At 46.0% G+C, this 112,573-nt stretch overlaps 1 protein-coding gene across 2 annotated transcripts; it reads right to left on the reverse strand.

The window, feature by feature from the left end:
• Window positions 1-3,942: 3,942 nt before the first annotated feature.
• LOC143815710 (uncharacterized) lies at window positions 3,943-101,529 on the reverse strand. 2 transcript variants are annotated; one of them, XM_077295236.1, is made up of 3 exons: window positions 101,275-101,529; window positions 39,578-39,903; window positions 3,943-4,073 (listed from the first exon to the last, which is right to left on the reverse strand). In XM_077295236.1, the coding sequence occupies exons 1-3, from the start codon at window positions 101,282-101,284 to the stop codon at window positions 4,047-4,049; spliced, it is 363 nt and encodes a 120-aa protein (XP_077151351.1). In that variant the 5' UTR covers window positions 101,285-101,529; the 3' UTR covers window positions 3,943-4,046. The 2 variants fall into 2 exon arrangements, with proteins under 2 accessions (XP_077151351.1, XP_077151352.1); XM_077295237.1 differs by lacking the exon at window positions 3,943-4,073 and adding an exon at window positions 35,531-35,986.
• Between the last annotated feature and the right edge of the window lie 11,044 nt (window positions 101,530-112,573).

A 112,573-nucleotide genomic window follows, 5' to 3' on the forward strand; every position in this document is an offset into this window, starting at 1 on the left:
GCGGTCAGCTTAAAACCCTTCAAAATACCATCCTGAAATTACTTGATCTCATGTGCCAACTCATTGTACATGAGTGGTAATTTCAGCCCACTAGAGCAACCAGCAGCAGAGAATTACATATCTGCAAGCTGGACTAAAAACATGAAAGCAAACATGAAACAGGGAAATCCAGACTTAGCTTGTCTTGAAGGCCTAGGAGCAGGTAGCAAAGGTAACAGAGACACACTGATACATTGATAGCCGGCAAGGGAATGACAGGAAAGCCAGGTTAAATAGGAAACACCCAGCCTCTGATGGACAGGTGGAAACCAGAGACCGCAACCCACCAAAGTCACCCAGTACCAGTTGTAACCACCAGAGGGAGCCCAAAAACAGAATCCACAACATATAGCCTCAAAAAGACCAGCCACATTGTTGCAGAAGCACGACCCATTCTGCCCGACTGAAGAAGTTGGAAAATGTTTGGTGATGCTTTCTCTGATCTGTGACTTGCACGCTTTCATCCAACAAGTTCCACTGCTTGAGCCAGGATGTCAGAAGCTCAGCATTGGACTGGTAAGATGAAGGTCTCTGATCAGACCGTTGACGTCTTTCAGGTTAGGAAAGTATGGCCTTCTCTCTTCAATCGCGGAGTTGGAACAGGCATCTCGGGGCAGTGTGGTACTGGGGCAATAGAAGAAGGAATGTCTAGATAAACGATTTTAGGCGCACTCTTGCCTGTGCGACGATTGGCAGGATCCACCATGCAGAAGTAGCGGTTGCTTGAGTGGTCGGTCGGTCGCCGCCAAATTCGTGGGATAGCAAACTTCATGGCACTCTTTTCTCCCTTGTACCAACCTGTAACATAGCAGATGTAATTAATTATATAAATTTAAAAGCAGGAAATTTTACACATTACTTAATACATATTTTACTATAGCGCATTGCCAACTAAGCGAGCAGCAATTGTTCACCTTACCTTCAAGAGTTTTCATGCAATATTCGCATGTGAAATGAGGTGCCCAGGACTTGTCTTGATCCCGACAGGCATGCCGAAATATGCCTTGTAGGCCTCGCACATCATATGACATGCTTTCACGGAATACTTTCTCGCTCTTGTCTTTATAAATTGTCCACACATGAAGCAAAATGCATCTGCTGGGCGCAAACAACCTCTTGATGCCATCTAAAACAAATAATTGCTCTTTAACTACGATTCGTTTTTCTCTTACTCAGCAATAACATAAACAGTAATTTTGGTTCAAGTCACCTGTGCTTTTATACTTGTATGACTACTATTGAACAGTCTGAGAATGTTCTAGAAAGTTCTAAAAGATAATTCTGGAAAATTGTATAAACTTCTGCACAATTCTAGCCAATTAAATATATTCTAGAAGACTACTCAGTATTGAATACGAATCGAGAATTTTCCCGAAAACAGACAAATTTTAAAATTGTCCTGATCACAGAAGCAAAGTTTTTGTGGAACAACAACTATTTTCTATTTGTTTTAGGCATAATGGGTTAGGAAAACACACTTTGTACCCAGGAGCAAAGAATAAATAAAAAATTGTTACATAGTGAAATTGGCCTGGTCAGGAAGGTGAAAACAGGCTTCGGGGGCATAATTGCATAATTTTGAGACCTGTAGCGTCTCCATTTCTTGGGATCTGGTTGGGTGCGGGCTTGTTTTTTGAGCACCGAGCTGATGTTTTTATTGATAAAATTTTGAGGTAGATACGATGTTTTGATCACCTGTTTTTGCATTTTAATGCAATGTTGCGGTGACCAAAAAAACGTAATTCTGGCGTTTTTACTTTTTCTCATTACACCGTTTATCAATTTGATTATTTCTTTTTATATCTTGATAGATCGGGTGATCCTGAACGCGGAGGTAAAAAATGTGTTGGTTTTTTTTAATTCTTTTATTTTGAATGGGGCCAATGGGGGTTGATTTAAGCTTTTATATTTTTTTAGATTTCTCAAAACATTTTTTTTACCGGCTTCAGTAGTCTCCATGGGAGACTAGAAGCTGCAATCATCCAATCGCTTGTGCTATACAGACCATGACTTCAGCCCTGTGTACCAGAAATGCTTACTTGCTATGAGCGATAACCGCTGGGTGACGCTTATAGCTATCTGGCTATGACAACCACAGGGTCTCCTGCAGAACCCAGGTTGTCATGTCAACCCATCGGCGACTCACGTTAACTATTTGATAACTATCAGGGCTGCAAAGTTGAAGGGCCCGGAATGCTGATTTTTTTTATTTTTACAGATTTTTTTACAGATTGTGTGTGTGTGTGTGGGGGGGGGGGGGGGAGTGGCATATGGAGGTGGTGGATGGCATACAGAGGGGAGAGATGGCAGATGACGGGGAGATGGCATATAGAGGGATGAGTTGGCACTTGAAGGGGAGATGGCATATGGAGATGCTGGATGGCATATGAGAATGGTGAGATGTGTTACAGATGGAATGTGAGTGGTAAAGATTGCATGTGAAAGGGGGTAGACTACATGAGAGAGATGGCATATCACGGGGAAAATGGCATATGAGAGTGGGGAGACTTGGAGTGTGCTATGTTCATGTGTTTTGACACGTCATGTCAGAATGGTGACATTTGTCAGCTAGAAAGTAATGACACATGTCAAGTAGGAGAAGTTACACATCATGTCAGCTAGAAGACATATGTCATTTAGAAATAAGGCCCATGACACAAAATGTCAGTAGGAGGCACATGTCATTTAGGAAGGCAAAAAGCTCTGGGGTTATAATGGAGAGGTGTCACCACTATTACCCGGTGCTAACCCCCTCCCCCCCAAAAAAAAAAAATATATATATTTGAAGCTATTTATTAGAAAAAAAATTATCACAAAGCGTGATAAAATTACTACTCTACATGCCCGAAATCCAGCTCCAGCATATGAATAGCAGAAAAGTTCATACTAATATACACCTGTACATTACTAACTCAAGGGGTTAATGTCAACTGTATTTTCTAACATATCATAGCTGTCGTCAACCATAACTACCATAACAATGATTGCCACTTCACCAGCGCGATCAGGAAGACACGATCAAAGTGCCACAATTGGAGCATGTATTGTGATTTACCAATTCTGTGGTGGCTGCAGGTTTTTATTTTTATACTGGGAAGTGCACAATAATCAGAGACCTTCCCAGTCTGATAATATAAGCCCTCAGCTTTACCTGACACCACAATAATGTTTTTTATAAAAAGTAGTACAGTAATCTACACGCTCAAGGCATAAATGATCTATCTCACGGATATCTATATCTATCACCAAAACATCTGTTATTTCTCTTCTGCATTCATTTTGGCTGCAGGACTCATGGATATTTCACACGGATGGAACACAAGTACACACAGATGGCAAACGGATGACACACATGAACACAAATAACACCAGCTGTTTTTTCGAGTACCAGAAACATCAGAGAGTGTGAATGAGGCCTTAGTTTAGATAAGCCACTACATTAATGGAAAATTTAAGATTTATCGATGGAAGAAGACTTTTCCAATTTTTTTATATGCCTTTTCATTTTTTATTAATTATTTATTTATTTTTTTACAATATTTTTACAGAAATGCCTGGCTGCATTGTTAGAGAATGTGGTAGTCGTATCAACAAGAAGACTTTTTCTGAAGAAATAATAATGCATGTGTCCATGCTCTATGGAAAGAATAAAATGGCTACAGCAGACAGGACAATTTAACAAGATGGACCAAGTTGCTGAAAGAATCATGGATGGGAAGAAAAACGACAATCGCAGAATCTGTTGAAGCTGATTGTTACATTTCCAAACCAGAGAAAAACCAGCGTTGCCTGAAGGATTCAGCAGTGCAAACAATTTTTCCTACTAAAAATGCAATCACACCACCAGCAAAAGTACGTAGATTATTTGAAGAGCACAACTATTTTCCTGTAAGTGAAGGCACGAGAAGTGATCCAGATTGTTCTCCTACCAGCAAAAGTACGTCGATTATTTGAAGAACACAAATATTTTCCGGTAAGCGAAGGTATGAGAAGTGATCCAACTTGTTTTACTTCTTCAGAGGGAAACGGCTAGCCTGAAAAAAAAAAAAACTAGCTTTGGATCGGTCAAGCATGTAAATGTTGGAGTAGACAAGTACTTAAAATGAATGCTGAAACTAATACAATGCCTTGTATGATTCAACATCGTGGTTCAAATACAGAAATAAGGACTACGGATGCATCCACAAACACCAATATTTTCAATATGGACACTGGATGTAACACAGAAATTTTTAGTCAGGACAGTGGTTGTCAGTTTCCTGAACCAAACTATGTATTGGAACACAGGGCTGCAATTCAATTGGATCATTTCTATCCACTGATATTTTCTACACCCCGAAAAAGAGCAATCAACACCTGTGACTGTAAATGGCAAGAAAAGGACTACTCTTTAGAAATAGGCAAAGTTTATCTATGGATGTCACTGAAAACAATTATCCGGACTATGACCCCGACAGCGAAAGTACATTGTTAGATTCTGTAAGTGATGAAACTAATAGATTGTAATGAAGAGAGCTTAGTAGTGGAGAAAAATATATAGTGCTTAAATCCTGTTTGAAAGCCATGTTATGGAAAGTCCATTGTTTCTGTGGTAAAAATATGGTGAACACTGAAAAAATAACAAAAGGAAGAAATCCGTCAGTACATGCTACTAATGGCTGAGTTTGAATGACAGTCAGCCCATCTGGAACTGTCTACCTGCTGGAAATTCGCTTTGTGTGGCATCTATACTATTTATAGGGGGTAATTTCACAAAAATTGCCATTTTTTTTTTTCCATCATTGTAATTCAATTCTTCAAAACCAGCTACTTCCGATATCAAAGACAATTTCTATTTCCTGTGATAGATGTTCACTTGCAGAATGAAAAAATTCAAGTGGTAGAATCTTTGAATCACAGAACTATGTTTAATTGATGATGGACAATGTGATAGTCCAGGGCACAATGCAAAGTACTGTGTGTACACTTTCATGGATTCCAAGCCACACAAAACTTTGGACTTTGAATCTGTTCAAGTAACACAAACTGGTTCCTCTGTTACAATGGAAAAACTGACTTTCCAAACATATCTAAATAGTTTTGGAGGATGGTCCATAGTATTGCTACAGATCGTCATGTAGAGATCCGAAAAGTGATGAGAGAAGAATATTCTGATATAGTGCGTGAGATTGATGTGTGGCACTATTCAAAGTCTATTAAAAAAAAAAAAAATTGCAGCAAGTAAAAAACGAAGTTGAGGAGATATAGCTACATGGATTTCTGCCATAAAAAGTCATTTTTGGTATTGCTTTTGTACAGCATCAGGAAATGTGGATCTTATGTGTGAAAAATGGCCCTCGATGGTGTATAACATTCAAAATACACATGTGTTTGAAGGTGATTTACTAACAGAATGTGATCCCAGAGTCATAAATGATGATGAGGCCAATCAACACTTTTGGTTTGTCACCGTCATCTTCAGCGTTTCAAGAGATTGCTAAGATTGTCACGGACCAAAAATTTCTCAATGATTTTAATCATTTGGCCCTACACTGCCATACAGGAATATTAGATGTTTTCCACAGTTTTATTTTAAAAGACCAAACTAAAAGAATTCGCTTTGGCATGGATGGAATGGAGGTGAGAACAAAACTGGCTATTATGGCACATAACAATAATAAAGATAGTTCCCAAGCTACAGTTAAAAAGGTTATTCCAAATTCAGATACACACTGATCAAATAGACAGTTTGTACTATTCTCAGCTAAACAAGAAATGGCAAGTGAAAAAAGTGTACACCACAATGTGTAATAGACATTTGTTCCTGTTGTTCGTTGATGTTCTAAAAATGTGTAAAAATGGACTGGTGGGCAACTGGCATTCACGATCAAAGATGCAGTTGAGAAATATTGTAAAAGAGCAACGTCCTGTGAAAACACTTAAAGTGAATGCTCACATTTCAAGTTTTAAAAAATAGTATATTTTAAAAGTAAATGTTATAAATGTGTCAATATAAATTTTTAAATATTTAGCTGTGTTGCAATTTAAATAATTTTTGTTACATTTCTAGTTTCAGTTTCATATTAAAAATTTTCGGTTTCAAAAAAATCATTGTTCATTTGGACTATTTTACTAATACAGTAATTACTAACGACTGACACCCAAAGCCAACAGACTATTCTCAATACTCCTCCTTCTACACATGCCCATAAAAAGATATGTTGTTGAAATTCCAAAGTTCAAACAATGTACGGTCATGATAAATTTATTGTACTTTTTATAAATTTTGTGTAAAAGATTGTCTGAACTGGAGTACAAAAACAACTATAAACATATTTTGTAGTTAGCTATCTGTCATATCGGAGGCGAAGCACAATAGTCAAATGCATGTAGAAAACCCATATAATGTCCAGATTCTTCAGGGAAAACTTGTCTGACCCTTTTAACTGCACAGGACGGAATTAGTCTTCATCTCTTCAGACCCAGATAACCGTGTACCCACAAAAAAAATATTCTGTAAGCAGCCTTCTTGTAATTTCTGGAATAGATTTAGATGTTTAGTATGTATGTCATGATGCAGACCGGGTTTTGAGTCCTGTCTTCCCCTTTTTCCGGTCTGGTCATGCCAGGGGTTAACTTTCTCAACCTCAGTCTGGTCTCCGGTTTGCTATTTATCTCCGCTGTATCCCGCAGACCATGTCAGTTATAGTTTCTGCCTAAGGCATGTGTAGCTGACTCTGTTGCCCTGATTTTTCCTGCTGCTTGCTTACTGAACCCATGTCTGTTTTTCCCCTCTTCCCTTCCCGACTCTGTGTTCCCCTTTCATGTATTGGCTCTCTGGTTTTGACGTGGCTTGGACCCTGACCTGTGATTTTGTCTCTTGTCTTTGGCATATCTGCTTCTGACCGGTACTGACCCATTTGACTTGTTGTTGACTCTGTTTGCTTATTCCTTTTGTACTGCGCTACAGTCTTATGTTGACCCGGCTTGTTTTGACTATTCTGTCACCTGGTGGTGGCCTCGCCGCTGCATTGAAGGTCTGGTCTTGCTGTGTGCAGTCCTCCCTCCACACTATTGCCACCCAGTGGAGCTTATATTTACCTGCATTTCAGCGGCATGACAATATACATATAAAATAAAAATTGTGGATTGACAGGATGCATATACTGTTCTGACCTATTGTCCAGTGGAACCAAACGATCATTACCAAAGTTTCGATACATTTCACGTATACATTTCACGTATTTTTAACTGGTCATGATTGAGACATTTTTCAGAAAACATTATGTGTTCTGTGATGCATGACAATTTTGTCTCCTCTTCTATTTTCAAAGTTGCATTATGAATATCTTTACAGCAAACACACTCCGGCAGTTGGCAGTTGAATACATTGTCCACAGGTACACCATTTCTCTACATCTGGAACATCCTCAGCTTCTTTTTGCTGTTCTTCATTTTTTGGGAGGCTGGAGAGACAATATGCTATTTGGGTCTTGAAACACTTGGTTCATCTCCTGAAGCTCCCTGTACAAAACTTCTCTCAATAAACAATTAATTGAACATATTTGCTTTTTATAATGATTCAATAAAATAATCGAATTATTCCTAAAAAAAAAAAACACAAACCTCTTCTGCTCTTTTTGCTTTCTGTTCTTCTGTATAGTTTGGTATTATTCTTTTACATCGGCTTTTGGCTTCATTGAGACAATTTCTGTCTTTTACTTGCCATTTTTTTAATTCCACAAAATAAACAGTGTATTTTTCAGATGTGGATTTCATTCTTAAATGACATGACGTGTACCTTCTCATAGCTGACATGTGACTCCTTCCTAGCTGACACGTCTCCTCCTATCTAGCACAATGTGTAAAAACATATAAACATCTTACATTACATATCTCCCCACTAGGGATTTCAGGGCTCCATACTGTCAAAATTTTAAGGCCCCCTTGAGACTCCGCCCAAGCTCCACCCCAGCTCCACCTCCACCCCTCAAACTTTCCACAGTCCCACCGCCCAGCACTGTGAGGATTTGCCAGTCTCAGAGCTGGGAACGGCTGTCACGTGGCTGCGAGGGTGTGAAATGCAGACTCCTGGACAGAATCTGACTAGAGGAACCATTGGTGAATATCGGTCGGCACTTGGACCGCAGTGTGTGGAATGGCCACCGGTCTCCTGACCTGAGCTCAGCAGCCTCACAGTATGTATGAGGATGTGGGCCAGGAAATCAGCACCCAGTCCATGCACTGCAGGCTGAGCACAGACCAATTTCCCCTTTCAATAATTACACTGCCATAATAATAAAGATGTTTCCCAATCATATATACCCACTTGAGTTAATTATTCCCTCCCCTCCTTCCAACCCCCAACCAAAATTTATAAGCTACTGGATGACCCTGTGTGCTGCTGCCTGATGTTGTAATTGGGCATTTAGTGTTGCAGCAGCTCAGGGTCATCCAGACTGCATGGAGTGTAAACATAACAACCCTTTCCCATAATAATTGGGCTGCATTACCAACAAAACACATGACCTTACCAGGTGTACCTTTGAATAAAATACCAGGAAAATCAAATGTTGGGTTTAGTGGGTTGGCCACAGCTTTTATTTAACAAAACAACACATTACATAAATTGCCAAAAATCATTCATCGTCCATGCCCATTTTTTTAATGCTTTGTACCAAAAGAAAAATCCAAAGGCCAACCGCTGCTGCACAGCAAGCCTTGCAAATAAAACTCATTGAGCATGGATAAAAACCGCCACGGCAGAAGGCAATGTAACTGTCATGATGTGACACGACCCAATGGAGGGTCGGTCAGCAGATGGAGCAACACACACACAATGGGATGGAAATGGGGAGAGGAAGGCCCTACTGATAGGGAAATGGAGGATGGTCACCACTTCAGCTCAAACCTGAGCCTGTCCTTGCTCTCCTAATGCCCTAAGTGGGTCCTCCCCCCCCCCCCCCCCCCGCCATCAGGAACCTCGTCCCTTGCTGTCACCAAGCACTGCCCTGGCTAGTGCACTGGCCGGCAAGGGCACTATCCTCACCCCTGCATATAGTAGCACACAACACGAAAGGGACGAGGAGAAAACACCACACTTAGCTTCCAAACTCCGCTGCCAAGCTCCACACTGCAGATGACATAGAAGCTGGACTCCAAACTCCAGAAACAGTAGACACCAGAGAACTGCCACTGCAAGGCTGGTCTCCATAGAGAAACTATCACCAACAGTCAGCTGATGCATCAGGTGACCATTTAAAGGATGGTGGGAGTGGTCACCACCCACAGCTGACCCAGCAACTCTGCAACTGCAGTAGATTGCCAGCAAGGGAAAACTGACATTAACCCCCACTGGCCCTGAAAGGAAAAAAACATTTAAAAAAGAGTGGAAGCAAAGTTGCCACGAATCCAAAAATGGATCGTGACAGTACCCCCCTGTCAATGAGGGCCTCTAGACCCTCAACATTGGACCTAACCAGAAATGACATACGGTGAGGATGCCTTGATCCACTAGAGTTCACCTCTGCAGTCACCTGATCCTCAGGCTTATGGCAAAAGCAGCCCAATGGAGATGGCAAAAAAGTAGGCTCCGGAGGCGCCACAATTCTCCAGAGTGCCAAACTGTGAAAAACGTTGTATACGTGAATTACTGTGGGTAACTCGAGCTGGAAAGTCCCCAGACTGAGAATGGCCAACACCCTATATGGCCCGATCACCCTAGAACTCGACACAGAAGCATACTTCCACCTGAGGTTTTTGGTGAACACCCACACGTACTCATTCACACCAAGGTCCAGACCTGAACATTTATTTCCACGTATGTGTTTGCCACAGGATGGTGAACTCTTTGAGGAACCGACAGCAGAGGTGTCCACCTGTGTTGCCAAACTCTTACCCTCACTATATAGAGGGAACCACAACCCAACCCCGAACCCTCCTCCTAAAAGGACTCCGAGACTCAGGGTTTACTTGTGCTGAGGGATGAGTCTTGCCTCTAATCCCTGGCAGCACTTCAATTCAACGGAGACGAAGGGATAGGTTGGAGAAGGATGGCAGTCAGTAGCTCCCAGTTAGCAGTCCTTACACGATTGGTCCCAGCTGACTAGATCCCTGGACCGCCATTTTATAACCGGGGTGTGTTTCTTCAACCAAGGAAGACCTAAGAAGATTGGAGTTGGCATACCCTCCAAGACATAGCACAACAGGGACTCTTCATTAAGAGTCCCTATACGCAGGTTTATATTATCTGCGACTTGGGTCTCCCTCCCCAGGCTGAGTGTGACAGAGTCAATTGCCTGAACGCTAAGAGGTCTTACCAGCATCCTACCCATCAGACCATGGTTCTGGACAAAGCGAGAATCCATCAAATTGACCTCAGCTCGACTGTACACAAGCACAGATACAGTCTCAGTAACCCTGCTAACCACCATTTCAGCAGGAATGATACACTGAGACGAAAAGATGGAGGAAATATACATACCCTGGTCACCTTGCTCCACATGACCAGGGGGCTGAGGCTTTTGAGATGGTGTGCATACTTCGGCGCAAGATGGGCAGATATTGATGTAATGACCCGGAAGACCACAGTAGAAACATGCCCCCATCCCATGGCAAACCGCAGGCAATCCTGCTTCCGAAGAGACTCCTTCCTCCTCCATAGGTTCGTCCACCTGCACCAGTGTGTGTCTTCTTCCTTAGAAAGAACAACAGGGGCAGATTCGGTGTATGTGTTTCCCTGAGGAGTCTATCCACCCTTAGAGCAAGGGCCATGGCGGCTTCCAACGACCTTGGAGTGAGTAGCATACTGCACCAGAGTGTCCTGTAGCCTAGCTGACAGACCCTGACAGAAATGACTCCTAAGAGCAGGGTCATTCCACTGCGTGTCAGTGGCCCATATCCTAAACTCTGAGCAGTACTCCTCAGCCGGCCGACCCCCCTGCTTGATTTTTCGGAGTCTAGACTCAGCCAGGGAGCCACCATCAGGATCACCATACACCAGCGCCAATGCCACAAAAAAACTTGTCCACCGACCACAGAGATGGTGAATCAGTGGGCAGAGAGAAGGCCCAGGATTAGGGATCACCCTTGAAAAGGGAGACTATAATCCCCACACGCTGTTCCTCACTCCCTGGAAAACGAGAACAGAGCCTGACATATAGTTTACAGGCCTACTTAAATACCAAAAATTGTATCTATCCCTCCAGAAAACCTGTCATGGAGAGAAATCTTGGGTTCTGGTTGAGCTCGCACATAAGCCGAGAGCGAGAACCCCCCGACACCTGCTGGAGCTGCTACACAACCTGACACCGCAGCTCCTTAACCTCATCAGTGAGGGTCTGGATCAGCTGGGCAAAAGCCTGGGCTGGGCTTGAGCCATAGGTTCACCGGAAAAAATATGGGTTGGTGATGTCACAATGTGACACAACCCAATGGGAGGTAGGTCAGCGGTCGCGCAACACACACAACAGGATAGAAACCTCATCCCTTGCACTCCCCTAACGCCCTAAGTGGGTCCTTCCCCCACCGCCATCAGGAACCTCATCCCTCGCTGTCACCTAGCATTGCCCTGGCTAGTGCACTAGCTGGCAAGGACGCTAGCCTCACCACTGCAGATAGTATCACACAGGGCACAGTGACAAAACACGAAAGGGATGAGGAGAAATCACCACACTTAGCTTCCAGACTCAGCTGCAAAGCTCCACACCGCAGATGACACAGAAGCTGGACTCCAATCTCCAGAAACAGCAGACATAGAGAGCTGCCACTGCAAGGCTGGTCTCCATAGAGAAACTCTATTACCAACAGTCAGCTGATGCATTAGATGACCATTTAAAGGATGGTGGGCGTGGTCACCACCCACATCAGATGACCCAGCAACTCTGCGACTGCAGTAGATTGCCAGCGAGGAAAAAACTGACATTAACCCCCGCTGGTCCTGAAAGGAAATAAACTACATTTAAAACAGAGTGGAAGCAGAGCTGCCACGAGTCCAAAAATGGGTCGTGACAGTAACCTTGCATTGTATTTCGACCAACCCCACTAGAAAATATTAAAGCTCTTTCTAAACCGTCTTGCAAACCTGATAGGAAAATATCTATACCTATTCATTCAGATGAACCCCATCCTTTCTAGGTACATCCTTGTAATCCCCTTCTAACTCCCTATATCTTACTACACCAACCAAAGCCTGAACATGTTTCGAAATCCTAACATTAAGTAATCTTTTAACTCTTTCCACCTCAGCTATGCTTCTGACCTCACACCAATTTATCTTGGGCACTATTTCCGACCACACAATTGTTGCATTTGCAAAGAATTCCTGAAATCTTGAAAAATCCTGCTTCATTAAAGACAACAAATATTCTACTTTTATATAAGTCATTTTCGCCTGCTTGTTTTATAAGTATAACATTACCTCCAAAGTGGCTGCTACATTGCACGACCATTGGAAGAACCTGTGTCCATCGAAGGCCTCTAACCCCTTTCCAAAACACTGACACTTTCGCATTGCCCAAATTTAGTCCACGGGGCGGATGCCTGCTCTCTTTTTTGCCCAAAATATAAATGAATGTCCTATGATAAATACGACTTTTGCTGGCGCAGATCCTGCAAGATACAGAACTAAAAACAACGATCCATAAAAACCTTTGAGAAAAACAAAATTGCAAACTTTTATCCACTACTGCAATAAAGCAACAACTAAAGAAACAAAATTCTGAATGCAAAAAACTACCGTATATACTCGAGTATAAGCCGACCCGAGTATAAGCCGACCCCCCTAATTTTGCCACAAAAAACTGGGAAAACTTATTGACTCGAGTATAAGCCTAGGGTGGAAAATGCAGCAGGTACCGGTGAATTTCAAAATTAGAAATAGATACTCCATACCGTTCATTATGGCCCCATAGATGCTCCACATAAAGCTGTGCCATATATAATGCTCTGCACCGTTCATTATGGCCCCATAGATGCTCCACATAAAGCTGTGCCATATATACAATGCTCTGCACCGTTGCCCCATAGATAGCTGTGCCATATATATAGTGCTCTGCACTGTTGCCCCATAGCTCTGCCACATAGTGCTCTGCACCATTGCCCCACAGCTGTGCCATATAGTGCTCTGCACCATTGCCCCATAGCTGTGCCATATAGTGCTCTGCACCGTTGCCCCATACCTGTGCCATATAGTGCTCTGCACCATTGCCCCATAGATGCTCCACATAAATCTGTGCTGCTGCAATAAAAAAAAAAAAAACACATACTCACCTGTCTTGCTTGCAGCTCCTCGGCGCCATCTTCCCGGCGTCTCTCCGCACTGACTGATCAGGCAGAGGGCGGCGCGCACACTATATGCGTCATCGCGCCCTCTGCCTGAACAGTCAGAGCGGAGAGAGAGACGCCGGGAAGATGGCGCGACGCCCGGCGTGTGGAACGAGGACAGGTGAATATGCGATACTTACGTGCTCCCGGCGTCCCGCTCCTTCCCCCTGCCTGTCTTCGGTGCCGCAGCCTCTTTCTCTATCAGCGGTCACCGGCACCGCTTCATTAGAGAAATGAATAGGCGGCTCCGCCCCTATGGGAGGTGGAGCAGCCTATTCATTTCTCTAATGAGCGGTCCCACGTGACCGCTCAGGGGAAGAGGCTGCGGCACCCGGAGACAGTGGGACGTGCAGGGGGGGCGACAGGAGCCCCGGAAGCAGGTAAGTATATGACAGTGCACACCCGCCGACCCCACCACCGATCATCACTCGAGTATAAGCCGAGGGGGCAATTTCAGCCCAAAAATTTGGGCTGAAAATCTCGGCTTATACTCGAGTATATACGGTAGTTAAATCACAAGATCAGGATGTACGTAACTTTTAAAGCAATCAGATTTCCACCCTCTCTAAAGCTTTTACCTCCCCAGGCTGACATGCCGCACGCATCTGCAGTCGAAGCTGCCCCAATATGGAACGAATGAGTACCGAATTCTGCCGACGCTAAACCCAACTCACTAAAACCTTTTTTAAAAACTGCTGAAAACTGATAACGAGTCAGCGATGTATTATCCTTGTGCAGTAAGAAAACTCTACCTTCACCTTGGATTCTCAAGTATTCCTTCACTATATTTACATGTCAAAATTCCGACTAGAGCTAGTTTACTGCCAACCATGTATCCCTTCTGAAAATATCTGTTTTTTATCTCCTAACACAAATCTTTACCATTGTTAACAATAGTACCATTATTGCATTTTTTGTGCGTGGGACTAACTCCCCAATCCTTTAAGCCCCAAAAATTGCCAAAGCAAAAACTGCTTTGAATAACACTACTTCGTCCTCATTCCTACATTCCTACATACCACCAACATTATCCTCATTAACTTAACCAATAAATTGTAAGATACTGGACAATGCTTGTCCAAAGCCACCGTCTCTATACCAACCATTCACTATCTGTGTCACTGCAAAATTTTTGTCATGTCTGTCTTTTCATGTAGCTTCAGAAAAAAGGCTACCCCTGCTAAACATTTTGACACCTTGCTCTCAGATGCACCTGTATGTCTTAATTCTTTCATATACAGTTGTGCTCAAAAGTTTACATACCCGGTAGAATTTTTGCTTTCTTGGCCTTTTTTCAGAGAATATGAATCATAACACCAAAACCTTTTCTCCTCTCATGGTTAGTGGTTGGGTTAAGTTATTTATTGCCAAACTACTGTGTTTTTTCTTTTTAAATCATAATGACAACCCAAAACATCCAAATGACCCTGATCAAAAGTTCACATACCCCATTTCTTAATACCGTATGTTGCCCCCTCTAACATCAATGATAGCTTGAAGTCCTTTGTGGTAGTTGTGGATGAAGTTCTTATGAGCACAACTGTAGTCTAACCTTACCTATCCTGCTTTGTCCTCTGGTACCATACCCTTTGAACATGTCATCCAATCTTTCCACGTTTTTGTCTGACCTTGCCATGTTTCAGCCAATACTGGCCTCCATACTAAATTGACAAGTTCATCTCTACCATTCTCCATAAGAAAATTGTGCAAGACCGACTCACCGGATCTGCTGACAGATGAAGCTCTCTGAAGACCTGCATTTGAGAACGGGATAGAATATCAGCCGTAACATTCTACGATTCCAGGACATGCTTGGCCTTCAATCATATGTTATAAAAGAAAGTCCACAAAAAAGAAGAAAAAGTTTGTAACCGACACTGAACTGCTGTATATAAAAGCAATTTAGCGTGTGATCTTGCTTGGACTGGGCGCTATTGGCCTTCACTGAAGAACAGGTGGTGCTCTGCATGCAAAAATCAAGATTCAAGATTGAGCAGATATAAGAATAAATATGAGGCACTCACCCTCCATCTTCGGTTGAAATATCCTTTATTCAGCGCTTAAAAATTCACAAACATGATGCGGCATCGGCAGGAGTACATGAGAGAGCGGGGGAGTGACAAGGGAGGACGACGGCCGTTTCGCGCACAAGCGCTTCTACGGGTCCATGTGTATTACAAAGTTGATGTCATTTCCTTTATAGGAACAATTTCACCACCAAGGTGATGTTTGAAAAGTTATTTTATTCAGGTGGTGAAATTGCTCCTATAAAGGAAATGACATCACCTTTGTAATACACAAGGACCCGTAGAAGCGCTTGTGCGCGAAACGGCCGTCGTCCTCCCTTGTCACTCCCCCACTCCCTCATGTACTCCTGCCGATGCCGCATCATGTTTGTGAATTTTTAAGCGCTGAATAAAGGATATTTCAACCGAAGATGGAGGGTGAGTGCCGCATATTTATTCTTATATCTGCTCAATCTTGAATCTTGATTTTTCCATGCAGAGCACCACCTGTTCTTGAGTGAAGGCCAATAGCGCCCAGTCCAAGCAAGATCACACGCTAAATTGCTTTTATATACAGCAGTTCAGTGCCGGTTACAAACTTTTTCTTCTTTTTTGTGGACTTTCTTTTTTACATCTGTGTAGCCTGAGCACGAAACAATAGCTGTTGCAATAATTACCCCATCCATGGATATTAATATGGAAGGAGTAGTGGATCTGGATAAGGACGCTGGTGCCTCTAATGGCTTAATGGCAGGCAGAGAGGGAGCGGCGGAATTTTTTACAGACTGCAATCTAAAGGATGAGTTGGAATTGATCGGCACTAGAGCATTAGAATCCAAGATTTATGCTATTGCTGAAAGAGAAATTCGCTTATTTTGGACTATAAAATCTTTGAAATCTTACACTGAATGTAATCGTGTCCCAAGGGGACTCAGAGTGTACAAAGAAATCTCGCAATTCAAAGATGATCCTAGTTTTCAAAAATCCTGGGAGCAAATTCATCTGCAATGCTCGCAAAATCTTCTGCAGCTGGTTATAGCACAGAATGAAAAAGACTATAAAAACGTGCGTGATCAACTTGATAAATCAAAACAAGAATTATCTTCACGGATTACAGAGGAACTCTATAAGAACTTTTGCAAAAAATTGGAAAAAAAGCTGGTAATGGTACAGTTGGAAACTAAAGAAAAGAAAAATTCCTTAGAGACAAACACGATTTTGAAAATGGACAAATATTCTCATGGAATAAAAATAATAATAATAAAAGGACATTTTCCAGAAATCGATCTAGGAAATTTGGGAAAAAGCAGAAGTTTTTTAAAGACGGGTGGATCACGGATTCAGACTCCAGTCCAACCGAAGAAGTCAATGATCAATCACCTTCAACCTCAACTAGTTCCCTGGTGACAATCCCTTTAGGAGGAAGAAAATCCGACGGGGAGGTAGAAAAAAGCGCCAGGAAAAAGCGCAAACAGGTGTCGTGGAGATAGGGAATGAACAGCTTAATATCAACGAGAATAACGACACGCTGCAAATTCTTAATCTATCCCAAAAAGTCCTAACGCGTGATCAAATTCAGGTACTATTACGAGGTTTGAACTTTTGCTTGCCTGAATCGTTTAATTTAAGTGAGTTCAAAATAGATCTATATAGAGATATTAGAACACTACATTTGTATAAATATTTTTGTAAAAATAAAGAAAGTAATACATTGCCTGTTACAACTGATTCCCCAGCAACCATTGGTAACTTAGGATTTATCGCTTATCCAACAATGGATGCAAAAGATCATGAAATGGCAACTCTGTTGGCGAATTTAGATGAAAATAGTGAAATGGAAAAGATTAGAGGCACTAGTCTGGAAAATACCCAAGCAGTAGAACCATTCACAGGAGGGGTGAAATCCAGCTGGACCCCCCCAATTTCACCAGGTAATGTAGTAGATCTCTTTCACGACCTTATTATTAAGGACATCGAGGCAGTTCTATATAAACAACCCCTAAAGAACTTATCAGGAAAGGAAGAAAAAGCCTTGAGTGAAATACAGCAATGGACTGATGTCGTGATAAGAAGAGCAGATAAAGGGGGCAACTTCGTCATCCTGGATAGATCATATTATATAAATGAGGCGCTCTCACAATTAAACGATTCGGACACTTATCAGGTATTGGAAAGAAACCCTACTAACAAATATAAAGAGAAACTAAGAAGTCTGCTATGGAAGTATGTGGAAAAAGGGACAATATCTAGAAATAGAGCAGAGAAACTTTTACCAGAATTCCCAAATTTTCCGCAATGGTACAGCATTCCTAAAGTTCATAAAAATGCGGAAAAACCGCCTGGACGCCCGATAATCTCGGGAAAGGAATCGCTAACTGAACCTCTCTCCCAATTCCTAGATTGGTTATTGAAACCATTGCTTTAAAAAATTCCCTCTTTTGTAAAAGATTCAGGGGACTTCTTATTGGCTCTAAATGACTTTCAGTGGCAACCGACCTTTGCATTAGCTTCCATCGATGTAGTCAATCTCTACACAAGAATCCCACAAAAAAAGGGATTGGAGGCAATTCATAGAATTCTGGTAAACACAGAAAAAGATCAGGACTTCATTTCGTTTGTAATAGACGGATTAGAGTTCGTACTCTCGCACAATGCCTTCAAATTTCTTGATAAATGGTACCTCCAAAAGATGGGTACCGCGATGGGCACTCCGGTGGCATGCGTTTTCGCGAACCTGTTTCTGGCAGCGTTCGAGGAGAGGCATGTCACCGGACCCCAGAACCCGTACCTTAAATATATACGGTTATATCTGCGGTTTGCCGATGATGTTTTTCTAGTATGGGATGGAGAAGAGCAAACTTTCAACGAATTTGTGGCACATTTAAATGAGAGTAACAACGAAAATATGAAGTTTACAGCAGTATTTGGAAAAAATCAACTAGAATTCTTAGATGTTAAAGTGGAAATTAAAGAGGGATTAATCAAGACAAGTGTTCACAGAAAAATAACCGCTACAAATAACATTCTGCATTTTCAGAGTGCCCACCCTAGCCATACCAAACAAAGTATTCCATATAGCCAGATGGTAAGGCTTAGAAAAATCAATAACGATGAGGTTAGTTATCAAAAACAAATTAAAGAATTAAAAACACGATTGATTAATAGAGGGTACCCTGATCATGTTTTACAACAGGCGGAATGTCGTGCGATGAATTTTTCCCAGAAAAACTTTTGGAAAAGGGGAAAAAAGGCAAAAATAAGAATAAAAACAAAATAAAAAATCTTGCAGAAAATAGTGCGGATAATTCAGGTAATAATCGGCGCTTTACGTTTACATTCAGACATAGCCCGATAGATAAAGAAATACACGCAGCTATACGAAAAAATTGGCACGTTCTGCAAAGAGATACGGATTTTAATAATTTAACCGTATCAGCCCCCTTATTTTCCTATAAACGATCAAAAAACATAGGGGATTTAGTGGTTAAAAATCATCCTCCCCAGGTAGAGAATAATTGGATTAAAAAAATATCTCTACAGGGAAACTTTAAATGTGGCAGTTGTAATTACTGCCAATGGCACAGTACCGACAACCCCCTTAAATTGGGATCCATACAGCATCCAGTAAGGGATTTCATAACGTGCAAAAGTAAGTTTATCGTATATGTCACTTTCTGTCCATGCAACCGTTTTTTTTATCGTAAAAACCATAAGACCGTTAATGGTCCGGTTTCGAGAACACTTCAACTCCATATCCACAGGGAAGGGGCGAGTGCACTTTGTAAAGCATATGCAGGAGGAACACAGCGGTAATCCGAACCTCTTGCGGTTTGCTGGACTTGAGATGGTTAATTTTCCTGAACAAGGAGGTACCGTATATACTTGAGTATAAGCCGACCCGAGTATAAGTCGACCCCCCTAATTTTGCCACAAAAAACTGGGAAAACTTATTGACTCGAGTATAAACCTAGGGTGGAAAATGCAGCAGCTACTGGTGAATTTCAAAAATAAAAATAGATGCTCCATACCGTTCATTATGGCCCCATAGCTGTGCCGTATAGTGCTCTGCACCATTCATTATTGCCCCATAGCTGTACCATAGAAAGCTGTGCCATATAGTGCTCTGCACCGTTCATTATTGCCCCATAGCTGTGCCATATAGTGCTCTGCACCGTTCATAATTGCCCCATAGCTGTGCCATATAGTGCTCTGCACCGTTCATTATTGCCCCATAGCTGTGCCATATAGTGCTCTGCACCGTTCATAATTGCCCCATAGCTGTGCCATATAGTGCTCTGCACCGTTCATAATTGCCCCATAGCTGTGCCATATAGTGCTCTGCACCGTTCATTATTGCCCCATAGCTGTGCAATATAGTGCTCTGCACCGTTCATTATTGCTCCATAGCTGTGCCATATAGTGCTCTGCACCGTTCATAATTGCCCCATAGCTGTGCTATATAGTGCCCTGCACCGTTCATTATTGCCCCATAGCTGTGCCATATAGTGCTCTGCACCGTTCATTATTGCCCCATAGCTGTACCATATAGTGCGCTGCACTGTTCATTATTGCCCCATAGCTGTGCCATATAGTGCTCTGCACCGTTCATTATTGCCCCATAGCTGTACCATAGAAAGCTGTGCCATATAGTGCTCTGCACCGTTCATTATTGCCCCATAGCTGTGCCATATAGTGCTCTGCACCGTTCATTATTGCCCCATAGCTGTGCCATATAGTGCTCTGCACCGTTCATTATTGCCCCATAGCTGTGCCATATAGTGCTCTGCACCGTTCATTATTGCCCCATAGCTGTGCCATATAGTGCTCTGCACCGTTCATAATTGCCCCATAGCTGTGCCATATAGTGCTCTGCACCGTTCATTATTGCCCCATAGCTGTGCCATATAGTGCTCTGCACCGTTCATTATTACCCCATAGCTGTGCCATATAGTGCTCTGCACCGTTCATTATTGCCCCATAGCTGTGCCATATAGTGCTCTGCACCGTTCATTATTGCCCCATAGATGTGCCATAGAAAGCTGTGCCATAGAAAGCTGTGCTGCTGCTGCAATAAAAATAATAAATGACATACTCACCTCTCTTGCTTGCAGCTCCTCAGCGTCCCGTCCCGGCGTCTCTCCGCACTGACTGATCAGGCAGAGGGCGGCGCGCACACTATATGCGTCATCGCGCCCTCTGACCTGCACAGTCAGTGCGGAGAGACGCCGGGAAGATGGAGCGGCGCCCGGCGTGTGGAACGCGGACAGGTGAATATGACATACTTACCTGCTCCCGGCGTCCCGCTCCTTCCCCCGGACAGCTGGTCTTCGGTGCCGCAGCCTCTTCCTCTGTCAGCGGTCACCGTTACCGCTGATTAGAGAAATGAATAGGCGGCTCCGCCCCTATGGGAGTGGAGTCCATATTCATTTCTCTAATGAGCGGTCCCACGTGACCACTGAACAGGGGAACAGCTGCGGCACCCGGAGACCGTGGGACTGCAGGGACAGCGCCAGGAGCCACGGAAGCAGGTAATAATGCCTCAGCGCCCTCTCCCCCTCACCCGCCGACCCTGCCGCCGACCGTGACTCGAGTATAAGCCGAGAGGGGCACTTTCAGCCCAAAAATTTGGGCTGAAAATCTCGGCTTATACTCGAGTATATACGGTAATCATGGAAAGCTACTATTGCAGCGTGAAGCCAAATGGATACTAAAAACCAATGCACAAGGTCCCCTAGGACTAAACGATAAACTAGATATGGCAATTTTTATCTAATATGACGATCTTTATCCAATTATGTAGTAGAAAGCAGTCTGTAATTAAGGTTTGTTTTTAACATGTTTGAAAAGTTATTTTATTCAGGTGGTGAAATTGCTCCTATAAAGGAAATAACATCACCTTTGTAATACACATGGACCCGTAGAAGCGCTTGTGCGCGAAACGGCCGTCGTCCTCCCTTGTCACTCCCCCGCTCCCTCATGTACTCCTGCCGATGCCGCATCATGTTTGTGAATTTTTAAGCGCTGAATAAAGGATATTTCAACCGAAGATGGAGGGTGAGTGCCGCATATTTATTCTTATATCTGCTCAATCATATGTTATGTTGAAGACACCTAAACACTAAATGTCTTAATAATGCTAAGACCTGGGGAGATGCTGACATTTCTGTGTTTATTGCCAATACCACTGCTGCTGACAACAACAAATCCTTTTGTTACTAAACATTTCCCCCCACAATTCCAAGGGAACGGGTTAAACTTGCATCAATCCAATACTTTGGCCATTGCCCCCTACACCACTTATTGCCAAACACTGCCTCAACACCATCACTTCCAGCCACATTAGTAAAAAGGATAAGGTCATCACTAGACACCGCCTTCCCTTGAACTAATGTCCTGCCATTGGAAGTGTGTAAGAATTCTTTCCAAATCAAAAGATCATTCCTCATGTTCTGTGTCGCCCAGATGAAATTGTGCAGTTGTGAAATACCTCTGGTTGCTAAAAATAATCTCCTTCTAAAAAGTCTACCCATGGGTATCACTTTGCATGCAAACATCAACAAACCCAACAAAACCTGTAACTGATTTAACGAGTAGTGATGAGCGATTATGCAGCGCCCCAGAGTCCTGGTCGTTGCAGTACTGTGGCTCCGCCGCTAAGGGGGGCTATGGTACGTCTGATGGCACTGAAGGAGTTCATCTGACCAGGTATCACATACACCAATACATTTCACAGTCTGGCCTCCAGGGGGAGCTAAGGGTACTATTCATTAGGCCACTCCTCACAGTCTGGTAAAACTGGGGGTTAGGCAGGAAGTTAGAGAGAACGCTGACTGGGTTGGAACCACTGGCGTAGCTAGAGCTTTTGCCGCCCGGGGCTGTTTCCGAGTTTGGCGCCCCCCCCCCATTGCCGTCACTCAACGCCAGGCACCGCCCCCTCAGCACTGTTTACCCATGAAATCCGGTGCCTGCGCTGTGTATTGCTGTTTGGTGCAGGCGCAGAGAGCTCTGGCCGTCTGACGTCACAGCCAGGCTTGCAGACTGCGCCTGTGAGGCCACCCACCTTGGTAATCCCAGCCCCGCAGTGTGTTATGCATTATGCAGAGTTCGGGGCTGGGATTCACAAGCAAGGCGGTCGCACAGGCGCAGTGTCCAGCATTGCCCCAGTGTCCAGCAATCTGCCCCAGTGTCCAGCATTGCCCCCAGTGTGTCCAGCATTGCCCACAGTGTGTCCAGCAATCTGCCCCAGTGTCCAGCATTGCCCCCAATGTGTCCAGCAATCTGCCCCAGTGTCCAGCATTGCCCCCAGTGTGTCCAGCAATCTGCCCCAGTGTCCAGCATTGCCCCCAGTGTGTCCAGCATTGCCCCCAGTGTGTCCAGCATTGCCCCCAGTGTGTCCAGCAATCTGCCCCCAGTGTGTCTCCAGCAATCTGCCCCCAGTGTGTCTCCAGCAATCTGCCCCCAGTGTGTCTCCAGCAATCTGCCCCCAGTGTGTCTCCAGCAATCTGCCCCCAGTGTGTCTCAAGCAATCTGCCCCCAGTGTGTCTCAAGCAATCTGCCCCCAGTGTGTCTCAAGCAATCTGCCCCAAGTGTGTCTACAGCAATCTGCCCCCAGTGTGTCTCCAGCAATCTGCCCCCAGTGTGTCTCCAGCAATCTGCCCCCAGTGTGTCTCCAGCAATCTGCCCCCAGTGTCTCCAGCAATCTGCCCCAAGTCTGTCTCCAGCAATCTGCCTCCAGTGTGTCTCAGCAATCTGCCCCCAGTGTGTCTCCAGCAATCTGCCCCCAGTGTGTCTCCAGCAATCTGCCCCCAGTCTGTCTCCAGCAATCTGCCCCAAGTGTGTCTACAGCAATCTGCCCCCAGTCTGTCTCCAGCAATCTGCCCCCAGTGTGTCTCCAGCAATCTGCCCCAAGTGTGTCTACAGCAATCTGCCCCCAGTCTGTCTCCAGCAATCTGCCCCCAGTGTGTCTCCAGCAATCTGCCCCAAGTGTGTCTACAGCAATCTGCCCCCAGTCTGTCTCCAGCAATCTGCCCACAGTGTGTCTCCAGCAATCTGCCCCAAGTGTGTCTACAGCAATCTGCCCCCAGTCTGTCTCCAGCAATCTGCCCCCAGTCTGTCTCCAGCAATCTGCCCCCAGTGTGTCTCCAGCAATCTGCCCCAGTATGTCTCCAGCATATTGCCCCCAGTCTGTCTCCAGCATATTGCCCCCAGTCTGTCTCCAGCATATTGCCCCCAGTCTGTCTCCAGCATATTGCCCCCAGTCTGTCTCCAGCATATTGCCCCCAGTCTGTCTGAGTCAGACATAAAGAAAAAAAAAAAAAAGTAAAATCCTCACCTCTCCCGTTCCCAGCACAGGTCCCATGCACTCAGCGTCTCTCCGGCTCTGCAACGCTCAGGACAGAGAGGCTGAGCGCGCAGTGATGACGTCATCGCACCCTCTGCCCTGAGACGTCGCAGAGTCAGAGCGCGCCGAAGACGCTGCAGCTGCCGCAGGAACCAGGAGAGGTGAGTATTAGAAGGGGGGCCCGATGCCAGCGCTGGTATCGGGGGGGCCCCTGGTCGTGGCGGTGATCGGCGCCGCCCGAAGATTTAAAGGGCCCGCGTCTCAAATTTTTTTTTTCTTCCTCCTCCTCCTCTCTGGGTCGGAGCCGTCCCCGGCATTGTGCCGCCTGGGGCGGCCCGCCCCCCCCGCACCCCCCTTCCTACGCCACTGGTTGGAACCAGGCAACACCTTGTGGCAGAGGGTGTTGTAGGGGAAGATTCGGTAGGGTCCCTGTCAGGGGTGGGATCCTGACAGAGGCCTGGCAATCAGAAAGAAAGCTACGGGACCGCGCCTGCACTATATAGCTGCGGTGCCCTAAGAAAGGACAAGAAGCGAGATTTATTGTGCTGAGTGAGAAACGAGATCAACGCAACAGGGAGAATACCAGTAGGAGTCATGCTGTTAGACCGAGGCAACATCCTACTGAGGCGTAACTAACCGGTGGCCGGAACGCCGAGGAAGTACAGAGCTCTAAGCATTACTTCAAACCAACGGCAGGACAGAGAGCTATAGGCTGGCTGTCTCACCTACATCACCTACGCAGACATAGGGGGCAACTTGTGGAGAGGGGCGACTCTAGGGTCCCGGAAGAGCTCCGAGCCTTCCCGTCATACGGGTGCGTCCTACCATAAGATCTGGGGGACGAGAAGAAGAAGAACATCAGAATCGAGTTGTGAGGGAACACGAGAAACAGACACAACAGCTGTGGGGACTATCCCGTAAGCACAGCAGGGGAGGACCACAACACATAATAAGCGCTAGAAGGAAGTCACAGACCGGGTCTAGCCACCGTGACAACCCCAGAGCAGAGACTCAGAGGCCCGGTACCGGGTACCCCTCGGCCCTGCGGCAGTGGGGGGCACTACAATTACATTCGGCACTATTCGTTACTTGCACGAATAGTATGATATTTAGGCTATTTGTTACTTGGCAAGTAATTAGGTATTCGCCTCCGTATATTCGAGTGACCCACCCAGCATGTTTGGCGCTTTATTTGAAGCCAATGAACATGCTGTGTTGGCTTGCCAATCACAGTAATGCCGATGCCATTGTTGATGTGGCATTACTATGATTGGTTGGCCTTTCGGCGTAATAGGGACTATTTAAAGGTTGCCGGTGCCATCTTGCGCACATTGCAGCTGGAAACAGCGTAGGGAGAGCGTAGTTTCAGCGTATGGAGAGTGAAAGGAGAATAGGGAGAGTGATAGGAGGTTATGGTGAGCATTATTTATTCCAAAAAGCTGTTTTATGAGCTGAAGATTGTGAAGCGATTACTTGTTTGTTAGGTTGGGATTTAACTAGGGAGGGATTTAGTAGGTGGGAGGGTGAAAGGCAAGCACCTGGGAATTCTCATCATTGCATCATTGCAAATACATACTGCAGATCTCTAGTATTAGAAACAGACTGTGGGATTAGGGAGAAATAGGAAGGGTTTCATCCACTACAAAAATACAAAAATCAGCTATTCATAGAGGGAAATAAGATTAAGTAGTAACAGCATATACAAAACCATTTTTTGGGGGCTACATAATGTTCCTGTGTAGCAGCCTATAATGTTTTTTTACAGCAAAATAATATTCCTCAGAGGCAGCATATAGTAACATCAAGTTTAAAATCTAATTGCTAAATAATATTCCTCATCTATTGCTGAAAATACCTAATATTTGTCTAGCAGTTGTGCCACTGGAGCAATCCAGGTAGAGATAATCTTATGTAACAATTTAGCAGAGGGAATAATCTTCCTTTGCTCCGCATTTAGAGTGTGTCAGCAAGGCGATCTAAAAAATAATTTATTTTTCTATTGTTTTAATAAATAGCATATCTTTATCTAGCAGTTGTGCAACTGGCGCAATCCGGGTACAGATAATCCTACGTGACAATTTAGCAGGGAAATAATCTTCATTATTCCGCATTTGGAATGTGTCAGCAAGATGATCTAAAAAATAATTTATTTTTCTATTGATTTAATAAATAGTATGCAGTATCTTTATCTAGCAGTTGTGCGACTGACGCAATCCGGGTACAGATAATCTTATGTGACAGTTTAGCAGGGGTAATAATTTTCATTACTCCACATTTGGAGTGTGTCAGCAAGGCAATTGAAAAAAATCATAATTTTTTATTGGTTTAACCCCTTAAGCCCAGGGGGTGGTTTGCACGTTAATGACCGGGCCAATTTTTACAATTTTGACCACTGTCCCTTTATGAGGTTATAACTCTGGAACGCTTCAACGGATCTTGGCGATTCTGACATTTTCTCGTGACATATTGTACTTCATGATAGTGGTAAAATTTCTTTGATATTACCTGTGTTTATTTGTGAAAAAAATGGAAATTTGGCGAAAATTTTGAAAATTTCGCAATTTTCCAACTTTGAATTTTTATGCCCTTAAATCACAGAGATATGTCACACAAAATACTTAATAAGTAACATTTCCCACAAGTCTACTTTACATCAGAACAATTTTGGCAACACATTTTTTTTGTTAGGGAGTTATAAGGGTTAAAGGTTGACCAGCAATTTCTCATTTTTACAGCAAAATTTACAAAACCATTTTTTTTAGGGACCACCTCACATTTGAAGTCACATTTAGGGGTCTATATAGCAAAAAATACCCAAAAGTGACACCATTCTAAAAACTGCACCCCTCAAGCTGATCAAAACCACATTCAAGAAGTTTATTAACCCTTCTGGTGCTTCATGAGAGCTAAAGCAATGTTGAAGGAAAAAATTAAAATTTAACTTTTTAGTCATGAAAACGATCTTTTAGCAACAATTTTTTTATTTTCCCAAAGGTAACAGGAGAAATTGGACTGCAAAATTTGTTGTCCAATTTGTCCTGAGTACACTGATACCCCATATGTAGGGGGAAACCACTGTTTGGGCGCATGGCAGGGCTCAGAAGGGAAGGAGCGCCATTTGACTTTTTCAAGCTAAAATTAGCTGGAATTGAGATCGGACGCCATGTCGCGTTTGGTGAGCCCCTGATGTGCCTAAACAGTGGAAACCCCCCCACAAGTGACCCCATTTTGGAAACTAGACCCCCTAAGGAATTTATCTAGATGTGTGTTGAGCACTTTTATGCCCCAAGTGCTTCACAGAAGTTTATACCGCCCGTGCGTGAAAATAAAAAAACATATTTTTTCCACAAACATGACCGTTTAGTCCACAATTTTTTATTTTCACAAGGGTAACTGAAGAAATTGGACAACAAAAGTTGTAGTCCAATTTGTCCTGAGTACGCCAATACCACATATGTGGGGGGGAACCACTGTTTGGGCGCATGGCAGGGCTCAGAAGGGAAGGAGCGCCATTTGACTTTTTCAAGCTAAAATTAGCTGGAATTGAGATCGGACGCCATGTCGCGTTTGGTGAGCCCCTGATGTGCCTAAACAGTGGAAACCCCCCACAAGTGACCCCATTTTGGAAACTAGACCTCCTAAGGAACTTACCTAGATGTGTAGTGAGCACTTTTATCCCCCAAGTGCTTCACAGAAGTTTATACCGCCCGTGCGTGAAAATAAAAAATCCTATTTTTTGCCCACAAAAATGATCTTTTAGTCCCCAATTTTTTAATTTCCCAAGGGTAACAGGAGAAATTGGACCACAAAGGCTGTTGTCCAATTTGTCCTGAGTAGGCTGGTACCCCATATGTGGGAGAAAACTACTGTTTGGGCACACGTCAGGGCTCGGAAGGGAAGTAGTCATGTTTCGGAATGCAGGCTTTGATGGAATCGTCTGCGGCCGTCATGTTCCGTTTGACGAGCCCCTGATGTGCCTAAACAGTGGAAACCCCCCACAAGTGACCCCAATTTGGAAACTAAGCCCCCTAAGGAACTTGTCTAGATGTGTCGTGAGAACTTTGCACCCCCAAGTGTTTCACTAAAGTTTATAACGCCCGGGCGTGAAAATAAAAAATCCTATTTTTTGCCCACAAAAATGATCTTTTAGTCCCCAATTTTTTAATTTCCCAAGGGTAACAGGAGAAATTGGACCACAAAGGCTGTTGTCCAATTTGTCCTGAGTAGGCTGGTACCCCATATGTGGGAGAAAACTACTGTTTGGGCACACGTCAGGGCTCGGAAGGGAAGTAGTGACGTTTCGGAATGCAGGCTTTGGTGGAATCGTCTGCGGCCGTCATGTTCCGTTTGACGAGCCCCTGATGTGCCTAAACAGTGGAAACCCCCCACAAGTGACCCCAATTTGGAAACTAGACCCCCTAAAGAACTTGTCTAGATGTGTCGTGAGAACTTTGAACCCCCAAGTGTTTCACTAAAGTTTATAACGCCCGGGCGTGAAAATAAAAAATCCTATTTTTTGCCCACAAAAATGATCTTTTAGTCCCCAATTTTTTAATTTCCCAAGGGTAACAGGAGAAATTGGACCACAAAAGTTGTTGTCCAATTTGTCCTGAGTACGCTGGTACCCCACATGTGGGAAAAAACTGTTTGGGCACACGTTGGGGCTTGAAAGGGAAGTACTGAAGTTTTGGAATGCAGACTTTGATGGAATCGTCTGCGGGCGTCATGTTCCGTTTGCAGAGCCCCTGATGTGCCTAAACAGGAAAAAAAAACACAAGTGACAACATTTTGGAAAGTAGGTCCCCAAAGAACTTACGTAGATGTGCCTCCTTTGGAATAAATCTGTTTCCTGTAAATTAGTAGTGCATGGAGGTGTGTTACAATTTAAAGCAATCCTTCATACACAGGCCAGGTTTGTCGGGGCAGGTGTCGCATTGATAGATGGTGTCCTTGCGTATTCCTCTTTTGTAGCACACTCGGCACCTTTTTTGCGGCTTACCTTTTCTTCCAGTTGGCGGGACCACCCCCGGAAAATGCTGATCTGGTACGATACGTGTACCTTCAGTTCCAGAAGTACTGGGGCCCGCTCCTTCCCTCGTGCCAAACATCAGGGCCTTAACCACTACCTCCTGGAAATGAAGGTATGACGTATCGGTGTTGTGTGCATTGCCATTTGTACAATGTGCACGGACAGCTTTTTGTACCACACCCTGGCCTTTCACAAAGCACTGTACGGTTGGAGGAGTTGATCAGAGAGATCAACGCCCCCCATGTTTTTGTTGTACCCCAGTACACAGGTCGGTTTGCTGACCTCTGTAGAGGTACCCCTTACAGTGCTGAGGGCGCTGCCATCACCGTGTATGATGGTCAATAGAAGGACATCCCTTTTGTCCTTGTACTTGACCACCAGCAGGTGGTCGCTACATAGGGCTTTGCTCTCACCTTTTCTGAGAGTCTGCCCAAGTAGCGTCTTCGGGAGGCCCTTTCTGATTTTTGCAGACAGTACCGCAGGCTGCGGTACCTCATGCAGAGAGAGATTTGTAGAGTGGGATGCTGGTGTAAAAGTTATCGGTATAGAGGTGATAACCTTTATCCAGCAGTGGGTGCACCAAATCCCACACAATTTTCCCACTCACTCCCAGGATAGAAGGACACTCAGGCGGTTCAATCCTGGTGTCCTTCCCTTCGTAAACTCTAAAGCTGTGGGTGTACCCTGAGGTACTCTCACACAGCTTGTAGAGTTTGATTCCGTACCTGGGTTTGGTTCCATATGGGGTCCGCTGTGGGGTGCGCTGGTTCGTCTTCAGCAATGGTGGGCGCTTCATCTTCATCAACGATGGGCCTTGCCTCATCTTCTGTCCTGCGGCGTCTGCGTGGCGGTTCCGCAGGGCCGGAGGAGGAAGATGAGGAGTGGGAAGAGGATGAGGAAGAATCAGAAAAATAAAGAAAAGTGGGATCCTCTCCCTCGCTATCAGTGTCGGAGGCAAGGAAAGAATATGCCTCCTCCGCTGAATAGCGCTGTTGGGATGAACGGGACGAGCAGGACATTTTTTTTGTAAGTGTGGTGCTTGGGTGTACATTATTGGTAACTATGTGTAAGTGTGGGGGGGATAGTGCTTGGTGAAAACTACTCTGAAAAGAAAAAGCTAAAGGAAAAAAAAGCAAATAGGGAAAAAAAAATACCTGTGAAAGAAAAGTATAAAACAGCAGGCCCTAGCTCTGATAAGTGAACCCCGTCACTTATAAAATTTCGGCCGCTGCTGGGTGTGCGAACGGGGATGTGAAAAAAAAAACGGCAGGCACGAGAGCTCTGATAAGTGAACCACGTCACTTATCAAAGTTCGGCCGCTGCTGGGTGTGCGAACAAGGATGTGAAAAAAAAACGTCAGGCACGAGAGCTCTGATAAGTGAACCGCGTCACTTATCAAAGTTCAGCGGCTGCTGGGTGTGCGAACGGGGATGTGAAAAAAAAAAAAAAAAAACGGCAGGCACGAGAGCTCTGATAAGTGAACAGCGTCACCTATCAAAGTTCAGCGGCTGCTGGGTGTGCGAACGGGGATGTGAAAAAAAAAGAAGAAAGGCACGGGTTAGACGCGGCGGCTGGGTGAGCACACGGAGATGAGGAAAAAAAAAGAAGAAAGGCACGGGTTAGACGTGGCGGCTGGGTGAGCACACGGAGGTGGGAAAAAAAAAAAAAAGGAAGGTGTGGGTTAGATGCGGCGGCTGGGTGAGCACACAGAGATGGGGGAAAAAAAAAAGGAAGGCGCGGGTTAGACGCGGCGGCTGAGTGAGCGCATGGAGATGGAAAAAAAACAAGAAATGCACGGGTTAGACGTGGCGGCTGGGTGAGCGCACGGAGATGGGAAAAAAAAGAAAAAAGAAAGGCACGGGTTAGACGCGGCGGCTGGGTGAGCGCACGAAGATGAAAAGAAAAGGAAGACACGGGTTAGACGCGGCGGCTGGGTGAGCGCATGGAGATGGGAAAAAAAAAAGAAAACGGCAGGCACAAGAGCTTTGATAAGTGAACTGCGTCACTTATCAAAGTTCGGCGGCTGCTGGGTGTGCGCACAGGTGTTGTGAAAAAAAAAAAAGGAAAACGGCAGGCACAAGCTCTGATAAGTGAACTGCGTCACTTATCAAAGTTTGGCGGCTACGGGATGGGTGTACGAAATTGGGCAAAGGGGGTTGATGGAAAAAAAAGCGAGCACGAGTGTTGATCGGTGAACTGCGTCACCAATCAACGCTCGGCGGCTGCTAAACGTGCGCACGGAGGCGGCGCAAAGAGGGACGGAGGGGGTTAAAAAGGAGGGGGATGGGGGTATTGGGGGGTGAAGAGAGATCAGGTAGGGGCTGGTAACACATTTGTAGTCTCTCTTCTTTCTTCGGTTTTCTTTCTTCGGTTTTCTTTCTTCTTTCTTTCGCTGTTTTCGAATGCAGGGGATTGTGGTGTTACAGGCTTCTGTAGCACCACAAGGCCCAGCAAGACAAAATCTAGCTGTGTGACTGCTCTGCAGGAGTCCTCAGCTAGAGTGGGGACCCCTGCAGAACGGTCAGACAGGTCACCTGCAGGTGACAGACAGGTCACAGAGCGGTCACACCGCTGCTGTGAGCTGTCATTGGTGGGATCGAATGATAACATCGATCCCACCAATCCCTGCAGGCCCTGGTGACCATGGCAACTGCCTAGGATCCCTCCGATCCTAGGCAGGTCACAGCCTGGTCACCAGCTGGGCACACAGCGGTCACAACGTGACCGCCGCTGTGCCCTGTGATTGGCGCAATCGTCGATAGCATCGATCGCGCCAATCACCTCCTGCAGGCCCTGCTGGGCCTGCACTAGTCTCTGGCCTGCGATCGGTGCGATTGAAGCACCGATCCAGGCCGCTGCAGCAGGGCACAGCGCGGTAATACCGCCGCTGTGCCCTGCGATTGGCGCGATCGATTCGATCGGCGATCGCGCCAATCTAGGGGTCTTTTGCCGGTGCCTGGCTTTGCCAGGCACCGGCCCTAAGATCGAGTACATCGGTACTCGATCCTAGCCTGGGACCTCATTGTATCAGCCGCTCCGATTGGCTGAAACAATGAGAAATGCTGTGATTGGCTGTTCAGAATTGGTCAAATTTCTTTTTATTGTGTTGCCCTTTTCACGGTCTCTTTAAGCATATGTCTGGTTGTTGTCTGGATGTTGTTATTGGGGTCTGCACTTGGACATTTTGGAACATAAATGCATTAATATGATCCACATAATTCTTCAGGTTTCAGCCTTACACAGAATAATAATATGAGCAATGAAACATGCTCTATACAGTATATATGCTGCTAGTTTGAAAATCTTACCCACACATCCCTTTATAAAGGGAAATTCAACATTATACCTCTGTTAGCATATACCTTATACTGCTCATATACATAGCACCCCAGTAGTTGGTGGGAACGCCTAGGTACAAAATTTGTGTCTGACTGTGAAACCACTGGCCCTTCCCCTGTGTTACGTCATTCCCATTCTGATGTCCAGGAAGGAGGCACTGAGATCTCCTGTCCACAACCTACAGTTGCACAGACACAGCAGCCAGCAACCACATCCATTTTGTTGTCCCAGTGTAGCATTCAGTTGTCCCTTGTCAGCATATATGTCTGTTCACAAATTGTTAGTTAGATAGGGCATACATATTCCTTAGCAATGTAAATTGTCTGGTGCTGGACAAAGACCATTGCTGACTATTCCAGGCTCCTAAATTAGACTTGTGTCTCTTTATTAAACTGTTGCTTCCCTTACATTTTTAAAGTTTGGGTCCTTTCAAAAAATTGGTGGTGGGGTATTTGCCAGTTTATGTATATTTTAAGCATGTCTAAGAGACTGGGTTAACACGCTCCACATACCTATTCAGGCCGCAGCCTTACACATATTGGAACATGGTCATTGCGTTGCTAAGGCCTTTACCTGTGCTCTGTTGCACTGCCTGCCACATGAGTAATAGACTCCACAGACCTCGACACTCTCTGGGACATATCCTGTAATTACTCCATTGTTGCTCAAAACCATGCAAAAGATACATTCTGCCTAGTTGGAAATACAAAACTGTCCAAAAACATAATAATGCTACATATATAGGAACCTCCAACAAGGAAGGTTTATCCATCAAAGCATTAAATATAGGGGTGTGTGAACCTATCATAATCTATCAACCGGGTATCAAGTACCCAAACACACCACTCTCGCAAAAAGTGTTTAGAAAAATTAACAAATTTTATTTTTAAAAACACAGAAAATACCAAAATCTCATATTCATTAAGAGGAAAGGATGAGTACCCAAGTATAAAACACAAAAAAGTGATACAGGAAATAGTATACAGGCTTCTGGGATCATATAGTCCGTGTCATAACATATGGGCATCCCAAATATATAAGCCCTAGTCTAAATAGACCTAAAGTGCATAGTGCCAAGTTCCCAGTCCAATTAAACACATATAGAATGCCTGACACATACCCATGTGGTGAGCCCGTCCTTAGTATCACACACGTCCCGACGTACGTTTCGCGTCTTCCGCTTTCTCAAGGGAGAAAAAGATGATTGCGCATGTCATGTCTACATAGTTGCTGGCTTATATATTATCCCCACTCACCTATTGCCCAGTAGTGTGTCGTGCACGGCGCCGCCGCCCCCGGGTCCCAGGTGCATCTAATGTCGGCACTCAGCTTCAGCGTGCAGGGAGGAAATCCCCCGTGACGTCATATCTGCACGCCGGAGTTAAAGAGGCCTTCAAAAAGATATCGGATCCCGGGGCAGGGCCGGCGTCAGCGGACGGCAGGGTCGGGCAGATGCCGGGGCCCCCTGACTTCTGGGGGCCCCCCTAGCAGGGGCGGACTGGGCCGGGTTGCAAAGATGCAAATGCCCCCCGGGCCGCTCCCCCTGCAGCTGATCAGGGCCGGCCGCCTGGTGGTGGCTGTAAAGCTGCAAATTGTGTGCAAAGCTGCATCAAATTGTGCGCGGCCGTGTGCGCTGCACTGTGAAGCGGCCGGCAGCAGTCACAGTCGGCGCACACGTCCGCGCCGGGTCCGGGAGCTTTGTGCGCGGCTGACAGCTTGACGGCTGCACAGCTCCTGCTCCCTCCAGGCTCCATGATATCTCTCTATGCTTCCGGGTCAGGTGTCGGGCGTGCGCGATGACGTCATCGCGCACGTGCCGACATGTCCCGGCCAGGACGCTAGCGGAGAGGCGCTGCAAGGGAGCGAGTGGTGATGTAAGTATAAAAAAACCTTTTTTTTTTTTTTTTTTTTTAAATTAAATGGTGGGTAACTGCAAATGAAGAAGTGGGGAGGGGTGAAAGGAGGCTGCACATGATGGAGTTTTGGGGGTTAAAGGAGGCTGCACATGATGGAATTTGGGGGGTTAAAGGAGGCTGCACATGACGGAATTTGGGGGGTTAAAGGTGGCTGCACATGATGGAATTTGGGGGGATAAAGAAGGCTGCACATGATGGAATTTGGGGGGTTAAAGGAGGCTGCACATGATGGAGTTTGGGGGGATTAAAGGAGGCTGCACACGATGGAACTTGGGGGGGTTAAAGGAGGCTGCACATGACGGAATTTGGGGGGTTAAAGGAGGCTGCACATGATGGAATTTGGGGGTTAAGGAGGACTGCACATGATGAAGGAGGAGTTGGGCTGCACATGATGAAGTGGGGGAGTTGGGCTGCACATGATGAAGTGGGGGAGTTGGGCTGAACATGATGAAGTGGGGGTAAGGAGGACTGCACATGAAGTGGGAGGTAAGGGGGACTGCACATGATGGGGGACTCGTAAGCTTGCAATCTATGAGGTTGCATAATAACCAATTATATATTGATTGTGGGTGGACCTCTGTATTCAGATGTGTAGTGTAGAAGAAAGGGAAAAAGTGGGGAATGTGCTCTAGATAACTGTGTTTTTTTTATGCAGAGGCGAGTCCTGGCTGGAAGAAGCGATGGCGGTCTGTGCTGCATGAATGAGAAAAGCAAAGATGAAGGACTTCAGCTAGAGACGTCACTGGTGAGTCAGTGTATTACCTGTGCACTGACACTATACACTGTATACTATATACAGAGCTCCTGTATATAATGTCACTGGCAGTGGTGATCACTGTATTACCTGTACACTGGCACTTTTTACAGAGCTCCTGTGTATAATGTCACTGGTGATCCCTGTATTACCTGTACACTGACACTATATACAGAGCTCCTGTGTATAATGTCACCAGTGATCACTGTGTTACATGTACACTGACAGTAAATACAGAGTTCATGTAAATAGCACTTAGTATTGTGGTTTTTTTTAAATTAATGCATTTACAATTGTATTTATATATTTATATCCTTCAAAGGCCCATACATGTCGTTGCACAGTAGGGGCATTACTACTTTCTGTGGGATTTTGGGGGGTGGGAGTAATCCTAGCAATGACACAATTGATTAAATATTGGGGTCAGTGGTCCACACTGCAGGTGCACACAGAGTGGGGAGTTTTTGTAGGTAGGGAATAGATGGGGAAGAAAGGTTTAAAGGAGCACCTAAGAAAAGTAACTACTGTTAAAGATCTAGCAAAAGGCATAAATTGTTTAAATTTGTTTAGAAGTTTACAACTTACAGAGAAGCAAATTTATCAAAAGTTTCCCTGATATATTGCACTTTCTCTATTTTGCACTAGTGTTTTTATAAAGTTTACATAGTTTTTTTCTAAATAAAATATTTGGGTCTCTGTGGTCCCTGCTGTTTTACTGTCGCCACATGATTTGCTCCACAAGGGGGCCCACTGAGGTTCTGTCGCCCAAGGGCCCATGAAAACCTGGAGCCGGCCCTGTCCCGGGGTATGGTGCACATGCGCGTCGCCATTTTGTTGAAGTCCAACTATCCCACACACCAGCCTCTAATGCGCGAGTGCTCAGCCCTTTCTCTTGATGGATTAGGATAATGCAGATATCCCGCCCTAACCCGTGCATACTAATGAGAAGGATCGCATATCTCCCTACGCTTCCCCTATATTTAGATCATTTAGATGTTCAAAAAAAAAAAATACAAGCAGTGATATATCACACAATGATCAAGGGGCATTCAAAAGCGAGAAAGATCATATATAATCAAAATAAACAAACACAGATTTATAGCCTCCAGGTTAGTTCGGGGGATTCTTCAAACATATGGTGCAACCAAGTCGGATTTCATGCGATCTTCAAAGGTTGTCAGTGAGTGCAAGGTCTTAATCATCATAGGGGAACCATATCTCAAGCCATAGCAAAGTATGAGGTTTCATATAATTGGATTACTAAAATAAAAAAATACAACAATAAAACACATTAGCTAAAGACACAACAAAATTAAAAACAAGCAGGGATTACAGGTACAGGGCAAAGCTCAGTTTCTCGCTTAAGCCACTGGGGGACATAGTGCCAAGCTCCACGATCCATCTGGTTTCGGCCTGTGCTAGCATTTGCTTCAGATTTCCACCTCTTATGCCCCCATGTATTCTATCGATTCCCTTCACTTTAAGGCCACGTGGGTCAGAGTTGTGGCATAGCCTAAAGTGTCTGGGCAGGGTCTTCAGCAGCAAAAGGTCCTCCACCTCCTTTGCCGCGAGTATGTCCCTGACGTGCTCCCTTACCCTAATGCGCAGTTCCCTGGAAGTTAGGCCAATATAGACCTTAGAGCAGGGACACTGCGCAAAATAATTCTGCCTAGTTGGGTAGTTTTCAGAAGTGCGCAGGCTTGTGCAGATTGGTCAGTGGCACTCCTGGCTCTTTCCCTTGAGGAGGCTGCTTCCAAGTAAAATGAGGCTTGTACATGTTCCTGGCATGGGTTTCAGGTCTGACAGACTGACCGCAATACAGGCCCTCGCTTGCATACACTGTATTCAGAACTTAATTCTAATGCTTTTGGTGTCTGGTAGAATTCAATTTACTGACATTGATCATACAACTCACTCAACTCCTGTATTATATTCATCTTACAGCGGCTTCAGCCGCTATGACAGTGGTTCCATTGGGATTTGATGGCAAATATGAACTGAGGACCTTACAAAACGCAGGTTTCACAGCACCTGGTGGCCCTCTGAAAATTAAAAGCGAGGGCCACATTATGACATGGCGGTGGATATGGTGGTGGTGGCGGGCGAAGCCCAAAATTCAAATAGGCATGTTTCAAATGGCATTGTAAAGGGATGGAGAATATATATTCCACTATTTTGCTAACTATTTGGCATGAGGGAGGGACCTCCCAAATGTAGGAGTGAGAGCTCTCCCAAATGTATGATACACAGCCACCTAAGGGCCCTTAATAAACTCAGGTTTCACATTTTTGCTGCCCTCTGAAAATGGGAAGCAAGGGCCGCATAATGATGTGGCGGTGGACATGGTGGTGGTGGCGGGCAAAGCACAAAATTCAAATGGGCATGTTTGAAATGGCATTGTAAAGGGATGGGAAATATGTATTCCACTATTTTGCTAACTATTTGGCAAATGTAGGAGTGAGAGCCCTCGCAAATGTTAAAGGAAAAACTAAAGCCAAAACGCTCTGTGTGAATAGATGCTAAAGGGGAGGTACATGTAATTATGCAGGAAAAAATGTTTCTTAACATTTTCCCTTTAAAAGAAAAAATCCGTAAAACCGGTGCAATAGTCTGACAACATTATTCCCAGATACCATATGTGAGTCAGAAAGACATGCAGGCATCTTCTTCATGCTGTTCCCATTTGGTTTTAGCTCTTTCCCATCCATTTCAGCTTTTTTCCTCAGGCACCCAGAGCTATTTGTTGGGCCAGCAGAAAAAAAATTGTCTTTTCCATTGACTTGCATTGGATTCGTTATTCGGTATGAATATACGAATACTAGAAATTATTTGTGCCAATTTTCCCAAATCTGAATATTTCACTTTTCGATCATCACTAGTAATTAGATTTTTTTTAGCACTACTGACCTGCACCATACTATGTTGCAATTTCTCGACTTTTCCAATTGTCTCTATACCTAAAAAACGTCAAACATCTCACAGGCCCCTGGGCTTTTTCTTCTGACAGTGGAAAGCTCAATTCCCGCATCAATGATTGAAAGGAGTACAACAACTACTGACAAACCTGTAAATCATCTGGACCTACGAGCAGAAAATAGTCAAGATAACATGTCGATGAAAATAAACCTGTTTGCGATTTCAGCAACCATTCTAAAAAACTATTAACAATCTCAAAGTAAAAACAAGATATAGAACACCCCATTGGTAGGCACTAGTGATGAGCGAGGGTACTCATTGCTTGGATTTTCCCGAGCACGCTCGGGTGATCTCCGAGTATTTGTTAGTGTTCGGAGATTAAGTTTTCATCGCCTCAGCTGAATGATTTACAGCTACTACCCAGGCTGAGTACATATGGGGGTTGCCTGGTTGCTAGGGAATCCTCACATGTAATCAAGCTGTCTAGTAGCTGTAAATCATTCAGCTGCTGCGATGAAAACGTAATCTCCGAACACTGACAAATACTCGGAGATCACCAGAGCAACGAGTACACTCGCTCATCACTAGTAGGCACATATCCACTAAATATTTACCTTCCAAATAGCAACCTTCCAAATGGAAACATTCAACATGTATCGGCAGAAGCCTGAAGGCCGCTTCTATATCTGATTTTGCTAATAAAGCAACTCTACCTGCTTGTTTTTCCAAAAATATCCCCTGTCAAAAGACTTGTATCTTACTCTTGCTTCCTCCTTTGATATACCATCATTGATAGGCAATCCTAGCGGCAATTAAAGATGATGAATAAGGCAGTACTTTCCCGACTCCCTCTTAGGCACTAAGCCGAGAGGGGATACTCTCCAATTCTGAAAAGTCGAGATGCTGAAAGGTCCCACCATTCTGCCCAGTACCACCTCCTTCATCAATTTTTCCTTAACTAACGCTGTATTATCCTGTACAGATTTTAAATTTTAACTAAACAAAGACACTGCCGAAAACTGAAAAGGTATACTGAAACCTTCACAAAACCCCTCCCGTAGCACCCTTGCTTTCTCTCTTTTGAGGTACAGATCGAGCAAATACAGCAGAGCTTCCTTTTTCACTGGCATTCTCGCTTGTACTGGCAGCGCCCATTCTGGTGTTTTGCTTTAGTCTATGGAAGCACCGCAACGCTGCATGTGCTTCCCCGCATACTGTGCATTCATGTTTGAATTTACACGTGGCGTAGAAACGGCAGTGCCCTTCATTGTATAACTAACATGTCACACTGTGTCAGGATGCTGCTGCCAACTGCGACTAACTACTGGAGAAAAGGAACGTTGCTTTGGACGTTATGCCACAATTTATTGAAAACATATGTCTGTAGCTTTTGGGGCCCAACCTACACCTGGGTATAGCGCCAGATGTTGGCGGAACTCCTCATATTTCCACCATGCCGCCCCTACTTGTAACTGATGAGCACTAAATATGGTGTCCACGTAAACTAACAGTTCTGTACCTTTCTCTGGCTGTAAACTACAAATTTTGTGTGCCAATATAAGAAGGGCCTACAACCAATTACCGAATGTTTTTGCAACTCTCACTTTCCAATCACTCCTCTAAAAAAAAAAGAGAGTCACCTGATCAGTGACCAAATATCAATATATTCACCACTTTAATCTTCTCCCTTGTTTCTCCGACCAATTGAGCACCCAAAGGAACCATCCCACAAAAAAATGAATCCCTGAATGCCAATCCATGAACCGTTGAATCCACCCCAGGCTGAGGTTCAAGCTCCCCACCTGGTATTAAAGGTGGGTTGCTGTGCCCATGTTATTGTTTTAAACCTGCTAGCACCATCTTTAAAACCGAGACTAAATCTTTGTTTGAATCATGTGTATTATGTGATATGGACCATGCCTGTAGGACACTCACCATCCAGACGACTCCCGACCTGCGTCCCTGCTGTTGCACTGGCTGGCTCTCCGGGTTGTTGATCCAGATCCATCCTCTGTGTACGAACCCCAGATGTCCACCATGCAGAAGCTCCAGACATGCGAAATGATCACCCCCGTGATAACAAGAGACTGTGTGCACATTGTTCTTTCTTCTTACTGGCAAAGAAGCTGGAGTGATAGACAGAGACAAAGAACGGCTGTCCGCTGGTGATTTTCTCCTATCATGGTGTCTTCCACCCGACTTGTGATTACCCTTTCCACCACTCCGCTTCCGAGCCTTCTTTCCCACACTGCTGCCAGAACCTGCAAAAGAAAAATCCGAACACTAAATTATCCTCTGGGCGATTAGAGCTGCTGATATCGCATTCATCCCTCAGTGATCTTTCTTTCCATTTTCTGTAAGCATCCACACGGCCTCTTGATGTATAGTAGAACAAACCCAATACGCATCTGTATAACACCCAGGTTCTCTGCAGCAACCTTGCATCACAATGACCTGTACCTCTGAAGCTCAACTATTCCTTATTAAGTGTTCACTTCTCTCTAGTCTTGGTGTAGTGTGAGCAGGTTGCGGGATGCAGTAACGGACCGGAGGCAGAGCAAGGGTTAATGTGGGATTAATTTTAACAGTGGAGACTCCATGCAGGGGGGAAAGGGGATAAAAATGGTTTGAGCAGTAATTGTTAAATTGGAATAAAACAGTTGCGGGCAATTTAAAGGGGAAGTTCAGTAATGTTACACTTATCAGTCTGGCGACATCAGAATCTGGAATCCTGAATTGATTGAATTGATTCCTGTGGTGTTTCCTGATGAAGGAGTCTTGAACTCTGAAATGCGAAGAATAATAAAGCCACATGTACTAATAATTCTGGAATTCTAGTGATTCAGCAGCGCAGAAATTTACCACAATTATCCCAATCTGTATTCAACTGCTGGTCCTTCCTGAACTCGTGGATCTGCTGCAGCGAATCCTTTCAATGCTTCAACTCAGCTACATCTTTTGAGGGAAATCCTATGGATTAACCTTTTAACCTCCTCAGATAAGACACTAATTGCGCTCTTTCCTTCAACAGTTTTCATAGCCCTGAGGAAGATGGCGTTCCATGTCCTGGCGGCAGTGGTGAATCCTTGTTGTTCTGACGGGGTCCTGGCGGCGGCGGTGTATTCTCATTGTCCTGACGGGGGTCCTGGGTCCAGAAGATGAAGTAGAGGTACCGTCACAGTCTCTAACACTACCAGAGTATGATGTTACTCGGCAGATGCAAGCAGGTGTATCAAGATACAGTTCACAACAGGTCACCTGGCGTTCTTGTCTCAGCACACACGCGTCTAAGTCCTGACAGAGGACTTTGTCACTCGCAGTCTCCGGTGTCAGCGTGTCAGCATATACTTCGCTAGTCTCTGTCGGCAGTCTCTGGTTAAGGATCTGAGGCCCTTTAGGCTTGGGCCTGCTCCATCCAGTTGCATACAGGTCAGAGCCCTTACTATGTCCTCCTGTGCGCTGCACGTTCCTGCCAAGTTTGCCCCGCTTCCCGCGCGCTGCAGCTTCTTTTGTATAGCCGCTCCCCCTAACACTCAGTGCAAAGGTTGGTCTGGGGTTTTAAGCTTTACCCCGTGCAACTTGGGTGACAGCCCCGACAGCTCCGAATCCACAAACGGAAAAGGTATGCCTGGTCCGGTCCTTCTCCTCACATTCCCCCTCTCTTTGTGCTCGCCATTCCACGGTCAAGAGTTCCTGTAGGATGCGTTGACATTCTCCTATTCCTTGAACCACTTGTTGCCAAACAAAATGGTCTTGCTCATATCGGTTAGGAGCCTTTCCTGCAGTCGAACGTTCAGAACGTCATAAACTCGTAGTAGCGGTTGAATCAAGTTGTGTAGTTGAGTCCGGTTGGACTGATGGCGGCGCGGACGCGCCCAGTTCTGGCAAAACAGCCATTTCAGGAATCTCAGGAGCCTCAGGTATCTGCTGTTCTTCTGGGCCTACTTGTGACGGTTCAAGACATTCTTCCTCTTCACAATCGTAAATGACTGAAGGAAGAACCTCAGGAATACTGGGTTTCTTTTCTTCTTTTAGTGCAGGGTCTCTTGACACGCAGAGACGTAGCATGTTTCAGTGCAGGACACGAGTATTGGCATTCTCTTCTCCTTCAGGTTGAACTTCATAGACGGGTCCTTCAGAGTTGACTCGTCACTTCACACAATGTTTTCTCCCATGGGTACTCTAGTTTGTCTCTAGGATGTTTGTCTCATACTAACACCCGATCTCCGGCCTGAAGAACTGTCCCTCACAGAGGAGCCACCTCCAGATGTTCCAGCTCTTGAAACCTGGTCGGCACCAGACAATTTAATGTCTGCAGTCGATGGTGATGTTCTTGTACCCAGGTGGACACCCCTGTCCATGGGCAGCCCTCCTCTGGGTCCAGTTCCAACTCTGCAATCTCTTTTCCCAACCTGCCGAAGAGCAGCCAAGAGTGTAGGCTGTGTACCCTGTGGTGCGATGTACTCGGTTGTTGTAGACCCACACCAACTCTGTTTCGAATTCTGCCACCGCACTTTGCGGTCCACCTCTAGTGTTCTCAACATCTGGATGAGAGTCCAAATGAACCGCTCGCACGCTCCATTGCCTTGAGGATGGTAGGGCATTGTCTGAGACTTCCCAATTTGATATAAGCGTTGCAGTTCCTCCATTACTTGTCGCAGAAAACAGGCACCCTGGTCTGAGTGGATTCTCTTTGGACATCCGTACACTTGGATGAAGTTCTTGCAGATGGCATGTGCTGTGGATTCCGCTGTTTGGTCCCGAGTCAGGTTCACGACAGCAAATTTGGTGAAATGATCCGTCATTACCAAGCAATGTACATACCCTTGATGAGCAAGGCCTATAGTCAAATAGTCGATCATCAACACTTCTAAAGGTCCCAAGGTCACAATCTTGCCAAGTGACGGACAGGGCCCATTGCAATTGGATCTTCCGATACAAGTCCGCTCTCCAATTGCAGTCTCTCTCATTGCTGAAGAATTTGTATTGCCCCGGGAGACAAGGCCTCCCTCTTCCCACACGCTGCAGCTTCTTTTGTATAGCCGCGCCCCCTAACACTGAGTGCAAAGGTTGGTCTGGGGTTTTAAGCTTTCCCCCATGCAAATTGGGTGACAGCACTGACAGTTACGGATTGACAATGGAAAAGGTACGCCTGGGCCGGTCCTTCTACTTACAGTAGCACTCTGCAACACACCATCTGCCTGGCTCCTACCAGCAATTGTTAAATTGGACTTTGTGGCAGACCCCTCACTGCTGTGTATCTCCTGTCCTTTCAACTGATAAGGGTCTGCTGCCTGCTACCCCCATATCTCACACAGCTGGATGCTCCTTATCTTGTGCTCCTGCAGTCGGGTTGATCTCCTCCTGCCTTCTGGCTGTCACACTCACAGCAGACCTCTGTGTCTCCCTGGCTGCAGCTCAGCCCAAACAATGAGCTGTGATGTCATCAGTATGCTCCCTGCATATTCCGTTCCTTGGCACCAGGCTAATAAAAGGCTGAGTGACGTCAGGCTGTATGAGAATCGATGTAGATGCAAAACACTCCTTCAAGGTATCGAATTCCTCCCTGGCTGAACTGGACCACTTGGAAAAGTCTGTCCCTTTCCTGGTCATATCCGTCAGAGGTTTGGCCACTCCAGGTAAGTTTTTGATGGACTTAAGGTAGTAGTTGGCAAAACCCAAAAACCTTTGTAACGCCTTCAAATCCTCAGGACGATCACAATCCAGTGCCACCCAGACTTTCGCCAGATTCATGCAAAAACCGGTGGACAATAACACATAGCATAGAAAAGGGATCTCCTCAACTGAGGACATAAATTTGTCTGGTTTGACAAATAATTTATTGTCTCTGAGTATCTGTAAAACCTGCCTAACATGTACCTGATATGACTCAAGGTCGGGTGAATAAATTAATATGTCATCAAGATAGATTACAAGAAATCTATCTACCAGGTGACTAAAGATGTTATTTACAAAGTGCTGAAAGACAGTGGGAGAATTCATCAACACAAGTGGCATCACAAAGTTCTCATAGTGTCTCTCAAGCATATTGAAAGCTGTTTTCCACTCATCCCGCCCTTTAATAAGAATGAGATTATACACCCCCCTGAGATCCAGATTAGAAAACCATTTTGCTCCTACAATCTGATTAAAGAGGTCTGGGATGAGAGGGAGGGGATCCGGATCCCGGACCGTGAATTAATTGAGATTGCGGAAATCTAGGCAGGGGCGTAACCCCCCATCTTTCTTCTTTACAAAGAAAAATCCTTCAGCAATGGAGGCTGAGGATGGTCTGATATGACCCTTTGCCTAACTTTCCATGATATAGTCCTTCATGGCCTGCCTCTCTGGACCAGAGATGATATAAAGTTTGTGCAGCGCCCCAGAGTCCTGGTCGTTGCAGTACTGTGGCTCCGCCACTAAGGGGAGCTATGGTACGTCTGATGGCACTGAAGGAGTTCATCTGATCAGGTATCACAGACACCAATACATTTCACCGCCGGGCCTCCAGGGGGAGCTAAGGGTTCTATTCATTAGGCCACTCCTCACACACTGGTAAAACTGGGGGTCAGGCAGGAAGTTAGACAGAAAGCTGACTGGGTTGGAGCCAGGCAACACCTTGTGGCAGAGGGTGTTGCAGGAGAAGATTCGGTAGGGTCTCTGTCAGGGGTGGGATCCTGACAGAGACTTGGCAACAAGAGAGAACGTAACGGGACCGTGCCTGCTCAGTATAGCGGCGGTGCCCAAGAAGGGATTGGAAGCGAGATAGATTGTGCTGAGTGAGAAACGAGATCAACGCAACAAGGAGAATACCAGTAGGGGTCGTGCTGTAAGATCGAGGCAACATTCTACTGAGGCGCACAACCGGCGGCCGGAACGCCGAGGGAGTATTACAATATTCAGCTTCAAGCAATACTCTAAACAGCGGCAGGACAGTCAGTCTAAGGCGGGCTGTCTCACCTAAATCACCTATGCAGTCTTGGGGGGCAACTTGTGGAGAGGGGCGACTCTAGGGTCCCGGAAGAGCTCCGAGCCTACCCGTCAAACGGGTGCCGTTCTAACCGCAACATCAGGGAGGAACGGAGAATTAGCAGAACATCATCTAATTGAGTTGTGAGGGAACTTAAGAAACGGACACAACAGTTGTGGGGACTTTCCGTAAGCACAGCAGGGAAGGACCGCAACACATAGCGCTAGAAGGAAGGCACAGATTTCCACCTGCTAAGAGAACTCTGGAGGTGCCATTGGACCGGCCGGACTTGCGCAGCCTGGCTATCTGGACTCCGGACTGAGGACCTAGAGATCTTCAGTAAAGAGGTAAAGAGACTGCAACCTGGTGTCCTCGTTATTTACTGCACCGCACCACTACAGCGTCACCACCACTATCAACATTCACATCTACTACTGTGCGCCCCTCGGCAGGGTCACGGACCGGGTCTAGCCACCGTGACAACCCCAGAACAGAGACTCAGAGGCCCGGTACCGGGTACCCCTCGGCCCTGCGGCAGTGGGGGCGCTACATTTTTGGCGTCACGAACAGGATCTACTTAAGCCTGAAGAATCAGGTCATGTGTGCCTTGGAACTGTGATTTACTGTGCTTGGACTGTGCTTTAATGAAAAGACTGTGCTGTGCCATTCCCCGCCAAAAACCGCCGCCATTATAGTATTATGTGGCGCGCAGGAGAGAGGGGGCGTGTCATTGTGGGCGTCGCTTGGAAGAGTGGCGCGAAGATGGAACCCGCCCCTCATAGATATTACTATGTCCAGAGGATATGCTCATCAAGGAGGAGGGCCCGCCTCCTAGTGTGGGATGGTGGAGGAGAGAGGGGCCGCCCTCCGGAAGGGGAGGAGCGAAAACCTCTGAATGCCACGAGGCAGAATCCGATTGGCAGCATGGAGCGCGGAAGTCACCCCGGAGAGGGAGAGAAGACCCGTACCAGGCCCCGCCAATGGGAGCCGAAGGAGTTCTTACCAGGCTGCGCTAATCAGGAGATCCTTGGGGCGGAGGTAGAGGAGCTGTGCCGGCAGTTCCGGAGCCTGTGCCAGCGAGCAACCATCCCTGGATAGGGGCCGCACCAGCGTCAGGCTGAGCGAGAGAAGGACCTTCAAACTAAAGCCCAGGTCAGGCAGGCTGCTGAGGAGAATTGGGGCCCGCAGCGCTACGGCGTGATCAGCACCTTCCGACTGCAGGGAGGTTGGGGCTTCATTAAAGAGTCCGGCCTTGCCTTGGAGGTGTTTGTAAACCGGTGGGATGTAGAGGCGCATCTCATGGAGGGACACCCAGGCCGGGATCTCTACCCAGGGGACCGGGTTCGGTATACCCGCCACTGGGGAGACAAGGGGTGGTATGCCTTGCATGTGCGTAAATACAAGCCGGAAGTGACACCACCATCCTCAGATGATTCACCGGGACCCGCGGCTATTGCTTCCATCTCCCTGTGTGCCAAGTGTCTGCGGGCCATCACTCCGAGGAGAACCGTGAGTACCCAGACAGCTATCCAGGGTGCTGATGCCCTTTACATGGTGGCAGGAGGAGGGCGGTACTCACGGAAGCCATCCCCAGACTTGAAGGGATAAACCTCGATACCATGAGTATGTATATAGTTACTGTTTTACTGTTTTGCTGCTAAACCCGTTGAGGGTAAACTTTTAAAGGGATCCCTTTGTTGACCCGGGATCCCTATTGTTTTGTTTGTTCTTCTAAGTTTTGCACAAGTTTCCAGAACTGCCGCAATCATGAACAGTGCATGATACAAACTTTTTGTAAATAGTTTGCACCTTATTAAAGGTGCTCCCTACTGGTTTTACTCCAAAAAGGACTCTTTGTGAAGATACCACACTGGAACCTTTGCTGAGTATGGACTGGTAGCTGAGAAGATATGCTACCTCATAAAGACTTGGTCCCCTCTTAAAGGGGATGTCCATTAGTTGCACTTAAAGAATGGTATTGCTTTGAGACTGAGAGATAGCAATAATGTCTTGATAAAAAGAAAGTGATGATAATGCTTGCATGAGAAAGTTATATGTATCCAACTAGTTAATTGTAAAGAAATGCTGATAATGTTCCCTGAAAGAAAGTGGAAGCTAGAAGAAGGATGCAGTGGGCCCGTAGGGGTAGACGTAGTGTCCAGCATACATGTCAGTAAGAAAATAATGAGAAGGTTTAATGTTATATAGAAAATGTTTGATAATGTTGATAGACAACGAGGACAGAAGGTGAACCCTGAGTCCTCTTAGGAGCCATATAGAGATGGCTCAGTGCTCTTAAACTGAAAGTAATGTTATGTTCTATACTATGTATAGTAGTTGAAAAGACAGAAGGCTCGGGCTGAAAGGAGCGGTCCTGTAAGAAAGGAGAGGCAGTAGGTCTGGTGCCGTTAGGACAGGGGGTCCTGCAGATTTAAAGAAGGAGGATGTAAAAGTTAAAATTGCCTTATAATGTGATTATAAGAAGGTCTTTAGCGGATTTAGAGTGTACGTCCTTAAAGGCAATGTTAAATTATTGTTCAAGAATTTGTACTAAGTAGAATACCCGGTTGGGTAAGAGAAGTTATTTATAGCATGTTGCTATGATATTTAACCATGTTTGTAACGTTCAAGTGTCCTCACCTCCCATAAAGGGAAGCTCTGTTCAAGTATACTTATTGTTATTGCACTCAACAAAATTGTATGTCTTTTTGCTAACTTGTATTGTTGTTTTCTTCCCAGTCCCGGAGTACTGGATTTAACCAGGGGGGAGTGCAGCGCCCCAGAGTCCTGGTCGTTGCAGTACTGTGGCTCCGCCACTAAGGGGAGCTATGGTACGTCTGATGGCACTGAAGGAGTTCATCTGATCAGGTATCACATACACCAATACATTTCACCGCCGGGCCTCCAGGGGGAGCTAAGGGTTCTATTCATTAGGCCACTCCTCACACACTGGTAAAACTGGGGGTCAGGCAGGAAGTTAGACAGAAAGCTGACTGGGTTGGAGCCAGGCAACACCTTGTGGCAGAGGGTGTTGCAGGAGAAGATTCGGTAGGGTCTCTGTCAGGGGTGGGATCCTGACAGAGACTTGGCAACAAGAGAGAACGTAACGGGACCGTGCCTGCTCAGTATAGCGGCGGTGCCCATGAAGGGATTGGAAGCGAGATAGATTGTGCTGAGTGAGAAACGAGATCAACGCAACAAGGAGAATACCAGTAAGGGTCGTGCTGTAAGATCGAGGCAACATTCTACTGAGGCGCACAACCGGCGGCCGGAACGCCGAGGGAGTATTACAATATTCAGCTTCAAGCAATACTCTAAACAGCGGCAGGACAGTCAGTCTAAGGCGGGCTGTCTCACCTAAATCACCTATGCAGTCTTGGGGGGCAACTTGTGGAGAGGGGCGACTCTAGGGTCCCGGAAGAGCTCCGAGCCTACCCGTCAAACGGGTGCCGTTCTAACCGCAACATCAGGGAGGAACGGAGAATTAGCAGAACATCATCTAATTGAGTTGTGAGGGAACTTAAGAAACGGACACAACAGTTGTGGGGACTTTCCGTAAGCACAGCAGGGAAGGACCGCAACACATAGCGCTAGAAGGAAGGCACAGATTTCCACCTGCTAAGAGAACTCTGGAGGTGCCATTGGACCGGCCGGACTTGCGCAGCCTGGCTATCTGGACTCCGGACTGAGGACCTAGAGATCTTCAGTAAAGAGGTAAAGAGACTGCAACCTGGTGTCCTCGTTATTTACTGCACCGCACCACTACAGCGTCACCACCACTATCAACATTCACATCTACTACTGTGCGCCCCTCGGCAGGGTCACGGACCGGGTCTAGCCACCGTGACAACCCCAGAACAGAGACTCAGAGGCCCGGTACCGGGTACCCCTCGGCCCTGCGGCAGTGGGGGCGCTACATTTTTGGCGTCACGAACAGGATCTACTTAAGCCTGAAGAATCAGGTCATGTGTGCCTTGGAACTGTGATTTACTGTGCTTGGACTGTGCTTTAATGAAAAGACTGTGCTGTGCCATTCCCCGCCAAAAACCGCCGCCATTATAGTATTATGTGGCGCGCAGGAGAGAGGGGGCGTGTCATTGTGGGCGTCGCTTGGAAGAGTGGCGCGAAGATGGAACCCGCCCCTCATAGATATTACTATGTCCAGAGGATATGCTCATCAAGGAGGAGGGCCCGCCTCCTAGTGTGGGATGGTGGAGGAGAGAGGGGCCGCCCTCCGGAAGGGGAGGAGCGAAAACCTCTGAATGCCACGAGGCAGAATCCGATTGGCAGCATGGAGCGCGGAAGTCACCCCGGAGAGGGAGAGAAGACCCGTACCAGGCCCCGCCAATGGGAGCCGAAGGAGTTCTTACCAGGCTGTGCTAATCAGGAGATCCTCGGGGCGGAGGTAGAGGAGCTGTGCCGGCAGTTCCGGAGCCTGTGCCAGCGAGCAACCATCCCTGGCGAGGGGCCGCTGTTGTGGATTTTGTTTGTGGGCTCCCTCTGGTGGTTACTGCTGGTACTGGGTGACTTTGGTGGGTTGCGGCCTTTGGTTTCCACCTGTCCATCAGAGGCTGGGTGTTTCCTATTTTACCTGGCCTTTCTGTCATTCCCTTGCTGGCTATCAATGTATTCAGATGTGCTCTGTTTGGTTCCTGCCTACCTGCTCCCAGATCTTTCAGGATAAGCTAAGTGCTGATTTTCAGTTGTTGTTTTTTTTGTCCAGCTTGCTTATTATGTCTCTATGCTAGCTGGTAGCTCTAGTGGACTGAGGTTCTCCCCATGTGCCATGAGTTGGCACATGGGTTCTTGTAATCTCAGGATGGTTTTTTGATTAGGGTTTTTTGCTGACCGCTCAGACCCCTTTTGTATCGTTCTGCTTTCTAGTTTACAGCGGGCCTCAATTTGCTGAACCTATATATATCATCTCTATGTGTGTGCCTTCCTGTCATTTCACCGTCAATACATGTGGGGGGCAACTATACCTTTTGGGGTTCATTCCTCTGGAGGCAAGTGAGGTCTTTATTTTCTCTGCAGTACTAGTTAGCTCTTCGGCTGGTGCATGGCGTCTAGAACCAACGTAGGCACGCTCCCTGGCTATCTCTAGTTGCGTTTGTCAGGCGTAGGGCAGCGGTCAGCCCAGGTTCCATCACCCTAGAGCTCGTCCGATATTTTGTATTACTTTGCTTGTCCCTTGCTATCCCTAGCCATTGGGATTCATGACAGGCCGCACCAGCGTCAGGCTGAGCGAGAGAAGGACCTTCAAACTAAAGCCCAGGTCAGGCAGGCTGCTGAGGAGAATTGGGGCCCGCAGCGCTACGGCGTGATCAGCACCTTCCGACTGCAGGGAGGTTGGGGCTTCATTAAAGAGTCCGGCCTTGCCTTGGAGGTGTTTGTAAACCGGTGGGATGTAGAGGCGCATCTCATGGAGGGACACCCAGGCCGGGATCTCTACCCAGGGGACCGGGTTCGGTATACCCGCCACTGGGGAGACAAGGGGTGGTATGCCTTGCATGTGCGTAAATACAAGCCGGAAGTGACACCACCATCCTCAGATGATTCACCGGGACCCGCGGCTATTGCTTCCATCTCCCTGTGTGCCAAGTGTCTGCGGGCCATCACTCCGAGGAGAACCGTGAGTACCCAGACCCCTATCCAGGGTGCTGATGCCCTTTACGTGGTGGCAGGAGGAGGGCGGTACTCACGGAAGCCATCCCCAGACTTGAAGGGATAAACCTCGATACCATGAGTATGTATATAGTTACTGTTTTACTGTTTTGCTGCTAAACCCGTTGAGGGTAAACTTTTAAAGGGATCCCTTTGTTGACCCGGGATCCCTATTGTTTTGTTTGTTCTTCTAAGTTTTGCACAAGTTTCCAGAACTGCCGCAATCATGAACAGTGCATGATACAAACTTTTTGTAAATAGTTTGCACCTTATTAAAGGTGCTCCCTACTGGTTTTACTCCAAAAAGGACTCTTTGTGAAGATACCACACTGGAACCTTTGCTGAGTATGGACTGGTAGCTGAGAAGATATGCTACCTCATAAAGACTTGGTCCCCTCTTAAAGGGGATGTCCATTAGTTGCACTTAAAGAATGGTATTGCTTTGAGACTGAGAGATAGCAATAATGTCTTGATAAAAAGAAAGTGATGATAATGCTTGCATGAGAAAGTTATATGTATCCAACTAGTTAATTGTAAAGAAATGCTGATAATGTTCCCTGAAAGAAAGTGGAAGCTAGAAGAAGGATGCAGTGGGCCCGTAGGGGTAGACGTAGTGTCCAGCATACATGTCAGTAAGAAAATAATGAGAAGGTTTAATGTTATATAGAAAATGTTTGATAATGTTGATAGACAACGAGGACAGAAGGTGAACCCTGAGTCCTCTTAGGAGCCATATAGAGATGGCTCAGTGCTCTTAAACTGAAAGTAATGTTATGTTCTATACTATGTATAGTAGTTGAAAAGACAGAAGGCTCGGGCTGAAAGGAGCGGTCCTGTAAGAAAGGAGAGGCAGTAGGTCTGGTGCCTGTCATGGTTCTCAATGGCAAGAGAACGTAATAAAGCATACAAAAGGACTAGCTCTTGGAAGATGGGAACTCGAGCTGACCATGAGCTAAACCTACCGCACAACTAACAGTGGCCGGGTAGCGTGCCTACGTTTTATCCCTAGACGCCCAGCGCCAGCCGGAGAACTGACTGACCCTAGCAGAGGAAAATACAGACCTGGCTTACCTCTAGAGAAATTTTCCCCCAAAAGGCAGACAGTAGCCCCCACATATATTGGCGGTGATTTTAGAGGAAATTGACATACGAAGTATGAAGATAGGTTTAGCAAATTGAGGTCCGCTTACTAGATAGTAGGAAGACAGAAAAGGGAACTTCACGGTCAGCTGAAAACCCTTTCAAAATACCATCCTGAAATTACTTTAAGACTCTAATATCAACTCATGACACCAGAGTGGCAATTTCAGCTCACAAGAGCTTCCAGCCTCAGAAATATTCAATCACAGAGAACTGGAACAAAAATGCAAAACAAACTTAGGACAACAAGTCCAACTTAGCTGATAGTTGTCTAGGAGCAGGAACATGCAACAGAAAGGCTTCTGGTAACATTGTTGGCCGGCATAGAAATGACTGAGGAGCAAGGCTAAATAGAAAACTCCCACATCCAGATGGAAAACAGGTGAACAGAGGAGATGAAGCACACAAGTGCAGTACCACCAGAAACCACCGGGGGAGCCCAGAAACCAAATTCACAACAGTACCCCCCCCTCAAGGAGGGGGCACCGAACCCTCACCAGAACCACCAGGGCGATCAGGATGAGCCCTATGAAAGGCACGGACCAAATCGGAGGCATGAACATCAGAGGCTGTCACCCAAGAGTTATCCTCCTGACCGTAGCCCTTCCACTTGACCAGATACTGAAGTCTCCGTCTGGAAACACGGGAGTCCAAGATCTTCTCGACAACGTACTCCAACTCACCCTCAACCAACACCGGAGCAGGAGGCTCCACGGAAGGCACAACCGGTACCTCATACCTGCGCAACAATGACCGATGGAAGACCTTATGAATAGAAAAAGATGCAGGGAGGTCCAAACGAAAGGACACAGGGTTAAGAATCTCCAATATCTTGTACGGGCCGATGAACCGAGGCTTAAACTTAGGAGAAGAAACCTTCATAGGGACAAAACGAGAAGATAACCACACCAAGTCCCCAACACAAAGACGAGGACCAACACGACGACGGCGGTTGGCAAAATGCTGAGTCTTCTCCTGGGACAACTTCAAATTGTCCACCACATGCCCCCAAATCTGATGCAACCTCTCCACCACAGCATCCACTCCAGGACAATCCGAAGACTCCACCTGACCGGAAGAGAAACGAGGATGAAACCCCGAATTACAGAAGAAAGGAGAAACCAAGGTGGCAGAACTAGCCCGATTATTGAGGGCAAACTCCGCCAAGGGCAAAAAGGCAACCCAATCATCCTGATCCGCAGACACAAAACACCTCAAATAAGTCTCCAAGGTCTGCTTAGTTCGCTCGGTCTGGCCATTAGTCTGAGGATGGAAAGCAGACGAAAAAGACAAATCAATGCCCATCCTAGCACAGAACGCTCGCCAAAATCTAGACACGAATTGGGTTCCCCTGTCAGAAACGATATTCTCCGGAATACCATGCAAGCGCACCACATTTTGAAAAAACAGAGGAACCAGCTCGGATGAGGAAGGCAATTTGGGCAAGGGAACCAAATGGACCATCTTAGAGAAACGGTCACACACCACCCAGATGACAGACATCTTCTGAGAAACAGGGAGATCAGAAATAAAATCCATGGAGATGTGAGTCCAAGGCCTCTTCGGAATAGGCAAGGATAACAACAATCCACTAGCCCGAGAACAACAAGGCTTGGCCCGAGCACAAACATCACAAGACTGCACAAAACCTCGCACATCTCGCGACAGGGAAGGCCACCAGAAGGACCTAGCCACCAAATCCCTGGTACCAAAGATTCCAGGATGACCTGCTAACGCAGAAGAATGGACCTCCGAGATGACTCTACTGGTCCAATCATCAGGAACAAACATTCTACCAGGCGGGCAACGATCAGGTCTATTCGCCTGAAACTCCTGCAAGACCCGTCGCAAGTCTGGGGAAACAGCAGATAATATCACTCCATCCTTAAGGATACCTGTAGGTTCAGAATTACCAGGGGAATCAGGCTCAAAACTCCTAGAAAGGGCATCCGCCTTCACATTTTTAGAACCTGGTAGGTAAGAAACCACAAAATTAAACCGAGAGAAAAATAACGACCAGCGCGCCTGTCTAGGATTCAGGCGCCTGGCAGACTCAAGATAAATCAAATTCTTGTGGTCGGTCAATACCACCACCTGATGTCTAGCCCCCTCAAGCCAATGACGCCACTCCTCAAAAGCCCACTTCATAGCCAAGAGCTCCCGATTACCAATATCATAATTTCGCTCAGCGGGCGAAAATTTACGAGAAAAGAACGCACAAGGTCTCATCACGGAGCAGTCGGAACTTTTCTGCGACAAAACCGCCCCAGCTCCGATTTCTGAAGCGTCAACCTCAACCTGAAAAGGAAGAGTAACATCAGGCTGACGCAATACAGGGGCGGAAGAAAAGCGGCGCTTAAGCTCCCGAAAGGCCTCCACAGCAGCAGGGGACCAATCAGCAACATCAGCACCCTTCTTAGTCAAATCAGTCAACGGTTTAGCAACATCAGAAAAACCAGTTATAAATCGACGATAAAAATTAGCAAAGCCCAAAAACTTCTGAAGACTCTTAAGAGAAGAGGGTTGTGTCCAATCACAAATAGCCTGAACCTTGACAGGGTACATCTCAATGGAAGAGGGGGAAAAAATGTACCCCAAAAACGAAATCTTTTGAACCCCAAAAACGCACTTAGTACCCTTTACACACAAAGAATTAGAGCGCAAAACCTGAAAAACCCTCCTGACCTGTTGGACATGAGAGTCCCAGTCATCCGAAAAAATCAAAATATCATCAAGATACACAATCAAAAATTTATCCAAATAATCACGGAAAATGTCATGCATAAAGGACTGAAAGACTGAAGGGGCATTTGAAAGACCAAAAGGCATTACTAAGTACTCAAAATGGCCCTCAGGCGTATTAAATGCGGTTTTCTACTCATCCCCCTGCTTAATTCGCACCAAATTATACGCCCCACGAAGATCAATCTTAGAGAACCACTTGGCCCCCTTTATTCGAGCAAACAAATCAGTAAGCAGTGGCAAAGGATACTGATATTTAACCGTGATTTTATTCAAAAGCCGATAATCAATACACGGCCTCAAGGAGCCATCTTTTTTAGCTACAAAGAAAAAACCGGCTCCTAAGGGAGATGACGAAGGACGAATATGTCCCTTTTCCAAGGACTCCTTAATGTATTCCCGCATAGCAGCATGTTCAGGCACAGATAGATTAAATAAACGACCCTTTGGAAACTTACTGCCCGGAATCAGATCTATAGTACAATCGCAATCTCTGTGCGGAGGTAGTGAACCAAGTTTAGGCTCCTCAAAAACGTCACGATAATCAGATAAAAATTCCGGAATCTCAGAGGGAATAGATGACGAAATGGAAACCAAAGGTACGTCCCCATGAGTCCCCTGACATCCCCAGCTTAACACAGACATTGCTTTCCAGTCAAGGACTGGGTTATGAGATTGCAGCCATGGCAATCCAAGCACCAACACATCATGTAGATTATACAACACAAGGAAGCGAATAATCTCCTGGTGATCCGGATTAATACGCATAGTTACTTGTGTCCAGTATTGTGGTTTGTTACTAGCCAATGGCGTGGAGTCAATACCCTTCAGAGGTATAGGAACTTCCAGAGGCTCTAAATCAAACCCACAGCGTTTGGCAAAGGACCAATCCATAAGACTCAAAGCGGCGCCAGAGTCGACATAGGCGTCCGCGGTAATAGACGATAAAGAGCAAATCAGGGTCACAGATAGAATAAACTTAGACTGTAAAGTGCCAATTGAAACAGACTTATCAACCTTCTTAGTACGTTTAGAGCATGCTGATATAACATGAGTTGAATCACCACAATAGAAGCATAACCCATTTTTTCGCCTAAAATTCTGTCGTTCGCTTCTGGACAGAATTCTATCACATTGCATAATCTCTGGCGTCTTCTCAGTAGACACCGCCAAATGGTGCACAGGTTTGCGCTCCCGCAAACGCCGATCAATCTGAATAGCCATTGTCATGGACTCATTCAGACCTGTAGGCACAGGGAACCCCACCATAACATCTTTAATGGCATCAGAGAGACCCTCTCTGAATTTCGCCGCCAGGGCGCACTCATTCCACTGAGTAAGCACAGACCACTTACGAAATTTTTGGCAGTATATTTCAGCCTCATCTTGCCCTTGAGACAGGGCCATTAAGGCTTTTTCAGCCTGAATTTCTAAATGAGGTTCCTCATAAAGCAACCCCAAAGCCAGGAAAAACGCATCCACATTGAGCAACGCAGGATCCCCTGGTGCCAAAGCAAATGCCCAATCCTGAGGGTCGCCCCGGAGCAAGGAAATTACAATCCTGACCTGCTGTGCAGGATCTCCAGCGGAGCGAGATCTCAGAGACAAAAATAATTTACAATTATGTTTGAAATTCTGGAAGCGAGATCTATCCCCAGAGAAAAATTCAGGTCAAGGAATTCTAGGTTCAGATGTAGGAGCCTGAATAACGAAATCCTGTAAGCTTTGAACCTTCATAGCGAGATTATTCAAACCTGTAGCTAAACTCTGAGGATCCATATTAATCAGGTGAAATCAGAACCATTGAAGGATTAGAAGGAGAGAGAGACGAAGGCTGCAGTAAGCAGAGATGCTAGTGAATCAACTAATGAGCAAACTCAGGAAAAAAAAAAAAAAAATCTCTGCAGACTTCTTTTCTCTCCTTTCTTCTGCCAATTATTTTAACTCTGGGCCGGCCAAACTGTCATGGTTCTCAATGGCAAGAGAACGTAATAAAGCATACAAAAGGACTAGCTCTTGGAAGATGGGAACTCGAGCTGACCATGAGCTAAACCTACCGCACAACTAACAGTGGCCGGGTAGCGTGCCTACGTTTTATCCCTAGACGCCCAGCGCCAGCCGGAGAACTGACTGACCCTAGCAGAGGAAAATACAGACCTGGCTTACCTCTAGAGAAATTTTCCCCCAAAAGGCAGACAGTAGCCCCCACATATATTGGCGGTGATTTTAGGGGAAATTGACATACGAAGTATGAAGATAGGTTTAGCAAATTGAGGTCCGCTTACTAGATAGTAGGAAGACAGAAAAGGGAACTTCACGGTCAGCTGAAAACCCTTTCAAAATACCATCCTGAAATTACTTTAAGACTCTAATATCAACTCATGACACCAGAGTGGCAATTTCAGCTCACAAGAGCTTCCAGCCTCAGAAATATTCAATCACAGAGAACTGGAACAAAAATGCAAAACAAACTTAGGACAACAAGTCCAACTTAGCTGATAGTTGTCTAGGAGCAGGAACATGCAACAGAAAGGCTTCTGGTAACATTGTTGGCCGGCATAGAAATGACTGAGGAGCAAGGCTAAATAGAAAACTCCCACATCCAGATGGAAAACAGGTGAACAGAGGAGATGAAGCACACAAGTGCAGTACCACCAGAAACCACCGGGGGAGCCCAGAAACCAAATTCACAACAGGTGCCGTTAGGACAGGGGGTCCTGCAGATTTAAAGAAGGAGGATGTAAAAGTTAAAATTGCCTTATAATGTGATTATAAGAAGGTCTTTAGCGGATTTAGAGTGTACGTCCTTAAAGGCAATGTTAAATTATTGTTCAAGAATTTGTACTAAGTAGAATACCCGGTTGGGTAAGAGAAGTTATTTATAGCATGTTGCTATGATATTTAACCATGTTTGTAACGTTCAAGTGTCCTCACCTCCCATAAAGGGAAGCTCTGTTCAAGTATACTTATTGTTATTGCACTCAACAAAATTGTATGTCTTTTTGCTAACTTGTATTGTTGTTTTCTTTCCAGTCCCGGAGTACTGGATTTAACCAGGGGGGAGTGCAGCGCCCCAGAGTCCTGGTCGTTGCAGTACTGTGGCTCCGCCACTAAGGGGAGCTATGGTACGTCTGATGGCACTGAAGGAGTTCATCTGATCAGGTATCACAGACACCAATACATTTCACCGCCGGGCCTCCAGGGGGAGCTAAGGGTTCTATTCATTAGGCCACTCCTCACACACTGGTAAAACTGGGGGTCAGGCAGGAAGTTAGACAGAAAGCTGACTGGGTTGGAGCCAGGCAACACCTTGTGGCAGAGGGTGTTGCAGGAGAAGATTCGGTAGGGTCTCTGTCAGGGGTGGGATCCTGACAGAGACTTGGCAACAAGAGAGAACGTAACGGGACCGTGCCTGCTCAGTATAGCGGCGGTGCCCATGAAGGGATTGGAAGCGAGATAGATTGTGCTGAGTGAGAAACGAGATCAACGCAACAAGGAGAATACCAGTAGGGGTCGTGCTGTAAGATCGAGGCAACATTCTACTGAGGCGCACAACCGGCGGCCGGAACGCCGAGGGAGTATTACAATATTCAGCTTCAAGCAATACTCTAAACAGCGGCAGGACAGTCAGTCTAAGGCGGGCTGTCTCACCTAAATCACCTATGCAGTCTTGGGGGGCAACTTGTGGAGAGGGGCGACTCTAGGGTCCCGGAAGAGCTCCGAGCCTACCCGTCAAACGGGTGCCGTTCTAACCGCAACATCAGGGAGGAACGGAGAATTAGCAGAACATCATCTAGTTGAGTTGTGAGGGAACTTAAGAAACGGACACAACAGTTGTGGGGACTTTCCGTAAGCACAGCAGGGAAGGACCGCAACACATAGCGCTAGAAGGAAGGCACAGATTTCCACCTGCTAAGAGAACTCTGGAGGTGCCATTGGACCGGCCGGACTTGCGCAGCCTGGCTATCTGGACTCCGGACTGAGGACCTAGAGATCTTCAGTAAAGAGGTAAAGAGACTGCAACCTGGTGTCCTCGTTATTTACTGCACCGCACCACTACAGCGTCACCACCACTATCAACATTCACATCTACTACTGTGCGCCCCTTGGCAGGGTCACGGACCGGGTCTAGCCACCGTGACAACCCCAGAACAGAGACTCAGAGGCCCGGTACCGGGTACCCCTCGGCCCTGCGGCAGTGGGGGCGCTACATTTTCTCTTTGGCAGCTTGGCCCAAGGGACAAAATTAACGACACAGTCATAAGGACAATGGGGAGGAAGTTCTTGGCCCCCCTGCTCCGAGAACACATGCCCAACGTCAGACAACTACCACAAAAGACTTCAAGCTGTCATTGATGTTAGAGGGGGCAAAATGAAATGGTGTAAACTTTTGATCAGGGACATTTGGCTGTTTTGGGTTGTCATTATGATTTAAGAAGAGAAAACAGTAGTTTGACAATAAATGGCTTCACCCAACCTCTAACCATGAGTGGAGAAAAAGTTTTGGTATTATCATGTGGGTATGTAAACTTTTGAGCACAACTGTATACCAACCCTAAGGGCGTGGTTTGGCAGATAAAATGGAGAAGGAATGTCTCATTCATTGTCTGGATCTGGCGATGTGTGGTTCTCCTGTGTGTTGGTCTGTGCTAAGGCCTAAAGAACCGGACACTATCCTGAGTGGGCGGACCCTCTATTTGTTGGACTTTTTATTTTGTGTTTTCACTTTGTGCCAGAAAAGCCTGTTCTTTTGTTTTGCTATCCTGAGCAGTTTATGAAGTTTAAATAAACTTGCCTGAACATTTTAGCAATACCGCTTCCTGTGCCTACTTCAACCACAGCTGAGTGAGTACAAACCTCTACATCTGGTGGAAAATGCAGACATGAATCCCAAGGGGCAGTGTGACTGCCGCACAGATACCGCATGTCCTTTGTGAGAGCAACTGAAGGGAGTAAAAGCTGACAACATGGTGGAATTGATAAAGCAACTGGTGCAGGTTAATCTCCAACAGCACAGATATGGCAGCAGCAGCATAAGCAGCAGATAGAACTCCTAGCCGAGGCAATCTGTGGCAGGGTAACCTCCCCAACCCCAAATCCAGGTGATGACTCTGACATGAGGAAGACGGTAAGAAGAGCATTACAAAAGATGACCCTGGTTGATAACGTTGACCCTGGTTGATAACGTTGAGTCATTCCTGATGGTGTTCAAGAGGGTTGCAGAACGGGGGAAATTGCTTCCGGAGCAGTAGGGGGAGGTTCTGGTGCCATATTTAAGACGGAAACCACAGAAGGCTTATTATGACCTAGCCTTGCAGGATGCAAGATAATACACCAAGTTAAAAACTGAGACATTAGGAGTGACTATGACTGTCAGGGCTCAATGGGAGCACCACTGGGCCTATTGCACTGACAAACCTCCCTGATCCCAAATGTTTGACCTCCTACACCTAGTCCAAAAATGGTTGAAACCTGAATGTTCCTCCCCAGCACAGATGGTGGAGAGGGACATCATGGACAGATTAAAACACTCCCTCCCAAGGCCAGTGCAATCCTGGGTTGCCCAAGGAGATCCCCATAATGCTGATGACCTAGTTAGCCTGGTGGAGAGGTACCAGGCGGCCGAGAGTTCCTTGGGGAAGCAAGGGGTTGTAGCATCTCCATAATGGAGTTCCCAGGGGAGCAAGAGCCACACCTGGGGGCATCCAAAAGCCTTGGCATTATTGTCCAAGGCCCATCCAACAGTGTAATTTGTTAGAGGTATCATACTCTAAGCCACATAGTCCCATGACCGCTGAGCCAATGGACTGCAGTACAGGATGGCGCTGCTCGTATTTGGAATATACGGCCCGCAGTGCTGTCCCTCAAATGGGAGAAGGGCCGCAGGCAATCCCTGTGTCAGTAAACGGAGTGCAAATGACTGGCCTGCTGGACTCAGGTAGTTTTGTAACTCTAGTGAGGGTTACCATTTCTCATCAGCTGATTCCTGGGAAGAAGGTGGGCATCCGCTGTATCCATGGCAATACTAAAGACTACCCTGTGGCTCGAGTGGTCATAAACACAAACTGTGGCACCAAGACCCATGAGGTGGGTGTAGTCAAGGATCTATTGCACCCTATTTTAATAGGGCAGGACTTTGCATTATTTTGGGACTTGTGGGGTAAAGGGAGGACAACAGGTTACTGGACAAAAGCCAGGTTGCTCCTAAAGGAACCTCGTTGCAGGCCGCAGCTGACAGGTTTCTGTTTTGTGTGCATGTTAGCGATGAGGATGAGGAACCATCCCCAGAGGCCAACATCCCTGAGCTGGAGGTGTCAGGGAGAAAGCTTTGGAACCGCCCAACTCAGGGACTTAAATCTAAAAGGAGCATTTGATAATGTGACGATACTTAATGGTGTTGCTCAAGACACCCGATACCCATATTTTGCCGTGAATAGGGAGTTAACATATTGGGTCACCAAGCTGAGAGAGAGGAGAGCAGCTACTAGTACCAGGACCATACAGACGCAAGGTATTAGATATGGCTCATACCCATGTGTTAGGTGGTCATCTAGGGATAGACAAAACCCAGGAATGGATCCTCCAGAGGTTCTACTGGCCCAGTTGTCACTGTGATATTGTGAATTTCTGTAGGTCCTGTTCCACCTGCCAGCTGATTTCCCTGGTGGCTCACTTCCGTAAACCTTTAGTGCCATTGCCCATCATTGAGGTTCCATTTGATCGCATAGCCATTGATACAGTGAGACCCCTGGTCAAGTCTGCCAGAGGGCACCAGTATATCTTGGTGGTACTGGACTAAGCTACATGGTATCCGAAGGCCATTCCACTACGTAACTCCTCTGCCAAGTGTATAGCCCGAGAGTTGGTCAATGTCTTTTCTGGTCAATTTATTTTCTCAATGGACCAAGGGAACCCGTTTATGTCAAAGGTGATGAAGGAGTTGTGTAAAACCCTGCAAATCACACAACTCCAGACTTCAGCCTACCATCCACAGACGGATGGCTTGGTAGAAAGGTTCAATAAAACCCTGAAGGCCATGTTAAAGAAGGTCGTAGAGAAGGATGACGAGGACTGGGACTGTATACTACCATACCTTCTATTTTCCATCAGAGAAGTCTCACAGGCCTCTACTGGGTTCTCCTCTTTTGAACTTTTGTATGGCCGTCACCCCCGTGGGCTCCTCAACATAGCAAATTAAACATGGGAGGCGGAGTCTATACCCTATCGGAGTGTAATTGAGCATGTGGCCCTGATGCAAGAGAGGATTACCAAGGTGATGCCCATGGTAAGAGAACACCTCCTCAATGTACAAGAGGCGCAGTTAAGGGTGTACAATAGGTCGACGAGGGTGAGATACTTCGATCCATTTGGGCATTCTAACCACAGATCTTCAGACCTCCAACATTATCAGTGAACGACCTTTACTCGCATCCAGGAGGGCTGCTAACCTTAGGGACCAGGGGTCCCCAACCTTTCTTACCTCGAGAGCCACATTCTGCTATGAAAGTTGGTCGAGAGCCACATTGTAGTACAGTAGTGTCAGTGTACAGGTAACACACTGAGTCACCAATGACGTCTGTACGTGAAGTCCTACATCTTTGCTTTTCATCTTCATCCAGCACAGACAACCATTACTTCTTCCAGCCAGGGCTTGTCTCTGCAGGAAATAACACAGTTATCTAGAGCTCCACTTGCAGAACACATTACTTTTTTTTCCCCAAATTCTAAACTACACCGGATGAAGAAAAAAAGGCCACAGTGTTGCTCTGCACAGTAACAGGACCGCCTCCCCCATTTAAAACACTATCCTCAAAAAATAAAATAAATACCTCACTGCAGTAATAATATCCCCCATCCTGGCCCCCGTGTGTCTCATTCCTTGCTCCAGCCATATGTTCTCCCATCCTGCCTCCATATGATATCCCATCCTGCCCCATCTGTCCCATGATCTTGCCCCACCTGTGCCATGATCCTGCCCCATTTGTCCCATGATCCTGCCCCATCTGCCCCATGATCTTGCCCCATGTGTCCCATGATCCTGCCTCATGATCCTGCCCCATGATCCTGCCCCATCTGTCTCCATTATATCCATCCTGCCCCATGATCCTGCACCATGTGTCTCCATCCTGCCCCATGATCCTGCCCCATCTGTCTCCATCCTGCCCCATCTGTCTCCATCCTGCCCCATGATCCTGCACCATCTGTCTCCATCCTGCCCCATATTCCTGCACCATTTGTCTCCATCTTGCCCCATGATTCTGCACCATCTGTCTCCATCCTGCACCATGTGTGTCCATCCTGCCTTATGATGATGCCCCATCTGTCTCCATCCTGCCCCATGATCCTGCACCATCTGTCTCCATCCTGCCCCATGTTCCTGCACCATCTGTCTCCATCCTGCCCCATCTGTCTTCATCCTGCACCATGTCTCCATCCTGCCCCGTGTCTCCAATCCTGCCCCCTGTGTCCATTCTGCCCCGTCTCCATTCTGTCTGTTTCTCCCATCCTGCCGCCGTGTCTCCATTCTGCCCCTTGTCTCCATTCTGCCCCTTGTCTCCATTCTGTCCCCTTATCTCCATTCTGTCCCCTTATCTCCATTCTGCCCCTTGTCTCCATTCTGTCCCTTGTCTCCATTCTGCCGCTTGTCTCCATTCTGTCCCCTTATCTTCATTCTGCCCCTTATCTCCATTCTGCCCCCTTGTCTCAATTCTGCCCCCTTGTCTCAATTCTGCCCCGTGTCTTCATTCTGCCCCTTTTCTCCATTCTACCCTTCGTGTCTCCATTCTGCTCCCCGTGTCTCCATTCTGCCCCATGTCTACAATCCTGCCCCCGTGTCTCCCATCCTGCCCCCTTGTCTCGATTCTGCCCCCTTGTCTCCCATCCTGCACCCGTGTCTCTATTCTGCCCCGGGCAGATGGAGACACATGGATGGAGACACATGGTCCATGTGTCTCCATCTTGCCAGTGAAACATATTGCTTTAAAAAAAAAAATAAAAAAAAAAACAACAACTTTCTTCGTACCTTGCAGCGCTCCTGCGGCGATGATGATCCCTCCAGACGTCTCAAGCGCGTACTTGCCGGAGAATGACAATAACGTCATATGCCGGCGAAGTGCGCGCTGACGTCAGCTGCCAGCCTCCGATTGGCTGACGGCTTTAAATATTGCCGACGCAGGTTCAGTTACTGCACGGAGCAGAAGCCTGCCACTGGGGCTCGATTAGCAGAAGAGACGGGGCCCGATGTGCGCCTCCTCTGCTGATCAGGCCCCATACGCCAGTCAGGGCAGTAAAGCCCTGATGGTAGCCCTGGTGGCGCGGGTCACTGTGCTTTATTGAAGCCACAGTACCCAAAGTTTTGCGAGATTCGTGAAGTCTCGCGAGACTTTGTGCGGCTTCAATAGAGCACAGTGACTACTGCGCAGCAGTGTATGCAGTCAGTGATTGACACAGGAGGGGCGGCATATTACCATCGGCGGGGTGGGTATTACAGGCGGTGGGGCTGCTCCCTGGGGACTTAACACAGTCTTCTTTCCGGTGACCGTCGGCGAGCCACATTTCAGAAGCAGGCGAGCCACATGTGGCTCGTGAGCTACAGGTTGGGGACCCCTGCACTAGACAAACCAGAAAATTGCATCGTGGTATAGTTTTAAAAGGTTAACTTGCGTGTGGAGATTGTAATATTTGTCCCCACATACATCCTAACAGAGATTTCTTTTTTAACCCTAGGCATGGAACAAGACACACCCTGAAAACCTATATCAACTGTAAGACAAACCGTGTCATCTATGCCTTAATTTGTCCCTGCCAACAAGTGTATGTAGGCCAGACGTCTCAAGAATTATGACGGCGAGTCCAAAAACACTTTTCCACCATCAATCTAGCTTCTTCTGATCAATTGAAGGGAAAATCTCTAACTTCAGTAGCAGCACATTTCCTTGCCCACCCCTCTGGTAAGATGACCAATATACGGGTGGTGGGTCTAGAGAAAATCTCTGTATCTAACAGGGGGGGATGTCCCAGGAAACAACTTCTACAATCTGAATCCCGTTGGATTTTTAACCTGGGTTCCATTACTCCCATGGGCCTCAATGAGGAGTTATTATTCACAGGTTTCTTAGGTTAACGTGGCTTCCCCCTAATCTTATATATTTTGGCTACATTTTTTATTGCTTCTTTAGGGGCCTGTTATAGAATCATACCCTTTTGATCTTGGGCTACTGTTTATCCCATACAGGCACGTAATGCCCTCTGTTGCATGGTCAACAATATGTCTCCTATTATCATTGTGGCTTTTGATATAAAAATCTTTGCGGCTTTGCAGCTCTTGGGACAAAAATCTAGTGGGGTCTTTTTAGCTATCTCAGGCTACCTATCCATTGATTAGGTGGTATTGCGCTATGTTCTGGCTTTTTGAGTTTGTGGGATAACTAAATCTCTTTTTATTCTCTATAACAGGTCCCTATGAAGCTCTTCTTCATCAAGGCCCTTCTACTTTGACCGCTGTTCGAGATGCATATGGTCCGTGTCTATTTCTGGTTGTTAGAGATCTACCTACCTATGCCTCTGTACAATGGACAAACCATTCGGCTTTTGCAGTAGCACCCTTTTGTTTTGGTTTTCGTTCTTTTTTCTTTTTCTTTTTTCCTTCTTTTTATTTTTTATAAAACAGTTCTGAATTGTTATAAATATGTGTTGATGATTTCCATACTCCATCAACATAATGTGGGTCTTGGTTCATTATTGCTTGATGAAATTTTATTACGGCCGGATGTGCAAACAGGGACAAGTTTCTGCACTGATGTTGCCTGGAATGGGTACATCTCTACAGTTTTCTATTTTATCTTAAATATGCTGCGTTCAGGCTTTTTTGGCCTGTACTGATTTAGTCTCCAATGCACCCTGGATGATATTATTTGTTCTTGATATCATGAACCTGGTTTCTTTATCATGTACTATTTTTTACATTTTCTCGATAGTTACTGGTTTTTAACATAAATTATGGATCGGTCTTCCCTTTTTGAACTTCATGAGGGCCGGTTATTTTTCACCTTGACCACATATCTAGTGTGGGTTCTTGGTTATCCATGTGCCATCTACAGGTCCTTCTCAAAAAATTAGCATATAGTGTTAAATTTCATTATTTACCATAATGTAATGATTACAATTAAACTTTCATATATTATAGATTCATTATCCACCAACTGAAATTTGTCAGGTCTTTTATTGTTTTAATACTGATGATTTTGGCTTACAACTCCTGATAACCCAAAAAACCTGTCTCAATAAATTAGCATATCAAGAAAAGGTTCTCTAAATGACCTATTACCCTAATCTTCTGAATCAACTAATTAACTCTAAACACATGCAAAAGATACCTGAGGCTTTTAAAAACTCCCTGCCTGGTTCATTACTCAAAACCCCCATCATGGGTAAGACTAGCGACCTGACAGATGTCAAGAAGGCCATCATTGACACCCTCAAGCAAGAGGGTAAGACCCAGAAAGAAATTTCTCAACAAATAGGCTGTTCCCAGAGTGCTGTATCAAGGCACCTCAATGGTAAGTCTGTTGGAAGGCAAAAATGTGGCAGAAAACGCTGTACAACGAGAAGAGGTGACCGGACCCTGAGGAAGATTGTGGAGAAGGACCGATTCCAGACCTTGGAGAACCTGAGGAAGCAGTGGACTGAGTCTGGTGTGGAAAGGCGTGTGCAGGAAATGGGCTACAGGTGCCGCATTCCCCAGGTAAAGCCACTTTTGAACAATAAACAGCGACAGAAGCGCCTGACCTGGGCTACAGAGAAGCAGCACTGGACTGTTGCTAAGTGGTCCCAAGTACTTTTTTCTGATGAAAGCAAATTTTGCATGTCATTCGGAAATCAAGGTGCCAGAGTCTGGAGGAAGACTGGGGAGAAGGAAATGCCAAAATGCCTGAAGTCCAGTGTCAAGTACCCACAGTCAGTGATGGTGTGGGGTGCCATGTCAGCTGCTGGTGTTGGTCCACTGTGTTTCATCAAGGGCAGGGTCAATGCAGCTAGCTATCAGGAGATTTTGGAGCACTTCATGCTTCCATCGGCTGAATTGCTTTATGGAGATGAAGATTTCATTTTTCAGCACGACCTGGCACCTGCTCACAGTGCCAAAACCACTGGTAAATGGTTTACTGACCATAGTATTACTGTGCTCAATTGGCCTGCCAACTCTCCTGACCTGAACCCCATAGAGAATCTGTGGGATATTGTGAAGAGAAAGTTGAGAGACGCAAGACCCAACACTCTGGATGAGCTTAAGGCCGCTATTGAAGCATCCTGGGCCTCCATAACATCTCAGCAGTGTCACAGGCTGATTGCCTCCATGCCACGCCGCATTGAAGCAGTCATTTCTGCCAAAGGATTCCCGACCAAGTATTGAGTGCATAACTGAACATTATTATTTGATGGTTTTTTTGTTTGTTATTAAAAAACACTTTTATTTGATTGGACGGGTGAAATATGCTAATTTATTGAGACAGGTTTTTTGGGTTATCAGGAGTTGTAGGCCAAAATCATCAGTATTAAAACAATAAAAGACCTGACAAATTTCAGTTGGTGGATAATGAATCTATAATATATGAAAGTTTAATTGTAATCATTACATTATGGTAAATAATGAAATTTAACACTATATGCTAATTTTTTGAGAAGGACCTGTATATGGGACTCTTGATCCATCCTTGTAGGGGTGTTATGTATAGTTTTATAATATGCTTATGCAGCGCCCCAGAGTCCTGGTCGTTGCAGTAGCATGGTTCAGCCACTAAGGGGGGCCATGCTGCGTTCGATGGCACGGAAGGAGTTCTCTGAGCAGGTATCACAGTCACCAATACATTTCACAGCTGGGCCTCCGGGGGGAGCTAAGGGTGCTATTCATTAGGCCACTCCCCACCATAGTGGGTAAACTGGGGGTCAGGCAGGAAGTTAGAGAGAACGCTGACGGGATTGAACGGAGCAACACCTGGTGGCAGAGGGTGTTGTGAAGGGAGAGACTGTAGGGTCTCTGCCAGGGGTGGGATCCTGGCAGAGGCTTGGCATGGAAAGAACGTAAAGGGACCGTGCCTGCTCAGCATAGCGGCGGTGCCCAAGGAAGGACTAAGAAGCGAGATAGATTGTGCTGAGTGAGAAACGAAATCAAGCGAAAGGAGATACCAGTGAGGGTTGTGCTGAAAGAGGCAGCACCTTACTGAGGCGCACTACCGGTGGCCGGAACGCCGAGGAGGTAAAGAGTTTCAAGCCATACCTCAGACCTACGGCAGGGCAGTTAGCTTGAGGTGGACTGTCTCACGCATCACCCAGGAAGGCAAAGGGGGGTACCAACAGGAGAGGGGCGCAGATAGAGTCCCGGAAGATCTCCGAGCCTCCCCGTCATACGGGTGCGTTCCTACCATAGTATCTGGAGGGACGAGGAAGATCATTGCGAATTAAGTTGTTGTGAGGGAACACGAGAAACAGACACAACAGTTGTGGGGTACTTTCCGTAAGCACAGCAGGGAAGGACTGCAACACATAGCGCTAGAAGGAAGGCACCGATTTCCACCTGCAAGGAGAGCTCTGGAAGTGCCATTGGACCGGCCGGACTTGCGCAGCCTGGTGAGCCGTATTCCGGACTGAGGACCCAGAGAGCTTCAGTAAAGAGGTAAAGAGACTGCAACCTGGTGTCCTCGTTATTTACCGCGACCTGCACCCCACAACTGCACCGCTACAACATCACTTATTGCACCGGACGTCCCCCACTGACAGACAGGGCCACGGACCGGGTCTAGCTACCGTGACAACCCCAGGACTGAGACCTAGAGGCCCGGCTCCGGGTACCCCTCGGCCCTGCGGCGGTGTGGGGGCGCTCCAACTTGGCGTCACGAACAGGATCTACTTAAGCCTGAAGAATCAGGTCATGTGTGCCTAGAGACTGTGATTTACTGTGCTTGGACTGTACTTTATTGCAAGACTGTGTGCTGTGCCATTTGCCGCCAAAATCCGCCGCCATTGCAGCGCTGAGGAAAGCGCAGGAAGAGAAGAGGGGCGTGGAGTGGGCGTAGACGAGCTGGAGAGCGCGAACAGTAATGGCCGCCCAGTCTAAGTATTTCTGTGTCCTGAGGACGTGCCCATCAACAGCTGAGGTACGCCTCCTGATCTTGGTCGGAGGGTGGAGACCATGGGGACGGGGCCGCCCACGGAAGAGACCGCGGGAAGAAGACGCGGGAGAGGAGAAAAAGATGGCGGCACCTGAAGCACCACGCGGAGCTGAGTCGGCTCAGTCTGAGGCCGCGGCGTCAGAGATAGGCTCCGAGGCACCGCTGCTGGGAGGTCTGACCCTTACCGAGTCCCTGATGGGCCGACCCCCGACGCCGTTATCGGAGGAACGTGTGGCTGCGGCCGAGGCCCGCCAGCTGACCCGCCGACTGAGGGCCGATGCCCGCGTGCTCACCCGGGTGGGCCAACCCACCGAGATTAAGCTGTCTCCCATTGCTCCTTACCCGGACCCGGCTGAAGGCGCCCTACCTGCACCGGGTCTGAAGATCATGCCGGATGCGGAGCACTTACGGCGCCTTATGGCAGAGTGGCGGAGCCGGCCCCAGCCTGCAGAACAAGTGGACTTGGTTAGTGTCCCCGAGATTTCGCCCTCACACTGGGGTGTTGTGGTGGCCTTCCATCCCCAGCAAGGGAGAGGGGTCATACAGGAGATCGGGGAGCCGATCCAGGTCCGGGTGGACCGAGAAGAGGTGGAACCTTCTAGCAGGCGGTCTGATTGCAATCTGGAGCCGGGGGACGCCGTCACCTATACGAGGTGGAGAAAGAACACCAGTGAGACGGGCTGGTTTGCCCGGGGGGTCCAACGATGTGTCGCCCTCCAGGCTGCTGCTGGGACACCAGAAGAGGATAGTCCTGGAGGAAAGGCAGCGGGACCTGATCCCGCGGAACCAGGGGAAGTTCGACCTCACCGCGCCCCGGAGAGGCGGGTACGCCTACCGACGAGAAGGACCTCCCGGAGAGGGATTCTATCCTTACTGGGACCAGAACGGCGTCCTGGCTCACCTGGCCGATCTGTGAGTCTGGTGAAGCCAGGAAGAAGGTCACCTCCCGTAGAACCCCAGTAAGATTTTATTACTTTATGAAAATGTAAATAGTTACTGTTTGTCTTTTATTCCTTTAAGTTGCTGCTAAACCCGCCCAGGGTTAATGGATCCCTCTGTTCACCCGGGATCCTCTTTGTTTGTTTTCCTTTCCTAAAATTTTTGCACAAGTTTAAAGAACTGCAGAAATCATGGACTGTGCATGATTCGAACTTCCCTTGTAAATAGTTTGCACCTTCTTAAAGGTGCTCCCTACTGGTTTTAGCCAAAGACACTTTGCGAAGATATTTGCCCTATTTGTTTGAGCCAAAGACACTTTGCGAAGATACCTTTCCTACCGGTTCTAGTTAAAGACACTTTGCGAAGATACCATGCCGGAACCTTTGCATGGGCCGGTAGGCTGAGGAGACGAGCTACCTTAGGAAGACTTGGTCTCCTCTTAAAGGGGATGTGAGAAACTGAACTTGAGAGAGATACTGTTGCAGAACAGTAATGCCATAATGATGCCTTGAAAAGAAATGTAACTGTTTTACATGCTAAGTTATATGTGTTGAATTTGTTAAAATGTGAAATTTGAATAATGTTTTGAAGACAGGAAAGATGCAGAGAGCCCGTAGGGGTAGAAGTAGAGGTCTGCACAGTTGAAAGTAAGAGAAGTAATAATGAGGGTGAGGATAGAAGGTAAACCCTGCGTCCCCATTGAAAAGTTACTTTATTGCTAAGGACAGAGAGTGAACCCGTAGGGGTTAGAGAGTGAGTCCTTAAAGGGGCCGAGTAGAGCTGGCTCAGAGTTCTTCAACCGAAAGGAATGTTATGTCTATACTGTGTATAGTAGCGAAAGGCAGTAGGCCCTGGCTGAACAGGGCGGTCCTGTAGAAGAAAGGAGAGGCAGTAGGCCTGGTGCCGTAGGGACAGGCGGTCCTGCAGGTTCATAAGAAGGAGAATGTAAAGTTGAAATGCCTTATAATGTGATTATAGGAAGGCCTTTGATAGACTAAGAGTGTGAGTTTCTTAAAGGCAATGTTAAGTTATTATTTCAAAAATTGCACTAAATAGAATACCCGGTTGGGTAACAGAAGTTATTTATACTCTGTAAATTATAAGGTTAATTATGTTTGTAACGTTACAAGTGTCCTCACCTCCCATAAAGGGAAGCCTACTTAAGTATACTTATTGTTATTTGCACTCAACAAAATTGTATGTCTTTTTGCTAACCTGTATTGTTGTTTTTCTTCCCAGTCCCGGAGTACTGTGTTTAACCAGGGGGGAGTGCAGCGCCCCAGAGTCCTGGTCGTTGCAGTAGCATGGTTCAGCCACTAAGGGGGGCCATGCTGCGTTCGATGGCACGGAAGGAGTTCTCTGAGCAGGTATCACAGTCACCAATACATTTCACAGCTGGGCCTCCGGGGGGAGCTAAGGGTGCTATTCATTAGGCCACTCCCCACCATAGTGGGTAAACTGGGGGTCAGGCAGGAAGTTAGAGAGAACGCTGACGGGATTGAACGGAGCAACACCTGGTGGCAGAGGGTGTTGTGAAGGGAGAGACTGTAGGGTCTCTGCCAGGGGTGGGATCCTGGCAGAGGCTTGGCATGGAAAGAACGTAAAGGGACCGTGCCTGCTCAGCATAGCGGCGGTGCCCAAGGAAGGACTAAGAAGCGAGATAGATTGTGCTGAGTGAGAAACGAAATCAAGCGAAAGGAGATACCAGTGAGGGTTGTGCTGAAAGAGGCAGCACCTTACTGAGGCGCACTACCGGTGGCCGGAACGCCGAGGAGGTAAAGAGTTTCAAGCCATACCTCAGACCTACGGCAGGGCAGTTAGCTTGAGGCGGACTGTCTCACGCATCACCCAGGAAGGCAAAGGGGGGTACCAACAGGAGAGGGGCGCAGATAGAGTCCCGGAAGATCTCCGAGCCTCCCCGTCATACGGGTGCGTTCCTACCATAGTATCTGGAGGGACGAGGAAGATCATTGCGAATTAAGTTGTTGTGAGGGAACACGAGAAACAGACACAACAGTTGTGGGGTACTTTCCGTAAGCACAGCAGGGAAGGACTGCAACACATAGCGCTAGAAGGAAGGCACCGATTTCCACCTGCAAGGAGAGCTCTGGAAGTGCCATTGGACCGGCCGGACTTGCGCAGCCTGGTGAGCCGTATTCCGGACTGAGGACCCAGAGAGCTTCAGTAAAGAGGTAAAGAGACTGCAACCTGGTGTCCTCGTTATTTACCGCGACCTGCACCCCACAACTGCACCGCTACAACATCACTTATTGCACCGGACGTCCCCCACTGACAGACAGGGCCACGGACCGGGTCTAGCTACCGTGACAACCCCAGGACTGAGACCTAGAGGCCCGGCTCCGGGTACCCCTCGGCCCTGCGGCGGTGTGGGGGCGCTCCACTTATTAATGGTTCTTACTATTTCTAAGTGGTTGACATTTATATATACATAGAGAGAGAGAGAGAGAGTATACAGACCAAACGTTTGGACACACCTTCTCATTTAAAGATTTTTCTGTACTTTCATGACTATGAAAATTGTACATTCACACTGGAGGCATCAAAACTATGAATTAACACATGTGGAATTATATATTTAACAAAAAAGTATGAAACAACTGAAATTATGTCTTACATTCTAGGTTCTTCAAAGTAGCCACCTTTTGCTTTGATGACAGCTTTGCACACTCTTGGCATTCTCTTGATGAGCTTCAAGAGGTAGTCACCGGGAATGGTCTTCCAACAATCTTGAAGGAGTTCCCAGAGATGCTTAGCACTTGTTGGCCCTTTTGACTTCACTCTGCGGTCCAGCTCACCTCAAACCATCTCGATTGGGTTCAGGTCAGGTGACTGTGGAGGCCAAGTCATCTTGCGTAGCACCCCATCACTCTCCTTCTTGGTCAAATAGCCCTTACACAGCCTGGAGGTGTGTTTCGGGTCATTGTCCTGTTGAAAAGTAAATGATGGCCAAACTAAATGCAAACCGGATGGAATAGCATGCCGCTGCAAGATGCTGTGGTAGCCATGCTGGTTCAGTAAGCTTTCAATTTTGAATAAATCCCCAACAGTGTCACCAGCAAAGCACCCCCACACCATCACACCTCCTTCTCCATGCTTCATGGTGGGAACCAAGCATGTAGATTCCATCCGTTCACCTTTTCTGCGTCGCACAAAGACACGGTGGTTGGAACCAAAGATCTCAAATTTGGACTCATCAGACCAAAGCACAGATTTCCACTGGTCTAATGTCCATTCCTTGTGTTCTTTAGCCCAAACAAGTCTCTTCTGCTTGTTGCCTGTCCTTAGCAGTGGTTTCCTAGCAGCTATTTTACCATGAAGGCCTGCTGCACAAAGTCTCCTCTTAAGGCTGCCGTCACACTAGCAGTATTTGGTCAGTATTTTACATCAGTATTTGCAAGCTAAAACCAGGAGTGGGTGATAAATGCAGAAGTGGTGCATATGTTTCTATTATACCTTTCCTCTAATTGTAATTGTAATACTGACCAAATACTGCTAGTGGGACAGCAGCCTAACAGTGACAGCAGCCTAACAGTGTGAAGGAACAAATTAAGATTCTCCATTTGTGCTTTTCGACTCCATTTTCTTGTTGCTTAAAGATATATTCTGTTATTTAATTAGGTAAAAGGTTATAGCTGCCATGAAATAACTTTATCTTGTTGTTCACAAGCCTGTTATTCAACTAGGCTATGGTTCATAATTGGCATAAAGACCTTGAGTCTTCTGACTCGAGCCAGGGAAGGGACTTGGGGGTGTATCGCTATACAAGACTGAGGCACCTGTTAGTATGTGTTTTTCTATGCCAAGAAGACATGACCATAGATGTAGTTTCCGGTTTTTCTGTATCCTCATAGGTTAAGTTTTTCCTGCATTCTTATAGGTTAAGAACTGTGAGCGTGTTCTTATGCTGAGTGGTTGAAGTATAATTTCTATGATTATGAAAAGCAATACACAATAAAACGGGGGCCAGAGATCTGCTCGATCCCCCATACAGAGGCACACGTCTCCATCTGGTCATTTTCAGTTGCCGACAACGCCCTGTAGATTAATTTGGAAATCACTGAGTCAACCGTGAAGAATCAATTTAGATCCTCCCTCAACAGTTGGCGCCCGAAATCGTGCGGCCCCAAACAGGAACGCCTCTGCCCCCCGGAGGACAACAAGACAAAGGACCCTCAGACTGGACACAGGCACTGGAAAATTGGGACTGATCATCCCCCACAACAACCACGGTAAGCTGGCAGTTATACTGTTCAGACTGACCATTTGGTGTGGTTTTCCTGTGTTTGTGCTGCAAAGAGGATCTGAGGTTTGTCCCCGATGGTGGGGTGATTTTTGGGTGGAATCATATAGAGGTGTAGTTCCATTGGGAGCCCAGTGCTCGAACCGTACCTCATAAGGGACAGACACCCCGGATTGACCAGTGATGTAATTCTCTTTATAGTCAAAATATCCTGAAATCCTGATCATTGTTAGAATCAGGCGCGGTGAGGTGATCGAAGATTGGGTAGGATGCGTAACTCAGGAATTATATATATTTTATATATCCAGAGGTGTCCGGAGGGAAAGTCTGAGACGCCCTCCTCCTTTCACTGAGTACTGCGTTTTTGGGTTGTCCCAGCGGGGGACAGGTAAACCCAGTGGAACAAACCGTAAGGCCGCTCGGTATTGTGCACAAATAAGGTAAGGATATTTAGCTCTAAAGGAGAATCAGTTTCCGTGGATGGAAAAGAAGACTTTGCGTTTGTGTGATGAACAGGGCCGTATTTGCCACTAGGCACTCGAGGGCACGTGCCTAGGGCGGTGACATTGCGGGGGGCGGCACCTGAGCAAGGTTTTTTTTTGTTTTTTTTTAGTCCCGGGTCACAAACGCGACCAACCGCCATCAGCCATGCATACAGGGGGGGATTATGAGCCATGCATACGGGGAATATGAGCCATGCATACAGGGGGGGAATTATGAGCCATGCATACAGGAGGAGGGGGATATGAGCCATGCATATGGGATGGGAGGGAGATGAGCTATGCATATAAGATGGGAGGGGGGCATTATACACTATTGAGCATCATGTGGGGTCATTATACAGTATGGAGCATCAGGTGGGGCCATTAGACAGTATGGAGCATCATGTGTGGCCTTTATAAAGTATGGAGCATCATGTGAGGTCATTATACAGTATGGAGCATCATGTGTGGCCATTATACAGTATGGAGCATCATGTGTGGCCATTATACAGTATTGAGCATCATGTGTGGCCCTTATACAGTATGGAGCATCATGTGTGGCCATTATACAGTATGGAGCATCATGTGTGGCCATTATAAAGTATGGAGCATCATGTGTGGCCATTATACAGTATGGAGCATCATGTGTGGCCATTATACAGTATGGAGCATCATGTGTGGCCTTTATACAGTATGGAGCATTATGTGTGGCCATTATAAAGTATGGAGCATCATATGTGGCCATTATACAGTATTGAGCATCATGTGGGGCCATTATACAGTATTGATCATCATGTGGGGTCATTATACAGTATGGAGCATCATGTGTGGCCATTATAAAGTATGGAGCATCATGTGTGGCCATTATACAGTATGGAGCATCATGTGTGGCCATTATACAGTATGGAGCATCATGTGTGGCCTTTATACAGTATGGAGCATCGTGTGGCCATTATAAAGTATGGAGCATCATGTGTGGCCATTATACAGTATGGAGCATCATGTGTGGCCATTATACAGTATTGAGCATCATGTGGGGCCATTATACAGTATTGATCGTCATGTGGGGTCATTATATAGTATGGAGCATCATGCGTGGCCATTATACAGTATGGAGCATCATGTGTGGCCAATGGCCATTATACAGTATTGAGCATCATGTGTGGCCCTTATACAGTATTGAGCATCATGTGTGGCCATTATACAGTATGGAGCATCATGTGTGGCCATTATACAGTATGGAGCATCATGTGTGGCCATTATACAGTATGGAGCACTGTGTGGCCATTATACAGTATAGAACATCATGTAGGGCCATTATACAGTATGTGGAGCACTGCGTAGCCATTATACAGTATGGAGAACTGCGTAGCCATATTTTTTTTGGGTTTTAATTATTGTATATGAAACAGTGTGATCAGCAGTGCTAAATGGGTGGGGTTGGGACTTGGATATGGGTGTGATTAGTTGTGAAATGGGTGTGGTAAGAGGCGTGGCCTAAAATTTGCCGCGGCGCATTACATGCGCCGCAACCTTTAGACCTTTTTCCCTTCTTCAAAAGTTGGGAGGTATGGCACCGCATTTCCCAGATCACAGCAAGTACCGCAAATCCCATAGGGAATGAATGAAACCAAACGCAGTGTTGCCGTAAGTGATTTGTTACACAGCAGATGCAGAAAAACTGCCCGATCTGCTGCAAAAGGCCACTTTCACAACAGCGATTCTTGCCAAAGTCTATGCAGATAGTGTCATACTCACCAATGGGGGAGGCAGCACTAAAAGTGCCTAGGGCAGCAGAAACTCTAAATATGGCCCTGGTGATGAATCTGATATTGTTAGCCCAAATACAGGGAAAGAAATCTGTCAGGAATGCAGGAAAAATATTCTCAATTATGGGTTTTTCTAAGGTGGTCTGGCACATGAATTGTGTGATGAAGGTTTTGTAGAAATTAAGTCTGAGAACTGCTGTATTCTGTTTGTGTGAAATTTCTAAAATACCCGATGGGAGGGGGGAATCAAACAGCTGCGTTATTGCTTTCTCCTTTCTGTTGAGGAATGCTGTGATTGTGCAGTGCCCCCACTGCCGCAGGGCTGAGGGGTACCCGGTACCGGGCCTCTGAGTCTCTGCTCCGGGGTTGTCACGGTGGCTAGGCCCCGGTCCGTGACCCTGCCGAGGGGCACACAGTGAATGATGTGGATAGATGATGGTGGTGGTGGTGCTGTAGTGGTAAATAATGAGGACACCAGGTTGCAGTCTCTTTACCTCTTTACTGAAGGTTTTAGAGTCCTCAGTCCAGAGCGCTGTCAACAGGGCTGTCTGAGACCGGCCGGTCCAAAGGCACATCAGGAGTTCTCTTTACAGGTGGGGATCAGTGTCTACCTTCTAGCGCTGTGTGTTGTAGTTCTTCCCTGCTGAGCTCCCGGGGATAGTCCTCACAACTGCTTCTGTCTGTCTCTGATGTTCGTTCTCTCCATCCCCCAGATGATATGGTAGGACGCACCCGTATGACGGGGTAGGCCTGGAGTTCTTCCGGGACCCTAGAGTCGCCCCTCTCCCACAGCTGCCTCCGTTGTCTGCTTAGGTGTTAAGTGAGACAGCCAACCTTTAATTGGCTGTCCTGCCGTGGTTTGCAGTAGTACTTAAAGTCTCTTACTTGCTTGGCGTTCCGGCCACCGACTGTTTGCGCCTCAGAAGGATGTTGCCTCGGTCTAACAGCACGACTCCTTCTGGTCCTAATTCCTCTTTACTGTATTCCCGTTGTGCACTGGTTAGTTCTGCTCTGAGGAGTCTGCCAGGATCCCATCCCTGACAGGTCCTCTCACTAGCTCTTCCCAGCTACTTCTCTCTGTCTTCCTGTCCAACCCCCAGTTTTACCAGAGTGTGAAGAGTGGCCTACTAGATAGGACCACCCCCCCTGGTGGCCGGAGTGTGAAGTGTAGTGAGGTGTTACCTGGTCAGAGAAACTCCTTTAGTGCAATCAGACGTACCATAGCTCCCCATAGTGGCGGAGCCACAGTACTGCAACGACCAGGACTCTGGGGCGCTGCACTTGTCTTATCTCTGCTGTGTCTCTGGTATGGAGGGGGCGCGTAGCTGCGTTCTAAGTTTCTCTATATTTTCTGTCCTTGGTGTAGTACGCGCTGGGAGATTTGTGTTTAAAGCAATAGTACAATATTGTATTGAAGTAGAAAGAAATATTGTAAGTTGGAAGTTGAAAGTGAAATATGGTACCTAGTTTTAGAAGAAAACTTGTAAGAGATTGTTTGATTATCAGTGTAATTGAAAGATTGGTAAAAAATTCACCTGCTTCAAGTTGAGTGGTTGATATATAGCAAATTGAGGATCAACAGGGGAAGTGAATTAAGTTGAAAAAGGAAAGTTGTCTATTACTATGACAAAAAACTGGATGTTTTGTGGTGCAAGAAGGAACTGAGAAAGTGACTGAGATTAATGTGTCGGGAAAGCAAACAATCAAAAATTTGGGACAGGGGGTCTCCCTGCTAGATAATATGGTCCCTCCCCAGGAAATTAAGCCTTTACTCCCAACTGTAAGCCCTATGCCCCTTAACCCCAAGGCACCAATATATCCTGGACCGCCGAGAAGTTCTATGGGCATCTTATGGTAGTATTTAAAGATCTGGGATTCTCATTGTAAAATAAATCCCATTCACACATTTTTGTGGCAGCTTTAATGTCCGGCCTTAAATCTGAATTGAAAGAGGCAATAATGTCAGTTAGACCTGATATCAAGACTTCCACTCCAGAAGATGCATTAAAAGTAGTAAAAAAGGTTTTAAGAACTTAGCCAATTCTGCATCAGCAGGGAAATTAAAGTTTAAATCAGTGGCCGCAGTGATTCCTTCTCCAATCTTAGCCCCCCCCAGCTACAAGGACGCAGCTGGTTCCTTATCAGTGGCCCACATAACAGACTTCAGCTCCTGCCCTCCCCACCTTACACAAATCCAACATCCCTTTTAACCCTATGTCTGGGAATCTCCCTCCCCAGCCCCGTCATGTCAATTCTCAGATCAAGAGTTTGTTTTAATTGGAGTAGATGGCACACCCAATAAATATACTCTTACAAAACCCATCCCTGTGGGACCCTTTCCCTGAGGTTACTGCTCAGTTCGTAATCTCTCCCATATGTCCGGTAAATTTACTGGGGGCAGATTTATTATCACAGTTCCACTCCAGAATACAATTCCAAGATGATGGTCAGATGGCATTTACGTTATATAACCCCTATGCAGGTGAACATAATGAGGAGATCTGTATCTTACACGCCCTTCCCACAGTGATGATGGCCCTGATAGGCCCAGATCCACCCCCAATAATGCCTGTGGAACCAGTAAAAGTATTTCTCAAACCTGGTGCCCCTTTTCTCAAAGTCCATCAATACCCTTTGAAACATGATCAGGAGCAGGGCCTCAAAGGGCAAATACAAATGTTACTCGATAATGGTGACCTGGTACCCTTGTTTCCCGTTAAGAAAAAGACCCCACCTGGCCAACCACCTGTGTACCGGCTGGTACAAGATCTACGGGCAGTTAATGCAGCTACTGTTCTGGAAACTCCGGTGCCTAATCCATATACTCTTTTGTCCCAGATATCTCAGGATGCTGCTTGGTTCACAGTTATCGACCTTGCCAATGCCTTCTTCAGCATTCCATTACACCCACATTACCAGTTCTGTTTGCATTCACTTATCAGGGATGACAATTGACGTGGACAGTTATGCCACAAGGGGCCCAAAAAAAGTCCCAATCCGTTTGCAAAAAAAAAATAAAAATATGGGCGAGTGTCTTTTACCCTGGCAGTTAGATCACCGCTATGTCACGCTGCTTCAGTATGTGGATGATTTTTTTTTGTTGTGTGCAGAGTAGGAAGCCATTGTTGCCACTTCTAGCCTCCTCAAGTATCTGGCAGATCTGAACTGTCGGGTTTCGGCCTCGAAACTTCAGTTTTGCCTTGGTCAAGTGATATTTTTAGGTCACTGTCTCCTTCAGTGTGCCAGACACCTCACAGAAGAAAGAAAAATAGCAGTCAGCGCCCTTCCTTTTCCAAAAGATGAAACTGAACTCCAGCGTTTTCTTGGACTATGTATTTATTGTCGTCAGTGAATACCGGATGCATCCCGCATAATGCAACCTCTCTACAATGCCCTGAAAGACGGTTCAAGATATGCTGATGATTTTGGTAGATTCCACACCGGATACGCTGTTACTACGGAAGATACTGTAGTGCACGCAGCTGCACTCCCTCCCTCTCTGTCAGCACAAGAAGCAGAACTTCAGGCTCTGTCTACTGCATGTGTTCTGGCTAAAGACAGGCGGGCTAATATATACACTGACTCATAGTATGCATTTGGTATTGCTTATGATTTCGGAACCCTATGGGCCAATCGAGGGTTTATTACCACCGCCGGGACTCAAGTGAAGAATGCTGAAGCTGTTAAAACCCTCATGGACTCAATCAAATTACCTACCCAGGTAGCCATTATCAAAGTTAAGGCGCACGGTCCTAGGAACAGTCCACAGACTGTTGGTAACGCCTTTGCGGATATGTAAGCAAAAGCTGCTGCTCTCCTACCCGTTGAACAGACTATACCAACTATGGTGACCACACGCACTCAGCGTAAACAGTTACAAACAAGAAACACTGACTCTACAGGGAACTGATGATCCACGACAGACTGAAGTTTTCTGTCGGACCCTGCGAGACCGCTTAATGACAATGCAGAGAATGTCCCCAAAGGAAGAAGTGAAGCGGTGGAAGGCTGATGAAGCATGTATGGACAATGGTCTCTGGAAAAAGGACCAACTTGTGTGTCTCCCTAAGCGGATGTACCCTGCTATTGCCACGTGGGCACATGGGCCCACACATCGAGGAAAAATTGTACAAAAATTCTACTGGGTTCCAGGTATTTCTACAGTCCTGACAGCACACAACCGTGCATGTAATATCTGTCAGACCTGCAATCCCGGTCAACTTCAACGTGTACCCCCAAAGCACCTTGCTGAGCCCAACTATCTATTCCAAAGGCTCCAGGTGGACCTCATCACGTTGCCTTAGTCTGGAAGGTATGAATATTGTCTGGTGGTTGTCGACATGTTCTCCAGTTGGCCAGAAGCATTCCCCGTTACCAACATGACTGCAAGAACTACAGCGAGGAAACTGGTGATGGAAGTCATATGCAGATATAGTGTTCCAGAAGTCGTCGAAAGTGACCAAGTTCTGGCCTTTTCTTCTCATGTGTATCAGGAGGTTTTGATAATGCTTGGATCTACTGTAGCCCTCCATACTCCGTAACATCCACAATCCAGTGGGAAAGTTGAGAGGCTGAACGGCACACTGAAGGGACAATTGACCAAAATGATGCAGGAGACTACGGCTCCATGGCCAGAGCTCCTACCCATTGTACTGTACCATATTCGTACTACCGCTAAGGCAAAATATGGCCTGTCCCCATATGAGATATTGTTAGGTACCAGGCCCTCAGTTGCAAATTTCCAGCCTCAGTAGTTATCAGAAGAAACTGACCGTGCTGTTCAATATGTTATTCAGCTTAGTAAAAATCTTGCTAACACCCATGTTTTAGTTTTTTTCTTCCCTTCCAGATTCAGCAGAAACCGACACTTGTCACAATTTAAAGTCCGGTGGATTTGTGGTCGTGAAAAGCCATGTCAGAAAACACGGACTAGAACCCTTGTATGACGGTCCCTACCAAGTCATCAGTATCACTCCTATGTCAGTAAAGCTGGAAGGAAGGTCGACGTGGATCCACGTATCGCACTGCAAGCTGGTTAAACAGACTAGTGGCAGATAAAGTTGACATAATGTTTTGGTTTTTCGTATTTCCATATAATAATATTGGTAACCGCATGGGACAGCCTAAATTCCCCAATATCCTTGCATAATAAGTTTGTACAATATTATGAATGATTAGTAGTACAGATGGGTATAGCCAATAAAATTGTCAGTTCTATTTTCATTTACCCTATGATTACACAAATGTGGGATAAATTGGTTAGGGCCACAGATTATCTAGATGATCAAATTTGGGATATATTGGATATACTTAATACTACTGTTGCTGTCCAAAACCAACTTATCATAGTCACTAATCAATATACTGTAGTACTGGATTATTTAACAGCAGCACAGGGTGGTACGTGTCTGATTATTGGACCCGCATGCTGTTATTATATAGATCCCAATAGCACTATGAAGTTAAAGTTAGAGGACATTAAAAGACTCAGAGATTAATATAATAAAAACAATGACCGTAATAAGGACAGTTGGTGGGCAGACACCTTCTCCTTTCTTTAATCCAGCCAATTGGTTTAAGGGACTTGGGGGCTGGATAGCTGGAATCTTGCAAAGTTTGTTACACATTGCTGCCTTTATCCTTGTCATGTATGTAATACTAAAACTTGTTATTTGGTGTATTTCTGTATGTATTAGGAAATTCTGCACTAGGACAACTAATGATGATACCAAAAGCGTTGCCACCCCTGCTCTTCTCTACACAGATTTCACAAAGTTACCTGATGAAGATGTTGAAGCCAAGCGCATGGCTATCTTCAAAAGATCCCCACTACTGTTATCAATAATTGTTATTTGTACATTCTAGTATACAGGGGGGATGGGTACGCCACAACAGCCATGGCTGGTAACATGGCACCAGTCATGTGAAGACCAGTACCCCTCGAGCTTATAGCTTGGGATAGTACCTCTGATGCTGGACATTAATTAACAAAATTTATCTAGGGGGGGAATGTGAAGGAACAAATTAAGATTCTCCATTTTGTGCTTTTCGACTCCATTTTCTTGTTGCTTAAAGATAAATTCTGTTATTTAATTAGGTAAAAGGTTATAGCTGCCATGAAATAACTTTATCTTGTTGTTCACAAGCATGTTATTCAACTAGGCTATGGTTCATAATTGGCATAAAGACCTTGAGTCTTCTGACCAATCAGCGACGTGGAAATCCCGCGTCGCTGATTGGTCTCGCCAGCTGCCTGTCATGGCTGCCGCGACCAATCAGTGACGGCACAGTCCGATTAGTCCCTCCCCACTCCCCTGCAATCATTGCCCAGCGCCCGCATACTCCCCTCCAGTCACCGCTCACACAGGGTTAATGCCAGCGGTAACGGACCGCGTTATGCCGCCGGTAACGCACTCCGTAACCGCTGCTATTAACCCTGTGTGACCAAGTTTTTACTATTCATGCTGCCTATGAAGCATCAATAGTAAAAAGACCTAATGTTAAAAATAATAAAAAAAAAATCATTATATACTCATCTTCCGCCGCCTTTCCCGCTCCTCGCGACGCTCCGGTGACCGCTCCATGCAAGCAGCAGGTTCCGGTGGCAAGGATGGTATGCGAGAAGGACCTGCCATGACATCACGGTCATGTGACCGCGACGTCTTCACAGGTCCTGCGCGCCTGCACGAGAAGTACCTGCCATGACGTCACGGTCATGTGACCGCGACGTCATCACAGGTCCTGCGCTCATACCAACCCGGGACCGGAAGCTGCCGCATGCACCACACACAGGCGACTGGACTACAAGGGGACCTCGGAAGGTGAGTATATGTTTATTTTTTATTTTTTAACCTGTGACATACGTGGCCGGGCAATATACTTCGCAGCTGAGCAATATACTACGTGACTGGCCAATATACTACGTGGCTGGGCAATATACTATGTGGCTCTGTGCTGTATACTACGTCGCTGTGCAATATACTACGTGGCTTTGTGCTGTATACTACGACACTGGGCAATATACTACGTAACTGGGCAATATTCTACGTGGCTGGGCAATATACTACGTGACTAGGCAATATACTACGTGGCTGGGCAATATACTACGTGGCTGGGCAATATACTACGTGGTTGGGCAATATACTACGTGGCTGGGCAATATACTACGTGGCTGGGCAATATACTACGTGGTTGGGTAATATACTACGTGGATGGGCAATATACTACGTGGCCTGTGCAATATACTACGTGGACATGCATATTCTAGAATACCCGATGCGTTAGAATCGGGCCACCATCTAGTAAGACATAATTTCAGTTGTTTCACACTTTTTGTTAAGTATATAATTCCACATGTGTTAATTCATAGTTTTGATGCCTTCAGTGTGAATGTACAATTTTCATAGTCATGAAAATACAGAAAAATCTTTAAATGAGAAGGTGTGTCCAAACTTTTGGTCTGTACTGTATATGGTTATGATGTTAAATAAAAATAAAAGGCTTTTCAATTTCATGGATTCTTTCGCTGTATTTTGTTTGTTCCTCTTCTAGGTTCATTTTTTACCCGTTTATTTTTCATCATTTTTCTTTTCTTTATTTTTTATTTTTTCATTTTTCAATATTTTTAATTTTTATTTATTTTTCATTTTTTACTTATCTAAATTTCAATTTTTATTTTCATTTTTTCACATCCATTTTTCCCCCTTTTTTCTTTATTTTTCATTTATTGCTGTTAATATTAATTTTGACCACGTATTCTTTATTTGTTAATTTCTATTTCTTTTTATTTTTTATTTTTTACTTTTTATTTATTATTTTCTACTTCCCATTATTTAGTTTCACTCATTTTTTCATCTATCTATATATACATCTTTCCATATCTCACTTTCAGTTTGTGTTGTTTTTCATACTTCTCTATACATAGTCCATATAGACATTTGTTTGTTCACCATCATTTTCACATTCGCTTTAATTCCTTATTAATCCTTTTTTTTTTTTTTCCTTTTTTGTCCTGCTCATGTCTACCTCTTTTTTGTTTATTTTGTCCTTTGTTCTTTTTACACACATTCTTTTTCCCTCTTCTTTTTTCAGTCTGCGCAAGCGCTGTACTATCATTACTCTCCACACTACATGCGCTCCACTTCGCGCATGAGCAATTGTAGCAGAGACGTCTGCTCTATTTCTAATCAGTTCATTTCTGGTTTTCCGGCACGGCCCTCATCATGCTGTGTGGCGTCCAACACCGGTGTGCGACTGACTAATTATTTTTAAGGTATTTATACCTGTTTGGCCATAATAACAGCTCTTCCCCTGACGAAGCGGTACGGGTTACGGCGATACGCGTAAGGCCATTCCTGGGGTCTTCCACCCTCCTCCCCAACAGTTGGACGCTCCAGGTCGGTCATTGCCTTTTTGGCTTCATCACTGTGATTTCTCGTTTTGTCATTTGGGCCTTCTGGCTATAATTTTTTCGGCTGATACCCATTCACCATGGGTCACTATCACCAGCCTGTGGGTTAATGCTCACTCACAGTTTAGTTGTTATAGCCTACATGGGGCGTTTTTGTTCTTGGCCCCCTCTTTGTTACCCCCATTATTGAGGGTGGTTTCTATGTAGGATTTCCCTACATTCAGTGGTCATACCCTGATTCGAGTTTGTTTCAGGGCTATTTGGGGTTGTCCAACTCTCATATTCTGAATCATTCATTTACCTGTGTGCATTGGATACACATTGCATAATTATTATGGGCTAATTGGCCTTGCAGTCATTTGATCATTATATTGTTTGCATCTAGTGATTTTTTTCTTTGTTGGGGTTTATGAGTGGTTTTCTTCATATGTTTTTACTTATATTTTATGTTTTCTTTGTTATTGTGTGCTAATAAAAATTATTCCATTTTAATATTTTTGGTGTAGTGTGCATGCATTACAATAGTGTTTTCCTTTTCTTTGTTATATTATTCATTCTACTACTGTTTTTTTGCACCTCCCTTAATTGTGCATTACCATTGTTGTGCGCCTGGTTCATTAAAAATTACTTGGAGCCTTGTGTCCGGCTCAACTTGAAGCCATATCGGATTCCCGAAGCCTACCGAGAGGTGATCTCAAAAGAGGTGAAATGGATGCTGAGCATGGGAGTCATTGAGGAATTCAAGAGTGGCTGGTCCAGTCCAATAGTCTTAGTGCCGAATCCAGATAGAGAATGGCGGTTTTGCAATGACTATAGGAAGCTGAACAAGGTTTCTAAGTTCAATACATACCCAATTCCCTGTGTTGATAAATTAATTGAGAGGCTAGGGCTGGCTTGGTAAATTACTACCCTTGATCTCACAAAAGGGTATTGGCAAATCCCCATGTCCCAAGACGCCAAGGAGAAGACTGCCTTTTCAACAGCAGATGGATGTTTCCAATACACAAGGATGTCGTTTGAGCTACAAGGAGCTCCAGCCACATTCCAGAGAGCCATGGACTGGATCCTGGCTCCCCACAAGAGGTATGCAGCGGCCTACCTGGATGACATCGTTATCTGTAGCCAGGATTTTTGAAGCCATCTGAGCAAAGTTCAGGCAATACTTGATGCTCTACGGAAGGCGGGGTTTTCCATAAATTCGAGAAAATGTGCCATGGGAATGGAGGAAGATAAATACTTGGGCTATGTTGTTGGCAGGGGAGAAATAAAGTTGAGGCAATCCAAAGTTGGCCACAACCCTTCTCAAAGAAGTAGGTCAGAGCATTCCTGGGCATTGTGGGATATTACTGCCTGTTTATCCTGAACTTCGCCATGGTAGCCGCCTCTCTGATGGACCTCTTTAAAGGGACAAAGACGGCTATGGCTAAGTGGTCTCCAGAAGCTGAGACGGCTTTCCAGGAAGTGAAGTTAGTCCTGTGTAAACAGACGATGCTGGTGTCACTGGATTTCTCCAAGGAGTTTGTGGTCCAAACGGACGCATGAGATGTCGGGCTGGGTGCTGTCTTATCACAGGAGGTGAACGGGGAAGAGCACTCCATCATGTATCTGAGTCGGAAGTTGTCATCCTGCGAGAATTACTCCATAGTGGAGAAGGAATGTTTTGGCCATCAAGTGGGCATTGGATACTCTAACGTACTACCTCTTAGGCAGGAAGTTCAGACTAGTGTCAAACCAAGTGGATGAGGGAGAAGAAGTGGAACAATGCTTAAGTGACCAGGTGGTTCCCAGCACTTCAGGATTTTAGCTTCCATGTAGAGCACAAGCCAGGGAAACTGCATGGCAATGCTGACGCTCTGTCGAGAGTCCACTGTTTGATGGCAGAAGGTGCCAAGCCCTCTCGGCTTTGGGCAGAGAGGGGGTATGTAAGATGGCTGTCGGATGGGTCCTTGAAGGGAGATATGTGTCATTGCAATTATTAGCTGCGGTGATATGAGCTCAGAAGCATGCACCAGCATAGTGCTGAGAGAGCTATTAGGTAATTCCAGGGCAGGGTTTTACGAGCAGTCATAAGAAATGGGTGGGAATGACTGCTCACATAACCCAATCTCAGGGGCGTGGTTTGGCAGATAAAATGGAGACTGAGTGTCTCATTCAGTGTTTGGATCTGGAGATGTGTGGTTCTCCTGTGTTTTTTGTTCTGTGCTAAGGCCTAAAGAACTGGGCACTATTCTGAGTGGGCAGACCCGCTATATGTTGTATGGACTTTTTACTTTGTGTTTTCACTTTGTGCTGGAAAAGCCTGTTCTTTTGTTTTTCTATCTTGGGCGGTTTATGAAGTTTAAATAAACGTGTCTGGACATTTCAGCAATACCTCTTCTTGTGCCTACCTCACCTGCAGCTGAGTGAGTACAAACCTCTACAATATATATAAATAATTAATAAATGTGTACCCAAACTATACGTTAGGTTGGTCAGATGGAATACTGCAAAGACTATTAGTGGGTACACAATACTTTCATAAGGAATTAATTTTTGGACACACCTTTAATAAAGATTCAGAAAGAGTGTGGTACAAATCCTCAATTTAATTTTTTTTAATCCCAGTACTATTGTTGGAGTCATAATGCAGGAGTATGGGTAAACTTTCAGGAATGTGTTTATATACAGAAGCGATGCAGAGCACCTGTCACGATCCATTTTTGGGTGCATGGTAGCTCTGGCTCCACTTTGATTTAAATGTAGCTTTTTTCCTTTCAGGCCATGAGTAGTGTTGAGCATTCCAATACCGCAAGTATCGGGTATCGGACGATACTTGCGGTATCGGAATTCCGATACCGAGTTCCGATATTTTTATGGTATCGGAAATCGGAATCGGAAGTTCCCAGTGTATGGTTCCCAGGGTCTGGAGGAGAGGAGACTCTCCTTCAGGCCCTGGGAACCATATTCATGTAAAAAATAAAGAATTAAAATAAAAAATATGGATATACTCACCCGTCCGGAGGCCCCTGGACCTTACCGATTGTAACCGGCAGCCTCCGTTCCTAAGAATGAGGAGTTTAGGACCTGCGATGACGTCGCGGCCTGTGATTGGTCGCGTGAGCGGCACGCGACCAATCACAAGCCGCGACGTCATCGAAGGTCCTAAACTGCTCATTCTTAGGAACGGAGGCTGCCGGTTACAATCGGTAAGGTCCAGGGGCCTCCGGACGGGTGAGTATATCCATATTTTTTATTTTAATTCTTTATTTTTTTACATGAATATGGATCCCAGGGCCTGAAGGAGAGTTTCCTCTCCTTCAGACCCTGGGAACCATCCAGGATAGCTTCCGATACTTGTGTCCCATTGACTTGTATTGGTATCGGGTATCAGTATCGGCGATATCCGATATTTTTCGGGTATCGGCCGATACTATCCGATACCGATACTTTCAAGTATCGGAAGGTATCGCTCAACACTAGCCATGAGGCGTTAATTTCAGTTTCCCTTGCTTGCAGTATACTGCAATTGCAGAGTTGCTCGGTCAGCTGATGTGGGTAGTGACCACTCCCACCATCCTTTAAATAGTCACCTGATGCATCAGATGTCTATCAGTGATAGAGCATTCTATGTTGTCCAAGCCTGGAGTAAGGAGCTCGCTGGCTAAATTGGTGAATCAGGTGGTTTCGTGGAGTTCATGGTCTAGGTGCGATGATTTGCGGCAGAGAAGGCTTTTAAGCTAAGTTTGGTGTTTTTTCCTCCTCTGTCTCATGTTTGTTACTGTCTCCTGTGTTGTTCCATCTGCAGTGGTGTGGCTCAGGTTTGAGCAGGAGTTGTTCATCCATCATTACCTTTCAGTAGGGCCTTCCTCTCCCCATTTCCATTCTGTTGTGTGTCGTGCCATCCGCTGACCGACCTCCTGGTGGGACCGTGATATTATCACCGACCCATACTTTTTTTTTCGGTGAACTGATAGATCAAGCACAGGCTTTTGCTCAGCTGATCCAGACCCTCACAGATGAGGTTAAGGAGCTGCAGTGTCAGGTTGTGCAGCAGCTTCAGCAGGTATCGGGGTTCTGGATCTCGGCTCATGTGCAAACTCAACCAGAATCCAAGATATCTCTCCCTGAAAGGTTCTCTGGAGGGAGAGATAACTTTCTGGTTTTTAAGGAGGCCTGTAAGCTGTATTTCAGGCTCTGCCCTCGTTCTTCAGGGAGTGAGGAACAGCGTATGAGGATTATAGTCTCCCTTTTCAAGGGTGATCCCCAATCCTGGGCATTCTCCCTGCTGACCGATTCATTATCTTTGCAGTCGGTGGATGATTTTTTTGCAGGATTGGCACTTGTGTATGGGGATCCTGATGGCATCTCCCTGGCTGAGGCTAGACTCTGTAAAATCAAGCAGGGGGCAGGCAGGCTGAGGAGTATTAGGAGATGGGCCACTGACATGCAGTGGAATGACACTGCTCTTGGGAGTCATTTTTGTCAGGGTCTGTCACCTAGGCTACAGGATACTCTGGTGCAGTATGCCCCTCCTGGGTCGTTGGAAGCCGCCATGACCCTTGCTATCCGGGTGGATAGATGCATCAGGGAGAGACATATACCGAATATGCCCACTGTTGTTCCTTCTGGGGAGGAGGATACACTGGTGCAGATGGACGAACCTATGCAGGTGGGAGGAGTCTCTTCTCAAACTGGGCTGCCTGTGTTTCACCATGGGATGGGGACATGTTTCTACTGTGGACTTACGGGTCATTACATTAATGTCTGCTAATCTCGTGCCAAAGTTGGTACATCGTTTCCAAAGCCGCGTTTACCTGATTATGTGGAGGGAGGCAACCAGGGTGTGTATATTTCCTCCATCTTTTCGTCTCAGTTTACCATTCCTTTTTTACCATTTTTTTTTGGAAGTGCAATTGAACAGCAAGGTGGATTGCTGTTGAGGGGAAATAGAGAAAAAAAAATCTATAAATCTTCAGCATAACGAGTGTGAGCGAGCTGAGTGTGACCTGAGCGTAAGTGTGAACGGCGGTAAGTGTGACTTGTGATTCAGTGACTTTGGAATCAGGGAGTTTCCAAGGGAGGAATTGCTGTCTGTTTTTTATTAATACTTTGTATTTATTTTTTATTTAACGTTTCTGTGTGGTGCAATCCCCATTAGGAAATGTGCTCCACTATTGTTAATGCCATCCAGTGCACATCTTGCCACATGTATGCAATCCTTGATCAGCCGGTCGAGGGTGCATACTGCTGTGCGAGATATGAGCACGTTGAGCATTTGGAAGCCCAGATTTTGGATCTAAATGTGCAGCTGGCAACACTGAGATCCATTGACAACATGGAAAGGAGTCTTCTGCTCACTGAGCAGACGCTCAATGGGATAGATGAGGGGGGGGATGGTAGGATGGAGCTGCAGGACAGTGAAGTAGCAAGCTGGGTGACATTTAGGAAGCGGGGTAGAGGGAAGAGTGCCAGGGAGGCTAGTCCTGATCTGGCACACCCTAACAAGTTTGCTAAGTTGGCAGATGAGGGGGATGCCAGTACAGGGGTAGCACTGCTGCAGCCAGGCATGTCCTCTGAAAGCTGGAGGAGTGACTGCTCCAGTAAGGAGGGAAATAGGAGAGCAGGGCAGGCCAGACAGGTGCTGGTAGTGGGGGACTCAATTATTAGGGGAACAGATAGGGCAATTTGTCACAAAGACAGGGATCGTCGAACGGTGTGCTGCCTACCTGGCGCTCGAGTCCAACACATCGCTGATCGGGTGGACAGATTACTGGGAGGGGCTGGTGAGAACCCAGTGGTCATGGTGCACATTGGCACAAATGACAAAGTTAGAGGTAGGTGGAAGGTCCTTAAAGATGATTTACGGGAATTAGGCTGCAAGCTGAAAGCAAGGACCTCCAACGTGGTATTTTCCGAAATACTGCCTGTACCACGTGCCACGCCAGAGAGGCAACGGGAGATTAGGGAGGTTAATAAGTGGCTCAAGAATTGGTGTAGGAAGGAGGGGTTTGGGTTCCTGCAGAACTGGGCCGACTTCTCAGTTGGCTACAGGCTCTACGCTAGGGACGGGCTGCACCTCAATGGGGAAGGTGCAGCTGTGCTGGGGGAGAAAATGGCTAGAAAGTTGGAGGAGTGTTTAAACTAGGGATTGGGGGGAGGGTATTCAATTTATAGGAGGGGAAGATAGTGCAGATAGAGACCTGGGCACAAATAAGGAAGTTGGGGGTGGGGTTAGAACAGTTAATAATTTAAGAAAGAATAGAGGTACAGAGAGGAACATCAAGTGCATGTATACTAATGCCAGAAGCCTTGCCAACAAAATGGACGAATTAGAACTAATGTTGTTGGAGCATAATTATGACATGGTGGGGATATCTGAAACATGGCTGGATGAGAGACATGACTGGGCTGTTAACTTGCAGGGCTATAGCCTGTTCAGAAATGACCGTACAGATAAGCGAGGGGGTGGGGTGTGTCTATATGTAAAATCGTCCTTAAAACCCATCCTGCTTGATAATATAGGTGAATTTAATGAAAATGTAGAGTCCCTGTGGGTGGAGATAAGGGGAGGGGGAAAAATAATAAATTACTGATAGGGGTTTGTTATAAATCTCCAAAAATAATGGAAGCAATGGGGAATATCCCCGTAAAGCAAATAGATGAAGCTGCGACTCAAGGAGAAGTCATTATTATGGGGGACTTCAACTACCCTGAAATAGATTGGGGAACAGAAACCTGCAGTTCCAGCAAAGGTAATCGGTTTTTGACAACTATGAGAGACAATTACCTTTCACAACTGGTTCAGGACCCAACAAGAAGGGGGGCACTGCTAGACCTAATATTAACCAACAGGCCAGACCGCATATCAAATATAAGAGTTGGGGGTCACTTGGGGAATAGTGATCACAAAATAATAAGTTTTCGTGTATCCTTTAATAAGATGTGTAGTAGAGGGGTGACAAGGACACTAAACTTCAGGAGGGAAAATTTCCAACGGATAAGAGAGGATCTTGGTGCAATTAACTGGGACGATATCCCGAGACATAAAAATACACAAAGAAAATGGGAGACGTTTATTAGCATCCTGGATAGGACCTGTGCACAGTATATACCGTATGGGAATAAACATACTAGAAATAGGAGGAAACCAATATGGCTAAATAGAGCTGTAAGGGGCGCAATAAGTGACAAAAAGAAAGCATTTAGAGAATTAAAGGAAGTAGGTAGTGAGGAGGCATTAAATAAATACAAAAAATTAAATAAGTTCTGTAAAAAGCAAATCAAGGCAGTAAAGATTGAGACAGAGAGACTCATTGCCAGAGAGAGTAAAAATAATCCCAAAATATTATTTAACTACATAAATAGTAAGAAATTAAAAAATGAAAGTGTTGGCCCCCTTAAAAATAGTCTGGGTGAAATGGTGGATGAGGATGAGGAAAAAGCCAATATGCTAAATGACTTTTTTTCATCAGTATTTACAAAAGAAAATCCCATGGCAGACAAAATGACTAGTGATAAAAATTCCCAATTAAGTGTCACCTGCTTAACCCAGCAGGAAGTACGGCGGCGTCTAAAAATCACTAAAATTGACAAATCTCCGGGCCCGGATGAGATACACCCTCGAGTACTGCAGGAATTAAGTACAGTCATTGATAGACCATTATTTTTAATCTTTAAAGACTCCATAATAACAGGGTCTGTACCACAGGACTGGCGTATAGCAAATGTGGTGCCAATATTCAAAAAGGGGACAAAAACTGAACTCGGTAATTATAGGCCAGTAAGCTTAACCTCTACTGGGGGTAAAATCCTGGAGGGCTTTCTAAGGGATGCTATACTGGAGTATCTGAAGAGGAATAACCTCATGACCCAGTATCAGCACGGGTTTACTAGGGACCGTTCATGTCAGACTAATTTGATCAGCTTCTATGAAGAGGTAAGTTCAGGACTGGACCAAGGGAGCCCAGTGGATGTAGTGTATATGGACTTTTCAAAAGCTTTTGATACGGTGCCACCAGGGCCGTATTTAGAGTTTCTGCTGCCCTAGGCACTTTTAGTGCTGCCTCCCCCATTGGTGAGTATGACACTATCTGCATAGACTTTGGCAAGAATCGCTGTTGTGAAAGTGGCCTTTTGCAGCAGATCGGGCAGTTTTTCTGCATCTGCTGTGTAACAAATCACTTACGGCAACACTGCGTTTGGTTTCATTCATTCCCTATGGGATTTGCGGTACTTGCTGTGATCTGGGAAATGCGGTGCCATACCTCCCAACTTTTGAAGAAGGGAAAAAGGTCTAAAGGTTGCGGCGCACGTAATGCGCCGCGGCAAATTTTAGGCCACGCCTCTGACCACACCCATTTCACAACTAGTCACACCCATATCCAAGTCCCAACCCCACCCATTTAGCACTGCTGATCACACTGTTTCATATACAATAATTATAACCAAAAAAATATGGCCACACAATGCTCCATACTGTATAATGGCCACACATGATGCTCCATACTGTATAATGACCCCACATGATGCTCAATACTGTATAATGGCCACACACGATGCTCCATACTTTATAATGGCCACACATGATGCTCCATACTGTATAATGGCCACACAGTGCTCCATACTGTATAATGACCCCACATGATGTTCAATACTGTATAATGGCCCCACATGATGCTCAATACTGTATAATGGCCACACAGGATGCTCCATACTGTATAATGACCCCACATGATGTTCAATACTGTATAATGGCCCCACATGATGCTCAATACTGTATAATGACCGCACATGATGCTCCATACTGTATAATGACCACACAGTGCTCCATACTGTATAATGGCCACACATGATGCTCCATACTTTATAATGGCCACACATGATGCTCCATACTGTATAATGGCCACACAAGATGCTCCATACTTTATAATGGCCACACATGATGCTCCATACTGTATAATGACCTCACATGATGCTCAATACTGTATAATGCCCACACATGATGCTCCATACTTTATAAAGGCCACACATGATGCTCCATACTGTATAATGGCCCCACATGATGCTCCATACTGTATAATGACCCCACATGATGCTCAATAGTGTATAATACCACCCTCCCATCTTATATGCATAGCTCCTCTCCCTCCCATCCCATATGCATGGCTCATATCCCCCCTCCTCCTGTATGCATGGCTCATAATTCCCCCCCCCGTATGCATGGCTGATGGCTCATATTCCCCCGTATGCATGGCTCATAATTCCCCCCCCTGTATGCATGGTTGATGGCTCATAATTCCTCCACCCCATATTCATGGCTGATGGCTCATACTCCCCGGTATGCATGGCTCATAATTCCCCCCCCCGTATGTATGGCTGATGGCTCATATTCCCCCGTATGCATGGCTCATAATTCCCCCCCCCTGTATGCATGGCTGATGGCTCATATTCCCCCGTATGCATGGCTCATAATCCCCCCCCTGTATGCATGGCTGATGGCTCATATTCCCCCGTATGCATGGCTCATAATTTCCCCCCCCTGTATGCACGGCTGATGGCTCATAATTCCTCCACCCCATATTCATGGCTGATGGCTCATACTCCCCGGTATGCATGGCTCATAATTCCCCCCCGGTATGCATGGCTCATCTCTCCACCCCCTCCCCCGCTCCTTCTCCCGCTTCTTCTCCCGCTCCTTCTCCCATCTTGCATGGCGCGGGCGGCTTACCTTCCTCCCTCCTCCTCCCGTCCCCTGTCCCCGTCCCCTGTCCCTCATACTCACCTGTCAGCTGTCCCACACACCGCGCGGCCGCGCCGACATCCCTCTGGCTTTGTCCCGCCGCAGCTCCTTCTTCCTGAGTGAGCGGTCATGTGGTACCGCTGATTAAGGTCATGAATATGTGCATATTCATGACCTTAATGAGCGGTACCACGTGACCGCTCACTCAGGATGCGCTACAGACGCTGAGACCAGGCATCGCTGGAGCAGGGTGAGTATTGTCTTCAAGGAGGGTTGGCGGGAGCCGGGGGGGCGGGGCGGTCGGTCATGTTTGTGACCCGGGACTAAAGAAAAAAAAAAAAAAAAACCTTGCTCAGGTGCCGCCCCCCACAATGTCGCCACCCTAGGCACGTGTCCTTGAGTGCCTAGTGGCAAATACGGCCCTGCATATTGGTAAACTGCACCTGGAGGACTGCGAACCAGGAATTATGTTCTGGCAACACAGACTGTGCTGTGCCATTTTTTCTGGACTTCGCTCACTGTGAGTCACCCCTAGTAATATTAAGACTACCTCATGTTACCTCCCTGTGTGGAGTATAAGTTGTAAAAATAAAGGTTTACGCGGTATGGGGATGACCAAATTAAAGGGAAGGGGGAATGTAGGGGGTATGATATATTAAGGTTATCCCTCTTGTCCTGGTGCCGTATATTATCAATGTTGGTCTATTTGTTCACTTATGTTGGTACTGCTACATGATTTAGTGTATTACCACTTTTATACAATGGTACTGCTACACTGTTAGATGTATTATCGTGTCTTGTTAAGTATATATATATATGTTATACGATTGTATTGTTGCTATGTACAGAGTAGGGAAAGCGTAGTCTCCAATTATGGCCACTAGATGGGGGCACTATAGTACTTATAGTGTAAGTAGATGGTTAATTGTAGGAGGGGCTGCTGTGTGGTAAGCTAGGAATGTGTATGGTCTCCATGAGAAAAGCATTAAAAAAAAACATCCTACTTACTGTCCCTCACAGCACCCTCACAGCATCTTGTTCCGGTGCCAGCACCATCTGCAGCTGAGCGATCACGTGTCCCCGCTCATTAAGGTAATGAATATTCACCTCTCTCCACGCCTATGGGAGTGAAAGGAGGTGAATATTCATTACCTTAATGAGTGGGCACCTGTGATAGCCCGGCAGCTGCAGAAGCTGGAGGCTGCGACTGAAACTGCGCGTGCTATAAGAGAAATGAATACTCACTGCAAGTGCAGTGAATATTAATTTCTCTTTAGCAGCGGGCACAGGAGTTATCTGCAGCTGCCGGCCCCTGCCTCCTGTGACCCGCTACTCTTTCGCTCCCCCTCCCCTGCTGTCTTCTAGTCCTGAGGAGATGGCACGTATGCCCACCAGGAAGGCTCTGCATGCCATAGGATCGCTGCCACTGTTCTATATAATCATTGTCAGAGCGAGCCTTTGCTACATGGCTGGAGGTTGTTGGTGGTTGTTATTGGAGAAGGTGTTTGGTGGGTTTATCTGTGACTGTTGCTCGGTTTTGAGTGTGTGATAATTCCCTTTCTTCTCCAACTTTGGTTTAACCCCATCCTCCACTCCCTGGTGCATTCCTCTGTTATATATATTTGTATGTTTGTTATTTTTTGTCACCCTTGTTCGTATTACCTTGTTAGTCTGGCTGGTGTACTATAGTACACTACTACTCCCCTCTTCACTGGATGTGGGAAGGGTACAGACTGAGGGCAGATTCAGGAGCTAAGGCAAGGTACGTGGCCCCGGGCGAGCTAGGGCGCTCCTAGCGTTAGGGACAGGGAAGCAGCCCCTGGTCCCGGGACACCCGACAACAGAGCCGTGACACCAAACCAGGCACCTTCAATTGATTCAGGAACTCCCCATATTAATATCAAACCCCAGACCGAACCCCATAGATATATTCAGACCTGGTAAATATAGAGCCGATTGGAAAAAAAATTAAGAGATGTTATGCAATGGAATTTCATTCTCTCTTTTTTTTTGGCACATTTTATGGGTTCACACTGGTTAAGTATTGTGGCATACTTAAGTCTTTCTGTATTCTTAAGGCTATTTGTGCATTGGTGTTCATTTGTGTTTAGTATAGTTGTGCAACAGGATTTATGTTACTTACAAAAGCAGCATATACTGTTACATATGTATGACTAGTTCACACGACTCAAGTTTCAGCACTCTATGTACATGATTACATGGTCCTCACCAAAAAGCTTAAACACTCTGGCTAAACTTCACAATGAAATATCGACTTTTTTGTGGGAATTTTGTTGTATGTTTAAAGGGGCTGTCCGGTCTAAGGCTACGTTTCCATGATAAGCTTGTTGGTGAGTTTTTGATGTTTTAGTTTTTCTGCAGTATTTCTGTGCGCATTAAGTAAGACTTAAGTACTTGCATTTATTTCAAATATACGCAGCATCAAAAACTGACCCAAAACTCATTGTGGGAACATAGCCTAAGGTCTTGTTCACACCATCCTTTTTTCCCTGCGGATTTTTCAGGTCCTGATTTGTGAATCCCGCAGTGCAAAACCGCGGTGGATTTCCCTGCGGTTTTTTGTGCTGTTTCTTCTGCGGATTCCACTGCGGTTTTCCAACTGCACTTTCCTATTGGTGCAGGTGGAAAACAGTTGCGGAATCCGCAGAAAGAAGTGACATGCTACTTCTTTTTTTCCGCAGAAAATCAGCGCGGATTTTCAAGCGGAAAAAAGGAAAGTGGGCACAGCGGTTGGTTTTCCATAGGGTAACATTGTACTGTACCCTGCATGGAAAACGTCTGCGGATCCGCAGCTGCAAATCCGCTGCGGATCCGCAGCAAAAACCGCAGCGTGTGAACATAGCCTAAGGCTGGTGCATGTGCGTTTTTACCTTCGAATTTTCTGCATCTACTGCAACTCTATGAGAAAATTCTGCACATAAGCCTTAGAGCAGCTGCAAAAAAGATTGACATATGGATTTGAAATGCACTGCTTGCTAGTTTATTCAAAATAAAAAAATAGCACAGTGGGCATGACATTTCTAGAAATCCCATCCACTTAGCTAGAACTGTAAGACACTATGTTTTTGACACAGCAAAGACACGCAGCTTCTAAAACTCACTAAAAACTCATCGTGGGCACGCAGCCTAAAGCTATGGTCACACTATCAGTATTTGGTCAGTATTTCACATCAATACTTGTAAGCCAAAACCAAGAGTAGGTGAAAAATGCCGAAGTGGTGCACATGTTTCTATTATACTTTTTCTCTGATTGTTCCACTCCTGGTTTTGGCTTACAAATACTGAGGTAAAATACTGACCAAATATTTACAGTGTGACCATAGCCTAAGATGAAAAGTCTGTAGTAACTCTATGTGATGTGAGGCAGTGACCGGTGTCATATGTGAGGGTCGCTATGTGTCTCTCAGGATGCACAGAGAAGTGTATTGAGGCTGTGGGAGTGGATTGCAGTCACAGGCATAGCTGTGATTGCAATTCAAAATAAAAGTAAGTGTTGGTCTTGGTCAAGCTATTTGTCCAAGGCAGATTTAGGAAAACCTGCCATGAGCTTTTATTTTTTTAAACGGACTACAGGATGGTAGTGGGGCGGTCTGTTTCCTCCCCGGCTGGGTTTTCCATGTGGCCTACGGCCACAGGTTCCTTGTCAAAACCGCTGCAGCAGAGGGTTGGGTGTGTCAGTTTGGTTTTGCAAGCGTGCAGAGCAGCAGGCTCTGTAGAGCCCAACCTGTGTGAAGCAATATAGAGCCCAGCAGAGTCAAAAGGCCTGGCACTCCTCAGCATACACGGCGGTGCAGTCGACTACAAGCAACAGGTCCCGGACTATCTTGTTTTTCCGGCTGCGATCCGTAGGATACCTTTTGAGTTCCAGTGTAAGTTTTCTTTGGATATTAAAAGACTTTGTTTTGAACTTTCCTGGGTCACTGCCTGTCTGTCACACTGCACCAACCCCGCTGCACTACAGTGATTACAGACTCCCAAATTGTGACAGTGTTTATACACTCTCATATTTCTTGTTTAATACACCATTTGTGTGGGCAGCCACTGCTCATAGACTGCAGCAATGTTGTCATGAGTGTGTCACGTCGTCCTGGGAGATCTGGGGTTAGAAGACCACTACGTATTGTGAATCATAGATCTTCCATTTAGCCTGTGTGCTCCATATAATATGGATTTGGTTCCCTTTGGTGCTGAAGATGTTAACAACCATTTCTATGCTGGTCAGAAACATGCAGCTCCATTTCAGCTGCTTCTGATCTGGTCATTACCTCCCTATATAAAACCTGGCCAGACCTTCTCTTCCTTGCCAGTAAAAACCTTGCTTCCTAACTCCTTGGAGACACTGTGCTGAATTGGAGAGCTGTCATAGATGAAAGCTCCTGGAAACTCTCCTGTGTTAAGGCTCTCAGCTGTGCACTGTTAGCCTCTCCCATCTCCTATATAAACTGGGTCCTGGCTTGCACTCACTGTCAGAGTTAGTTTTTGTTGCATGGCTGGTGGTTATTATTGGAGAGGGCGTTTGGTCGATTTATCTATGACTGTTGCTAGGTTTTGAGTGTATGATAATTCGATTTCTTCTCCTACTTTGGTTTACCTCATCCTCCACTGCCCGATGCATTCCTCTGTTGTCTAAGTGAGTATACTTGTATGTATGTTATTTTTCTTTATCCCTGTTTGTATTTCCTTGTTAGTCTGGTTGGTGTATTACGATACACTACTAGTACCCTTTTCCCTGGGTGGAGGAAGGGTACAGACTGATGGTGGATTCAGGAGCTAAGGCAAGGTACGTGCTCAGGCGTCTTCACCATCAGAAGTAATCTGGGGAACAGGGCGAGCTATGGCACCCCTAGCATTAAGGACAGGGAAGGAGCTCCCTGTGTGCTCTGCAGAACCTATGCAGTTAGGAGACTTCCCTCCGTTATGGGTCTCTTGCGGTTTGCCGCAAAATGGGTGTGCTTTTACTGTGTCAAAAAGGGCAATTTCATTGGGGTTTGTCCATCTATACCTAAGCACCAGAAACCGTCGGACAACTTCTGACCCCAGGTTGTGTGGAGCATTAAAATCTGGACATATATATCTCCTCTGCAGGTGTGTCTCAGTTTATTCTACCTGTAGAAGTTGTTATAGGTACAGAAACTGAGGCAATATCTGTTCTACTGGATAGTGGGGCAGGAGCCAATATGGTGGATATTCGGTTTGCTCAGACCCATGGTCTTTCCTATAGTAAGCTGGCTAATTCCATTCCCATATTTGCGATAGACTCTGCATCTTTAAATCGGGAAGTTTTACGCAAATACCACATAAGCTGAACCTTCATGTAAGGGACTCTTCACAGGGAGCTCCTTTTTTGTTACTTTTAGGAAGGTCTCCCTACTCCTATTGTGTTGGGTCTTCCCTGGTTGACTAAACATAATCCAGTCATAGACTGGCAAGCCAAAGAGATAATTAAGTTGAGTGATTTTTGCAAGAATAATTGCATAGCTACTATTATCTCTAGTGTCTCCACTAAAAACATTCCATCTTTTCTGTCTGATTTTGAGGTGTTCTCTGAACAGGAGTGTCAAGAACTGTCTCCCCATTATGTGTATGATTGTTTCTGTGAACTTGCTTCCGGGTGTAAAGTGGCCTAAAACCAGAGTATATAATCTGTCATGTCCTGAGAGACAGGCCATGAAAAACTATATCTCTGAGAGTCTTGCCAAGGGACATACTGTATTAGACCCTTATCTTCGCCTGTAGCAGTGAGGTTTTATTGATGAGCAATATAATAAAGATACATTTTGAAACAAGTTTTAAGAGGGTTATATACCAACGAAATGTACTCCAGACCACAAAATAGTCTATGGATGAGCAACATAATGCCGATAAATTTTTAACCAAGATTTTAGAGGCTTTTATAGCAACAAAATGTACTCAAGAACACATTATACTGTGTGGATGAATAAAATAATACAGATATATTTTTCACCATGTTTTAGGAGGATTACATTGAAATTTACCCAAGAATAAGTACAAGTCTATGGGTGAGAAATATAACATGAATACATTTTTTAAGAAGTTTTTTGAAGGTTATATACCAACGAAATGTACTCAAGAACACGTAATACTGTATGAATGGGCAATATAATACCGATAAATTTGTGAACAAGTTTTATCAGGGTTATATAACAATGAAATGCATCCCAGAAGACGGAATAGTGTATGGGTGAGATATTTAACACAGCAAAAATGTTTAACGCTTTTTTGGAGTGTTATATGTCATAAAAAATGTAAACCAGAACACAGAATAGTGTTTTGGTGAAAAATGTAACCTAGCTACATTTTTTAACATATTTTTGGGAGTGTTATATATCATATAAATGTACCCTATGGCTGCAAAATTTAACCTACTAAAATTTGTTAAACCTTTTTTTCGAGTATTATATATGACAAAAATGTACCCTAGACCACAGAATAGTGTATGGGTAAGAAATGTAACCAATCCAAATTTTTAAAGCTTTTTTGTACTGTTATATGCCACCACATTGTGACAGAAAGGACATAATAATTAATGGATGAGTAATCTAATCCAGAAACATTTTTCAATGCTTTTTGTGAGTTTTACCATCATAATGCTTTAATAATCATACAACCTAAAAAAGTTTTCCGTGGCCAAACCGGAATTTATCCCCCTAGGCCAATAATTTTAACCGACAAATGCTCAAGAGAGCAACAATTAGATCCTCATGTAAATAGTATTAAACAAGAACATTAGCCTGTTAATAAGATATATATATACGATGGATCTCAAAATAATTGAAAAGGGATTTATGCAATAGATATACATTTTATTAAATATAAATCATACAAAAATGGGACAAAAAATTCCAGACAGGAAGTAATCAATGAAATACAGCTAAAAGATAGCCAGTATCAATAAGATGCCAAAATTGATACTAGCAATAAGAGAAATAAACATGTCCCAGTAGAGACGGCGGCACATAATATCAAAAGTAATAAGTCAAAAGATCCGGTTGTAGACTTGTCATATGTACTCGAACGATCTTGCTATAAACTTAATTAGTAGAGCCATCCACTATCATATTAGTTAGAAACCATTGCCCAGTGTGACCCAGTAACAGCTATGACAATAGATTGAATACAGACACAAAGTTAAATAGTCTCAGCTGATTAAAAAAGAACCTTGCTGTCAGCTGGGTAAGGGGAGCTGTAATCCACCCTAATAGTAAATGACTGACCGGTGCTCTCTATAATACATGATCACCAATGTGATCCAGCAGCAATGATTACAGTGGACGGACTATTAGTTGCATCCAGAGTCTAATAGAACAGATAGCAGATCATATCATTTTACCTTGGGACATAGTGTTCCCGGCGTGCCGCTATATCCGTGGGACGTGCAGTGCCTCGACGCGCGTTTCACCGCCTACGGCTTCGTCAGAAGGCGTGGTTCAAACCTTAGAGTCATGGGTATATGTACCAGAGAGGTAAGCCCTCATCAGCGAATCGGCGCCTTGCTGAGCATGATGCACCGCCCCGTGACGAGGCAGCTCGGCGCGCAGTAGCAGCGATGGGAGGGAGGACAGACGTCATCTCCTCCCATCACCGAGGCAACGCATCCAAGCCTCCCCGACATCCGGCCGGTGCAGCGCATGCCCAGAATGCGTCTGCGCCTAGATGCATAATTAAAGAAAAAGGTGTCTAAGCAGTAGGGATTAGTCTATGGGTCAATGTGTCGGCCCATAACATACATCACCATGTGAGGAGAAGGCCTGGCATGCGCCAGTAAGAAGGAATAATGTAATCACTGCCTGTCGCTATAGTTACGTATCCAAACTTCCCCCAGCGCTGGGCAGGCGCGGCGCATGCACGGCATAAAGCTGTGTTTTAGTCTATAAAGACTATAAAGATATGATAAGCTGTACAACCTGATGACCGCATTAAGGTTGCAGTCTGTCAATATGAACATAGCAACAAATTCACATAGCGGTCGTCAGATTATACAGTATATGCACTAAAGAAGAGCAATTTAAGCATTTAAGCAAAAGCTCTATATATACAAGGAGGAAATAGAAAGATTATTATAGGTTTAACATCATGTAATGTATAACATATCTAAAAGACAAGGAAGTTCATCTATCGTCTAAGTATCATTGCACCCCAATGACTATTATATGAATACTACTTCTATAAGAGTTATTTTTCTCATCAGAGGATACTATTTGGTGGAAGGCCTCTTAAATTAGACCCGCCAGTAGATCATTGAGATGGATATAGGTGGGATTTAGTATTATTAGTTAAATGGCCATTGGGGTGCTGCCAAAAAGAAATACATTAAATAATATAGATAAATAGCTATACCACATGTATCATATAAGCACTATAATGCAATCAAATCAAGTCCATAATATTTATCACAATAGGTCCATAGTTCATGCGTTCTGCCTCCTTGATGGTTTCTCCAAAGATTTTCTTATACATAGTGTTGCATGTAACTAATTCTCACGGGATAGGACATGATAAATGGTATCATATCTGAAAGATGACTAGAAAATAGAAAACAGAAATAAGTAACAAAATAAAATACATAACAGAAAACCATGACTCAATTAAAATGGCGCTTAGATGGAATTTAAAGAAAAGGCTTGAAACTGATGGCTTCATTAAGGCCGTAAGGTGTCATAGTATTAAGTATCACAATCCATTGTGTCTCCTTTTGCAGGAGCTTTTGTTTTAAATTTCCACCACGAATACCCATGTATACATGGTCAATACCTCGGGCTACCAAACCTTTGGGGTTGCATGCATGGACATCCAAGAAATGTTTTGGAATGGTTTTCAGAAGATGTGGTTCTAAACATTGTGCTGCATTTTTGATATCTCTGACATGTTCTTGGATCCGAATTTTAAATGGCCTGGTAGTCATGCCAATGTATATTAACCCAAAGGGGCAGCTGATATGATAAACAATTGCCTCTGTGCTACACGTGATATGGTGTACGATTTTATAGGTCTTATCTCCTTTTGAATTTGAAAATTCTTTTGTCCTTATAATGTTCCGGCATGCAGAGCAGTTTCCACAAGGGAAACATCCCCAAGGTGGTCCTTTACTATTACTAGAAAAGGGGTTGATCTTAGGGGGTATATAGTGGCTCCTACAGAGTGTGTCACCCAAAGTTTGCGATTTCCGCCATGTGATGGAAGGATAAGGTGTCAGATGTTTATATAGGTCTCTGTCCGTTAATAGGACAGGCCAATGTTTTCTGAAAATTTGGTTGATCTCAGCCCAATTAGAATTGAATTTTGTAATAAATCTTGGGCCTGTATCTGCAGTTGAGGTCTTTTTACGAGGAGGTTTGGAGAGAAGATCAGATCTACTCTGTTGTAAAGCACGGTGATAACCCTTCGTTATATCCTTGATTGGATACCCTCTGTTTCTAAACCTCCGCTCCAGATCTTTAGCCTGTTTATGGAAGGTCACATCATTTGAACAGATGCGACGGGCTCTCATGAATTGTCCTACAGGGATGGAACTTTTAAGTTTAGGTGGATGTGATGAAGAATAATGCAGTAGGGCATTTGTAGCGGTAGTTTTTCTGTAAATGTCTGTGCAGACTATGCCGTTATTAGATTTTGATATTTGTAAATCAAGGAAATCAATTGTGGTTTGACTATATTTCCAGGTTAGTTTGATATTAAGTTGATTAATATTAAGAAGGCCGAGGAATTGTTCAAGTTGCTACGTGGAGCCCTGCCAGATGAAAAATACATCGTCGATATACCGCAGCCACGAGATGACCGAGCTGTGACCCGCTGTGTCAAGGACCGTGTCCCTCTCCCACAGCCCCAGGAACAAATTTGCATATGAGGGCGCGCAAGACGCCCCCATTGCTGTTCCCTGGAGCTGTAGGAAGGGGCGGTCCTTGAACACAAAAAAATTGTGGGTAAGTATGAAATGCAGTAGATTAAGAATAAACTGAATCAACTCAGGGTCAAAGTTAGTCATATTAAGAAAAAATTTAGCAGCTCGCATCCCGTGGCTGTGGCCAATCGACGTGTACAGGGACTCCACGTCGCAAGTCACCATCCACATGTCCTCTTCCAGAATAAGACCATCTAGTCTCCTAAGGACATCTGTTAAAGTATATGGATGACTCATTGAATCCATAAACAAATGTAGAATGTAAAGATTATGAAAATGCAGTTGATGTACTTATACAGTCCTAAAGGCTTTGCAGAAATGCAAAGCCAGGCAAAAATTATAAAGAGTGTCATCCACAGACCCCTGAAAGGCAACAACTGGCAGGCCTCATTCAAATATTGAATATTAAAAACAATTTGTGTGCTGCTGTCATCTGGTGGTGTTAGAAAAGAGTGGGCTAATCCAAGCTTTGTTCATTTTTATGAGAGTGAGCCTGTCAGCATTTCTAGTTGACAGGCGAAAACACTTGTCTGTTATGACCCCATGACGACACTAAAAACCTGCTCAGAAAAGATACTAGTGGCAGGGCAGCACAACACCACAGCTTTTAGATCCAATAGTTGAAAGTCGCACAGGAAGTAGGGAGTACACTGGTTTGGTTGCTCAGTTACTGCTTGACCATCTTTAAAAACTTTTCCCTCCTTGTCAAAAGTAACTGGTCATCAGGCCCAGACACTGGACTGGTGTCATGAAATTGTCCCTTGCCTTTGACAGTGTACCCCTGCCTTTGTGTGTCTCCCTGGCCTCTCCTCCTTGGTTGGGCAAGGAAGTTTGCCCCCTAGTGTTGTCTGATGGGAATATTTTCAACATACAGTATTTTCCACAATGGCCTTCTGGTATAGCACCATTTTAGTAGATCTCTCCACCTCTGGAAGAAGAGATGCAAAGTTCTCCATGTAGTGTGGGTCTAGCAGGGTGAACAACCAGTACTCTTTTTGGCCAAGATGAATGTAACACGAGGGTCACATGAAAGGCAATGGTAAATAAAGTCGGCCATATGTGCCAAGCTCCATAAAGCCTACACTTCCCTGTCTCCACCATGGAGACTCTCCATCTCCTCCTCCCTCTCTTCCTCCTCATTCCCATCCTCAGCCCATCCACATAGGAGAGACGGGATGAAGGTTGTGTGGCTCCTAGCCTCTGTTGCACTATCCACCAGCTCCTGTTCTTCTTCCTCAGCGTCCACCTCCTCATTGTTACCCAATCCGCGCTGAGCAGATGAAATGAGGCTGCGCAGGCTAGAATCTCTCAGTGTTATGGCTTCCTCCATTCCAACCTTGTTCGCATGCAAAGCTTCATGTTTAATTGTGAGCCATTCACCATCTTTGTGGAGTCCTCAAAGTCTTGGAGAACCACACAGGGGAATGTAACGTCCCTGGCTACAAGTGCTTGTAGAAATGTTGGTCGATAAGTGGAGAATCCCAGTAAGTGTGTTGGTAAGGGCACAGGTGATGTTCCTGGACATGTGGTGGTACAAGGCGGGGACGCCACAATGGGAGAAAATATGGGGGCTGGGGACCGAGTACCGAGGGACGCCTGCCACCATGAATCAGTGAAAGTCCTCCATGTCAACAAGCCGAAACAGCAACATTTCCATGGCAAGCAGCCTGAAATGTGTCAGTTTAGCCTTTGGACTTGTGGGTGGTTGGCTGCATACTTTCTCTTTCCTTCCAAGGCCTGGGGTAGGGACAGCTGAACGCTGTGCTGGGACAAGGATTTGGAATTGTCTGATGAAGCTAAGTCAGAATACGCAAGGATAGGTGCAGGGCAGAAGGCATCTGCACCAGTGTTTTGGATGGGGGATTGGGAAGCAAAGGGGAAGAGGTAGTGGTGTCACCCGATGGCACCAATCAAAGACCCAGGCGTTTGGCCCACCGAGTCGGGTGCTTAGATGACATGTGCCTGATCATGCTGGTGGTGGTTACATTCTTAGTGGACAGACCCTTGCTGATCTTGGTATGACACAGGTTGAAAAATGGCGATTTTGTTTGTCTCAGAACTCTCTTCAAAAAAGTCCCATGCTGGGGAACACCTAACTCTTTGACGGAGAAATCAAGGAGTGTGTGGAAGACTGGATAGTACTGCCAAGTCTGCTGAAAGCTTTATCTGCTATACAACCGATCAGCTGTTTGCACTGTTCTGGCTTTAGAAAAGGTGTGCCATGTCTCCAGGGCCAGTTTTAGGCAAAGTGGGGCCCTAGGCAAAGTTTAAAATGGGGCCCCAAATGCTAACATATTGCACATCACACACAAGCATTTCTGTTGTATTTACATGCGCTGATCTCAGGCCCCCCATAGTATATAACACAGCTTCCTCCATAGAATATAATGTATAATGTACCCCCCCCAAATATATAACACAGCCACATAGTATATAACACAGCCTCCCCCATAGATTATAATATACCCCCATAGTATATAGCACAGCCCACATAGTAGTATATAGCACAGCCACGCAGTATATAGCACAGCCTACACAGTAGTATTTAGCACAGCCCACACAGTAGTATATAGCACATCCCACACAGTAGTATATAGCACAGCCCACACAGTAGTATATAGAACAGCCCACACAGTAGTATACAGCACTGCCCACACAGTAGTATACAGCACTGCCCACACAGTAGTATACAGCACAGCCCACACAATAGTATACAGCACAGCCCACACGGTAGTATACAGCACTGCCTACACGGTAGTATACAGCACTGCCTACACAGTAGTATACAGCACTGCCTACACAGTAGTATACAGCACTGCCTACACAGTAGTATAAAGCACTGCCCACACAGTAGTATACAGCACTGCCCACACAGTAGTATACAGCACTGCCCACACAGTAGTATACAGTACTGCCCACACAGTAGTATACAGCACTGCAGGGTCGGCTCCAGGTTTTTGAGGGCACCAGGCGAAAGAGTCTCAGTTGGCTCTCCCTTTAACACATACCACGATTCATGATGCCCAGGTACAGCAGAGAAATATAGGTATAGTACAATGCTAGATTTCACTTCTTACATGAGTGATAGCTATTGTAAATTCTGCAGTGTATATATACAGGACAGGAGGAGTGGTACTGTGCAGTGTATATATACAGGACAGGAGGAGTGGTACTGTGCAGCGTATATATACAGGACAGGAGGAGTGGTGCTGTGCAGTATATATATACAGGGGGAGTGGTACTGTGCAGTGTATATATACAGGGGGAGTGGTACTGTGCAGTTTATACATACAGGGGCAGTGGTACTGTACAGTGTATATACTTCAGCAGCCGCCCAGCCCAGGCCCCCAGCACCTGTCCTGTATATATTATATATACTGTATCTATACAGGCTGTATAGATACAGTATATACATATACAGGACAGGTGCTGGGGGCCTGGGCTGGGCGGCTGCTGAAGTATATAATATAATTCAGCAGCTCAGCTGCAGCCGCCCAGCTCATGGCTGCCCCAGCTCACCCAGACTGTCAAATACAGGGATATCATCGCACTCACTCAGGCACGGGTAGGAGCTCCTCCAGAATCTGCTTGATAAGTTCAGCACTGCAGCCAGGGGCGGGAGAGCAGAGCAGGAGAACGTGCTCTCTCCACCCACAAACAATGTCACGCTGGCTGCTTTCTTAACCCCTATGTGCCTGCCTGCACTGACTGAGATGCTTGTGCCAGCTCCCGCTGCCCGCACCTGTAAAACCGTGGTGCCCGCAAATTGAAATGTACGCGGCAGGAAAAACAGCGGGCAAGCGGCCAGATGGATCTATGACAGTGTGAGTGGGCCCCCCGTCTCACCAGGGCCGCGGCACTTGCCCGGGTGCGCCGGGTGCTGACGCCGGCCCTGCAGCACTGCCTACACAGTAGTATACAGCACTGCCTACACAGTAGTATACCGCACTGCCTACACAGTAGTATACAACACTGCCTACACAGTATTATACAGCACTGCCTACACAGTAGTATACAGCACTGCCCACACAGTAGTATACAGCACAGCCCACACAGTAATATACAGCACTGCCTACACAGTAGTATACAGCACTGCCTACACAGTAGTATACAGCACAGTCCACACAGTAGTATACAGCACAGCCCACACAGTAGTATACAGCACAGCCCACACAGTAGTATACAGCACAGCCCACACAGTAGTATACAGCACAGCCCACACAGTAGTATACAGAACTGCCCACACAGTAGTATACAGCACAGCCCAAACAGTAGTATAAAGCACAGCCCACACAGTAGTATACAGCACAGCCCACACAGTAGTATACAGCACTGCCTACACAGTAGTATACAGCACTGCCTACAAAGTAGTATACAGCACTGCCCACACAGTAGTATACAGCACAGCCCACACAGTAGTATACAGCACTGCCCACACAGTAGTATACAGCACCGCCTACACAGTAGTATACAGCACCACCTACACAGTAGTATACAGCACCGCCTACACAGTAGTATACAGCACTGCCTACACAGTAGTATACATCACTGCCTACACAGTAGTATACAGCACTGCCTACACAGTAGTATACAGCACTGCCCACACAGTAGTATACAGCACTGCCCACACAGTAGTATACAGCACAGCCCACATCCCCCCTTCCCTCCCTTCCTCTCCCCTCCCGAGAATGGCCCCACAGTCCAGTAAAAAAAAACAAAAAACGCAAGATCCTCACCTCTCCTCGTGCCCGCGCTGCTCCCTGCTCCTGTGTTGGGGTCTGACGCCGCTCTGCCTGGCGCACGGTGAGTGCGCGATGATGCGCACCCGCAGTGTCAGAGGCAGAGTGTGGAATGATGGGAGAGGGAGCATCAGGTGACGCTCTCTCCTCCATCATTGCTTCGAACTGTACCGGCAGACGCCGGTATAGTTCAATGCGGCGGGGGAGTTGGCGCTGGCGGCAGGCGGGCACCCCTGCCTCACAGGGGCCCCATAGCGGCTGCGTGACTTGCCGCTAGCTCGGGGCCCCTGGGGGAGTGGGGCCCCAGTCAGCTGCCTGGTCTGCCTGCCCCTAACGCCGACCCTGCATGTCTCCCTGCAAAGTGGGACAGAAAACTATGTGTCGTGGAAGGGCATATTTTTTGTGCTCCAGCAACAGGCGCAGTTGTACATGCTCCATGTCCTCGGCACCTGCGTGCACCATCATCAGCACTTCCACTTCCCGATCCCTTACGCACACCTTACACATTTCGTAATTGCTAATTCTCTTGAAAAAAAAATTGTTCACCTGCAGTAGTCAAAGTGTTTTTTTGGGGAGTTAAACACGACTGTAATGTAACAAGAAAGAGCACGATGATAAATGATAAATTAAAGTGGATGATAAATTAAAATCCAGAAAAATATTTCAAGGCTTATTTTGGAGTGTAGGATACCACAGAACATGTGAAACTGTATAGCTGATAAATTTAAGACTGCTACATTTTTTTAACCCCTTTCTGACATTGGACGTACTATCCCGTCGAGGTGGGGTGGGCCCGTATGACCACCGACGGGATAGTACGTCCAGCAGGATCGGCCGCGCTCACGGGGGGAGCGCGGCCGATCGCGGCCGGGTGTCAGCTGACTATCGCAGCTGACATCCGGCACTATGTGCCAGGAGTGGTCACGGACCGCCCCCGGCACATTAACCCCCGACACACCGCGATCAAACATGATCGCGGTGTGCCGGCGGTACAGGGAAGTATCGCGCAGGGAGGGGGCTCCCTGCGTGCTTCCCTGAGACCCCCGGAGCAACGCGATGTGATCGCGTTGCTCCGAGGGTCTCTTACCTCCTCTCCCTGCAGTCCCCGGATCCAAAATGGCCGCGGCATCCGGGTCCTGCAGGGAGGGAGGTGGCTTACCGAGTGCCTGCTCAGAGCAAGCGCTTGGTAAGCCTGCAGCACTGTAAGTCAGATCGCCGATCTGACAGAGTGCTGTGCAAACTGTCAGATCAGCGATCTGTGATGTCCCCCCCTGGGACAAAGTAAAAATGCAAAAAAAAAAAATTCCACATGTGTAAAAAAAAAATAACAAGAAATAAAATTCCTAAATAGAGAAAAAAACATATTATTCTCATAAATACATTTCTTTATCTAAATAAAAAAAAAACAATAAAAGTACACATATTTAGTATCGCCGCGTCCGAAACGACCCAACCTATAAAACTGTCCCACTAGTTAACCCCTTCAGTGAACACCGTAGGAAAAAAAAAAAAAAAAAAAGGAGGCAAAAAACAACGCTTTATTATCATACCGCCGAACAAAAAGTGGAATAACACGCGATAAAAAACACGGATATAAATAACCATGGTACCGCTTAAAACGTCATCTTGTCCCACAAAAAACGAGCCGCCATACAGCGTCATCAAAGAAAAAAGAAAAAAGTTATAGTCCTCAGAATAAAGCGATGCCAAAATAATTATTTATTCTATAAAATAGTTTTTATCGTATAAAAGCGCCAAAACATAAAAAAATGATATAAATGAGGTATCGCTGTAATCGTACTGACCCGAAGAATAAAACTGCTTTATCAATTTTACCAAACGTGGAACGGTATAAACGCCTCCCCCAAAAGAAATTCATGAATAGCTGTTTTTTTGTCATTCTGCCTCACAAAAATCGGAATAAAAAGCGATCAAAAGGGGGCGTGGCTGGAGTCTGTAAGGTGCAGACGTGTCTGCTGTGAGCTCCTCAGATTTTATAGTCTGAGAGCTCTAATTTTGCACCAAAATCCCCTTATTGGCCCCAAACTTGGGAGATATAGAGTCCTTCACCCGGTACTACCGGATCCCTGCACTAGGAGAAACTCCGGGAGGACGAGTCGCCGGAGAAAGCCCGCAGGGCCCCAGATGGACGGCGCCATTACTGTCTCCCCGCGGGGCCCCAGCGGGGAAGGAGCAGCAGGGAACATACCTCTACCGGACCGGAACACAGGAGGGAGAAGGGGAGATTGCGGCGCAGCCTGGAGGGTTCCGGTGAGTCGGGGAGCAGCGCCGGAGCAAGGAGAGTCCGCCCATCTCATCGGCGGCCATTGCAGCGCGGAGACCGCTGCGGCACCTGTGGCTCACCGGTCCGGGACACTCACGCCGCTTAGCCTTACCGTCCCCCCGCGCCTGCCTCCTATATAACACACCCTCTGGTGCAGGTGTTGAGTGGAACCCTGTGGAGATCCGGAGCGGTGGAGGTCCCGGCCCCTCCCCCTTCTTCTCCAGCTCCCTCTTTTGGCGCCAAAATACCTCCATTATCCGCAGGAGCAAGCTACACTCTCCTGCAGCGGTTTCTGAACTGCCCACAAGTACAGCGCCAGATTGCTCGTGCCTGCCTGTTTGCCCTTGTGGGACTTCAGTTTACCCCCCAAATAAATAAAAAGGGGGAAATCTCCCAGGGAGAGGTTTCTACCAGGAGGGGGACGAGTCGCCTGATGTAGCTCCTTGGATCTCGCTGGTACCCACCGCGCCTAATTATTTGCCTATAAAATCTCTACTGTTCATGGGCAAGCCCAGGAAACGCTTGGAAGCACTTTTGAACCCTGCAGCCCACTCTACAGAGATGGACCGCTTTTTATCTGTTAATAAACAGCATAGAAACACCAGATCTCAGTCTTCTAGTAAGCTATCAGAAGACCGTTTACTATCACAGGACTTAATGACCCCACATAACTCCCCTGAAAGGGCAACTGAGGAAGTTGATGATGGCAATGAACTTTCTGAAGACCTGACCATACAGGATCTCAGCAAATTCATAAGGTCCCTCCCTACCAAATTAGACTTAGAGAAATTTGCTTGTAGAATAGAAAATTCCTATAAAAAAGAACTTCAAGCATTAAAATCAGAATTTACAACCAGGGTAGAGGAGGTTGAGAATTCTCAGGAACTTGTTTTACAAGAGTTACAAACCCACAGAGAAATCATAACAAACCATACTCTGAGACTGGAAGAACTAGCAACCGGAATGGAAGATCTAGAAAACCGGAACAGACGTAACAACATCAGGATCCGTGGTTTACCGGAGTCCATAAGCCCATCTGAATTAGACACCACGGTCCAGAAACTGTTTCTTGAAATCCTAAATGACGAGGGGACAGATACCATAGAATTTGATCGAATCCATAGATCCCTGGGTCCAAGACCACAATCAGATTCAAGACCCAGAGACGTTATCTGCAGAGTACACTATTACAAAACTAAGGATTCTATAATGCTGGCTGCTAGACGGAAAGGCACAATTCATTTTCGCGGATCGCAGGTTTTAATTCTCTCGGATCTTTCCAGGCGAACCCTACAATTGAGAAGAGCCCTACGTCCATTGCTGTCCCTCCTCCAGGAAAAAGACATTCCTTACAAGTGGGGCTTTCCATTCCAACTGATAGCCTTTAAAGGAGGGAAGACGGCTACCTTTCGTAACCTAGGTGACCTGGCCAATTTCCTGGGTACTTTTGAGTTGCCAATGACGGCCCTGCCTGATTGGCCTAGCTCTCCTCAGCTCCCTGATCTTTCACCAAGATGGTCAAAGGTCCAACGCTCTAAACAACTCAAGAAACAAGATCTGCCAACGGACCTGACCTGAAGGGGTTTTTTTTTGTTTTCTCCAATTTCCGTTTGCTTTCATTGTAACTTAAACTACCTGGTCTTTCCTGTCTAGGCCATTCTAGCTGTGGGCTAGCTATCTGAGAGGAATTGGTCATGTTCTTTTACAT

This window comes from Ranitomeya variabilis, chromosome 3 (genome assembly GCF_051348905.1).
Source record: "Ranitomeya variabilis isolate aRanVar5 chromosome 3, aRanVar5.hap1, whole genome shotgun sequence".
NCBI classification, from domain to species: domain Eukaryota; kingdom Metazoa; phylum Chordata; class Amphibia; order Anura; family Dendrobatidae; genus Ranitomeya; species Ranitomeya variabilis.

Bases quoted from the DNA above. Each gene is read 5' to 3' on its own strand.
- LOC143815710 (XM_077295236.1), bottom strand. The intron at 4,074-39,577 runs GTGAGTGTCCTA...TTTTTTTTTCAG, and splicing joins GGTCGGGAGTCGTCTGGATG to GCTAGCCGTTTCCCTCTGAA.